Here is a 144,179-nt window from a genome sequence, read left to right on the forward strand (position 1 = left end):
ACATAATAATTATAGTAATAATAGTTAATATATACAAGGTGTTTATGTCAGGTTCTGTTCCAAGGGCTTCATATATATCAACTCAAGTGGTTCTCAAAATTGCCCTGAGGGATAGACCCTACTTATAGTTCTATTTTGCAGATGAAGAAACTGAGGTGCAGAGAGATTGAGGGACTTAAGTCTTAGTGGTGGAGTCAGGAGTCAAAGCTAGCAGGAGTTCCAGTGTTCAGACTCTTCACTGCTTTGACCTACTGCCTCTGAGACTCGGGAAAGAAATGTCTTTAGCTTTCTTTAACCCAGTGTTCCCAAACTTGTGTGACCACGACATACCAATCAATATGTTTAGAATAAAACATGGCAAACACTGAAGCAGAATGTTTCTTTGGTTCCTTACAAGTCAAAATGTTGTAATAGGAAAATGAGCTATAGTCATAAATGTTCTCCTAATTTCAGGAGGAAGTGAACATGGATTGAGCTTCAATTCTCATCCTTCCCATGCCATGTAACTCACTTATCAAACAAGGGAAGGAGGCGAGATAGTCTTTGCCATCTCTTAAAAATAAAACTTAACTCCTTTGATTGCTATTCATGAGATACAAACCAAATAGAACTATTCAAAAAGTGCCTCGCCGGCAAAACAACGTGACAGATGAAACCATGAAGTTCATGATGAAAGAATGCTAAGAAATGTTTAGTTCTTCAAAGTAATTGAAACCTGGGCTTTACCATGTAACCATGAGCCATTCCAGCTGCCAGAATCCTTCTCAGAGCCACCAGAGAGATCTAAATGGGCCCCACTGTAAAAAAGTCGAATGAACAGCACTGCTTGTTTGCACACGCCTGCATATGACCGTAAGTGGGGGAAGTAGGTTTGGCTAGGTAAGAATGTATTTTTTTTAGGAGACTACAGAAGATGAGCTTGTCCCTTGAGAGGCACGCAGGCTAGGTCTGCCACATGAAACAGGAGTTTGAGCATCTTTAGCTGTATTTTGAATCCCTATTCCCATCCACTGAGATGAAGTTTAAGGTGGGGAAGAGTGCAGGTGGGAATGATGGGAGAGTAAGTCCCACAGGTAGCAGAAGAAGCTGCCAAGTAACTCCCTCTTCATGCCCAGTCATCTGAGACAGCCATCAATGCCAGCTTTGTCCTCAATGAGAGCTTTGGCCAAGCAAAGGCCTCTTGCAACACATGGACAGCTTTGGTTGACTTTCATCACTACTCACTGCTGGATGGGAGTCAATATGCTCTCAAAAGGAAAGGGTTTGGTGAGCTGAGGCTGTCTGAGTTTTCCTCAAAGCTTTTTTTTTTTTTCTTTTTTAATTCTGATTCTTGCTGATCTACAGATCAGATAGTATCAGAATGCAGAATATAGGCCCTGCTTTGTAATGCTCAGCACACAAGCTATACTGTCAATCCTACTATTTGAAATGAGTAGAGGAAAACTGTTTTTAAATTATTTCACTACTAAGCTCTAAGGTTTATTTTACTAAATATCACGTTTAATGTTATAAGTTCACATAACGACTGCAAGGAATCACACGCACATCCATCCGCACAGTCTTCCAAAGTTAAAGGTACAATGTGAGATATATCATTGGAATCCATAATGGAATCTTTGAATGGTTCAATGCATGGCTTGAATTAATAAAAACATAGGGAAATTATTCTTTAAAACCATGAATTCACAACTACAAAGCCTATTTTTGCTTTGCTATTATTAATACAATAAGAGGTTTGACTTTGACCTTGGAATCATAAACGTGGAAAACATTAACAGTATTATATTGACATGTTCTGAGCCTCTCTTTTTCTGTATTAAACTGAGGCTTCTGATAAGTTTGGTGGAGTCACTGTGGCACCAAATAAAACTAAACAATTCATACAGACTAAGATCAAGGAGGTCTAGTGAACCGAAAGATTCCAGCTCCTCGATAAAAGGAGGCCTGTTTGAAACCATTGGCAATTATTAATGTTTTAAAACTTTAATTTAAGAAATCATTCTTTGTAAGAATAAATATTAACCTTTTGGAAAATCCGTCCTTTATAATAAGATATATAGCAGGGTTTTCAAAGGTATTTCAGACTCATGTTGATAAAAATATCTTCGTATTATTAACTTAGCTTTTTCCCTTTAGCCATGATACTTTTAAACTGTTTAAGAACTAATTGGAAGGCTGCAGTGTTCTTTAATGTAATAGCACATCCCTTATAATAAAATAAGACACCTTTTAAGATGTTATGATTTTTTCCTAGAAGTATTTAATACTTAAGGTTGGGTTTTGACAACATAAAATAAAACGAGATTTTTGTCCTCCAGGTTGTCAGTTAGTCTCCTCTGGGGTAATAGAGTGGCAGTTGGTTGCAGGCTGTGCGTTTTGCAAGGCTGCTCTGTACCTTTGCAAAAGGAAAACTGCATGTGGTGTCACAGCTTGCAAAGGAAGACACAATGCTGTTTTTCTCTTGCTTTTCAACCTAAATAGGCCAATAGCCATGAATCAGGCTTGGGATGGAACATATTCCAGAGATAGGTATATAACAAAGAGAAGGGGGCTTCCCTGGTGGTGCAGTGGTTAAGAATCCGCCTGCCAATGCAGGGGTCACGGGTTCGAGTCCTGGTCCGGGAAGATCCCATATGCCGTGGAGTAACTCAGCCCGTGCGCCACAACTACTGAGCCTGTGCTCCAGAGCCCGTGAGCCACAACTCCTGAAGCCCGGGGAACTCAGAGTCCGTGCTCTGCAACAAGAGAATCCACCGCCGTGAGAAGTCCACACACCGCAATGAAGAGTAGTCCCCGCTCACCGCAACTGGAGAAAGCCCGTGCACAGCAACAAAGACCCAATGCAGCCAAAAATAAATAAATAAAATAAATAAATTTTTTTTAAATGTTATAAAAAAAACAAAGAGAAGTAGCTAGGAAGCCATTGTCACTGGTCATCTGGTCACGATAGCTCAAGCACAGTATCCAGTACTAGCTTTCCCCAAATAGGATAACAGGCTGAAGGCTTGGTTTGAAGCCTATCGTAGCCTCAAAAGAGCTTGCATGAATCCAAGTGCCTGTAAATATTGCTGACTACACCTCAATGGTTCTTTAGACTTCACGTTTTCTTAGACTTCCTGCAGAAATTACCACTTTGGGAAAGTTGGCAGGATGAACCACATTTCTGTACATAATTTTTGTCAGAAAAAAGGCAAAAAAAAAAAAATGAGCTTTAAGAGGATATTTTCTTTTTGCTTTCCCAGAATTTACTACATTTATTTCATAATTCTGAAATCAAAAGAGTCACTGATCCTTATGTGATTATTACATGCCATCAGAATGTATCACATGTTAACATTTTGCCATCATTCACAGGATTCTATAAAAAGAAAGTGTTTTTACAAGTGACAGTTAAAAATGAAAATATCTCTGTGGAAATGAATATAAATAATTTAGAAATACAAAAGCCACAAAACAGATGACAAAGGAAAAGATCAACAGACTTGACTACATAATTATTTAAAACATGAATATGACAAAAGCCACCAAGACGAGTACACAAGGAGAAAATATCAGCTACATAAAATCAACACAATAACATCTAGAATACAGAGAAACTACTATTCAGTAAGAAACTCTTATTATTGGCCAGTTCACAAAGATATATGTTTCAAGGATGGGATTTTTTTTATAATAGCATAAAACTGGAAACAAGTATCCATCATTAGGAGGACCATTAAAAAATTAAAGCAATAAAAAATAATGAAGTCTATAAGAGGATATTTTCTTTCCAGCCTGGTCAAAATATATGCAATTTAAAAATCAAAACTGTAGTGCTGTGTACACATTATCAAAATGGGCTTTTGAGCCTGTTTGGTCTTTAATCACGTTACAGAGGCAGCACTCCATCAAGAGAAGACGAGAGCGGAATCCACTTTTTAGCTGAAAATGTTAGTAAATGTTGGTTTCTTAACAGTTAAGCTAAGCTGTCTCAAAACAACAACAAAAAAAGCAATTTGGATTCATCTCCTCAATCTCAAAAAGGATGTGCTTTCATCCCAAATGTGTGTATATTTATGGTAATTGATGTGTTCTATTGATTAACTTGACAACTGTTAATGGGCCCCATGTTACCAGGATAATCTGACTCCTTTCGAACCCCCCCTAAATGGAGATATTTTCAAACATCTTGGGTTACAGTTGATGTCAGTTTTTGGTGTCCTTTAGAATAGCTTTAGTATATCCAAAAAACTGTTTCTCAATTTATTTTGGTTTAAACCACTGGCATTCAATTTACCTAAGGAAAACATTATACTTAAGGTTGGGTTGTGGCAACACAAATGAAATGGGATTTTTGTCTTCCAGATCGTCAGTTAGACTCTTCTGCATCAATAGACTTTAAGGGTAGCTCACAAATCTCTTTAGTTTATGTATAAGTATAGGAAATATTAAGTTTCTAAAGGGGTTTTGAATAATGTTTGGTTTCATTAGTTAAAATCCTTCAAACATTTTAAACTTTGTTTTTACATTTAATATATTACATTTTCAAAGTACTTCAATTATCTGAACTACAGAAAGCCCAATATATACTTATATAGCTTTTATATATTTAGTACATTAAAGACACAGTGACACTAAAGTTCTCTTAAATGATACAATATTGTATATGAGTTTAGTAAGATTTCATTTGAAAAACTCTAGTCAAAATAAAATGACCAATTACACTAAATTGAAGAGTGTCGAGGATGCAGGGCTTTCAGTTTTAAAACAAAGACAGTCTTGAGTAAAACCAGGACAAGTTGGTCACCCTGAGTAAAAATCACAATTACAATTTTCAATTGAAATTATAAGACTGTCATTCCAAATAGGCCAAATACGTAAAATGACAAATCTGAATGACCCCCTTCACAGCCCCCAAACATTAATACTTCAATTTTAATCATTGTAATCCTTTCTGTACTTAAAAAAAACTTTTACCCACTGAAGGAAGCTTGTTGCCATACCAAGTAATGTAGGTTACTTGTGAACAGAGATTTTGGCCTAAACGGGGACTGGAATTTTGTTAAAGACTCTGATGAGTCTCACTGAATCTTGTTTTATGGTTGAAATATCATGGGCTTCAAATCGTAAAGGTGAGCTCAACATCACTAATCATTAGGGAAATGCAAATAAAAACCACAATTAGATATACTTCACATCCACTATGATGGCTAGTGTCAAAACCAAACAAACAGAAAATAACAAGTGCTGGCAAGAATGGGAAGAAATTGGAACACTTGTGCACTGTTGGTGGGAATGTGAAATGGTGCAGCCACTATGGAAATCAGTATGGCTGTTCCTCAAAAAATTTGAAATAGAATTATACTACATGATCCAACAATTTCACTTCTGGGTACATACATAAAAGAATGGAAAGCAGGGTCTCTAAGAGATATTTGAACACCCATATTCATGGCAATATTATTCATAATAACCAAAAAGTAGAAGCAACATATGTGTCCATTAATGGATGAATGGATAAATAAAATGTGGTATATACATACAATGGAATATTATTCAGTCTTCAAAAGGAAGGAAGGTTTGATACATGCCTCAACATGGGTGGACCTTGAGGATATTATTTTAGGTGAAATAACCCAGTTATAAAAAGGACAAATATTATATGATTCTACTTATATGAGGTACTTAGAGTAGCCAAATTCATAGAGGCAAAAAGTATGAACTGTGGTTTCCAGGAGCTGGGAGTATGGGAGATGGGAGGTTGACATTTAATGGGTATAGAGAGTTTTAGTTTTACAAGATAGAAAGAGTTCTGGAGACTAGCTTCTTAACAATTTTAATGTACTTAAGATTACTGAACTGTACACTTAAAAATGGTTGCTACGGTAAATTTTATGTTGTGTATATTTTACCACAATTAAAAAGTGTTTTTAATTATGTTAAGAATCAAAAAGTTTGATAACGACCTGCAATGATGAAGATGTGTAGAAATAAGAGCCCTCCTGCACAGCTGATGAGAAAGTAAAACAGCCTGGCAGTTCCTCAGATGACTAAACGTAGAGTTACCATATGAGGATATGTCAATAGAAACTTCCAAAACTGAAAAGCAAAGAGCAAAAACACTGAAGAAGATGGAACAGAATATTCAAGGACTGTGAACAACTACAAAAGGTGTAATATATGCATAATGGTAATACCAGAAAGAGAAGAGAGAAAGGAACAGAAAACTTTGGAAGCAATAATGACTATGGGGCTTCCCTAGTGGAGCAGTGGTTGAGAGTCTGCCTGCCGATGCAGGGGACGCGGGTTCGAGCCCTGGTCTGGGAAGATCCCACATGCTGCAGAGCAACTAAGCCCGTGTGCCACAACTTCTGAGCCTGCACTCTAGAGCCTGCGAGCCACAACTACTGAGGCCGTGTGCCTAGAGCCTGTGCTCTGCAACAAGTGAAGCTACCGCAATGAGAAGCCTGTACACCACAATGAAGAGCAGCCCCTGCTCACCACAACTAGAGAAAAGCCCGCACACAGTAACAAAGACCCAACACAACCAAAAATAAATAAATAAATAATAAAATAAATTTTAAAAGTTATTTAAAAAAAAAAGCTAGAGATCATAGGGTGATTTAGTCTTGTGAATATACTTAATATTTGGAAAAGGAACCAAAATTTTCAGTAACTATTGGTAAAGCAATAAATGAATATAGGTGACTGTGAGACTTACGACTTTTTTTTTTTTTTTGTATATCTTTTTTTTTTTTAACATCTTTATTGGGGTACAATTGCGAGACTTACGACTTTTAATACAGAAATGTTGTAGTTCACACTGTTATGGGCTGAATCATATCTCCAACAAATTTATAGGGAGAAGCCCTAACCCCTAGTTTGACTGTATTTAGAGATGGGGGCCTCTAAGGAGGTAATTAAGGTAAAATAAGGTCATAAGGAAGGAGTCCTAATCTAATAGGACTAGTGTCCTTACAAGAAGAGGAGAGACCCCAGGAATGTTCACACACAGAGGAAAGGCTACGTGAGGCCAGTGACAAGGTGCCATGTGCAAGCCAGGAAGAAAGATCTCATCAGAAACCAAGTCTGCCAGAACCTTGATTTTAGATTTCCAGTCACCAGAACTATGAGAAGATAAATTTCTGTATTTAAATTATCCAGTCTGTGGTATTCTGTTATGGCAGCCCAAGCAGACTAACACAATACAAGTTTAAAAAGTTTTTTAAAAAATTTATTTATTCTATTTTTTTGGCTGCATTGGGTCTTCGTTGCTGCACCTGGGCTTTCTCTAGTTGCAGTGAGTAGGGGCTACTCTTTGTTGCAGTGCACGGGCTCTAGTCACTTGGGCTTCAGTAGTTGCAGCACGTGGGCTCAGTAGTTGTGGCTCGTGGGCTCTAGAGCGCAGGCTCAGTAGTTGTGGCGCACGGGCTGGGTTGCTCTGTGGCATGTGGGATTTTCCCAGACCAGGGCTCAAACCCGTGTCCCCTGCATTGGCAGGCAGATTCTTAACCACTGTGCCACTTTAAGGAAGCCCTAAAAAGTTTTTTATAAATTCCTTTTTTCTATTTTGACTGGCCCTTGAGCCTTCTTTTTTTTTTCTTTCGCGGTACGTGGGCCTCTCACTGCTGTGGCTTCTCCCGTTGCGGAGCACAGGCTCTGGACGCGCAGGCTCAGTGGCCATGGCTCACGGGCCCAGCCGCTCTGTGGCATGTGGGATCTTCCCGGACCACGGCATGAACCCACTGTGCCACCAGGGAAGCCTCCTTGAGCCTTTTTTAAATGTTTCTTTTTTTTTTTTTTTTTTTTTTTGTGGTACGCGGGCCTCTCACTGTTGTGGCCTCCCCCGTTGCGGAGCACAGGCTCCGGACGTGCAGGTTCAGCGGCCATGGCCCACGGGCCCAGCCGGTCCACGGCATGTGGGATCTTCCCGGACCGGGGCACGAACCCGTGTCCCCTGCATCAGCAGGCAGACTCTCAACCACTGCGCCACCAGGGAAGCCCGAGCCTTTTTTAGATGATTTTACTAACTTCCTGTCACACAGCAACTTCAAGTTGTTATGTTTATCAACTAGAGGCCAAAATGTAATTTACAATGTGGTGGCCCCTGTATCTTCCTAGTTATTTGTTTGTTTTGGCCTTACTTTTTTCATCTTTTAGTGTTCTTTAAGGATTTGTTACCAGGCTACTCTTTCTTGCATAATTCTTTATTCATGGCTAATGTATTTTGAATTTGAAGTTCTTCTGCTCACAGTAAGTATAGTAGCCCCCTCTTTGTATCTTCACTTCACTCCTGCACGTGGATACGCTGTCCAGAGGACACGACCCCATGGTTTCTATTAGGAAGCAAGATTTCAGCAAATCACGTGGCTCAAGTGTTCAAGAGTTTATCAAAGTTTTGGTTTTAGTTCAGTTTTAGTTTTGTAGTATTTTTTTTTTCACCCTGGTCATTTGCAGTGAAATTGTCAGTGCAGTTCAGTTATAGGTCAAGTTTCAGGTGTTTAATACTTGAGACATCGAGCACTTCTCAAAAGCTTAAAACACATGCAAAATATTCATGCTGACTGAAAGCGAATTAAGAGAAGTAGAGAAGGCTGGCTTGAAAATATGTTAAAATAAAAACCCATCCCATTGTTTATAAATCATAAGAAGTCAATACAATTACATTTGTAATTTGAAATACACAAGACATTTTTCTTTCTTAAAGTCAGACTATGGTAAATCTATGATATTCTGGTTTGGCTAACCACTGCAGCTGCAGAAAAACTAAAGCCAAATGAAAGTTTTGAAAGAAAAAAAAAATCCCTAAAGGTATTGCAACCATCTCATGCATCATGATTACTGATAGTATTAGACAAAGTTAATGGAAATGATTTGATTTTCAGCAAATTGCTCACTTGACAAACTGGTTTTCCAGCAAGTTGATTTTCTCCTCTCCCTTTCTGAATGTGTGCATCCCTACAGAAGTTTAAGCAGTAAGGTAAATGCATTCGGTAACTGTGAGGTTTTTTTTACTACATTATCATCTCCATAACTAAAACAAAAGGAAACCACCTCTCTGTCAAATAACATGATACATTTGTCATCTGAAAGGACAGCCTTCAAGTTGGAAAAGTTTTTAAGCTTAATGGAGGTTACTAGTGACAAATTTAATCTCAATGGAAACATTTTTTTGTGTGTTATATACTAACTAGAAAGATCGCTTTATTCATCTGGACATTTTAAAGCACTTAGTAAAACAGCTACTTGACATTTAACATTTTTCCCTCTTGAAAACAAATTTATCTTTATAACGGTTTGAAGTGATAAATATACCGAATGGAAATGAATACTTCACATGGCACCGTTAATGGGAAATAAATAGATGTTTTAAATATTTGCTCCTAGAGGTCTCTTCTTGAACTTAAGCATAAGTTATCTAAACAGTTGAAAAAAGATTTATAGTTATGAAGAGGCCTATATGTCAAGGAAAGTTTTATGATATGTTCCATAATAAATTAGCAATAAATGGATACAGGTGACTGTGGAATTTATGACCTTTAATGCTTTAATACTGCACTAAAGAAAAACTAATTATTAAGGTCCTAAAGGGTAATATAAGAATACTATCTACAAATTGTCAAATTAAACCGTTAGTGCTAGGTATTTGAGGTAGTTGCTTTTTATGTGACTCATCCTGTGAGGCAGATATAGATAAATACAAAAAAACTCAGTGCCTTCAAGTAGTAGAACAGCAGCTGGCAGGCTTTCTAGCTGAAACTAAAGAATTACTTCTAAAATTTGTTTCTTCTGCTTAAAAATAATCATTCTTTTAGCACTTTAGTCAAGGGCTACGTCATACTGGAAAAAAAATGATTAATTTCACTAGATCCTCTCATAGCATTTCTTGCCCCTTTCCCCCTCAAGCGCCCCACGAAGATGTCTGAACACAAGAGGTCCCATAAAAAGTTGTCTGATGGAAAAAAAAAAATCAAATTTAAGCGAGTTGCAGTTTTTAGAACTGTCCTTAACGTAAGCAATTTCAATTAAAGCACCCGTTGTGGTGAAGCATCTCCACTTTCATCCTTAGTTTTTCACAAGAAAAAAAAAAAAGAACTCACCCTTTTCTTCCTAATTTGAACCTCACCAGGAGGTAGATGAGTTTATTTCCTAGAGGGAAGAGGCTATTGTAAAAGTCGGCCTCTAAAGCGATCGTCCACAGTTTCCAATCTCTCACCCTTTTAATCCATTCTCCACACTAACACCAGAATGGTCTTTATTTTCAGGGGGAAAAATGTGATTATATCACATCTCTGCTTAAAATCTTTTGCCGGGCTTCGGCTGCTTAGCCCAACTCCTAAGCGAGGCAGAGGCCCTTCTGTGATTTGGTCCCTCCTGTCTCCCCGGGCTCCCTGCCTCCGGTCGGGAACGCTCGGCTCCGCGTGATGGACCACTGGCGGCGCGTGCGTGGCTTGCCTGTGATGCTCAGTGTTCTCACCCTTTGCTTCTGCTGCTTGAACAACCTTTCTCCTTATTCTTCCTTTTCTTTCAAGGACCAGCCCAAACGCCACTTCACGTGTCCTGTCATAAGAGTAACGATGGTCCTGTCGGCATCCATCGTTTTCGCAATGATTCCACTTCATCTGATCCCTTTCCTCGCATTATGGTTAATGGTCTAGGTGCCTGTCTTGTTACTCAAGTGAAAATCGTGGAAGGCAAGGACCTCGTCTTGCTTCTTTTCATTCCCAGTATCTAAGTCTATAGGGATATAATAGTGTTCAATAAAGTTTTATTGAATAAAAAGGCTGGGGATAAGGAATTGAGAGGGGGGAAGTGATCGGAGACGGATTATGAGTCTGAGACAGGGGTCAGTAAACCTTTCTTGCTTGTAAGTCCAGAGTTAAGAGAAGTCTTGGATAGAAACCAAGTTAGCCTTTGCCCAGGTTTCATCATTTCCTTAACAGGCTACTAAATAATAGCATAGAAAAGAATATACATTATCTGAGATTGAAAGATGGGGGAAAGTTAATAAGGAAATTATAACTATAATAACAAGGAAAACAGGGAGGTAAGATCTCTCAATTGGGGACACTACTGTATCACAGGGAAAAGGACTTAAAACTAAAACTAGAATCAGAAGACTGAAATGAAATCTCACTCACTCTGTGATCTAATGGAAAGTGTTTATTTTTTCTTACTTTTTTTCCACTTCTGTGAAGATGGGGGTAATAATGGATACTTCCCAATGTTTTCAGGTGGATTAAAGGAGATAATATAAATAAAATGATGATAAATACCTACCATTTATTGAAGATCTGCTATTTGAAAGCCTTTGTGCTTTATATACATTACATTTAATTTCATTTTGAAAAATGTACAGTGTTTTTGTAACCACCCTGTTTATCACTTAGACATTGGTGCTCTTTTCCAAACAGTCATGAGAAGTCTGACTTCTTTAGATTTTGTGATATCAGATTCTTCGTGGAGAGACGGGCTCACCGAGTGTCTTTACCTTAGACAAAAACATTCCATAAATGTTTCTAGTGTGTGCAAGCGGCTGATGTCTAGCATTTTAACCATGTGCTTCCTTAAAAAGAAGGCCAGTTATAGTCAAACTGTGAAAGAGGCAAAGATGTCTGTCATTTTCATATTTCTGTCTGTCTCTCCCTGTCCCCAATGACTGCAGTGTTTGTGCCCCAGGGTCCCATGTGACCTGCCCGAGGACTCCATATCTGGTGCTCAAAAATGACCTCTTATCCTCCCCGCAACCTAGTAGAAGATCCAGAGAAGCTGATGAAACTAATTCACCCCAGGGCCAGCTAAGCGTCTGCTTAAGTCTTTCTGGGTGGGTGTTTATAATTGTAAAGAAGTATACAAATTAATGAATCTATTTAGTTAAGACTTCTTCACTTAAGACTAATCCAGAGGCAGATTCGCTTAACTTTCAGGGCCCTTCATTTGCTTGATCCCCCTTCTAAATGAATATTTACCCAAGTCATTTATATTTAAGCCCCACAAAACTTGTAATAACCCCTAACAAGTCCTATCTAAAATGTTCCAGCACAATTCTTCTTGGCTTATGGCTTTGCCTCTGGAATTGGCTCATTTTCTTCTCAAACATTTTCCATGATCTCTCATTCACTGACTCTCCCATGATCTTTGATTCACCATCCATGCCTTGGGTAAATCTAAGGCTGGGCAAGGCAGTAAGCGTATCACCAGAAACTCCAATGTTACTCCAGCTCTCTATGGCTCAAAGTGTACCCTCAAATTCCAGCTCTCAGAAAATTCCACCCTTCACCTCTTGAGTTTAAATGAATATGGTTATGATCACCCTATGTTAATAAAACAAATTATTAAAAATTTGCAGTGTAAAAGGGTACCCAAGAGTGTTTCATTGTGGTGATGGAATGCTTCTGTACTGGGTAGTGTTGGTGGTTACATGAACCTATACATGTGATGTAATAGTACACATCAAAAAAGGGGGGGGTACATGTAAAAACTGATAAAATCTGAACAGGGCCTATAGTTTAGCTAATAGCACTGTACCAATGTCAGTTCCCTAAGGTACTATGGTTATATAAGGTATCACCATTGGGGCAAGCTAGGTGAAGGATATATGGGAACTCCACCATTTTTGCAAATTCCTATGATTCTTAAATTATTTCCAAATAAAAAGTTAAAATATAAAATGGGTTATTTCTAAATTCATCTGAATAATCTTTTCAGGTTTGGGGTTTAGTTGGAAATACTGGTAAAAACCATCTTTAACATACACCCACTCTTACCCTCTGCCCAAAATGGAAGAATGAAACTACAAAGAGTGTAGAAAAGTCTCAGTTTTCACTAGCACCTTGTTTTAATACATATTTCAGCACAGAATAAAAAGCCCTGCTTTCTTTTACACATCTTCCTTTCTCTAAGTGCCAGAAAGGTAGACGGCAGATTTGGGGGGAACTCCCACTGCGATCCTTTTCCCCACCTATCACTAATCTCAAGCAAGAGTCAGGAAACTGTCTGAAGGCTGATGTGAAACAAGCATATCTTATCCAAGGTGGTTTAAAGAGGATGCTTTCATTGAGTGGAAGGTCAGACTACCTCAGTGATTTCTAAAATACACAGACTGTGTCAGTACAATATGAAGATTTCAGCTGTCTGCTGCTAAATGAGAAAAGCAAGGAGAATAAAGTACACAAGTTATTTTAAAATTGATATAGCTGCTTGGGGGAAGGACCAATCTTTTATCCTGACATTATATCCTTTGAATTTTGTTTGTGCATGTTGAACTTTATTTATAAACCCCATTTTGTTTTTATATTGTGTTTTATGTAATGATGATAGAAGATAATTGTTCATTTATACTTCTTGGCAAAATAAAAACTGGCAATTCTAAGTCACCCACCTTCTAATTTCCCCAGTCTGTGAAATCTGACATCCAAGCACCACTGGATTAAATGTCTTTAAATCATCTTTAACATTTAATAGGTACTCATATACTTAGTCATTTATTTTGCTTATTATTTGCAAAGTGTAGTTCCAGGAATTATGGGATTCAGCTCTCCAAAAACTAAAGATAAGACAGGTGCAGAAATAATAATAATAATGCAAGGCAGAAAGTGAAAAGTGCTGTGCAATTTTGGAAAATAAGCTGGAAATTTATTCTGACACTTATAAATACAGGCAAAGTTGGAAAAGGTAAGAACTGAGATGTCAAGTGGCATGAAATTCACTGTCTAGACCTTTTGGGCAGAAAGGGAGTCTCATATCAAGATTGACAAGAGTGAAGGCTGGAGAAAGGCAAAGACTGTTAAACTTGAAATAAACATGCACTACACTAGAGCAAGTTTAAAGGGGCTCAGACATGAACCAGAACACATGTCTCAGGGGAATCCTCATAGCACAAAGGGAATGAAGTCATTTATCTCTGTACCTTAAGCAGTTTAACAATGAAACTTTTTTTTTTACATGCTGAATCTGAAAAAATATTGTTTGACCATAGAATTATTTGATATTAGATTTTTTAAAGCTGAATCCTTAAAGCTAGTAAATTTTTAAAAAACCAGTATCTCAATATTTGGATTTATATACATGATGAGCAAAAGGGAGGGAAAAAGCAAGAAAGAAATGGAAAATGTGAAATGAAAGACAAATCAGGAAAGTTATCACTGAGAGAAATAGGGGCTTGGGGAGGGGGGAGCAGAGGAAGGTTGGTGATGGAAGAGAGTTAGAAATTCCTCTGTTGAAAAGGAGATTCTGTTTTCTCACTTCTTATTGTCAGTTACAGCTTTGTTCATGAAACGTATAAATAGCTGTGAGTCCGAAAGCTCCAGTGTGGTGGCTGTATTTGTTTTAATGTCTACATAGGTGAAATACCACTAGTTAGAGTCATCATTAATTATGCTAGGCATTTTATCCAACATACTTCCAGGAATTTTAAAACTTAATCTATCAGTTTCCCTTAGTTTCTAGGCTTCCTCTAGTACATTAACAGTATAATACAATCTTGAAACTACATTATAAGGGCTAGAAAAACATGACAATTTCCTACTTCCTAAAGCATTATACTTTATAGCACAGCTTTCTAATATGATTATGTATAGTGCCAAAGAACTGATAATTCAATTCTCTAGTCCTTACCACTTTTTTCCCCTAAAGATATCTGGGTGTATTTCAAATGTGGGTGCTATTTTAGCTACCTATTGCTGTGTAACAAACTACTATGAACATAGCAGCTTAAAGCAATACATGTTTATTATTTTAAAGTTTCTGTGGTTCAGGAGTCTGGCATAGCATAGCTGCTCTGCTAAGAGTCTAACAAGGTTACAGTCAAAGTACTAGCTAGGTTGTGATCTCATGTGAAGACTCGACTGGGGAAGAATCTGTTTCCATGCTCATTCTGGTGGTTGATAGAATTCATTTCTTGGTGCTGTATGACTGACATCCTTAGTTCCTAGAGGCTGTCCATGCTACTGGCCACATGAACTCCTCCATAGGCAGTTCACAACATGGCAGCTTAATTCTTCAAGAGCAGCATGAGACTGAGATCTAGAAAGAAAGTCATATAATGTGATATAATGGGAGTCACATCCCATCATCCTTGCCACATTCTAAGAGTTAAAAGCAAGTCACAGGTCCTGCCCACACTCAAAGGGAGGAGATTATATAAGGATGTGAACATCAGAAGGCAGGGTTCATTGGGGGTCATCTTAGGGTCTGTCTGCCACAGGTGTTAAAATAAACCTTTCATATTTTGATATCCTTTTACACAGACAAAATTTAAAAGGTGAAAGTGATAATATGGAACAGTGTTTTTAATAGGGAAAGAGTTAAGGTCTAGAGAATTTAAAAGGTACTTTTAACAAACTCAGAGTATAATAAATAAAATTCAAGTTTAGGTTTTAAAAATTATTTAACTAATGTGGAACTGAATATACATATATATATATATATATATGTTAGCTAACTGATTTCTTGAAATGTTTAAGCGCTAGCAATAGTTTTACATGCTCCAACAGTATTCAAAAATAAACAAAGCAAAAAAAAAGAAAAAAAAGGCTAGTAGAAAATACTTGCAATAAACTTAACAGAGAGAAGATTAAATCCAAAATACATAAAAGCTTCAACAAATTACTGAAGATAAATTAAAAAAAAAGAAAAATGGACAAAATATGAATAGGCAATTCACAAAGAAACTGTATATTAAATAAAGAAATAAATGCTCAATTAAGTTTACTTATAATTAAGTAAATAAATTATCAAAACAATAATAAGGGGCTTCCCTGGTGGCGCAGTGGTTGAGAGTCTGCCTGCCGATGCAGGGGACACGGGTTCGTGCCCTGGTCCGGGAAGATCCCACAGGCCGCGGAGCGGCTGGGCCCGTGAGCCATGGCCACTGAGCGCGTCCGGAGCTTGTGCTCCGCAATGGGTGAGGCCACAACAGTGAGAGGCCCGCGTACCACAAAAAAAAACACACACACAAAATAATAAAATATAAATGTTCACTCACAAAATTGAAAAGATAAAACAAACAAAAAAAAGATGTGTAATCTCAAGGGCTTTTAAGGAGGTGAGAAAACAGGCACTCATACATTTAGTGAAAAGATAAGCTTTTTGGAAGGCAGTTTAGCAAAACCTATAAAATTTTAAAAAGGCTTACTATTTGACCCAGAAATTTCATTTCTGGGAAACTATCCTAAAGAAATACTCCCACTTTTTTTTTTTTTTTTTTTTTTTTTTTACAGTTTTACCGGTATTTTTTTTTGGCTGCGTTGGGTCTTCATTGCTGCACGCAGGCTTTCTCTAGTTGTGCCGAGCAGGGGCTACTCTTCATTGCGGTGTGCGGGCTTCTCATTGCGGTTGCGGAGCATGGGCTCTAGGAACACAGGCTTCAGTAGTTGCAGCATGCAGGCTCAGTAATTGTGGCTCTTGGGCTCTAGAGCGCAAGCTCAGTAGTTGTGGCGCACGGGCTTAGTTGCTCCGCAGCATGTGGGATCTTCCCAGACCAGGGCTTGAACCCGTGTCCCCTGAATTGTCAGGTGGATTCTTAACCACTGCACCACCAGGGAAGTCCCAATACTCCCACTTTTTAAAAAGCAATTCACAGGGATATTCACTGTAGAATTTTATAACAGTAAAACACTGGAAATGACTACAATATACTATAATAGAGAACTGAATAATGATAGATTCATGCTATGAAATTCTATGAGGCCAATATAAAGAAAGAAGTTGACTTATGTCTACTCACCTAAAAAGAGCTCCATGACATATGGAGCTTAAGAAACTGAAGAATTTATATACATATATATATATGTGTTGATCTTATGTATATAAACAAGATACGTATAGATAGGTACTTATATGTGTGAAACACATAGAAGAGGACTGAAAGAATGTACATCCAACTCTGACCACGCCCACCTTTGAGTGGGACACAAGAGTAGGAGGGTGATCAGAGACTCTCACGCTTTGTTTTGTGTCACTTGATTTGTTTGTCTCATGTGCACTAAGAATGCACAAGAGTAGAAATTAATGAAGTGCTATCACATTTTTGCCATTGTAAATGGAAAAAAACACTTCAATAATTAAAAATAATAAATATTTTTAAGCCAACCATCTAAATTTATTTATGTCCTTCCTTGAAAACTTCTTGCTAAGTCAGCTAATTTTCCAGCATATGATAAATACGAACAAGAGATTCGAAATTAAGGGTCACCATCTATTTATCATCTATCTACCTGTCATCTAACATCTACCTATCTACCTACTTATCTAACAATTTTCTATCCCTGTTATTTATACTCTCTGCCTTCCCTAAATAGTTTGTACTACCCTTCATGCTGGTCCTAAAATTTATAGCTGTTTCCCCACATAACATTTTGTTTTCAGGAGCCAAGAAATGACAAGAATAGAATGGAAAAATAACAAGAATGCATAACAAAAATAATATTAAAGTAGACCTGTGTCAACATACAGCTCTAGAATTTTGCCATCAACTGTAAAACCTTTCTTGCCTATGTTCAGGTTTTCCATCTAAAAGGTTCAGTAGCTCTGTTTTCTTAGCAAAATGATAGCAAGCTGTAAAGCGTTCTGATTTATTTTGCCACAGTGAGGAACTTTTTAATATGACCTCATGTCACTTTTTGCTGATATGAATGTTTGTTGCCGTAGTCAGTGCATTCTATCATGCATTCGATACCAGCTTGCAAGCAACATTTTTTATAAAGGTTAATCCAACTTCTTTTACAGAAAAAGCAACTAAAGAGCTTAAAAATTAAAGCAAAAATTAAAAACATCTGGTTTGGGGTCTTTGCATTTGATTGGGTAAATATGTATATAAATTATACTTAGACCTGAAGGTAGTCCCTGCCCGTTTTTACTTTATGATTACCTCAAGTCAATGTCGTGCCTTGTAAAAACATACCTATGCTGCAGTTATTCCATAAACTCTATGAAATAAAACACATCTTTCTGGCTCAGTGAAGTTCAGAAAATCTGGGTCTTCGCTCCTATAAATGTATCATATTGCATTTACTGGCTAATAAAGTCTCAAAGAACAAGATTGCCCTTCTTCTCACAACTTGATCCTTTACAAATTTACAAATGTAATGCTTTAACCTACTTGAACTCAACTCTGGCTCCCTGAGGGAAGATCCTAACCAAGTGGAAGTGTCTGTTCTCGGTTAGCTGGGCCTGGGCTCGCAGCAGCGGGCGCATCGGGAGGGGGCAGCCGTGTGCCTGAGGGTACAGTTGGCCTCCGCTAGAGGTTTATGTAGCCTGAGTTAATGAGGTTAATAAACCAAGGTCAAAACAAGGAGACAAAAGGAGAGAGTGGGCACTGAGGAAGCAGAACACAGGGACCAGGTACCAGAAGGTTTGGTCACAAGACAAGGTCGAGACCTGTTATCAAACCGGAGGCCAACTCCCCGAAAACCAAACAGAGATAAATGCTGAGGAATAGGTGACATTCTTCAGAATCAAAGTGTTCGTTCCCTCCTAGCCATCAAATGCCGGGAGAAATATTTCTCTGCAGAGCTTCTGTATCTAGACAATCACAGCCCCCTTACCTGAAAGGCCTTTGTGACATTCATGTGGCCTTATGGAGGGTCTCATGATAAAAGGCCCTTACTCAAAGGCCACCCAGAACAAGTCATTTTAGTCTGTTTTTTTGGTTAAAAGGGTATAGTTTGAAAAGAGAAGCTCCAAAGGAGTTAAATATATAAGAAACTGTAATGACACTGTAGGCAGTAACTTGAACGTGACCTTGTATAAAAATGGCATGTTCTTTATCAAACAATGAAATGTTTTGTCTATACAACTCCAAGCATTCTGAACTAGGAACAATAAAACAATGAGTTTGCACTGGACGTAGAGGGAAAGTGGAGAAAAGTAAAATTCAAAGAAGAGAGAAGAAATGAGAGGTAGGGAGAGGGAGGGTTAATGTGTTTTCTCTCCAAAGCAGGGGAGCATGTTTCACCTGTCAGATAAAAAGAGCCCATTTCTGCTGCAAATTATCCTCATGGAAGACTGGATTTTTTTCTGAATTCCCTGCATGTTTGTCGTTGAGTCTGATCACTTAATAAAATGGATAATTAAAGCTGTTTGCTAAATAACTCCAAAAATTGCTTCAGTTTCGACACCACCACAAAAATGCAACCCATGCATTTTCTAGGTAATTTGAAATCAAAGCTTTGGGATCTAAAAGAATTACCTGGTTTTCCATTCTGCTCTGCTAGTTGATCTTCATTGGAAAAAGAACAAACGGTTTCTTAGAGTCTGCAATGCACACGCTCCATTTGTTTTGAAGTTTTTAACTGGGCAGATGCCCTATCCATTACCCGTGGTTAAGAGCCACTTCTAACTACCTCGCGCCCCCTCCAAGAAGAAGCAGTGTGTGATCATCATCAAAACGCTGACAGTAAAATGTCTGTTTCACTAAATTTCAAAATAAACCACTAAAAGCACTGTGACCACTGGCCACCTCGTGCTCGTTTCCTTCATCTTTTAACAGTTCAAAATTTTATGGAAAACAAGTACTTTTCATGAAAATGGTTGGAGCTCTGGCTGTCCCTAGATGAATGTGGGTCCCTCCAGAAATAACATCGCATAAGGTCCCCAATTGCCAGCATTTTAATCCAGGTAAAAAAAATCAAGTGATGTGAGTCTTTGTGGCAACCCTAAAGGGCAAAATGTCAGCCAGAAGGTCTGCAGGTGGTCTGTGGAGGTGGGGAGGGGCAGCTAAGGAGCCTTGAAAGGCTATAGCTTCTGAAGAATGTTCTCAGGAAAACAAGTACCCCGTCCCCCCCAACACACACACACATTTTTCCATCCTCGCTCCACTCCCTATAAGAGGTTTTGTTTGTTTGTTTGTTTTGTTTTATTTAGCATATTTGGGGACCAACCGCCACCATCTCATGAGTTGCTGTCATAGTCCCACCGGGCAGGGGCTGAAACGACCATCTTTGATTAACATATGGAGAAAATCCACCCTCTGTTCTGGAGCTGAAATGCCAGTTGGTCTTTGTTTTACAAATGTGTCTGTAGTTTTATCTTTACTTCTGATGCAGATGAGGCACCGTGACTTTTTTTTTTTTTTTTTTTAAGATGTAAGAGAAAAACTTCCCAGTGAAATATCTGTTTGCAGTGGTAATGTGCTTGCCTGAACATTTTGGGAAATATTTGCTTATTCTTTACAACAAATATTTGGCAGAGCAACTGTGTTTTAAATAGTAGCTAAAACTCTATAGTGGAGATATGATTACCCAAGGAGTGGTAAACATTTCAATTCAATTCAATGTAGTACTGCTTTCCTAGTCTATGCTTAGCACCCTCTAAGTGCTGGAAGATAGCAAAGAAGTGTAAGAGGCAGCTCCAGCTTTTTGCAATGTTATTGAAGAGAAAAGACAGAAATAACAGACGGTGCAAGAGAGCATGAAACGAAGTACCAACATGTGTCCTACCAAGGACATATTCTTGTTTTAAGCACTAAAGGAAAAAATAAATTGTACTGAAGCTCTGCTAAGAAAAATGGCTTAGCTCTACTTTCATTGGAGGTAGTATGGTACAGTGGGGAAAAAAAAAAACAAAATAGATTTTTAAGGTCAGAGCATAGCAACCCAGGTCAGTGGGGTGGCAAATATCTAAGCCAGAGGGTTCTTACGCAGACCTGGGTTTGAATCCGGACTCTTCCTCTGATTTCGTTTTGTGATCTTGGACAAGGTTAGTTTCCAATTGCAATTGAGGATAATGATATAGTACAATTGATTTATTTCAAAGTCTCAATGAAGTGGGGTATAAACATGAACTGGCTTTACGTTTATCCAATCACTGCTTTGAACATTGTTTTGGGTAACCCTATCTTTCTCATTGGAAGGCTTGTAATTTCTTATCCGTGAGATAAGCCGTACTGACGCCAGGAAAAATGTCCGGTCCCCGTGTTAAACGTTACTTAGATCAAGCAAAATCACTAGGCAGTTTGGTCCGGCAAACACTTGTTTTGGAAGAGAACATCATAAATCCATTCTGGAAGACAAGAGTCAACTAAATAGCTTACTGATCAAGACTAGCTACTTGCTGAACAAGGTTCATTCCAAGACTGGAGTCTTGATTTGCACTTAACCAAAGCTGTTACGTCACAGACCGCCCGGTCTCACCCAGTGACCCCTACTCCTGCCTCGCAAAACCTGCCCCAGCATCACCAGCCCAGATCCTTAGGCCCTTTCCCAACTCCCCACTTTGAGGCACCCCTGAGACTTTGTCAAGGTGGTGTTCTCTCTTATTGCAGTAGATCTAATAAACTTCTCCTGGCTGGATCAATTGGTTTTCTGGTGGCTTTTTAAGAAGTTAATGATCAACGCATCCCTCCAGAATATCTTCAGCAGCTCTCCTAATATTCTGGCCACTCTGGAATTAAAACACAAACCTATCTGGTCTGGCTTATAAAGTTCAATTTACATCTTCTTCAAAGCACTCACCCAACCTTACTTTACCCCAGATGTGTGGCTCAAGGGACCTGGGAGGGCAAGGTGGGTTGGCCTTCCTTTAAAGTGGGGGTGAGGCAAGAGGGGGAGGGGACATGGCTTGAGATGACCCTTCCCCCTTTGAAGAACTCACACCCCTGGGAAGAGGAAGGTAGCTGGTCACTAGCTGGTTGTGTGGAGAGGTTTTTCTCATATTGCTGCTCTAGCTGGTTCCCTGGGTCCCTATGTCCACCAATATGGTGGCCCCTGTGTAGATGGTGCCCATGGCTTTCTCTGGGCACAGTCAGCATCACGCTGCCCCCTCCATCACTAATGTCCTTTTCAAAGAAGAGAATCCTATCCATCACACCTGCCTCACAAAACCTTTCTTGGTACAGTGTTGCCCTGCTCTGCCCCCTCTTATAAACTTTCTGCTCCTTCATATGGAGCCACCAAGAAAATGAGAATAAAATAGAACATTGTAGTGAGAATTAAACACACTTCTAAAATATATGGCCTACAGGCAATAACTAGAAATCTTCTTTCTTCCCTGTTATACAGGATACATTGTGATGGTGACACTACCTTTGTAATTAAGAATGAAATATGAGAATATTATCTAAATTTACCATTTTCAAGTATACGAAAAGGTTCACAAACCAAACTACAAACTAATGTAAATTTACCATCAAGCATTTAAAAATTCTTGTCCAGACCAATAAGGAAAAAAATTTTGGTGCCAGAGTGGTGCTCTATTTTGACTTTTTGTTGTTGTTACCTCTTAATAAATAAACTTTAATTCCACGTCTTAAAAATAGATACGTCGTTGTTGATGTGGTTAGACTCTATTCAAGGTGTGAAATTAGTATATGCCAACATGAAAGGGGCATAGTTTTCTTAATAACACTTTCCATGACATGTCTTAAAGAGTATTGCTATTTGCGGGAGAGCCAAAAGAGCAGAGTGAGAAATACTTACAGCATATGACTGTAATAAAAAAATGTAATCATGAACAAACAATACGTTAAACTGGTAGGACATAGTTTACATTAGATCACAGGAATGAATATCAAAAATACAGGCAATATTTTTGAAAAAACAACCAGCAGTGAAAAATTTATTTATAATGCAAACCAGACACTCCAAAATAATTTGTGGTTTACTTAATTCTTACCGTTCATCCTATATTCTTTTGAATAAGCTGAAGGAAGGCACCCGAGTAACTACCTCAGCTGTTTTTGATTTTGATTCTGAATTTTCAGTGAGATGAAAACTCTAGTCTATACAACAAAAAGAGATGGCATGTCATTTTTAGAAATTTAGATTTTTCCCCCTCATTGTAGATACATATTTAAAAGAAATGTATTACAATAAATTACTGTATTTCCAAATTGTCTCATTATTTCTGGGCAAACAATAATTACATATAAATTCTGAATAAAGGAATATCACATTGCATCTTATGCGTTCTGCAATAGGCACTCACAGAAAATCATTACAGTAATAAAACCAGCTGTATGTAATAGAAAGCAAATGATTTACAATGTTACTATGAGAAACTACTTTATTTCATATTATCATAAAAAGAGCAGAGCTGAATATTTGCATGACAAACAGAAGAATCCAGGAAATTCCAAATGCAGCTCAGTTTTTTTTTAAATAGGTATTAACGCTGGGAGGTGATTTGAAAGCTTTCTACTCTAGAGAATATTAGCAATTATAATTTGCAGTCATTATTAGTCCAACAATTGAAAGAAAAAAATCTACAAACACTAATAGAATATAGAAATAAATACTTGGAGTAATATGGGCTTCGATCATACAACATCGACATTACAAGAGCTTACATTTAGTGATTGTGAACATTTTATTTCATTTAAGCTGAGAAGTAGAATGCATTTTTGTCCCTATGTGAAGCTTGACCCTGAAACTTGACCCACACCAAAAGTCTTCAATGTCTGTGTTTTAACGTTTTATATGTCATTCATCGTAGTTGCCTACCAACAGCCTAGTCCAACACTTTATTTCATTTAAGCTGAGAAGTAGAATGCATTTTTGTCCCTATATGAAGCTTGACCCTGAAACTTGACCCACACCAAAAGTCTTCAATGTCTGTGTTTTAACGTTTTATATGTCATTCATCGTAGTTGCCTACCAACAGCCTAGTCCAAGAGAATTGGCTCTGTCCACATCCCTGATAAAGGTGAAATCCTCTGCAGACTGTGGGGTCCCAGCTTTCTCCCTCCATCCAGCCACAGCCATGGGGATAGAGTCAGAGCTACTCTGATAGGCCCTGCCTCAAGAAAAGTTGAACTGGGTCTGTGAGACTCTTAACATCACCAAACCAGAGAAAGGTCCCAGGATGCAGATATTTACACCTGAAGTCCAAGCTCCAAGTCCCTTGTTAGAGCTACCAAATAAAAGTTGTCTTTAGTGATCATGCTTTTTAGAGAAGCACCTAGTATAGGCTGTTTGATAACTTTTATGGTGGAAGCAGTGGGTGGATATAAAACATATTTTAAATATAATTGAAAAAAAATGAGTACAGGAAACTAGCTCTTAGTTTATATTTTCATTACTAATCATCATACATCACAATGACATTAAACTATAATACACCCAATACTGCAACAGAGTAGGCCGTCACTTTGAACCTTGGTGTTGTTCTAAGACGTCTTTGCTCCCTAAATTCTAACATCAGTTTTACCTCATGAATGAAAGAAAGCTTTAAGTGATTAACTGTATCAAATGTTGCTAATCTGCCCAATAAGATGAGGACTGACCATTGACCCTGACAACATGTAGGTGTAGAGTAGGGAAGACAAAATCTGATTGGAGCACTTTCAGTAGAAAATGGGAGAAAGAGAGAGCAAATCTTGACAAGACTTTCAGGAAGTTTTCCTCCAAAAAGAAATAGAAAAGTGGGGTGGTAGCTGGAGGGGATGTAAGGTCAAATGAGCGATTATTGTTTTAATATGAGAAGTATTGGAGAATATGTATATTGATGAGATTTGATCCAGTAGAGAAGAAAACAGCTGAGATGCAGGAGGGAGAAGGGAGGATGGAAGACGCAAAACCTTGAGACGACAAGGGATGAGACGCATTCCCTGTGCAGAGGAAATGTCCTCAGGTCGGGGCACAGATCAGTGATCCGCTGCAACAGGAGAGCAGAGTGAAGGAGAATACTGGAGCACCTTCATGAACTATATTTCCATCAATGCATGCAAAATTTGCATTAACTTTGCAAGAAGCCACACCATGATATCAATTTCAACTGCCTTTGGAATCAACCAAGGCTCTACATCTTTTCCCTGTTTGCTGTTGAGAGGTCAGGTGTCCAATCCACCTCAGGTGATTTTTAGGACCAAGTTCACTAGAGACATCACTTCAGGTTAATACATTTGTAGTGTTTGTTATATATGCTAATACATTTTAACATTTAGTCCTAATGTACCACCATAAGCTGATAGAAAAGGGGATCCAACACCATCTTATAACATCATGGAGGGACCCCTCAAATCCATGGGCTCTGGCAATCACTTCGCTTTGCTTATAATGTATTACCCCTTGTAGTGAGTATAGTATTTTAGGCCACAGCCTGGGGTGATATGTAAGAAATGTAACTATTTTCCCTATTATTCAACTTAATCTCTGTTTTGATTCTTCCATTTCTATCCCTGTCAAAATTCATCCAGAAAACATAACTGGATAAATTTAATAATTTCAGGTTTTAAACTCGGGTAATAATTTCTGCCTCCCTACCCTTCTCCCTGGGACAGAACTGAAGTTCTAAGGGCTGAACTGAATTTGAGGCCCAGGGGACCAGCCAGGGTGTGTCCATGGCTGTTGGAATCTGTTCCCAATAGCATCTCCTTATGTATAGCAATACGTGTGTGTGCCATCGTGGTCGGTTCCTGGTCTTGGATCCGTGTACTCCAATCCTTTCCAGTCCTGATTTGGATGATCATTTAAGTCTACCAGTGGTTTCTTAGTCATTTTCACACTTCTCTGGGGAAGATGAAATTCTCAGAAGTTTTCTGGTGCCCCTCTGATGACAGGAGGCTCAGGGGGTTACCTTGGATCTTCTCTACCTAGGGTTCCCCTGCCCTGATGTTCTACTGCTACAGTAGCTGCTCCAAGGCAGCGTGGTGCAAAGGAGTGGGGAGCTCTAGTACCTTGCACACCTTCAAGGACCCTCCCAGGAGACAAGATACAAGCGATAACCGCTTTTGGTCCGGAGGCTCTATCAACAATATGCCCAATTCTTATGCTCAACAAAAGCAGGAAGAGAAATGTCATGCACACGTTAAAAAACATCAAACAAGCTCGACCTTCTGTGCCAGTATCCTTATTTTTTCCCTTCTCCCTGACCGGTAAAATCTTTGTCCAGTGTAATTCTTCCATCAATTGCATTCTTCCAAAATTCTTTGTTTACTGCATAAACTTTGGCTTTTGTTATCTCTACCCTTACTGGTTACTTTGACATGGCAAAGCTGATACTGGACCCTGGTGCAGTAAGTCTGGTTTTCCTAGCTGCTGCCTGAAACTAGGAGGAAGGTCACAAGGAGACCAGGTATAACTAAGAATGAGAAGCACGTAAGGTGTTATCAACGTATTATCAACCTTAACAACCACATGAGCTTGCTAAGGTGTGTTTTTCCAAGAGGGTACTGGGATTCTCATTCCATAATAAATTTAAATTTAGTCTAAGTACAGTGTATTTGACCCATCACATATATTTATCTATGTAGCTTTCAAGTTATTATTTATTCATTACCCTATAAATTTGATTGAGTTGAACTTAGCTTGAATGATGGTAAACTAGAATTTTCTTTCTTTTAAATCTGTCCAACACTTATCATTCTAAGCAACTATTGATGCTAGAAGAAAAAGTGTGAATGCTAGTAGGTATGCATGTGAGAGATACAGGACTAAAACCTATGATAAAATTTCATATTTGAAATTATAAAATTTATAAATTATAAAAATTATAAAATTATAAAATTCTTTACAGTTTACAGCATGTTTTTCCATACATTATTGTGTTTTACTCTCCAGCAAATGTCTAATAAATATAATGAGTAGGCTGAGGTGCTATGTGAGCCTTGGTCTCCTGAATGAAAACCCAACAATTTCCCAACATTGAGCTATGAAAGCAGAAGAATGAAGTGATATCAAAAGTGACTTGTTTTTCAATGGATAGGGTTCACTAATACATTACAATCCCTCTCTAGTTTGTGGATGCCAAACACCACAGAACAGGCTGCTGCTCCAGGGAGTATGCCATGAGCTGCAAAATAGATCAATTGTCTTTTGTTTGTCTCTACGCTTTCACTAAAGCAGTGTTAGGCTCTGGGATTGTGTCAAGGATGCTACGATAATGCTTAAAGCCAATTGAGGTACAAGAGTTGTTCAAAGGATATGAAGGATTTGGTTTCCAAGTTTCCTGCCTCATCCTGGTGTGAGCAATGCCTAAGAGGACAGTCTACTGTACAACCTTCCTCCTTCTTTGTGATGGGATAGGAAAAGGCAATGGTGATGTTTGTGTTGGCTATAGCTTTATCTCTTTCAAATTAAATGAGAATGCAATGTTAAAGAATTTAGCGTAAGGTGAGCAATCAGCAAATATTAGCTATTATTATTAGTACAGAGATAACATGCTTAAAATTAGAGTGGTACACGGGAGTTTGAAAACACTGATTAGTCGCTGAATGTTTATATTACTAGGTGTACCAAAGGATGTCATACTTTTGTTTTTAAATTCGTCACAATTCTAAGTAGAAATCTAGTATATTAAAATATTATCTGGTATATGATCTATTACTTAAGTTTCTAATTCAGCTACTTGTAGAGATAGAAGGTACATAATTTAGGGAGTCTTCGTTATTTTTCTGCAACTCAAAATCTGTCTAATAAAGTTGTTAAAATGATACTTTAAAAAGTCAGTATTAAATATTAAGTGAAGGTCTGAAATATTAAGGAGTTATTTTATTTTTATTTGGAAAAAAGTGTCTAACAACATTGGGTTTGGCTTGAAACTAAAGTAACTCAGGGTCTCCACTGGCTGGCTCTCACCTGCTGAGCTAGAGAAGCACCTGCTGCAGCTCCAGACCCGTAACCCCTTGGTGAAGAATAGCCCAGAACAACCGTGCTGCTAGCCATTGCCTTCAGATATGAGGAAAGCCGTTGCAAAGAGAATTGGAATTGTACCACCAACCCAATAGCAATGAACATCTTTTGAGAACTTCCTATGTGCCAGGCCCTCTCTGAACTTTACATGACCCCTCAATTCATCCTCCCAACAACCCATTTGGCAGATAAGCAAACCTAAATTTAGAGAGTTTACATCATTTTCCAGAGGTCACACTGGTAGTTAGTGCCCCAGGGACAAAACCTTTCCTGGGATGGACACTCAATGAAAGTTGAGTGAATGTTTCTATCTGAGTGAGTGCCTGTATCCCAGGAGCTTTGGAGAAAGTCTTGTTTTAGAAAATGTTGCAAGCCCTTGATTCCTGAGGTGCCTAATGCACCGGACTTCATTTTTACAAAGCTAGTTTGCTCCATTCCTTTCCAATGTCCAAGTGTATGTAGAAAAGGCAAACAAAACCCCTTGAAATTACAAAGATGATTTAGTCAAAACTTGAGCTTAGAAATTCATACAATGCACTTTGTAGTTTGGACAGGAGTTTTTTTTTAAAAAACTTCCTTAATTTTTCTTAAGACCTCAGGTTACAAGAGCACAGTTACAGGCACAAATTACACAATCTAAATACCTTATCCTCCTGGGTAAGCCTGATAAACAACCACGGTAAAACACAGCTGCTTGTTGATGTGAGTCCATTGGGAAGTAGTTCTGGATAACCTGAGATCCAAGTTTGGAAGTAGAAGAAATGTACAAGTTGCTATTTTACTAAAGAAGAATTTAAGTTGCTCAAGGTCATACATACTGTTGGTTGGTTGACCCAGATGGCCTCTCTCAGTCCAATGTTCCTTCCATTATTCCTTCACTTTTTGGAAGCAAGTATTGCTTTTAGGTCTACTTTGCCAAACTAAGTCCGATGCTTAATTCTGGCTATGTAGATCATCAACGATCATTTCAATAACTAGAAAATGATTATAATATGGTTTCGAAATCATCGTTCCCTATATCATAAGCTGTAAGTGCTCGGAAGGTGACCTAATCCAGACCATGTAAAAGATAAGCACCCGGTTCTAAGCCAAAACTATTTTTATTATCAGACATTCAGATGGACTAAAACATTGTTCAGGCTGATTGAAAACCGCTTAGCAGAAATCTGACCTTGGAGCAAGAAGAGTTGGGTCTAGCCCTCAAAATGAAATGCTTTTCCCCAGGCTTTATATCAAACACACAAAATATAACAAATACTTTTAAAGTCCTCTACTTTGTTTTGGATAGATTAAATAAGTAGAAAGGGAGAGAGAGCAGTAGATCTTATGTAGGGGGAGAAAAACATCCCATCAAATGGTTTTGCAAGCTGCTCACCAGTTTAATGCTCTCCCAAAGAACATATATATTAGTTCCAGAAGTATTGTAATTCTAATCCCTTATTATTTGTTTCTAAAAATCCTCCATCTTGGATTTTAACTGGTCATGAAAAACTATTAACAGATGTTTACAGAGTACAAGGATGATAAGTTTATGTAACTCTGATAAACATTTCTTTCAATAATAAAGTTATCCCGTCCTTGTTAACTTCCACATAAATCCATACAAGTAGCAATGTTCTGGAAGATTTCAGTAAGACTCATGATGGTGAGACAATCACAACTTGAAGACAGATACCTGTGTATTTGCAAAATCTTTTTCCAATAGCAATAATCTCTGCTTTTCAGTAATTGCATACATATATAAACTTAGTTTACTTTACCAATATATACAATATATGTATACATAGAAACAAATCATATATATTAACATATAACATTATTATACATTATAATTTATCTATTTATTAAATTATAATATTATAAATTATACATATTATATATGCATATATGATATGTTATTAGATATTATATACTATATACAACATGTAAAATTTATAATATATTATGTTGTATGTAATATATAATATATTATGTACAGTATTTTATCTATTTATTTTTATATATAACTTTGAGAATTCTGGAGGTGGAAGGGGCCTCAGAGGCACAGAAAGATTATGACTTGTCACGTCTACAACTCCTTAGTTGCAGAGCCAGAATTAGAACTCATGTCTTCTGATGCTCAGGCCCATGGGTTTCTCACACTATCATTCACAAACTCCTAATAATTTCATTGTCAGTTGTCAAAAAGAGGCACGATTACCAAAAAAAAAAAATTCCCTGCACATGTGCATAGGAGACATATATGGATATCTCTGCAGCATTATCTATGATACTGAAAAATTAGAATCAATTTAAATATCCTTTGGAAGGAGAAAAGATCAAATTGGGCTTATTCATTTGACCCAATACTATAAAGTATTAAAGTAAATCAGTTCGTGTTCTGTGCGTTAACATGTATTGACTTTGTTGAGGAAACAAAAATTGCACAACATAATAGTAAGATACCATGAAGAGGAAATTAAAAAGCATACATACTAAACATTTTAATGTACAAATATGAATTCTGGTCCACAAATTCTTACCCTTCTCAGCATGTCTTCACAGATTGAAAAATCTACAAGTAATATGAATAGAAGTTAGGTTTATTACTACTAATGAAAAGTTTAATACTTTTCAAAACCCCTTTATGTAATTTCTTCCAAATCTTGAGTTGTTCGTGTCAATTTCCTCATGCAGGGTCTATAAATAAAAGTTATATTTACTTCCTTTCTGTGATGGTCATTTTCATCTGGGAGAGAGAGCTCTCATTTTGAAGATCTTTTTCTCCTGAATTAGAAAATCCTTCATTAATAAATTACATAAAAAGGGATCTGCTTTAGTATATTGACCAAATTCAATTAGATAATGATAATGCGATTTGCTTCTTTGTGTTATGGACGTACTACTTCAAATTATTAAATGATAGAAAATGCTTTAAGTGGTTCCTATTATAGACTCTTACTTTACAAATGAATAAACAGAGGTCCAAAGAAGGAAAATTACTTCCCTAAAGATATGTACCTAGGAATCTGTAGCCCTGGGATTAAGATACAGGCTGTTGACTAGAGCACTTTAAACTACACACCACACTGCTTCTCCTGCATCACAAACTGTGTCCATACACTGCCCAATCCCAGAGACAAATTAATCAATGATAGAAACAAAACAATCACCAAAAACCCCAATACTAGTTAATAGCTATTATAATTTCTAATTGGCTTGCCAAGTTTACTTTTTTACTGATTATGTGGAGTTTATCTATGTATGTATCTCCAACATAACCCTGAGTTTTGCCATATTGTATATGTATATATATTTTATATACATTGAGTTGTATGTATATTTGCAGCATGTGTGTGTGTGTGTGTGTGTGTGTGTATCTGAAGTCTGAAGATTGTAATGGTACATTGGGAAAGCTTCTTGTTGCCCTATGTTTCTGAACCTTCATCTGGAAAACAATATCTGGTACATAATGTATATGTGGGCTATTTAAAAACTAAGAGCACTATAATTGTCCTACAATAGATTTGCAAGTCTTAATTTTGAAGATGCTGATGCCCAAAGGGGGAAAAAAATGGAAAGATTCATGATGATGCTTAGAATAAGTCTCCTTATGGGATTTTATTAAAGGTACAGCATTTAGTAAATATTTTCGTCTGTGGAATCCTCCACTATTGAAGAATAAATATGGATTAGTTTTACTTTCTGGCCAAATCATTTTTATTCATTGCAGCAGTATTGTTAGCAGTTAGAAATTTCAGCATTTTCCTCCTTTAAGATATGTTATTTTTCCAAGCCCTTGATTTTTGGAATTACACCAAACATTTCTGGACATATCATTAGTCATAGGGTAATTTTTAAAAAGTGACTCCTTTAATTCTGGTATGTTGTCCTTATGAATGCAATCCTTTTTCCCTGTTTAAATTATGGTCCTTGTATATTTTTAAATTAGTAAAAAGAATCTTTAGACTGTAAGACAATAAACATTTTTGTAGAACCACTTTGATCTCAGATCTTACATAATTACCATTATATTTCACAGTGAGCCAACCATATATTTGACTCGACTGACATGTTTTTACTCTTCATACAAATAATCAAAAAAGAAAAAAAACACTTTCTTATAGAAAAACACTTTTATAATGCAATTCAAGTTCTATTTAGTTCATTTTGATTTGTTTGTTTATTTGCTTTCTCCGGGGCAAAAATATACTATTTTTTTATTTTGGCTTAGAACATTAAGTCATGACTTCTGATCTTGCCAGATAGTAAAACTAAACAATTTTGGCTCTAGCCAAGTTTTGGGAAAACTCAAAAGAAATTTAGGTGCAACAGGGAGAGATGTTAGTAATTCCATTTGTTCAGCTCTTGCTTTTAGAGTATTCCCTGAATTTTGTTGAAGTCTGTTACTGCATTGCTGTGAATCATTGCTGCCAACTTCCACCCTAGAGATGGCTATATTTCAGATGGGTGAAATGATACTTGTAAACAAGTTTATAATCATTAATAAAGCTTATCAAACAATTTTAAGCTCTTTAGAAACACACATTCACTATTATAGTTGCCTATTTCTTATTTAATTACAACTTTTAATAGAGACATGACGACTTTTAAAATGCAATTTATAACAATTCTACACTTAAGTTTTTTTCATGATGTTTATCTTGTTTTTGTAAGTTTCAGGTGTCAATTTATTTCTCCCTGGACATACTGGTTGAAATTTCACTGTTGACTATTCCAATGCACCCTTTAAAAATCCCTGAGAATATTTTTCTTTCAGGTTGACAACAGCCCACTCTGGGATCCAGGTGCAATATTAACAGTATGATGATTTTGTTCTGTTTTCTACACATGGCTTTTTCATACACTGTCTCTCAGAGATGGAAAATTCTGCCTCTTTTTTACATTTTATAGTAAACTTTCATCAGAATGACCTAAAACCAGGTCTTTTCATTCTAGATGGCTCAAGATTATTCAAGATTCATCTGTAGTTTGGTTCCCTGAATATCTTGGTGATAAATTAATCTAATGTCTCTTTTTAGAGTGCCTACTTCATGCAGAACATACACCAGCCACTGTGTGTAAGCAGCACTAAAAAACTGTGGTTTCCAATAAATGAAATCTATAGATGCGAGCAAGTGTCAGTGGGTCCCTGAAAGAATGTGCTAGAATTTGAGTAGTCTTGAGGTTTGTGGTGCTGTCCTTTAGAGTCAGGAGAGTATCTTCTTTCCATAAGATTAAAATAATATATAACGTTATCCCCTCTCCCCCTAAGGTTTTCCAACTGTATGGTTGCTCTTCTGACACAAATGCATTGGGCCCTCCCATACCTCCATTCAAAAAGTAATGAAAAGACCCTTGTTTCTTAAGAGTTTTAAGTGCTGCAGCTAGTATCCATGAGGATAGCGAGAAAACATGGAGAACACAATGTTCTCCCCAAACTGAAAAGTTTTAAACATTGCCTGAAAATAATAAACACAATACCTTACACTTTTATAGTCATTTTAAGTTGGAAAAGTGTATACACATCTATCATATTGTTTTATTCTCAAAATTAGTCTTGAAAAGGGAGAAGGGCATTCAATAATTGAGTGTCTACTGCCTGCTAAACACTGTGAAGTGATGATCCATGATACACAAGGCAATCCAAAGAGGTTAGACTTTCCTTGGGAAGATAAGACATGAACAGAAATAAATACAATAAAGATAGAATGTATCTTGTAATAAATAGAGGGAGGAAGGGAGACTTAGAATTATGTTCCATACTATGCCAGGAAATGAATATGTATAATCACTTAATACCCCTCCCAACTCTATAGTAGCAATTTTATCAACAATTTATGGACTAGGAAATCCAGGCTCCCAGAATCTAACTTCCTTGTCTCAGGAAGCTAAGTGCCCATCACAAGCTTTGTACTGAATTTCTGGCAGTCAGGACATCAAGCAAGGCTCCTGACTCATCAGCCATTACCCAAACTTTTCCCATTAGATCAGGCTGATTTCAGAAAAAATGCAGTATTAACACATCCACATTTTCTTCTCTTAACACCGTCCCTTCCATTCCAACAGCGCTGGTGTCCCTCAGGACTTGCCCTCAGGGCAGGTAAGGAACTTGTCGGTTGCCCTTGGTGAGGGAGGCTGTTTGCTTTTCTTAGTTGACTTAGCCGAATACAACCAGAATCACCTCTGCGTTTGGCGTCTGACGTTAGATAGACTAACAGACTGTGAGTGCCCAAGGGGGTCCTTTGGACGCGTAAGCCCACAGAGTGGCGATGGCGTCTCAGACTTTACGGAGACCTGTTTTACCTGTGAAGGAAACGAGGCTCAGGGAGGGGAAATGACTTGACCAAGGTCATACATTCGACGGTGGCAGATGTGGGATCAGAACCAGGTCTTTTGACTCCAGCCCAGTGCCTCCCAGGATCTAATTTATTAACCCCTGTGTTAGCTTTGGAATCTTTTATCCGCTTCCCTTTTTCCTGTCGTCTGAGTGGGGGATGTCATTCCAGTCAATTAGCAGCCTTCTCTCCTTTCAAAAAGGGAAGAGTGGATAAGGGGTTGGGGAAAAGTATGTTTTCGGCCAGTTAAAGGGACTGATTTATTTCACCACCACTCATCCAACGCCCGCTCGGTGCCAGGCACTGGGCATCCACGGTACAGCAAAGACAGCTTCCAAAGATTGAAACTGGGTCTCTCCCAAGACCGGGCGTGCCCTGGGCCTTGACTGCCTCCTCTCGGAGCAGTGTCCCGCTGTCCCCAGAGCCCCCCTGCTCGAGGAACCTCCAGCACTGGGCGCCTAGCTCACGGCCTCAGCGCCCGCGCGACACGCCCCCGGTCACCACGGCAACCGGGGAGGTGCTGACCCTTGACCCCGGGCCCCGCCCGGCCCTGCCCCGCCCCGTCGCATTCCCGAGATCAAGATGGAGAAGGACAACCCGGAAGTGCCGCCGCCCGCCTGGTGCTAGGAGCCGCCGGCTCGGCTAGGCCGAGACCCGCGCCCGCCGTCCTTCCGCCAGCGGCCCACCCCGCGGTCCTTCCGCGCCGGAGCTGCAGCGTCCCCCGCCCCCGGTCCCACTCCACCCCACAGCGACCCGCCCCCGCCCCCAGGCCCGCCCGAGAGGAGGAGCCGAGGCGAGGGGGAGGAGGCGGGAGAGGTTTGCGAGAGGGAGCGAGGCCGCACGAGCCGCCGGCGGTTCGTATTACCGGGGTCGGGAGGAGGAGCCCAGCCGGGCCCGCGGACCAGCGCCGGGCGGGCGGGAGGCGCGGAGGAGGCGGGCGGAAAGCCCGGGGCTGCGAATTGGGGCGGGGGCGCCCTCCCACCTCTGCCGCCCTCCGTTCGGGCCTTGGCGGCCTGGCCTCACCTGCCCGGAGGCCTGGGAGCCACCAGTCGCCGCCGAGGGCCAGTCCCCGGGGCCGGCGGAGCGTGGAGGTGCGGACGCGAGGCGCGGGCCTCCGCGCGGAGGCCTGGACTGCGCGGCCAGGTGATGGTGGGCCCCTGTGCTTCTCCAGAGGAAAGGGGACCCCCAGAGCAGCTGTGCCCCCAGGCTGCCCCAGCAAGCCGTTTGGACGTCAGCCGTAGGGAAGTCGGGCAGCTGTGAGTTTGCCTGTCTCCGTTAAGTGTCCTTAGGATGCAGTGATTTAAGGAATCAGGCTCTCCCTGCGGGAGGGGCCCTGCCTGCGCTGGTGAACTCGGTGCAGAGAAAAAGGACAGAATGATGCTTTCCGAGCAAGCCCAAAAGTGGTTTCCGACCCACGTGCAGGTCACAGTGCTCCAAGCCAAAGATCTTAAGCCAAAAGGCAAAAGTGGCACCAATGACACATACACTATAATTCAGCTGGGCAAGGAAAAGTACTCCACGTCTGTAGCTGAGAAAACCCTTGAGCCAGTCTGGAAGGAAGAGGCCTCTTTTGAGCTGCCTGGTTTGCTAATGCAGGGGAATCCAGAGAAATACATCCTTTTCCTCATAGTTATGCACAGGTCCCTGGTGGGTCTGGATAAGTTTTTAGGGCAGGTGGCCATCAATCTCAATGACATCTTTGAGGACAAACAAAGAAGGAAAACAGAGTAAGTTATGTAATTTATTTTGAATTGGGGGGAGTTTAACTATTATCTCATTTATGGATTTCCTGTTCTTGGAAATTATTTGTCTATCTAGGGCATTGGTTTTTGGACTGAAATATGACCCAGTTTTAAACACCATATTTGCATGAATCTGAAGTAAAAATAGCCCTTGTGAAGAAACATTTTTTAAGTGGAGTCTTTAATGATCCATTACTTTCTCATTTGTTTGAGGTAAACATCTTCAATAGTTGAATATTTTGCGCAGGATTTTAAGTAAACATTGTTTCACTGCTTAATAAGAGGACTGGACCATAGTGTTGACCAATTAAAACAACATATATGTAAATTGTTACAATCTTTAAACATGAACAGTTTTTCAGAAAATGGAACATCAGAAAATTAAGTCTGCCAATATGACGTCTTATATATATATATATATATTTTTTTTTAATTGAACTCTGAAGCTGTTAAGTGGTAAATTACCAAATTTAGAACTCAGTATTTTATTTCATCATTATAAACACAGTTGACTTTTATTTTAGCTCAGATTTAAGGGTCAGTACATCTTCATGGAGTCTAAAGCTATTAAAAGAAAAGTTTTAAAAGTATGTACAGATATCCTCAACCTTGAATGCAATTACTTCAAAGTTAGTTCTGTAAAGCCAGTGTGTTTAGACCATATTAAATGCTAGTCAGATTGGAGACAGTGATTAAATTCTTCTGATGAAATGATTTAATGACATCTTCAATAAAAACATGGGCTTTTTAATATGACTTACAAACTTAGGTTAGATGTATTCTAATTTAAAAAACCATAATATAAGTTAAAACTAGGATATATGTCTTAAATTGAAAATAGTATGTTTTCTGAGATAGAGATACTCACCCCTTGCTTAAACTTATAATTTCTCTAGTCTGAGAAAACATTAAGGTTGATGTAATTAGTGAGAGAAAAATATAGGTTGAATTTATGAGGACTTCAGATTTCAAAAATAGCTTTGCTGTTTCAGTTATAACTGAAATTTATTTATGCTTTTAAGAAGAACTTTTATAATAACTTTCTTGAAGTTCATGTTATTTTCTTATATTTTAAAACAGCCATCTCATGTTCTTTCTGTACATATCTTCCTGCAAGATTCTCTTGATTGGAGTTTTTATTGAAAAAAAATTTTTTAATCAGGTCTTTGGTTTAATATATGTGGGATAAAAGGGTAGAGAGATAAGTAATACTAGGAATGCTGGAGGAAAATGGTAAATATTTAACTGAAGAGATGAAAATATTTTAAAAGGAGAGAAAAGGGTTTAAAGAAAAGTGTAAAGTTGAATATATATCAATGATTTTAATAACACTGTTTGATACCTACAAAGTAGCATTCAGTTACTTCTGAGGAGTTTTTCATCAAATTTAAACTGAAAAATGGATAATCACCAAATAATTTATTTCAAATTGCCAATTTTAGATGACCTTACTAAATAATATTTAGAAGTGTTTTGAATGTAAACTTTTAAGTATATTGCATCTGCAAATTTCATACTGCATTTTCCGTACTTTTAGTGTTAATGGATGATATACTACAGGCCTTCTCTGAAATATAAGTTTTCCGAGTGAAAGTAGGCCCAACTGTGTGAACCCAGAGATTCTGAGGATGAAATAAGCTTTTAAAGTTTCTTCTTGTTTTACTCCTTATCTTTGGCAGCATCACAATTACAATAAAGTTGGCTGTAAGCGATACTCCAATATCGTAGTCTCCTTACAGAAATTCTCTATTGGCTACTATATGAAATGGATTAGAACTTTTGGGAAGGAAAATGCTTTTAAATGTTATCAAGAGCGCTTGTGATGTTATTGCATTCAAAGTGATTTTCATATGTTATTAAATCCCTAACATTTTCTTTCTTTGTGGGTAAATGGGGACCACGTATTTGATGAGATCTCTTTATTGGTAATATTTCTAGTTTTTTAATATAGTTAATAGCTTCCTTTTCCAGCACAGCTGTACATATGGCCCAGTAAGAGACAGACTTGAGTCACCGGTGTGTTGCAAGAAAGATATTTAATATTCTGCACATTGTTGAGCCTTGTCAGCATATTCCCAAGTGCTTTTTAGAAAACCGGTATGAGTGATGAAGGCTACCAGCTGATTTAGAAGTCCCATGGAACTGCTGGGTGTGACAGTTTCTACTCTTGACACTGAAGACAGGTATTTACAGCTTGTCTTCCAGTTGTGTATGACAAGCCAAGAAGTGTGGTGGCTAAAACTATCATTTTACTTATTTTTATACCTTGAAATTAAAAGCCTTTTTTTTTCTTTCAAGGAGAGGGGAAGAGGGGCCTGAGCCAGAACACTTTGAGTGGGGCATGGAAAGAGAACTTCTGTATCTCCCACTTTAATGGGTGTCTGGGTCGGTTCTGGCACGAGATTTAAGGAAACAATACAGTATTTAATAATAGAATGGTAAAATAGTTCATGCTGTTATGTAATACCGATTGATTTTTTTTTTTTAACAGCAGAAGTGGGTGATGTTGATTTTTTTTTTTTTAAATGCTCATGAAAAGTAGTAACTATCAGAGTCCCCAGAGTTAGGTATGACTCAAGCACATGCAGATTTTAGGACTTTTAGCTCTGCAGTGCACCTGCGTCCTGGCCTCTGGCACCCTTACTGCCAATCTTGTCCCATTTCTGACCACACAGTACCAATTGCTTGGGAATAGTTCCCACATGTGTGGTGGTTTTTGAACATGGACCTGTGCCCACTAAAAATTGAACAGAGGCCATATACAGTTTAAATCCAGCACTCCAGAGGTGAAAAAAAAATCAGCATTAATCCACTAAGCCTCAAATGCTATGTCTTCATTTTATCTTTTTGAAGCCTGGGAAAACAAGTGCTATCTCTGGAATGATTCTTGAAGGTCTCATTAAGACTTCCCTATTATATCACTTTCAAAACAAAGCAGCTAGAGTTATTTGTCATGCCTGTATTTTCAGTTGATATATTAAAGTTCTTCGCAGTTGGGTTTTTGGAGGGTTTTTTTTGACGAGGAGGAAGGAAAATACTGTTTTTACAATTTATATTCAAACACTGACTTGCTTTATCCGTTAAAGCTTACCTAAGTCTTTATCTTTCCTTACCAAAGAACAAAACAGTGCAACACATACACACACACACACACACACACACACACACACAGGGTTGTAGCATGGCTGTTTTAAGAATATAGTTCTAGAAATGAAAATTCAGTAAACATTTATTTAGTGCGAGGCACACTGCCTTCAAGGAGCTTACAGTCTCGCAGGACAAAACCTACATTGCCTTCTTTGTTGGCTCTCATGTCTCCTGATTAAATACAGTGTCCTGTAAGGTACAACCTGGTATGCGTTTAACCTTATTGACATATGTGATTCATTAGATACAAAACAACTACTATTTTCATGCAGCTGTTATTCATCAATTTTGGCTATTTTCCTTGTTGACTCCGATCTGACATTGAGAAGTTACTTATTCTCTGTGCCTCAGTTTCCTCATATGTGAAATAAGGATGTTAGACTAGATGATTTATTTGGTCTCATTTCTAAAATTTATGAATTTCGATTACCCTTACTCCCTTACATTTATTGGGTTATTGCTTCATTTTTTCCTCAGATTTGCTTTGATTTGTTATACACATGCAAACCCTATATGCTTGGAGTTTTTGTTTGGTTCATTTTGTTTGGGGATTTGTGGGGTTGGGGGGTGCATTTCTTGCAAAGTGGATTCACCTATTTTCTATATAACCTGAGTTGTTAATAGAGCATTTCTCATGGGCCATCCATCGGAAGGATTTCTCCCCCATGGAAAATGCTCTGTTTCCCCAAACTGTGAGTTAATAATTGGATATATAACCTTGCTTCATTTCCAGGCTTTTCGAGTGCTCAACTTTGTTTTGTTGAAGGTTCTCTATTCCACAGAATTTATTGCTGTAATTTTTTATTTCTAGTCTCTGAGTTTTCAGATTTCACCATTTGCCTCAGATAAGGGATTTTCTCTATTTAGGGTCTCATGTTAATGCTTTCTATTATAAGATATTCTCTTTAAAAAGTTGCTTGTTTTGATGCAACTAGATCTTAATTGATTGAATTGCTTCAAATTAAATAGAAAATATTTCTCTTGCATGTTACTTGCTAAGATGTAGCTGGTATATGTATTATGTGCCAGTTTTCTTTTGCCTGGAAAGGCCTTTGAACCAGTCTTCCAATTGATAGTAAATGTAGCTTCTTCTGGTATATCCTGTAAAATTAGATCAGAGTTCCTTTTGTAGCTAAGAAAATTTAACACTTGCAGAGCTGTATTTAAATGATGACCTGTCTCCGATAATATACGGATATATACGGGATATATCAGATATATACAGGACGGATAATATACTTCATTGTTAAGTAATGTGAAAACATTGTGGAAACTCTCTTCTAGGCTGGCGTTTGTAGTTTTTTTGGCTGTTTGCCCTGTAGACTGACCATTTGTGACACCAACAGCTGGAGAGGTTCTCATGGATAAAAATACTGTAAACAAAACCAAAATAAACTTTGCTTCTTACACATCATTTAAAAATGGGCAGTGTAATTCACTGAAGTGACTAAAAGCATAGGATATGGCTCCAGTTAAAATAAGTTTTATTTGGTATTGTCACAGTACCAACAGTTAATGAAACAAATAGATTCTAAGAGGAAGCACGTAAGCTTTCTTTTTTCATCAAAAACGCTTTACAAGATTTATGACTATTTGTCACTTCTTGCATTTTATTAATTTGCATATTTTATTCAGGAAGAGGCTTTGACCCATTTTATATGAATGCAAATTATATCATATGCGATTTTCATGATTAGCAAACTATATGGAGTAGTCTCCCATATTAACAAAATTCTTTTAATAGCTTTTGCAGAGGAACTATTTTGAGATAGAGGCTAAATATTTATTATTTTATTAAAAAATTAGTCATTATCATTTTATGGTGCTCAAAAATAGTTTGTATTGATGAATTATTTCAGGGTCTCTATCTTAGTGTCTTTTAATGCTAAAAAATGTTCTTCAGCCATTAGCAACACTTACCCCAGATGGAAACATAATAGGCTATGTATGGTTGGTAAGAATTTTTGATGATGAGTGATTTTCAAATCATGAAAGAAAAAGTTGTCTAAATAGCTTTTCAAAAAAGACTGATTCCTTCTGTATATGCCACATGACAGAGACTTACCTGTTTTTTAAATGAAGCATTGAATAAAACCAGAAGCACTCTGGCTGACAATTTCTCGTTTAGTGCTTAGATTGCCTTGATGTAGAGTAACTTTACCTAAAAAGCTGTTTGTATACAACAGAGCTCAATAATCCTCTCTTCATTACATGTTACAACCCAGTTTTTCCTTCTCTTTAAGGTGGTTTAGTTTAGAATCCAAACAAGGAAAAAGAGCCAAAAACAGGGGTGAGATAAAGGTCAATATTCAATTTATGAGGAACAATATGACAGCAAGTATGTTTGACTTATCAATGAAGGACAAAACAAGATCTCCTTTTGCAAAATTAAAAGATAAGATGAAAGGTAGAAAAAATGATGGGACATTTTCTGATACATCTTCTGCAATCATTCCAAGTTCTCACATGCCTGATGCCAATACTGAATTTTCAAGTAGTGAAATACAGATGAAATCTAAACCAAAAAAGCCTTTCCTTTTGGGTCCTCAGCGACTCTCTTCAGCGCATTCAATGTCTGATTTAACTGGGGCCCACGTATCCTCGGAGAAGCTGAAGGCTGGCACTGTTGCTCAAACGCATCTTCTCGGACACCAGATAGGTTCCTTTGGAGCAGTTCCGGAAAGTGGTAAGTGACTCATGCATTCTTTCTTGTTGATCCTCCGTGGTTTGAACTACCCTCTTAATTTTTAAAGTTTGACTTCAAAGTTAGAGAATAAGAATTGGAGTTTCTTGCTAGTATTTTCTAAATTTAGTCATCAAATATTTATTGAGTACCTACTGTACTCAAAATTGGTAAGTATATTAAAGGCAGAGCTTGTCTGCATTCAGTACTGTATTTATATTATTAGAGAATAAAAATGATTCTTGGTTTCTTTTCATGGCCTGGCTTCTTAACTGCCATTTCTCCTGTCTCAAAAGCCTGAAGCATAAATGAATATTCCGTTTCATCGGAAAGTTCCTAGAAAAGAAACTTTTAATGTTCAGAAGTAAGCAAGTAAATTTAATGCTAATGATGAAAAAAAGTCTGAGAATTTATAGCACTATGATGCCAAGCAGAACCTTTAGTTTTGACATTATAATTTGTTTATGTGATTGTTTCTTTCTGAGCTGAGTAAATTACTAATTGTCTAGCAAGATACTAATTGTTATTAGCCTACGTACCGCTGTACCTTAGCATTTTAAGGTTGTTTTCCTTGATTATTTTAAAAGGTTAATATCTTTAAATAGCTAATTGCTCTCATTCTAAAAACAGCAGTATGCACACAGAACATGTCAAATAGTGTGATGTAATGTGTCACTGATTATGTACTAACTACAAAATTGTTTGCAGGAAGTCTCAGATCTCCACACAGAAGAACATTAAGCTTTGATACTTCTAAAATGAACCAACCTGACAGCAGTGTGGGTGAAGGTGAATCGTCTTTCGGAAGACAAAATGACCCATTTACAAATGTGACTGCTTCATTACCCCAAAAATTTGCAACACTGCCAAGGAAGAAAAATCCATTTGAAGAAAGCAACGAATCGTGGGACAGCAGCATGAATTTATTTTCAAAATCAACTGAAGTAAGAAAAGAAAATAAAAGAGAAAAAAGGGAGAAAGTTAGCCTGTTTGAAAGAGTGACTGGAAAAAAAGACAGCAGAAGATCTGATAGACTTAACAATGGGGGATCTGATAGCCCTTGTGACTTGAAATCACCTAATGCATTTAGTGAAAATCGTCAGGACTATTTTGATTATGAGTCAACTAATCCGTTTACAACAAAATTCAGGGCTTCAAATATAATGCCATCTTCAAGGTAAGCTTAAACGGGGGGAAATTGTGCTATTTTGGAAAATATTGTACTTGAAAGTATCAAATATCCTTTTTAAATTCCTTTTATTTTACTTGAAAAATAATTCTTATCTTATTTTTATAATTAATTTTGGAGCCGGGCAGTGTTGCATACATCTTTGGAATTGAACTTTTTATCTTAGAAGGATAAAAGATTCTTAATCCCCACTGTAGTTTATTTCTACTTATGTTAGCCAGAAGCTCACTGAAACTTACAGAGAAAACAGCATAGCTTTTGATGAGACGTAGTGGGAGTGAATCACCAGTGGGAGTTAATTCAAGCCAGAAATTTAGGTGATAAGTTGTGTTTCTAGATGTTATTTTCCGGAGATTAGTTATGGACCAATAGCAGCCTATGGACTATTCTTTAAGAAATGCTGGCTTCAGTATTAATGGTTTTCATAATAGGTGTTAACTATCCTTATTAAATGGCTATTTAGAGTAGTTTTTATTTGTGAATGTTTATTGGAATTCAGTGAACCTTGTGGGTACTATAAATACATCAAAGAGTATCTGTAATGATGACTTATAGTTATAGAAATAATCTATCATGATAAGGTTTAGATTTTCAAAATCTGTTCTCAGTTATGTAATAGTACTTTTCTAATTCCTTAGTACAGGTTGGAACTGTATGGTTTAAATAAAATGATAGATTTTGCAGAAGTGAATGGTAGAATAGCTGATTAAGGAAACCTCAAGCAAAGAGTAAGATGAATTTATTGGAACCTTAAGCAGTCATCATGGAAGAGCATGGTAGACTGTTTGCCATGTAACATAGACGTTCTTTCCCAAGGCAAGGACGTATGGTGTTCAGACCCCAGTGGGAAACCTGGCTCAGTAGCTCTGTGACCTCTCTCAACCTCAGCATCTCCATCTTTGAAATAAGGAAAATGATATCTACTTGATAGGATTGGGAGACGATAAATGATAAAGTACATGGTACAAAGCCAGGCCCCAAATAGGGAACCCATAAACGGTGGTTGCTGTTTACATTGCCATGTCATACTTTGTTCAAGAACAGTGCTTTGTGTTGTCCTACTATAAACAGAAAATAGTACTAACAATTGCCCTTTTAGGCTTGTGATCTCCTGCCTGTCTTCTGATCTTCTAAAACATGCATTTAGAGTTTTCCAGGGAAAGTTTGTGTTTCTTTTATCAATAAATGGGTATTTGCTGTGGCTTTAGAAAGTATTGTTCAGTTTTCTTTATAGACTGTACTCCAAAGAAATACGTTTTTATCATATGGTATTAATATTTTATTGAAGAGTCCATGGTTTTTTCATGCTATTCTCAAGCATTTCATTTTGGTATTTTACATAGTGTACTTCACATATTGCGGTTAAGTCTTAAACTACAGAGGTAAATAGAAATGTATTTGCTTTTTTCCCCTCTTTAACTGAACTTTTTTTGAAGAGGATTACTGTAAAGAACTGAGATAACTTAGAGATTGGATAATTTACATAATGTTAGAGTCAAAGAAAAGCAAGAAAAATGGGAAACAATAGGAAAATAATTTTTAAATTATGCCAGCATATGGAAAAATAGGTATCCTCAAATTTTTAATTGCCTTATACTTGGGCTTATTTACGTGGACTTAAAAATTAATGTTTTAAAAGTGAGTGTGGCATTTTCTGAAATTCAGGCTTTGTTTTGGGTTACTTCGATATTAATACTGTATCAAAATTAGAGCTGTTTCGTGATATTTATATAAAATGATTGCAAATGTGTGAAAAACAATAGGTTTTTTAACTTTAAGAATTTCTCTTCTTCATATTCATGAGATGCCAGCTATAAGAACAGAAACATTTGTAGATTCCTGAGAAGTTACTCTTCCTTTTTGTGTCACAAACCATCTTTGTGATAAATGTGAAACATTTGCAATAAAGGGGTAGGTCTAATTAATAGTATAAAAAAAGAAGGATTGAATATAAATAGATCTAGGAAGAGAGTACAGTTCAAATTCTTGGAAAGCAACTTTGTCTCGAGTGGAATTAGGAAGGATATAGTCTGAGGTAGTTTGGTCTATTCATATTTATCCTCCCAGTATCATTCCTCAGTTATATGGGACATTTTAGATTTCTCACCTTAACATCTAAACCAAATGCACTTTGAAGCTATAGACTCACATCACTAGGACACATGCTGTGAATTATTTTTTTCTGTAGTGCTAAATAGATCCATTTACAGAGTCTCCTGGACTCTTTTTTTTAAAAATTTATTTTCATTAATTTATTTTTTTGGCTGTGTTGGGTCTTCGTTGCTGCACATGGGCTTTCTCTAGTTGCGGCGAGGGGGGCTATTCTTTGTTGTGGTGCGCGGGCTTCTCATTGCAGTAGCTTCTCTTGTCGTGGAGGCACGCGGGCTTCAGTAGTTGTGGCACGTGGGCTTAGTAGTTGTGGCTCACGGGCTCTAGAGTGCAGGCTCCGTAGTTGTGGTGCACGGGCTTAGTTGCTCCACAGAATGTGGGATCTTCCCAGACCAGGGCTTGAACTCGTGTCCCCTGCATTGGCAGGCGGATTCTTAACCACTTGCGCCACCAGGGAAGTCCTCTCTTGGACACTTGTGACTGATGTTTTCTTTTTTTTTCTTTTTCTTTTTTTTTTTTTTGCGGTACGCGGGCCTCTCACTGATGTGTCCTCTCCCGTTGCGGAGCACAAGCTCCGGATGCACAGGCTCAGCACCATAGGCTCCATGGCATGTGGGATCTGCCTGGACCGGGGCACGAACCCATGTCTCCTGCATCGGCAGGTGGACTCTCAACCACTGTGCCACCAGGGAAGCCCGACTGATGTATTTGAGAATGCTGAACAAAGTGAAGGGTAAAATATGTAGCTGTGGAACTGGATTTTGTTCTTTAGTGAGCTGTCTCCGCTATGATTGCAGGTACACAGGAACCATATTATTACCCTCTGGGTGAATAATGTGTATGATTACAACCGTAGAATTTTCTTTATGCCAAAAAAATTTTAAATACTAAGGAACGCTTTCTTGAAAGTTAGTTTTCATTTCTTTGTAAGTAAAGTCCACCTGAAGAAATCACCTCGTAATCACAAAAATTACTGCATTTTGGTTCTGTTCTTGGAATAGATCCCATAGTCTTACATAAAACTGAGAGAGGAAATGAGTTAGGCTTTTTGTTGGGTTACTTCTACAAAGAGCAGGGCTCTTTGAAACACCTTTCCCTGCAGTTACTAATTCTCAGTCTCTTTCCTCTTACCCACCCCCACTTCTTTGAAGCCTCTCTTACTCTTGTAGGAAGAGGTATCTGTTCCTTGTGCTGCAGCATGTTCTTACCTAATCTTCCTTTCTGTGGGCATCTCATTGTTCACTAATGTGACCAGCCACTTTTTTTCCCTCTCACCCCCATGAACAACATGAGGGCAGGGCCTGCATTTCATTCATCTTTCAACCCTTCATCTCCAGCATGATGGGAAGTAGCTGGTATTGGAAAGCATTTTTTGATTAAATGAACACGGTGTAGCAGATGGATTTCCTAAAATGCTACTTTCATTCTCTCATTCCCTTAGTCTCCTGCTTCCAGCTCAGTGTGGGCTAATAACACTGAGACACCTGCTAACACCAACAACAGATCCATAAAGGCAGGTGTGTGCATTTTTATATACAACTAAACATGATTAGAAATCTAAGTGAGTTTTAAGGGACTACCAAAATTTAATATTCATATCCTAATTAACATATTTCTGGAGTTTGTTAAGAACTCTGTATTAATTAGGGTAGGTTATCAGCTGCAATAAACAACCTCAGATCTCATTGGTTTGCTCCAGTAAAAGTTTATTTTTCCTTGTTGTCACAATTGAATTCTCTGAGACGGGGCTGGAAGAAGTGGCTGCTTTGTTCCATGCTATTGCTCAGCTCAACACAGTTGCTCAGGAACCAGACTCCTTCCTTCTTGTGATGCCACCCTTTAACACCCATCCTCCAAGGCCGTGCAGCAGGGAGAGAGAGTGGAGGATCACATGTGGGACGTCTTTATATGCCAGGCCTGGCAGTGGTACCCATTACTTCCACGTGTGTCCCATTGGGCAGCGCTCAGTCATGTCCCAACCTGAGTGCAGCCAGTTAAGAAACATGGTTTAGCTGTGGACCCAGAGAACACTGAATTGGGTGTGGTGAGTGTACCGTATTGTGTGTGTCCTGGATGCCAATTCTAAGAAGTGTGGACACTGTCTAACACTTGGCATGCTGTAAAAGTCCAACTACACGTGTATGTGAAAGGGTAGCTGGGATTATAATTTTCAGGAAAATGTTTTCTTAATTTACTATTGGTATTGAGTTGTTTGTATTTTAAAATTGCTCTTGCTCTTGCTTTTTAATTACAAATCACAGGTAGTTTAGCAGAATCAGTATCAACTAATTTGTTATGTGGTTAACCCTACAATTTGTAAAATAATGATTTTTTGCATCAGCAGTAATTAACTTTCCAAAAACAAATATTCCTGAATGTTTGTTATACCATTTTCAATAATTTGTTCACAACCAGTTCTTCTTTAATACTGGGTTATTTTCCCTCTGGAAAGTGGAAATAGGTGGGTATGTTCACCAAACCAGATTTCCCTTTTTTTTACAGAGATGGAGCTAGACCGTTCACTTAGGTGGGGACATGTGACCAAGTTCTGGCTTATTGAAGACTTAGTGGAAGAGATGTACGGTGGGCCCTCCATATCCCCAGGTTCTACATTCGTGGAATCAATCTCGGGTCGAAAATATTCGGGGGAAAAAATTCTAGAAAGTTCCAAAAAGTAAAACTTGAATTTGCTTCATGCTGGCAGCTACTTACATAGCATTTACATTGTATTTACAGTATTCACATAGCACTTACATTGTATTGGGTGTTGTTAGTAATCTAGAGGTGACTTAAAGTATATGGGAAGGATGTGTGTAGGTTACATGCAAATACTATGGCATTTTCTATAAGAGACTTGAGCGTCCAGAGAGTTGAGTAATCTCCTGGGATCCTAGAACCAATACCCCACAGATACCAAGGGATGACTGTATACCAGTTTCAGGTCTAGTCCCATGAAAACCTCCTATACAGTCCCCCATATTGCCTGTCTTCCTCCATACCCTAGGCTGAAGGTTGCCAAATCTGGCTTGCTGCTTGTTTTCGCAAGTAAGGTTTTCTTGGAGTGCAGTTCGCCCATTTGTTTATGACTGCTTTTGTGCTATAATGGTAGAGTTGAGTAGTTATGACAGAGACTGTATGACCTACAAAGCCAAAAATATTTATTATTTGACCTTTTACAGAGATAGTTTGCTGAACCCTGTACTAGCTGGATGGGGGTCTTTAAGAAGGGCAGAGCCATAAGATAGGGACAACCTGGGTCCCTGAATGCATTTGGAAGGCTACCTGATAAACAAGAATAACTGTTGAACCTTGTCTTGAATGATAAATTTTCAGAATATTGTTACTGTGATTTTTGCATTTATTTATTATAGCACGTAGCATCATTATTATTTATCATTTACGGCACAGGGGCCATAGTGCCTCTTGTTCTTTTTAAGAAAGCCTAATTCAGAAACCTTTCAGAACCACTGGTGTGCGACACCAAATCCAAACTCTTGTTCCTAATTTTCAAGGATTATTGTATTTTAGGCTTTTCTTAACTACCCAACTTTTCTTTTACAATTCCTCACCTTTCTGTGCCAGGTGAGTTCATTTCCTTACTGCACCTCTCTACCCTGCGGTCCCTATAAGCCTGGCCAACTCTATTCCTTGGCTCAGCTGTGGAATGCACTCTTCACTCATCTCTGAGTGTCCTAAGCCTAGCTATCCTTGATGTTGAAAACTCTTTAATCCTATTTTGATTGATAACATAGTGTTCCCTTCTGTGGAATTCTGCTGATATAGAACATAATTGCTGTACGATGTTCATTGTGTCTCAGTTTTAGTTGTCCCCACTAACCTGTATCAACTGCTGAACAGTTGTGCTGAATCTTCTTTTGTGGGTGCCTGCAGCACCTAGATCACTGCATGTCATCAGTGCTAGAATCTTCAGTGAGTGGGCCCTGAAATAAAAGTCAGCATTTAAAGAAAAAAAACTTCCTGCTGATTCTCAGGCTTAAAAATTGTTGATCTAAATTATATCATCTATTTCATAAAAGTTCAGTAAGTACTTATTTATGAATAGGAATCAGGAGTCGTGCTGGTAAAGTCATAGTTGAATGGACAGTTTAGTCATATTAGCTTTGTGTACAGGGCCCTAACTAAGTAAAGGGATCAGTGAGGAGATCGGCTTGACTAAAACGGGGGTGTGGAGAAGAGTATGAATTTGGTTGAATGGCTAAGAAACATCTAAATTTACTTAGGCGTTGAAGACCAGGCAGAAATGTCTGACTGTTAAATATTTATGGCATCTGTGGATGGGTTGTTTTTCAGGATTCAGGTAACACCAAGGCATCAGTAGTGATGAACAACATTTAAAAAATATGCTTGTGTTTGTATGCTACCTATAATAAATTGAAGAGACTACATTTGTGAGGTATATTCTTCTGAGGTTCCAGTTTAGGACTGAAGATACCTCCTGGTTAATTAAGAGAGTTCATTAATATAAGGAGAAAATTTGTGGTGTATGTCTTATTCTGAAATTTAAAAAAATATAGTCAGTAATATAAGCATACTCTGTAGGATGAGCTAATGTTGTTTGATGTTAGAGGTAGCTCATCAGAGAGCAAGACCTTACGGGAGATATTTTTACCAGAGAATTTTGTTTTGGGAACATCCTTCTGTTTATGACCTGCACAAAGAACACACTTTCCCTTCATTATTTTCTGCCTTGTTGTAGTTGTGAATATACCATGTAGCAAACTCTTAGTTGCGCTACAGAACTTAATGGTATGTTGTATAATAACATGCCTAGTATCATTGATTTTATTAGAGCATGTATGCATATATTTCCTTTTGCAGTATTTGCTGTGGAAGAACCTGTCTACTTCTTTGCTCTGAACTTAGGCCAAAGAGGTATTTTTTAGGGCAGTACATAAATAGTGTCTGAGATGGCGATCTCATATTTATCACTAATATTTTATAATTTTGCATGATAGTATGCCTTTTCCTTTCCGGATCAGGTTAACCTACTTCTCTTTTCCCTTCCTCCGTCCCTGCTTTCTTTAATCAATTCCGGTGATGATTGTACCATACCTTTCTTAAAAGCTGCAAAAACTTTAGTTATCTAGAATGTATATTTAAATGTGTCTCTAATTTTCTCAAATCAAAAATCACCATAGGCTTTTAAGCATGTAACCATTATTATGAAGTTGTATAATATGTCCATAAAAAAGACTTCACTGTAGACTTACATTTTTATTTTAAAAAGTTATAGTAAACAGATGATCCTAAAGAAAAGACCTATATTCATAGTTTTAAAACCTTCGTTTTTATAATGCTCCTTATGGACATTTTTTTTTTCCCTGTATAAGTTTAAAGCTCAGTCTTTGGCTTAGTAAACCTTATCCTGCATAAGGTTTACTTTAATAGCAATATTTATTTTTTATCCTTATTTGTCTAATATTAAAGATAATCTCCCTGTTATTCGTAGCAGCCTATAAATCTTTTACACAGCTGAAAATTTGTAGCTTCATTTATGAGACAGAAAATAAAAACTTGACATGAATTTTGGAGCCATTAATCCATTAGTGCCCAGGGATTTACAAAATGTGTCTAATGAAACAATGACTAGGAGCATGAAATATGCGATGTGATTAGTTCCCTTAACACTAACTAGAACTTTTATGCTTAACTCCCCAGGTACTACTTGAAACTTTTTTACCCTTTGTCATCCTAATACTCATTATAATAGCTTTCATTAATTGGTACATCTCCCCATGGGTTAATTTGCAGGCACCAACCATGCCATCCTTTTGCTAACTTGCTAATGCAAATTGATATTTATAGACTTCAAAATTGAAAACAATAAAAGCTCTAACAAAAAGACTTTGCTAAGTTATTATCATTATTATTATTTTGAGCTGAGAGATTGAGATACACAGAGAATCTGTGAGAGAAGAAAACAAGCCAAAAAAATCCACAAAAACTACTGTAGGCTAATAAACTGATGTGAAAATTTCTCAATTTACAGCACTTGACAGGTGCTAAAAGAAAAGCATCTTTAATTTTAATGTGTTGTTAGGACCTCTTTAGAGAGACTGTACAAGTTATTAACAAGGTCCTCTGAGACAGGAGACGGGTAATTAACAAGACCTATGGAGGTATAGTTTAGGTAATTAACGAGCTCTTAGGCACTGGACACAGGATAACACTTAGCGAGTCCAATAGTTAAAGAGAACAGGTTGTTATGATCAAATACAAGATGTAGTATGTAAGTCTTCTTGAAGTTTCTGATAGGAGAGTATTAAGATTATATTCCAATGACCTTAGTGTACTAATTTTTGTAAATCATATATAAATATTTTGCTTTAAGATAGAATTTGAGAGGATTATTTGCAAAATCAACAAGCAGAGAAGCTTGTTACATGTAGATTAATAATCTTCGTTAATTGCCATTAATGAACATGTATATTTTAAGAGCAATACATTGGAGAGACATAAATTACGTGATTCTAAGTTTAGACTTTTATTCCGTTTACTTTTTACCTGTGGCCTCTTGGCTAAAATTGTCTATTCCAAATTGGCAGTCTACTTTCCTTGTCCAGTTTAAGACTGTCAGGATCTAGGGCAGAGAGAAGACTGTCCTTCCTCAGTTTGTTTTTTACATAATATGCAAAGGTCCCTCAAGTCATGATCTTATGGTACCTTTAAGTCTGAGACTCGAGAGTCCCAATTTCAGATACTTGGTCTAATCATTTCCAGTGTAAATTTGAAATTGTTGGAGTATGAATCGAGTTCTGGTTCAGAAAACTCCCAGTCAGCAAACCTTTATTATAAACATGTTATACTCTGAAGATTAAGAATATGAAGAAAGCAAGCCCTGCAGGTCTGATTCATTCCATTGCTTCCGACGTGTGGCTGCTCCAGGCCATCAGTATGACTTTTTCCGAATTTCAGATCTGATAATCAAATGATATTTTCATTTTTATTATTTTTGGATGAACAGCAGTACTTTAATAAGATAGAGCAATACTTGCTATAGACAAGGACAGCAGAGGTTATTAAGATATAAATCCTGCTCTTAGAGCTCATAAAAGCAGTCATGTAAATATTAGGTCTGAATTCCATGCTCAGGACTGGACATTGTATAGGCGTTGGGGTACTTTGAAAGACTTTTCAGTTGGGTTGTGATATGATCAGAGTAATATCTTAGATAACTCTGTAGCATGGTGGGGGGGTCTGCTGGGGCCAGGAGTGGGAACAGGGAGGAGGCTTTGGGGCAAGAGAACAAGTTGGGAAGTTACCGTGATTGTTGAGGTGAGAGTTGATGGAGGTCACTTGACAGTAAGGATGGAGAAGAAGGGAACCTCTCTGAGATACATTTCTGGGCTAATATAGATGGGATTTAACCATTCTGCTTGTGTGTGTGTGTGTGGAGGGGAGGGATGGTGGGGGACTAGTAAAGGAGAAAAAACAAGGAGGATTATTCCAATGATGTGTCTTCAATCGGTGTCTTCAATTTGATGAATCACAGTACTGTAAAAACTGTATTACAGCAATGTCAGGTCTGTAGTCTTGAATCAAACTTGGCATTTCAGTCTTGATGGAGAGGGCTACGGTTTTTTGTGTTTTTAATGAGGTGCTGTCTTGTTTATTTTAGAATTTTGTTTTTAGAGAATAGGAATTATGTGTTTTGAGTTATTCGAGACAAGCAAGTTAGTATCAACATAATAACAGTTCTTGAGAATTTGTTTTTGAAAGCTGGAAAATATTTTGGCTTCTTTGAACACAAGAATGTGTTCTGTAACTGCTTGTGGACTTAATGCATTTAAAATGTGTTCACCTTAACACTGTAATTACTCCATGTATTTCTCTCCAGTGGCTTTTGGTTTTACCAAACCTTGCCCCCTTTTGTTAGCTTCTCACTAAGAGAATAACTTCTTTCTTTTATACTTTTCCCTTACTTCTGTATACCACTTTTCCAGGCCTCCTGCTTCTATATTTAGAACATTTCCTTTTGGACTACTGTGACCATATCACCTGTGGTTACCTTTTTTCATAGCAGTAAAGCTTTAATTTTTAAAATACGGGTGCTGTTTCTATATATTTAATATATGGTGGTAGTGTTACCTGATTATTTGATGTGTTAAATATAATTCAGTATTATTATATGACAGATAATAATTATAATGTAAATGTGTAAGAATTAATATAAATATTAAACTACAGTATTATGTAACTATTTTGAATATATTATACATCAAGTAAAAATGTTTTATGTATTTTATATATTTATTTTAAGCTTACATATCTTTTTGACAAAAGTGCTAATACCACTTAAATAGCAATTACATGGATCACCTTGTCCAGGATAAAACTTAATTCAAATTGCCAATTTTTAAAATTATTTTCACAAACATGTCTGTAAAAGTCTACTAGGGCTAGGGGTTGGATGGGTTGAAGATAAGATTCATAGGTTACTAGTAGCCTCATAAACTAGGGAGAGGGATGTGTAAGCAGTGACCTGTAATCCAGGCAGAGTGAACTGTGTTGAACACAGCATTTGCTGCGGGAAGGGAGAGGAACAGCTTGCTAGAAATTAGGAAATGCTTCTTCAAGGAAGAGGCCTTTGAACTTTTGTTCCTGACCTTTGAACATGATTTTTTACGTTGGGGAATGAGTAGATAGACAATTGTTTTAGTAAATAGCAAGAAAGCTTATTTTAAAAATTATGAGATGTGTTTGGAAGGAATGTTTTATAAATTGTGACTGTGTACTATTATATCATTAGTTGTCTGCTAACTACTTAGTAATTTTACCATTGCTTTTCTAGTTGGAACTATAGTCTTTGTCTGTTGTTCCCTGCCTGGTAGGTTCCTGAGGAAGTATGTTTGTTACTTTAGGCTACCAGGAGCCAATTAGTGAGTGCCCTGCAGCAGCTCTGCATTAAGTATAACAACCTCTTTGTTATGGAGCCTGGTGTGGGAATGGGGGTATTCAGGTTAATCACATATTTTGTTTACTTGAGGTGTACAATATTGTTTCATGTAGATTTTTTCACTTTAAAAGAAATTAAATGCCCCAAATAAATTTAAAATGGAAATCATACCAAACATAATTTAATATTTGATTCAGAAGGTATATTTAACTACTTCTACCTGAGGATTTTTCAGTGTTACATGAAAGTATAAATATAGTAATAGAATATCTAAATACAGTACTAGTAGAATATCCTAAAGCGAGTATAGGATAGGTTTAAGAATTCAGGTTTAGGACTCAGGTCTGGATTTGAGTCTTTGGAATAGCTATATGACCTTACTTAGCCTTTCTAAGCCTAATTGTAAAATGGAATAACAACCTTGGTGTGTTGTGGAAGAGATTAAATGATGTAAGGCACATAAAGTGCTGAAGGTAGGTTTGCCACATGGTAAACCTGGAAATGGTAGCTCTTGCTATGATCTTATTACAAAGCATCTACAGAATCTGTAACAATTGGTTTAAATAAGTTAAATGAAATTATTTACAAGTAACAATAGATTCTCAACTTTAAAAACCGTAAATAAAAGAAGTTAGGAGCTCATGTTTTTCACTGACTGATAAAGGACATACATTTGGTAGAAAACAATAAACTGGATAAAAGTTTTTTTCAAGATGTATGTTCAGTAATAATCTTTGATGAAATAAACTAAACCACATTGAAATTAAGTAAAAGTATTCCCTGTATTTAGTAGAAAATTTATTTTATGACTTTCAAGGCAAAGGTATTCTAATCAGTATTGCTATAAAATCCTGTGTCCAGAAATTATCGCATAGCACTAATAAGGACAGTGCAGGGTAAATATCTAAGCTGTGGCTTTACCTTAAAGGATGATGAGGTTTTCATAAACTCACATGACTGAGTTCAAATTAAATTGTTCAAAACTATCATAGTAAGAAAGATAAATGCCGCTTACCAAAAACTCCTCAGAGACCCCTTTGGGAAGAGGGTCCCTGCCTTAGGAAATTCACACAGGTAGTAGTATATCCCTTCTAACCAAGGTTTAGAAGTTGGCTCTTTCATTTCTTTGTCAGTGAAAGTACACTCTTTTGTCTTTGTTTTTTTTTGTTTTTGTTTTTGTTTTTGCGGTATGCGGGCCTGTCACTGCTGTGGCCTCTCCCGTTGCGGAGCACAGGCTCCAGACGCGCAGGCTCAGCGGCCATGGCTCACGGGCCCGGCCATGGCTCACGGGCCCAGCCGCTCCGCGGCATGTGGGATCTTCCCGGACCGGGGCATGAACCCGTGTCCCCTGCATCGGCAGGTGGACTCTCAACCACTGCGCCACCAGGGAAGCCCCTGTCTTTGTTTTTTAAGCAAAAGTATAAGATTCTACTCGAGTAGTCTCCGAGCTCAGCGTTCTGAGAGATAGTATAATGTATAATTTCCAGTAAAATCATTATACTTATCTTTTTTGGGGAGGGGGCTGGAGAGTGTATCTTAACACAAAACAGTAAATTCTTTTCTAGCAAAATTTTATTAATTTCGTAGCACTGTGAAACCAGCTCTTACTTGCCAAGAATGTTTTAAGGCTGGGCTTTTCAGCCTAGGGTGTAGCATGGCCAGAAATCCCCCAGTCACCCCAGCAGCTCTGCTTCCAAGGAGGATACACAGGAGTTTGGGGTTTGTGTCACCAAATGGAGGGTCCCCAGGAAGTCTGGCTGCCTTGAGTGCCTCTCCTTGAAGGGTCTGCAGAGATGACAGGTTAAGGAAGCAGTTGCTTTCTGGCCAGGGGCCTCATTGCAGGGTGTTCTTGAACATTGGAGGCCTTCCTGGTGACCAGAGGGCACCAAGCCTTCTTTTCCAGAACTTGGCTTCGTCCTGGGTACAGAGCCAGCTTGTGGTACTTTTGGCCAAGGGTGTTGTGAGCCAACTTGCTTCGCTCTCCACCTTCCTGGAAGAGTTACCTCTGCCCAGGTTGTCCTCAACCTCTCCTCATAGGAAAAGGCTGATCAGGGATGCTGGGTTGGCCTTGATCGCAGACAGAACCTGTGCTCTGTCAGGCCCTGTCAAGGGCCCTCATGCCTTGTTCTCATCGCTTCTGTCCAGTTTCACTGTTTGGCTTCCAAAGTAAACAGAACTTGCTTTCCACTCCCCTGTACCCTCAGGTAGACTCTAGTGGATATATGGCAGACAGTGGACCAGGATCTACTCAGAGCAACAGGATAATCACAACACAATTTCCCAGAGTGACAAGGTTCCTAAAGATTTAAGGAGAAAAGATTCTTTTTCTATTAAGAGAAGCACAATTATGATAGGGAGTAAAACTTAAAAATCTACCTGAATTTTTAAGTTAAATTTGAGATATCGAGGCAATTTTATGCTTGTTGTCAGATTTATTCTCATGGATCAGGGGTACTAAAGAGAACAAAGTTTGAGAAGCTTAGTTGTAAAGAAATGGAGAATTTTTGGAATTCATACAGATTATGTTTGGAAATTTGTGAATTGTTTGATTGACTGTATTTTAAATAATCATTTCTTTTCTTCACCAGGAGAAAATAGTAAGTTAAACTTGATTGAACGTGATATTCTTGATGAAACATGCCTTAATTTCATGGGTATCTTTCAGCCTTCAAGTTTTAGGACTTCTTCAACAGTATCGTCATTACCATTTCATGATGGAAAACCAGTTAGGTCTGAATTTGCTGTCCATGATCTTTGGTATCACTGACCACAATTTCCTAATTGTCTTGCCTACGAGATCTCATAAAAGATATCCTGTGAGAATAATAATAAGTAAATTACTGTTAATCCCCATAGACGTTTATAAATTAGGTTCTGTTTTGCCATCGCGGTATTAGTGTGCATGCCCAGTCCCAAGAGAGATAATGGAGTATTTTAATCTCTAATAGCATTAATTTGATTTGGTACTCACTCCCCACCCCCCCCACAAAAAAAAAACAGGAAAAAAGCAGTATTGAGTTGCACTGTGGCTCTTAAGCCCTATTTGCATGTGTAATAGACATAATTGAAATGTGCTAAAGGTTGAGTTTACTAGTGGAAAGTCTCTTTGGACACTTCATTTTTTAGGGCTTTTATAAAAGGAATCATTAAGAACATTTCTTTAAACTCCTTTAACATTGAACCTCTATGGAATAAATGTTTTCAGGATTTACCAGAAAATTGTCAGTTGAATCTGTATTGTGGTCAAATACCTAAACTGGTAGACTTGGTTGGTAAACTGGATAAACTGGCTAGTTGAATGGATTATATTAGAAGTCACCAATTTGAAACTTATTTCAATTCATATTGGCAGTTTTAAGTATCAGAGTAATTCTTTCTGTCTTAAAAAGAATGGAAAAATATTCCATTCATATGCTGTCAGGTCTAGATAAAAGTGATCTTTGTTATTCAGAAAAACGATATCCTCTGCTCTTTGGGGACTTGATACCTTGTTGTCGAAACCTGTATTGACCTACTATTGATTTACTCAGTCAGCTATTAGCCCAATTTTTATTAAGCACTGGCTGTTAATTTATTCAGCATACATTTGTTAAGCATCTGCCATACCCTAGGTACTATGTCAGATGCTAGAGCTGAAAAGATTGAGATATCATTCCTTCCTGTAAGCAGTTTGTAGTAGAAAGAGGTGGGGAGGCCAGGGATTAGGATAGATACCCAAAATGCAAACTTAAAAAAAAATTCATTTTTAGAGCAGTTTGAAATCACAGCAGAATTGAGCGGAAGGTATGAGATTTCCCATATACATCTTATCTGCACACACATAGCCTCTCCCATTAGCAACCTTCCCCACGAGAGTGGTACATTTGCTAAAATTGATGGACCTACGTTGACACGTCATAATTATACGTAGTCCATAGTTTACATTAGGGTTCACTCTTGGTGTGGTATATTCTGAGGCTTTTGACAAATGTATTAATATAATGGCGTGCGGTCATCTTTATAGTATCATACAGAGTATTTCTCCTGCCCTAAAAATCTTTTGTGCTCTGCCTATTGACTGGTCCCTCCCCCCAAACCCTTGGAAACTGCTGATGTTTTTACTGTCTCCATAGTTTTTGCCTTTTCCAGAATGTCATATAGTTGGAATCATACAGTCTGTAGCCTTTTCAGATTGGCTTCTTTCACTAAGTAATATGCATTTAAGGTTCCTCCATGTCTTTTCATGGTTTGAGAGTTCATTCTTTTTTTAAGCACTGGATGTACTAGTTTATCCATTTACCTGCTGAAGGACATCTTGGGTGCTTGCAAGTTTGGGCAGTTATGAATAAAGCTTCTATAAACATTTGTGTGTAGGTTTTTGTGTGGACATACATTTCAACTCCTTTGGGTAAATACCATGGAGTGCAATGGCTGGATCTTATGGTACAAGTTCCTGTTGCTCCATATCTTTGTCAGCATTAGGTGGTGTTAGTGTTGCGCATTTTGGCCATGGCAGTAGGTGTGTGGTGGTATCTCGTTTTAATTTGCTTTTCCTGGATATCATATGATGTGGAACACCTTTTTATGCCTATTGCCATCTGTATATCTTTGTATCTGTTGGGATCTTCGGCCCATTTTTAATTGGATTTTTTTTCCTTATTGTTTACTTTTAAGAGTTCTTTGTATATTTTGGGTACCAGTCCTTTATCAGATATGTCTTTTTCATATATCTTCTCCCAGTCTTTTCATTCTATTTAACAGTGTTTTTCGCACAGCAGAAATTTTTAATTTTAATGAAGTCCAGCTTATAAATTCTTTGTTTCGTGGATCCTGCCTTTGGTGTTGTATCTAAAAAATTATTACCATACCCAAGATCATCTGCATTTTCTCTGTGTTATCTTCTAGGAGTTTTATAGTTTTGTGCTTTACATTTGGGTCTGTGATCAATTTTGAGTTGATTTTTATGTAAGGTCTGTATTTAGGTTCATATATCTGAAATTGGAATAGCACTTCGTCATGCAAAACATTCCATTTTAACTCTCTTTTAATCCTAATTCTTTGAAATAGGTGGTAAAATGTCTATTTCTTGATTAAAAATAAAATATGAAATTTAGAGCAATTTAATAGGTTGTACCTGGGTACTGGGTGGTGGGCAGTAGGTTTGGAAAGATAAGTATAGTCAAGCCCAATAGGCTTTGAAAGCCAGGCCAAGAAATTTTGTTATTGTTCCAGAGGAAGGTGGAGGCCAGAAGTTTTTTTTTTTTTTTGCAGTACGCGGGCCTCTCACTGTTATGGCCTCTCCTGTTGCGGAGCACAGGCTCCGGACGCACAGGTTCAGCGGCCACGGCTCACGGGCCCAGCCACTCCGCGGCATGTGGGATCTTCCCGGACCGGGGCACGAACCCGTGTCCCCTGCATCGGCAGGAGGACTCTCAACCACTGCGCCACCAGGGAAGCTCCAGAAGTTTTTTGACAGAAGAATAATGAGGTTAGACTTTAGCTTTAGAATGCCCTACCCAGCCATGTTGCATAGGCTGGATGGGACAAAGGAGTAGTGACAGAGACTGAGAGGAGGCTATTACAGCAGTCCGGGCTGTTATAGTCTAGGTGGTCATGTGGTCTTGTGAGCGGAAAGGTAGCTGTGAAAGTGAGTAGTGAGGAAACAATGAGAGATCCATGTCCAGAAGCTGAATGGGGAGAACTTGGCAGCTTATTGATGAGGCACAAGCTGGAGGCTGGAGTCAGGGGTGCCTCTGAGGCTTCACCTTTGGTGATCAGGAGACTGGCTGTACCAGAAGGAAGAAACAGACAGAACTGATAGAAAAGTCAAGATGATGATTGGTTTGGGAGAACTTTGAGACAAGTTAAGTGCAGGTAAGATATCCAGTGTGAGACTTTAAACAGACATTTGTAAAGGCGGTATTGCAAAGGACAAAGTGATTGTGGTTGAAGATCAAAGATTTAGCAGTCATCTGTCCATTTAATGGTGGCAGTTGAAGTAGTGATTTCCAAGGTAGAGTGGAAAAAGAGGTTTGAAAACAGAACGTTAAGAAATAGCTAGTGTTGGGGCTTCGCTGGTGGAGCAGTGGTTGAGAGTCCGCCTGCCGATGCAGGGGACACGGGTTCGTGCCCCGGTCCGGGAAGATCCCACATGCCGCGGAGCGGCTGGGGCCCGTTAGCCATGGCCGCTGAGCCTGCGCGTCCGGAGCCTGTGCTCCGCAACGGGAGAGGCCACAACAGTGAGAGGCCCGCGTACCGCAAAAAAAAAAAAAAAAAAGATAAAAAAAAAAAGAAATAGCTAGTGTTTCCCACCTAGGGTGAAACGGGGAAGAAGATAGGTAATCAGAAACATAGGAGAAAATTTAGGCCACCACTTATCACAGAGGGGGAGAGTCTCAGAAAGAACAGTCATCAAAGGGAGCTGAGAGGTTAAAGAGAATGAGGCTGTTACCTTAAGTAAAAATCGCTTGTTGGCCGTGAGTATCGGTGGCGGGGGGATGTGTTTCAGGTTATAAAAGGTGAGGCAGTGAAGTAACGAAGACAGCAGGAGTTACTTGTGAGGGACCTGGGAGGGATTAGAGATTGGCAAAATAAAAGTGGTGGAACATCTGAGGGGTAATGGACTATAAGTATGCTCTGGTGAGACGGGTGAGGAAATCCAAACAGGTTAGGAAACAGTTGGGATGACAGTGGGGGTCCACAGAGCAGGTCTGATGGGGTGACGGAGTGGGAGAATCGGAAGGTGAGATGGATCAGTTGGAATTTCAGTTGGATGAGATCCTTCTGTGAGTGATCGCATCCCACCTTATTGATTACTGTTCCTCAGTTGAGAGGAACTCCGTTTGTGGAAATGTGTTATAAATTGTAAGGCAGTGTATAACTGTGCAGTGGTACTATTCAAATCCCAGTCACTTCAGTTATACCATTTCAAAAGTGCAGTTTTTCTTTGGCTTCCTTTCTTTCTCTCCTATTTTAAATTATTAAGTGAACAGTTTTTGGCATTTATTATATATTCTTGTATCAGTTAAAGTCCTAGCAGGAAACAAATGACACACTCAAAACGAGTAATTGAAGTAAGTTTAGTGAAGATATCATTTATAGAGGGGTGGCTAGGGTTAGGACACCAAGGAAGGGATAGTAGAGCACTAGGGACCAGCAGTATCTGGAAGGGACTGCCATGCTTAGGTGTGAAGGAACAGCTGTGGCTGTCTGTACAGAAGCTACTGGTAAAGCTGCAGTGCAGCAGGGCGACTGAAGAGGTTGGTAGGATGGGGCTGGAATAAATACCCTGTCTCCCCTTATTTCTGTCCTCCAGTCTCTTGCAGGTGCCTCCCAGTGGCAGAGCACAACTGGAAGCCAATGGGCAGGGGGACCCAGGCGATGCCCTTTCCAGAGATCAGCCTTCTGGGGTGCAGGGAGGGGCAGAATGGAGCAGGAGAGGCAAACAGGAAAAAATTCAATACCTGTTGCTTTTCAGCCTTCGTTCTGTCTCTTTAAGATTGTCTAAGTCTTGCACTTTTCTTAGTCATTCTGACTGGAAGAATCCTCAGGAAATTGTGTTGGCCTGCTTGAAACCAGCTGTCTCTGAGCTCATGGTTAAAGTCCAGTAATACCAGTCGTTGCTAGGCTGGTGTCATTACCCTCTGCCCTTGCTTCGCTGTAAATGGTGTATTTTTCTTTTCTTCTTTTCAGACTCATTAAAGGTTTTGTATTATGTTATAGTTCTCAGTTTACGCCCCTCCCCCTCAACTACATTTGTCACCAAAGTGAAGCTCCAGGTCTCCAGAGCCCACTCTGCTAGCTAAACAAGAAGATCAGTAGGATACTCTCCTTTGAAAAGAATTCATGTCCGAAGTTCTTCTGTGATAAAGTTATACTTATTTCCTATACACCATAAGAAATTGAATGGTGTTTAAGAAAGTTACTCCTCCACTCTGCTTTCCTCTCTTTGCCCCACCTCCCAGACAAGCAGGACGAGGTCCTGAGTTTTGCAAATAACTTGAATTGACTTATTAAATACAAAATGAGTCAAGTTGTAGGCCAAAGTGGACTTAGCTTTATAATTCCAGCAGTAACAGGGCTTGGAAAGAGGTACATGGAAGATGTAATAATAGTTGTTTTTAAAATGCCTTGGAAAGAACTTCAGGTGTTGTTACATGACTTCTCCTTGAAAGATTTAAAACCCTAGAGCCAGGAATTTACACAGTTTGCCTTGTCTTATACTGACAAGGCAGCTAGTTAATCAGTTTTAATAGATCTTTGTTCTTCTGTGGGCTTTTTTTTTTGTCATGACAGACTTTTTCACTGTTAATAGTCTCTTCCCTTTCTTAGGTATTCTTGCTCCAAAAGAGAGCAAAAAGTTTTAAAAAGAGAAAAGGAAGGACATAGAAGAAAACTCTGATCACTGACAAATGCTTTAGTGATTTCTGTAGTGGTCAGTTTTATCACTTTATAAATGTTGCTTTGCTTTTCTGGCTTATCTGTGGAAGACTAGTCCATAGCAGAAATTGAAGGACAGTTTCAAGTTTCACCAATTTACTTACTCAGTATTTATCCTAACTTCAAAGTAAATTAATGTGATGTTATTGAAGAGATACTAATGATGCCTTGAAATACATTTGAGTACTGTTAATTTTAAAATTTCGAGTTTACCAGGAAAAATTGTTTAAAAATTGGAAATATCACAAGGTAAAAAATAAGCTTTTATTAAACCTAAAGACTTCAGAATGTTAAGGTAAAGCATTTTATTAGTTTAAATTATTTTTTAAAATATGAATTTAAAAATATTTTTATCAGTCTCAAAGTTACTTCAAAATCCTCTGCTGCCACCAAACTCTTTCAGTTCCGATTTCAAAAATTAATTGTTTTGAATTCTGAAGTTTAAATTTGTGTAGACTTTTTCAGTGTGAGCATGTCTAAGTTTATTTTTATACATGATTAAAAACACCATTTTCCTTAACCTGTCAACAACTCAGTTGAGCAGACTACATTATTCAGTATCTTGTCTGGCATGAGGAAGCAGTCCAAGAAGGGTAGCACAAATTGGTGCCGCACTTGGATAGAGACATTTCCCCCCAAGCTAATTCATCCAGTTCAGTTAACTTTTTTTTTCCCGCTTAAGGACAGATCAAAAAAAGCAGCTGTGAATGACTGAGTTGGTCACGTATTTGATGCGTTATATTTGTGAATATAAAGCCGAACACAGGAGCGGGGTCCTGCCTTTAGATTCCAGACAATGGCCAGTACCAGAGCCCTGGCCTCAGATCGCTGCACTGGGCTGCTGGAGAGTGTGGGCGAGCTTAGGTTACACTCAGGTACAATGGCAAAGAGCTGGGGCTCGCTGTGCTCCATACCTCTTTCCCTTACAGTTGTGACCATTCTTGAGAATTCTCAGACACTTTTCAGGTTGTCACTGAGTTTCACTTCCCCATAGGCTGAAGACGTTGGATAGTACATATGATTAGGTTCGTGATTTTGATAAAATTTTTGTCCTAAATGTCTGTTCCTTCAAAACTCTTATTACAATTAATATAATACCAGCATTTCTATTTCTCAGTTCAATAATTTCTTCCTGAGACATATAATGAAATTTATACAGTCATAATACTGTTTATTCTTCAAGGATGTGATAGGATAGATATGAAACATCTAAATAACATTTATGAAAGATTAAATTTGTCAAAAATGGCCTGTTGCTCTATGGATCAGCTCTAAGAGCTCATCTTCTGCATGACAACCCTTCAGGGGCTCCTTCCCATCCCGCTTCCTGTGTACCAGTCTGCTCCGTGTCCTGCAGTGGCACCGCTGTCCGGCATCCCCAGACAGCATGTGTCTTCAGAGTTCTCTTTCTCTGGCCTGCCGAACCTAACCGTCATGTAATTTTAAGTTCTACTTTTTCCTTGACTTAGTAGACCTTCCTTGACTAATGCTGCGATAGAACGTTTCCTTCCTCTGGGTGGTCTAAGAATTTAACTCTCAGGGGTGCTCTCCCCCTACAAGGGCATCTCTCCTGTGTGCTTACTCAAAACATCTGATTGATCCACGCGTCCTGTGTGTTCAGGGCTTCAGCCGTGCGGCCTGTGCTCACTAGGTAGATCTATGAGCAGAAAACAGGGCTAGGACTGTGTCACCTCCAACACTCATCCACTGGACAACCTCACACAAGCTACCTAACCTCTCTGTGATTTATTTCCTTCTTTTGAAAATGAAGAGCATACCTACCTTAAGGGTTATGAAGATTAAATGAGTTAATTTTGATAAAGTGCTTAGCACAGTATCTGGCACTTTCTAAGGGCTATGCAAATGTTTATTAAAATAATTTACTGAACATGTTGTCTGTTAACCACTGTGCTAAGTGTTTTACATGTGGTCAACTCATTTAATCTTCCCAGTAGTCTTACATGGTAGATCCTGTTACCATCCCCATTTTACAGAGGAAGGAACCCAGACACACTCAAAGGCAAGTAAGTAGAGGGCAGAACCAGGATTTGAGTTCACACCATGTGGTTCCAGGGCCCTCAAGCACTTCTCTGCCTGTAACCAGTACGGTGTGCCGTTACACTGAATGTAAATCAGTTTGTCTTCGAGAATGTCACAGTCGGATGGAGAGAGATGCAGCAGAATGCGTTTCTTGACCTATTAGAGAGCAACATGCTGTGAGATCACGGGACAAGGAGAGATTAGTCCCACTGGTCCCTGGTGTTGACCTCCTTGGACTGAAAATCAGGGAGGCTGAGAACTGTGCATGTTATCAGCTGCTCCCTCGGCACTCTAGGCCTAGGGGTACGACGTGATAATGTATTTTGGGTTTGTATTTGTTTTCTTTTAAGCCACTTTTCTGTCAGGCTTTTGAGACTTTGCCGGTACAGTGACTCTAGTCTGGGACCATACAGAACACAATAAAGACGGTGAGGTACAGGGAATGAGAAAATGTGTCAGCCGAGTCGGCCTGTAAATGGTGCATCGTAGGTATTTAAAACATGTTTCAATCTTCCCTACCATGTCACCCAGCTCTACTGAAATACCAGGTTTATCCACAGGAGTTCTAGGTAGAAAAGGTCAGCAACCGGTTCTGGAAGCTAGTACTACAAATCTTAGTCATAACAAATGAAACGTTGGATATGTGAGAAATTCTCTTGAGGTGGTTGTACATGCCTGCATGCCCTGTAGATTTACAGCTGGGGATATGTACTTGTAATAATAGATACTTTTCAGTGTCCAGACTTTTTGTGCATACAGTCAAAAGTTTTAAAAGTGAATTTCTTCAAAGGATTCCAGTTATTTGGCTGATAAAGCACAGATAATGAAAAAATATATTTTACAGTTAAGTCTTTTTTTTTTTTTTTGGAATAAAAAGGTTCCTAGGACAGTAATGCTTTGTAGAGGTTCTAATGGCTAATACTCTTAAGTGCCGGGTAAAAATTAAACTTGAATAGCAACGATGAAATATTTACTCACCAGATGGCTTTGAAGTTTAGCTTCTTTTTGGTTCCAGTCCCCTTCCTAATGGACATGTTTCAAAGAAGAAAACGATTATAGCATTCAGCTGTGATGTTTTCGTCCTCTGTGCATGCAAGAAATCCATTTTGTTTTGGTCCATTTGGGTATTTAAATTTTGAAGACCAGCTACTTAGAAATTCATTAATGACAGAAATGGTTCACACAGCTCCGAATTCATTCTCCTTGATAGGATAACATTTAAAGGTTAATTTTTCTAATACCTATAGAAATAATTGTTTTAAAAGATTGCTTCAACTCTTTTAGTCTACAGTCTTCCCAACCTAAATTTATTTAAGTCTCTACAGTTTTATATTAGAAGGCCTAAGGTAAGTGAGTGTGTGTATATAAAATGAATAATAACAGTATAGAATTTAATTTTATAAAACATCTCACTAGGTAAAATCGCTTATATTTAAAGATGTTTAGAAAGTACATGTTAGAGGTACAGTTCTTCAGTTCTAATAATACTGAAGGGTTTTCCTTCAAAGTTTAAAATTGTAGCTGCTTTAGAATGTTTAGTAAATATTGTTTTTCTGTTACATCCTGGATTAAATTTCACTCACTCAGGTAATATAGGAGTTTAGAAATTGTTATTGCAATGTTGGTTAAAATGTCCTGTTTTTATGTTTCCTCCCACGTGTACTATGATATGCTTTTAACATTTATGTTTGTCTTTTATTGCTCAGTTTTCATATGAATCCGACAAGTAATGAAGACCTCAGGAAAATCCCGGTAAGTTGCAGAGGGGGTTAGAGAATTACCAAAAACCAAGCCACAAGCTGTCTTTCTGTCTGGGGCACATTTCTAAAAAGGCCTCCGTCTCCTTGAATCCCTCAGTTATCCACAGATTATAGCTTAGTATGATGATTTAGGGAGAAAGAAAAACAGCAAAATTCAAACTTTAGCTTTAATATACCATAGGGTGTGACTTCTGTATGATCTATGGAAGTGTACGCAAACATAGTTATAATTGAAGCCAATTTAGAATATACAGGTTTTGTTTGCAGACTGTTTAAAAATCGATATGAAAGCTGTATGTCAGCATTATAGTTGTGAAATAAGAGCATGTGGAGAAAGCTGCCATTTTGTTACTGTTGTTGTAAATCAGGTTGAGGGGAGAATAAACCTGCTTGTGAACATTTAACAGTAGGAAGAGCTTCCTGGCCAGAGACCCATTTAACCAGGAGTGTGTGTGAAAGATCCTTTACGACACTTACCTTCCAAGTCAGAACAAAACCAAATATATTAACAGGCTTTGTAGCGACCAGCCAGATTAGCTCACATATTTTGCAAGGATTATTCAGATATCTTAACTTCATTTCATTGTTATTTGAAGTCCAGTTTTCGACCTCTGTTCCGAGGTCCAGTACATCTTCAGTCTATTCTAAATACTATACTAAGCCTAGAGAGAATAAGTTGCTTTACAAAAATATGGGCACATGTCTTGGTAGGAAACTAAATTCTCACTGAATAACAGAAATAAAGCCTTTATTCCAAGAGGCTGGTGGTTGCTCTTTGAACCATCTGTCCTTAATGTGTGTGATCCAGATGTGTAATAAGCATTTTTCGAAGCAATAGCATATCACAGTCTTCTGTGGTGTGATAGGCTGAGAAGAAACCATGGTGTTGTGTAAACCATTCTAAATGCAGTCATTTGTCTTTAAAATGGTAGAAAACACTATAGAGGCAGAGGACTTTGTACTGTGTTTTTGCTGTTTTAATGTACATGATGTGTACGTTTTGATGTTTCATAAATACTCAAGTCTTTATATTATGGCAGACTGGCGAGAAACGTCAGAATATATGAAGTCAGCCTTTGATCAGATAGTAAAATGAATTCTATCAGGCGGTTACTTAATCTCAAACAAAATGCGACATCAAAAAATCGATTTAATGTGCAGCTATTGTTTATTAAGTAACCTTAATTACAATTTCTATGTGCTTGTAAATGTACTTTTCCAAATCTTGTAATTTATTGCGTAAAAGCATCCTTAGAATTCTTTAAAGAAATAAAATGTGAAAATTGTTTTAGTTCAGGGATTTAAAGGTGATAAAAGAATCCTTGATGTGTGATTATTTTTCTCTGGAATACTAACTATTCTAAATGACAGTTAAAGGATTACTAGGTGTTGTTAATTTACTGCAAGATACAATTAAGAGGAGAAAGCTCATCCTCATACTGATCGTTATTGAAAAAAGTATTTGAACAAGTTTTATGTTGAAGATTATAAGATGTTTGAAGTAATTTACCTTAAGTTCTTTAATAATAGCTGTCCACCAAGTTATATTTTTTTCCCCTTCTGGACATAGTATTTTGTAATTAAGTTTGTATGTCTTATATGCTAGTGCCAACACCTGTCTGTGAAAGCAGTGTTTAAACAGGAGCAGTAGCCAGTTGAAAGGGCAGTGTGAGCTCTTTAAGGCCTAATTAAGAACTGAAAGGGAGATGAAGGGAGTAGCACAAAAGATGTGAAAGTAGCTGAGATGATATTCCCAGAGCAAAGTTCCTCATTAGAACAATAATGAGATGATCAGAGAATGCCAAGCCTTCATCTTATCTCTCTCTCTCTCCTCTAGTTGCCTTGGATGTCAGTTAGTACCCCACCAATATTTGGTTACCAGGACAACCTTTCTTTAAATCTTCAGTTATTTTGAGTCTTGATAATTTGCTTTTGTTGAAATTTAAATATTGTAAAAAATATACATTTCCTAGTTTAAAAGGCTAGACTGTGAGTAAAGTAAAAATAGATCACTAGTAATTCTCGAAGTATTTTGCACAACTGTTATTTAAAATTCCAGTTAGACAACTTAATGTAATAATTCTGTTCACTCACCCAACTCTTATTTTCTTATATCTGCATATGGAAATTTTTAACAGAGTTTGGGTAGGAATGAAAAAGGATTCGTTATGAAACGGGAAGAGAGAAGAAAAATTTACATTAAATTTCAATATAAGAAGACATCTTAGAAACATATGTGCCATCTCTATGGAGTGCTAGAGGAGAAACTGTTGAGTATGTAGGAGTCCCATGTTAGGTTATCTGAGTCTTTACCAGTTTGGAGATTTCTCAATTTTAGTTTTTCTAAGAATAGTATTAAAAGTATCTTTTGAAAAAATAATTCATTTTTACATTTGCCTGAGAGTTTTCCTCTTTAAGCAAAATAATTTTTGTAACCAGAAAATATTTTAATTTCCTACTGTATTTAGTTAATATTAATCTTTATTTTATTTGGAATTATATCAACAAACAGAAGGATAGATGTATTTATTGAGTATATTAGTCAATTTAAGAATCTTATGCCTAAAATTAGAAGGTTTACATGATTTTCAAATATGGGATAAAATGTGGAACTAAGCATAAAACTGTTTTTAATTATTTTATATTCTTTTCCAGAATATAGTTTATAGTACATGTGTTTCTAAGATTTTTTTTGCATAAAAACTTGATGCAGAAATTTGGGGTAAATTTTTCACATAAAAGGACAAATGGAAAATTTATTGAAAAGGTCAGAACTGTATTTCCAAGAAATCTGTTTATCCATAAGTATTAGATGGTTGTGAGGGGGAAAAATAAGCCAAATGATGGATTTGTATATTCTAGATTATGGCTTATATCTTAAGTGCTGAACAGTATTGTGGGATAATAATTGATTATTTTGAGAGATTAAATTTTAGATTGATTTGTATCATGGCATTAGTTTAAACTCCTTATGTCAAAATAAGAATTTTTTGACATGTCCTTCATCCTCATTGTCTGTAGAGAAATGTTAAAAAATTATTTTAACTACATTCTCTGGTAGCACTGGTATAGTGTTAAATGTAACAATATAAATGATTTTCTAACTGCATATTATCACTTAATTAGTTTGGAGAAATCAGTTCATATATGTATAATTTGATTAAGAGAGGCCCAGTCTGATGCTATTATTATGTTAAATTAAGAAAAAAGGTAAAACAATCAATTGGTAATGAATCCCATTTAGTTTAATTTCATTAATCCCTGCAGTTCTCACAAGAACTGCTATTTTTCAGTAAATATTGTTTTAGAAAAATTAAATCACATTAGTTGGACATAATCACTTTTTTAGAATGCAGTTCTGAAAAACCTCTTTGCAGACCAGGAAATGTTAGAGTTGAAAGGGACCTTAGAGAACATCTCATTTATCAGAGAAGGAAAGTGAGACTTAGGTGGGTTTCAGTCTCAAATTTGTGCAGAATTACTTAGGTTAAAGTAAGAAACTTTAGCTTATTTTTAATTAATGTTTAAAATATATTTAGCTCTATGGTATGTCTTATGTTTTCTACAGAAACCTGCTGCGTATAATAAATGTGAATAGGAATGTGTTTAGGAAAATCTAAGTTTTGTATCTCTAGACGACTTATGACCAATTAAACTAGTAAATATGTGTGTATACTTATTCTAACAAAAAGTTAATTGATCTGAAAGAGAAGAGAATAAAAAGTAAACCAACACGTATCTCCAGAATTGTCCTTTAGTTGTTGTAAAACAATATTCTGAAATGTTTTGGGGGACAAAGGTAATCTAATTCATAAAGTTGTATCTATACCCAGTTTCTAATGGTAAAATGAGTCATTTTTAAACTTCCTCTTAGCATCCTCTCTATTCTGTTAATCTAGTAGAGGCTCCTCCTAACTTTTGTCTTTACTATTTAAATAGCTTTGTAACTAATCGCGGTCCCTCTAAATGATTTTACCCACTGCTGCCACTTTCCTAAAACTTAGCTTTAATCATCTTTCCTCTGTTTAGAAACCTTCAATGGGCTTTCTATTTCCCATAACACTAAGTGTGATAGCATCAGACATCCTTGATGTTCTGTTTGGAACCCACTGTTTCAGCCTCTCTCTCTGTGCCCTGTCCTGAACCTTATTTCCCAGCCGTGCTCCACTGATCACCTTTATTAGCCACTGTGCCTTGAACCTTGCTTCCTCCTTTGAACAAGCAGAGCCACTGCTTGAGATGCCCATTACGCATTTCTGCCTGGCAAAATCTTTGAAGGCCTAATGCAAGCTATATCTTCTCTGCAAAACCTGAGAGATTCTATGGATTGGAGAAGTTTTCAGCCAGGAATATTGTTTTGCCTTTATCCTAGAGAAGGGAGTGTGCTTGGGTAACACAAGCATCAAATTGGTATCTGTGCTCTAGCTTGTTTCTCTGGTGCAGCAAAGTCATGGGGCCTGGTGAGGAGGGGATAAAAAGTTACACTTTGGTTTTACTGATGAAAACTCCTGGATGCATAGCAAATTAAAATAGATCCTGAAATTGAATACAGACAAATTTAATTCTTATGACAAAAAAGGAAAAAAAAAGACCTTTCTACGTTCACCAGTCCTCGTTCTCCATCCTCCACTGAATAGATACTATCAGTCCTTAAGAGCAAGGCCAATTTCCTCAGTCTTTTAGTTTATTTTCTTTAAAGCCAAATGGAAATGTTTGGAAAGAAAGTGATGAAAACCATTTTAAGTTGTTGAATGTGGTGATAGAACTATGTATAAGAAGGCATAGAGATTGCTACTTTATATTTTGGCATTATATTTTACATAATGAAACATCTAGATATTATGCACTTTAAATAGATGATGTTACAGTGCCTTTTTGATTAAATTTCTGAGAAATATTTTTCTTTTAATATTAGGATGCTTTGTAATAAAAATGAATTGAATCAATGCCTTTTTTTTGGTTTATGTTTGTACCTTTGTGTTAAGAGAATTTTCACCAATAGAATGAGGTTAAACAAAATAAAGTAAGTGAAATGGGAGAGAATGCAGATATACTAATCTTAAGTGTTAGCATGACTGTAGTTGAACTCTTGAGTTTCCTGACAACCAAGGCAAAAAGGGAAATAAAATAAATTGTATAGGTATTAGTACTAGGAGGAGAAAATAGACTACTCAGAGGAGAAAAGGTTCTATTTGCCTATAAGTTAAAACAGTAGTTACTCCCATGGAGCTTCTTATAAAGGATGCTCATGGATTTAGTTCTGAATGCCATCAACATCTCATAGCAAACTGGAGAAGCAGAGTTGATATTGCTGTTTCTTGTAACCATCTTCAATAAAAAGGCAAAGGCATAACATTAAACTACAGTTTAGCGGAAGCGATTCCACGAGGACTAAAGTGATATCCAAATGTATAGTTTTCAGTAGCTTCTTATATTTCCTAAAGTTAATTCTTACAGATGTTTCGATTTTGTCTATTTTAATTATGTTTATTATTGAGCATTTTATCTCTTAACTTAATCTTAAATTACGTGGTCAGTTTCTTATATTTAAGAATTTAGAGTTGTAATCAAGGCTTTGGTGTATCTGCTTTAGTCCTTTCCTCAGAACTGGCTAGCCGTTCTGTGAACTGTCACACTAGTTCTAGCCAAGGATAGAGAAGAGTTTGACAAGGGTTTGAAACAGTAGAACTTCAGAATAACTCATAATTTGCCCCTGATGTGCTGTCTGTTAAAGTGACTGTCTTTATCCTACTCTAGGACAGCAACCCTTTTGATGCCACTGCAGGCTACCGTAGTCTCACCTACGAGGAGGTACTGCAGGAGCTGGTAAAACACAAAGAGCTCCTTAGGAGGAAAGACTCCCACATCCGGGAGCTGGAGGACTACATCGACAACCTCCTTGTAAGGGTGATGGAGGAGACGCCCAGTATTCTCAGAGTGCCGTACGAACCATCCAGGAAAGCTGGCAAGTTCTCCACTAGTTCATAAGCCAATGGTACTGCATTTATAATTGGGGAAAAAAGAAAGGAAGAAAGAGAGAGAAAAAATAGAAGAAAAGCTCGTTACTGAGAGAGACCACACTATCAGGTTTCATTCCATACTCTCCTTCATTGTGAAGAACTGTTTCACCTGTAAATATTAGCAGGGACTATCAAGAGTGACCTTTGAAGTGAGCTAAATAATTTAAACCTTTAAAGTGAAGATGGGCCAGATTCTCGTGAACAAGCAGTTCCTTAGGATTCACTTAGGTGCTGGTGCCGGCCCGCTAATCTGCCATAGCCTAGGAGTATCTTCAGAAGGACATGACTTATTCCTCAGGAACAGGTTTCTCATCAAGCAGAACTGATACTGTGGTTGGTTTCTCAGAAGTCAATTTGTACAGATTTAGCTGCAGGAATACTGCTCATTATAAACACTACTAAAAAAAAGTTCATATTTTATATACATATATGTACATGAATAATCTGTTCATGTATCTTTGTATATAAAATACATGCATATACCTCATATATACATGTGTTTTTAGAACATTTAAAGACAACTGGTTGCCTCTAAAATTAGGATACCAATTAGGATTTCTTAATTTGAAAATATGTGTGCTCTGTCAATGCAAAACAAATCGTCATTGCTACTATAATGGTTTGTTACACAGAAGCTGCTTCAAATCACTCTTGACTACGTGAACCTTGGTTTCAAAATAAGCTGCTACTATATATTATTCCAGCATCAAATCTTTTCTCTTTTTCCAAAAGTAATGATCTAAAGCCCCTTTTTAAAGAACGATGTATTTTAGGAAACTTCATTAACCTTGCAACAGCATGAATTTCTTGAATTAATTTTTTATCTTAATATTTGAGTTTTGTTTGAGCTATAAGCAGAAGATAAGCAAGTGTGATTTGTTGAGATTCTGAATGTCTTTAAAATATTCAGTACTAGCAAAGAAAATATTTGGAATTTATATCTGAAGATAATTTGGAGCGGGTGGGGGGAAGTAGGTGATCATTCTGATGCCTGATAACCCAAAGCAATGAACAAATTCTAGGAATGAAAAATTAGGCTCGGTTTCAAGTTACAAAAATAATGGAACAGATGGTTGCATTTGGTTTCTGAACCAAAATAAGAGTTACTAAAGGAGGGGTGAGTTTTTAGAATAGATCTTCACTAGCACGACATTTTACACTATTCTACAGCCACCCTGTAAGAATAAATCAGTATTACAAAATTGTGTCAGCTTTGTTTTTAAGTCTGCTCCCCAAAAATGTTGACTACTATCATGAATTTTCTTTATATATTTGTACAGAATTAGTCTTTAAAGTGAAACTGATATAAAAATATTACTAATCATCTGCTGATTTTTTAACTTTAAAAGTCTGAAATACATACTATGAAATACTGAATCTGTGTTTTCTAAAGGAAATTTAAGATGAAAAATTCACCTGTATATGGAGACATATATTCCCCAATCTTTTACCAAATGCATTTCTGTCTAATATTTATCTCTACTAAGACTTCACTGAGAGTTAAATACAAAGGCATATAATAGTTTTGCTCAGTATAATATTTTGAATCAGATAATACTTGGCCAAGCTTATATTCACAAGCTAAAATCCCTTATTTGTATTTTTCTGAGTTTCTTCAGTTTTTCTATGAGAGCATAAATTTTGAAATTCTGAAAATTTTTCTGAAATACAAATAATTTTTAATAGGAGACAAGGAGAAATAGCTTTCACTGACTTTTTCCTCCACTTCTAAATTTCTGTAATAAACCTCACAATGTGGTATAGAATTTTATTTTGAGGTCTTGGTAGTTCTTTTTAACATGGTGCCATTTTTAGTTAACATTTATTAAATGTTGCACAATTCTTAGTATTTGTTTTTTCTGTTGTTGGTATAACTGAGGCTCTTCTTACACTTTTAAAAGTACTAAAATCCATGTGTTTGCAGTATCATGACATTATCTGCAGATATTTTAATATGCTTTGGCCAAATTTACTCTTTATAGAATGAACCACGATGCCAGTGTTGTACTGGGGATATGTTTTATGTAAATAGAGCTCATGAAAAAGTATGGTTAAGGGACTGCCATTCTTTTTATGAGGAAATTCATTTTTAAGGAGGATTCTTTGCCTGTATAAAAACTGTTAAGGATTAGACTTGTCCATACGTTAATGATTTGGTTATAACTGCATCAATATTTTTATCTTTAATTCTGAGACAAGAATTGTATTGAAAACTGAATCTGCATTTATCACTGCCCGAAATGTTCTGTTCCGACGTTTATGAACTTTCTTTCACTCGTGACCTGGAATCAAACTGACTATATATATATATATATTCATAATCAATCAGTCAATATAAGGAACTAAAAACAAAAAGTAAAAATGAGTTCCTATGTGAACATAACAGTGTTTCCTGTGTTTGTGGGCAGAAGTGCAAATAGAGTAGTTTTAATTTTTAGCGTTGTAGAAAAAAAGGCCAAAAGATCACATTAGTTTATTTTTGCAAACTATAACTTTTAAGTATTCTAATGGTATATTTTGTTAGTAACTTAGACAAGGAAATAAAACATATGTACTCATTAAATAACGCGCAGCACAGTAGACTTATAGACAGAGTTTACTTTTGCTTTTATGCTTAAAAAAGGCATGTTCAAAAATATTTCCACCAATAAGAGGATTTTTTTAAATTGCAGAGTTTATAATAGTCTCAAACCTGTCTTAAGCTTAACATACTTCTGTTACATAATTAAAAATATTTCTGCTAATATTTTTTAAACAGTATAGTTTTACAACCAGCTCCCCTCCCAGTTCTAAAATTCAGCTTCAAAGTATTGAACATAACTGTCCTACCACTTAGGCTTCAAGTTCATTTATTAAATACCAGGGAATAAATCTTAGAATTGTATATAAAATGTGTCACCCATTCATGAAAAATATTTAAGTATTGCTTTTTGCTGCTGTATTCTGCATTGAGCCTAGTTTTGCCATCCTCCCATGAATGTAGTAGTATCCATAGATTATACATAACTACATCTATTGCTTTTAGCAGTAAGTGAAGATTTCGTTGTAATTTTCCAGCTGTGAAAATGTTGCCTGTATTTAAAAGGGTTTCATGAATGGAAACCTAAGTAAAACTCAGCTCGCTAGTGACAGACTTGCTTTCCTCACATCCTTCACTGACTCCTCCGCCCTCACACCCCACTGCCTACCACCCCCATAAGGGTGCTTATTCTTTAGCAAGGAGAATCTCAAAAAAAAAAAAAAAAATTGCTGTCTTTAATATATCTAGAAATTGTTACGCTAGAACTTCTTTTCCTCTTAGGTTTTTAGAAAAAGCAGCCTACCTTGGATTTGTAAAACAAGGTGAAACTTTCTGATGTCTGTGTGCTCATATGTCTTATAGATATGGTTGGTGTCACGTGTGTGTGTAAATGAAATATGAAGCATGCTCATTCCCTCGATCTCTTTGAAGTAAAAGGGAAAGGATCGCAGTGCTGCTGGTTCATGATTATACATGGAAGGGTCTGTCAGCACACACTGAAAGCCCCCGTTTTCACAGATTTATAAGTTTAATAATCCAGATGCAATCATTGGAGGTATTTAATATGTAATAGGTAGCATCTTAACTAATTAATCTGCATAAGAAGGGTTTTCTGGTGTACTTAATAAGAAGTGTAGAAGCTCTTCAAGCATTAAACTGGAGTTGACATTTTATTTCATTTATTTTCCATGTCAAAAAATACACTCTTACAGTGGAATTGAAGTCTGTAACAAATGGTACATTTGGACCTGTCAATCTTCGATCTTAGGGGTGGTTTGATTTTGAGGTACAAAAAAAAAAATGCTGCAGATCTAGAAATGTATATATTTAGCAGGTATTTGAAAGATACAAGCATTATTTATAACTGAAGAGTATTACACTTAGTAAAATGCTCTAGTAACTTGTATACATTTTTGCAGGTACAAACTCCAACGTATGTAAGCATTATGTAACATGACAGTTGTATAATTTATGTAATCTGATGCATGAATCAGAATTTTTATATATGATTATTGGTTTATTATAGTTGATTAAAATGTTTAATCTTAATTTGGTTGTCATAATTTCTTATCGCAGATAAAACAGCATGAGTATTCATTTGTACGTGAGCCCTCCTTGTCTTTTAAAAGTACAGTAGGATGCCTCTTATTATTTGATGTATGGCAGCAGGTATTCTGTAAGACCTACAGACTCACTTCACTATGAAAATAGTTTTGAAGAGTAAGGTTTAGCGTGGACACTGTTTAGCAGCCCTTTGTGTATAAGATATCCCCTCACAGGGACAGAACTTACTGTTTGGTAGCAAATTACATCTGCATATTTATACAGAGGCTAAGACCTATGCTGAGTGCTTTCTCTTTATGCGTTATTTCATTTATTCTTTACAACAGCCCTCTACGGTAAGGACTGTACAAGCTTTCAGAGGAAATTGAAGACAGCTAACAAAACAGCTATTTGTGGAACTCAAGAGTAGAGTAGAGTTGGCAAAGCCACGGCATTTCTCACTAGTTTTTAGTGTCCAGCTCATGGCAGAGACCACTAATTCATGCCCACTCCCAGCCCTCTCAGCCTGCAATCCAGGTGTATGTCTGTCCATCCCAGATGCTGTCTGAGGGAAGCAGGAACCTAAGGGCCTGGGATGATGGTGTGGGTGTGGCAGAGTGTTAAGCAGTTGTATTATTCTATAGATTATGAGACATGATCCACACGTAGTGGTCCTGAAGGTAAGTAATCCACTCTTGGAACAAGGGAGTTCTCTGCAGGCCAGAACACCTTCCTGGTCCTTAATTGCCCTCAATTTTAGAGGCCCATTTATTGTATCTTCTTACTTCCCCTGGTATTTCTCTGAATTGTTCCCCTTTCTGTCTATCTGCAGCACACACGTTTATTTTTTCTTAGTCTACTGAGACAAAGATATTTGAGGTAATCTGAGGGTAGGGAGTTATTATTCTGTTAAAGTGGCTGTTTTCCACATAGGTTTGTTCTAATGCTGTGCCTCTCTCAGAAAGGCCAGATGGAAATGAAAGCGAGGCCAGGGTTGCTAAACCTGATCATCTCAGAGACTGAAAATATAGATTTTATGTGAAATATGATTTCCACGTGTTAGCAACTGATTCTTTAAAAAAACAAACAAACAAAAAACCCACAAAACCGCAGGCCATTAGTGCACAGTCTTTTCCTTAGTCATTGTTTCTGATGTACCGTCATTGTCGTCATCATCATCATCAGAACAGTGCAGAGTGTAGTTGTTTACTTCCCCCACAGGTGATCTTGTGTTTAATCAAAACCTGACTTGGCCAAGGGGCATGCAGGGCATGTGTGATGTGTAAGACGGAATTACAGCTCAGGACTCCTGGGAGGGAGTGGGGAGAGGATAGGGAGTAACTCTTCAGTGACTCTAGAGTTTCAGTTTGTAAGATGAATAAGTTCTGGAGGTCTGCTGTGCAACATGGTGCCTACAGTTAATGACACTGTATTGTGCATGTAAAAATCTGTTACGGGGGTAGAGCTCATTTGAAATGTTCTTACAGCAGTAAAGAAGAAGCCTTTCTCAGGTATGCCTGCCCCTGAGCCTGGCAGTGCAGATGCTTTTCAGAGAGAGAACAGCACGGTGAATCTGAGTTACAGTACAAGGGCCACCGCTCTGGTGTTTAGAGCCTTTTAGAATGTTATCTAGTATCTGATACATACCTTTTTATGGTAATTATGATTTTTCAGTATCTTATTTATGACGGTCTTGCCTTTTGGTAAAAAAACTGTATGAAAACTATTAGTGTCCCAAAGATCAGTTTAGCACTTAATTAGTGTCCCAAAGATCAGTTTAGCACTGTCCTGTGTTAAGGTCACATCACGTATGGTATGTGACAACTTCCAGTCATCTAAAGTCAATGTGTTGTTTTGTGTGTGTGTTTTTTTTTAGGGTATAAAATACATATTTCAATTGAAATATAATGGTCATTGATTCCGTAGTTTCTTTGATTTTGTACATCCACTATTTAAAATTCCACTGTGCTTTTGGACGCCAGCCAGATCAGGAAAGCTGGATGGTTAGATCACTGGTTGTCAAAGTGTTGTCCCCAGAGCAGCATTGGCAGTATCACCTGGGAACTTGGGAGAATGAATGCAAACTCTCAGGCCCGACTCCAGACCTACTGCATTAGAAACTCTGGGGGTTGGACCCAGAAAGCTCTATTAACCAGCCCTGCAGGTGTTTCAAATGCACATTCAAATCTGACTACCATTGAGATAGAGACCCACCCCCACCCCCCTTTTTTCTTAGTTTAATGTACTTCAGAGAATTTTTTTTTAACTTAATGTAATTTTCCTTGCCAGTCCTGAATTTATTTATGAACCTGTTTTTTTAGTTTTTTGATAAAATGGATATTTTGTGTTTTAAAGAAACTTAAGTCTGATGAAACTTAATATAGATAGAATGCTTGTAAGATAATGCATAACGTGTTATGCAGAGTAGATACATAGTTAATACCGTTGATTCTTTGATATCTTGTTTTGTTTGTGCAGTAAGATTTGCTATTGTGATGGGGAAGGCAAAAATGCACATGGGCCTTAATGCGGAAACTGCCATAATGTCTTCCTTTGTTCTGACGTGGTGGCCAAGCTTGATTAAGGAGGGCATCTTTCTCAGCCTCACAGAGGCCTTGAAAACTGAGGTAAAAGATAGTAGTGTAGAAAGGAAACAGAAAATGGAGCCATGTATGGAATGCGGTAGAATAAAAGTTTTGAATGTATGTGTGAAATTGGGCAGTGAACCTTAATATAACAAGTGAAGCCAACTTGTGACTTGAAGTGAGAGGTTCTGTTTAACAGGCACTTTGTAAGTTTGCTAGTTACAATCATTTTGTCAAATAGTTCATAAAAAGCTTACATTATTTTCACAATCAAAACTGAGTCGAGTTCTCGTGTCTAGGGAAATCTAGAATGAAACGTAAGAGTCTTGTTAGATCTTGCATCAGATACTGGAAACACTGGATGATTAGGAAAAGACCATTATGCATTAGGTTAAAAATAACGTAATTTAAAATAAGGGTGGTATGAGAGAGGAACATCCAATAGCAGAGTATTTTATTGGTTTTTATTCCTCGGTGGAAAAATGGCTAGAACATTAACAGTGTAACATGGATTCAGAGACATCTGGACACTGGCAAAAGTTGTTGGGTTTTTTTTTCTTGTTTGTTTCAATCATCACTCTCAAACCCTCAGTGGAAACTTCAGTACCAAACATTAGATTAGCCTCTGGCAGAAAGGGATCTAGAGAGCACGGGTCATTAAAATCACGGCTGATTCTGAATCCTCAACTTGAACTTGTGCTTTCAGCCTCTTTCAGCAAAATTTTGCTAAAGTTAGACAAAGAGTAAGAACATTGGCTTATGAATTTCATTTCCTTTCCTAGTTATGAAGGAGGCATTAATGAGGGGGAAATGGCAGGAAAAGCCTGGGGAATTGGGTAGGGAAGGCGGCAGTGGGCCAGGCTCACAGGAAAACTAGTTGCCAACCTCAGATTAATTTAGGTTATAATCTGAAACCATATAGGACAAGCACTTTTAAGAAATAAGTCATTTGTCATAAACAGTTGACTGATCCAATAGCAGTATTTAGTGTTTTTATGTTTACATTTAAAGATATTTTATTAATATACTGTTACTGAACATCTTTCTTGATTTATAAGCTATAAAATACTTTAATCCTTGACTTATTTTTTTACCAAGCTATTCACTTAATGCTATATGATATGTAGCACTTGAGACCATCTGTTAGGAATACTTGAATAATATGCACACTGTGAAGATATGTACAGCAAATAAAGCAGAAAACACATGAAATAATAATAGGAAGAGTTTGTGAAGACAATCCTTGCATTTTAACTAAAAAAAAAAATGTCTGAAATCTAGCAGGAAGTCTTTCCAAAACTGAAGCTCTTTTCTTATTCTGGGCAAATTGCTCTGCTGAGTGGCCTTAAGATGTCACTTTGCCTTTAAGTGAATAGATCTTAAATAAAAATATTGGCATCAGTACTACTTAGAATTGTCCTCTGAGCATCCCTCATTAAGTGTGAGAAGTTACTGCAGAGTAATGGCGGCAGCTGCATGGGAACCAGGATAAACAGGCTGTTTTGTGAAGCGGGCCCAAGAGGGAGGCTGGGATTAGGACAACCTGGGCGTCTTGGGGTCACCCCTGGAGGACGGATTTGGGGGGAGCATCAGGTTGAATTCGGTAGTCTTGGAAACACTGAGCTGGGTGCAGCGAAATCCTAGGCCTTGGATGGTACTTTAATGCTGTTGGAGGTTGAAGCTATTTCTTTCTTTCCTTTGAACTGGTGGAGGATGGGAGCAGGTTGGCGCCCTGGGTGGGTCTCCCCAGAGCAAAGGACCTTGTGAAAGATGGAAAGGTTTCCTAAGTCACTCAGCTGCAGGTAGACTTCTGGATTCTTAGTCCACCCTTCTGCTAGTTGGGAGTGATTCCAAGGAGCCTCGCTCACTCCAGGAGGCTTGTTGTCACTTAAGGGTCACACCACCCGATGAGCTTGTAGCCTAGACACCTGTCATGATGCCGCCTGCCTCTAAGAATGGGCCGGAATGGTATATATGTGGGACAAAATTTAGTTCCTGCCAGGCCACGGGAATGTCTGGCCAACGGTCAGTCTTAAGCCTGGTACTCACCCTTTAGCAGTGCCTTCTGTAACTGCTTTCAACTCTTGTGTTCTGATGCCTAAACCAGATGTCCTCAGAATCAAACCTTCTCTTTGTTTAGTGATTGTTACCTTTGGATCTCACAGTAGCAGGAGTAACCTCACTCATTGGGTGGACCTCAAACCCCAAAGACACATCTGTCAAAAGCCTTAAGACCACAGCTATGTACCACATCTTAATTTCTGATTGACTATTGTATAGAACTCACTATTTGGGGATATTAGCATATTATTTCGACCTTTTGTCTGATCCTTACTCTTTTTATCACAGACACCCTAGGTACTTATTATTATCCACCTGAACTAATTTGGGACTGTTCCTTCTGTTGATTTCCGCAGACTGGCCAATCATTTTACAAATGCCTTTCAGTTGTCTTTGTGCTGAGTTCTTCCTGTTTGTGGAGGGAATCAACCAGTTGAACAAGCTTCATCTAAGTTTCTCTTCCATTTGGCAATCAGTAGTATTCGGCACTCTCTAGTAGCTGAATGAATTTCAGTATGCATGGTAAACTTACCCATATTTCTCGTTGTCCTGACTCATTTATTTCATCGTTTTGAATTGTATGTATGTTTGTAAATCACCTCAGCTCTTCTGTGGGACGGGGCATCATATGAATAAATGTTTTATTTGGCATTTCTTCCAATCCTGCTCATTCCAGTGCATGCAAAGCGCCCCATCTGATCTTTGCTGACCTCCAGCAAACCACCGTCTTGTACATTTATTTGTCCTCGTTTTTGAGTCTACTAGTTATTTAAAAACTATACACAAAGAATTCCTGGCAAAGACTTTGAGCCTCTGGTCCTTGTATCCCCAACATTGATGCGTAGCACAGTGCCTGGTATTTAGTTGGTACTCAATAACATTTGTTGAATGAGTGATCAGATTATTTTTTATTAAAATCCATATTATTGTTGTGAACATCTGTTACCAACAGTGATGTTATCTTCTAAGGGAGCCAGCCCCTTTGAAATGAATAAAAATAAAGGTTTTTAACAGGCAGTGGAAGTTGTATCTAGAGGAGACATGATTGCTACCAAAACCTTGCCAGTATGAACTGGGAACAGGCAGAAATAAATGTTCGTCTTAAATTATAGGCCGTCTACCAGAGTTCAAGAGGCATGCTTAGTCAACTTCACTCTTTCCTTTACTTTAGTGGGGGCTGGTCACCTGCAACTCTTCATGTTTGTTCACTTGTCTACACGCCCTGCTCATTTGTATGCAAGCCCAACAGAACCAGATAGCTGGTCACCTTTGCTGCCCTCCCATTTAGAGTTCACGTGTCACATTCCAGGTCCTCAGTAAATGCCTGTTAGAGGAGGGAGGGGAAGGAGGACTTCAGTGGCTAGTGCTTTGAAATATGGTGTAAGAAGTTTGTACTTTTTCATTGTATGTGATTCGGTTGGCAGCATGCTGAGATTTTAATTATCTGTACTTTAAAATATTGCAACCATGGCTATTATAAAAACACTTTCCATTGTCCTTGATGAAGGGAGGAGTTCTCATTCTAATTTGGCTTATATTTGTAATTAATGAGAAAGAAACCTTGAGTGGTCCCTAATTGAAAACAGGGAGTACATTGATCCACTTTTGTTTAGGAGTCTTATGGAAACTTTAGATATAAAAACAGTTTTCTTAATTATATCATGATACAAAAATAAATAAATCATTTCAATAAGAACACCAGGCAAGATAGGCTTTTCTAACTGAAGTGCTTCCTTTAATATACATGTCTTTCGTTGAACAGTTAGGAAAAATGAGTCCAGAATAAAACCTCGGTGCAGTGCGGTAAATAGATTTCATCTTGAGTGTTTAATTGCTCAATCAACAGCTGCTGTGTCAAGGAAGTTGGTGAAGCCTCATCTGGGCTCTCCCAGCCACCCATTGATCCATCCTTCATTCCATCCTTCAACTCAACAAACTGAATACCTGCTATGTGCAAAGCATTGTTGTAAATGCTAATGATAGAGTTGAGCAAGATGGACAAACGGAAATAGGGCCCAGATCCATCAGTGATGTCTACCAAGGGCTCATGACGTCCATGCCCCGCCCCCATTTTTTAAGGAGCATTTTTGAATTTTTTAAGGCCTATTCAAGTTGAAGTAACCAGTTAAGTACTCTCAAGTTAATCATAGCAGCACCAACTGACTGCACTTGAGTGTTACTTTCTTGTGAGGACAGAACTTCATGTCATCTGACAAATACTGATCCTAGACAATGAGGTAATGGTAGATGTATCTGGTAGTATGAAGAACTAATGATGAGCTCATACGCAGTTTTTCCATGACTCTCTTTGTTAATCCCTGAGTTTAATTTTTTTAAAATGTAGTTGAAACCTGAGAGGTGTTCCAAGCAAGATTGGAACAAATAAAAAAACCACGGAATTATCTCCAGTATAGGGACACTTCTTGGATAATTAAAGGTAATGATGCAGATGGTCTATGTTATCCTTTTCTGAATTGCAGAGAACTCATTTTCATTCACCACTTGGGTTGCAGCCGTATCATTGAGAAATGAAAGATGAATGAAAGTAAATTGTATTTAAGAAACCTTCATCAGCATTTATGACACGGGAGTTTTTGGTTTGGAGAAAAATAAGTACCAACTGCTGAATGGATTTAGAATTGTATTTAAAAGGATGTTTTTTGCCAGTAGCTTCTAAATCAAATAAACTAACTGAAAAATTTTCATACCCAGGATCTAATGAGTCTGATTTAGCTTTTTAATTGAGAGTAATTACCTTCAAAAGACGAAAAACAAACATCAAAGCAATGGGAAAGCGGTGGGTCAGTCAATAAATAGACTTAAGGCAACTGAATTCCATTTGGAAAAATATACAAGTTCAAATCCACACCTCACTCTTTATATATACCGAAATTAATTCTATATGGATTAAAATTTTAAACGTAAAATATGAGATGTATCAAAACAATGTGGGAGTTTTGTTCTGTTTTGTTTGGTTTACAGCAGAGAAGACCTCTCTATTCAAGTCACAAAACCTAAAGCTATAAAGGAAAAGATATATTTGACCACAGACAACTTTTAAAACATTTGAACACCACCAAAAAATCCAGTAAACAAAATCAAAAGGCAAATGGCAAAAAGGGGAATAGATAGCAGCACAAATGACAGACAAAGTCTGATTTCTCTATAATATAAAAAGCCCTCATATACCCGTAAGAAAAAGACCACGAGGAAAATACTCAGAAGGCAGACAGAAGAAAAATCCAAATAGCCTTGTGAACATCTGCAAATTAGAATAGACGAAGAAGGTGCCATGTTTTACGTATCAGGTTGCTCAGCTGTGTTAAAGCACAGGCTTGCTAGGAAAAGGGGACACGGATACTAGATCAATTGGGGTGTAACTTGAAGCAAGCTCTTTGGAGGGCAATTTTATAATCTCTATGAATGTCTTAAATGTGCATCCCTTTTGATCCAGCAATTTTATTCCAGGAATCTATCTTACAAATATTCTGGAAAATGTATACAAACATGTATTTGTCAGGATGTTGACTGCAACACTGTTGTTAGTAACAAAATACTAGAAATTGGCCGCTAATCAAACCCTTTATGTTGTCTAATGGAATAGTATGCAGCAAGTAAAAATCACAAGATCCATGCATAAGCTGGTATGCCAGAATACCCAATTACTTTGTTAAGGGGGTAGAAAAAGGCAACAGAAAAATACAGATAGAGTGCTCTAGTAATTTGCATTTTAAAATACGTATGGGTATGTATGCATTTGTAGGAACATTGCTGGAAGAATATTGAGATGGTGGTTATTTCTGAAGAATACACTGGGTTTGCACAGGAGACAAATTAGTTTCTCATAAATCCCTTTTGGTTTGTTTTAATCTTTCATCATATTCTTGTGCCATTTTCAGAATTAAATAAGATACATCTTTTGATTAATTTAGGAATATTTGACTTTTAGCCTGATTTTAGACTTCAGCCACCCTTATATGATTTGGGGGTCTGTATCAGAGCCTCAAGTAAACCACTGCCCTGCTGAGGTGAGTGGTTCACCATCTGGTCAAGCAGACGAGCCAGGCTCCTCCATTTGCAAAACCGCCAGCTTTCCCACTCGCACATCTGGCATCCAGAACACGTGGGGCCCTTCCCGTTAGAGAACAGAATCCCCCTGACCCAGGCTCTCCATGAAGATTGATGCTGCTTCTGCTGGAGAACCACAGTGGAAGGTGCTGCCCATCATGTTTCTTATGATACATTTCTGGTAGAATTCAGCCCAGGAATTTCATTTTTAATTTTCTATAGGAGTTGGACAGTGAAGTTCTAGAATTGACTTTCTTTACCACATTGCTTTCTTTGCCTAGAATCTTAGCATCAAAATCAGTGTTCAGGGGGCTTCCCTGGTGGCACAGTGGTTGAGAGTCCGCCTGCTGATGCGGGGGACGCAGGTTCGTGCCCCGGTCTGGGAAGATCCCACATGCTGCGGAGCGGCTGGGCCCGTGAGCCATGGCTGCTGAGCCTGCGCGTCCGGAGCCTGTGCTCCGCAACGGGAGAGGCCACAACAGTGAGGCCCGCGTACCACAAAAAAAAAAAAAAAAAAAAAAAAAAAATCAGTGTTCAATTCATAACTGGCTTTTTGATGACTGTTTTAATGATCTGCTTATGACCAAGGTATTTATTGAAAATCTTTTTTTGGAGAAACCATGACATCAGTGTAAATTGTAAAGAAAAGAACAGGTTTAATGCTACTCTGACTAGAACCTCTTCTGTCCTGTAGGTGAGATGAAACCTTTAAGGTATGTTTTCCTTCTAGGAAAGACAGTATCTCCTGCATAGTATTCTTGCCAAAGATAAATTAGTTTGAATCTAATCATGAGAAAGCAATCAGACAAATCCAGAACCTAGTTTATTCTAGTCAGTTATCTTATAAAACCTCAATGTCATGAAAAACAATAGACAACAAAAAAGAAAGGTTGCTACAAATTAAAATAGTCTCCTGAGATATAACCGAATGTATTGGACAATATTATTGCCCGAATATTAGATTCTGGATTAGGAACAAGAGGCCAAAAAAAGATATTTGGGGGACAATTGAGAAAATTAAATATGAACTATATATTATTAAATAAAATTAATATTAATTTTCCCAGGTATGTGATGGTTATGGCCTTATTATTAGGAAATGCATGTTAAAATATTTAGAAATGAAGCATTTTGGAGTTTGCAACTTATTTTCAAATGGCTCAGGGGAAAGGTTACAGCTAGAAAGCTAAAGCAAATGTTAACAAAATGTTGACAATTTGTAAATCTAGATGAAGGATATATGGGTGTAAACTGTATTTTTCTTTCAACTCTGCTAAGAAAGTTTGAAATTTTTAAATGAAAAAAATGGAGAGAAAAGATCTAATTTGACTCATAAAATCATACTGTTGGAGAAACAGACTCACAGAGAACAGACCAGTGGTTGCCACGGGGGAGGACAGGTAGGGGAGGGGTGGAGTGGGAGGTTGGGGTCGGCAGATGCAAACTAGTATATATATATAGAGAGAGAGAATGGGTAAACAGCAAGTCCTGCTGTAGAGCACAGGGAACTGTAGTCAGTATACCCTGTGATAAACCAGAATGGAAAAAAGTATAAAAAAGAACGTGTATATATATACATATATAAAACTAAGTCATTTTGCTGTACAGTAGAAATTAACACAACACTGTATATCAACTATACTTCAATTTTTAAAAAATCATACTGTTTGTAAACAGTTATAGCAAAAAAAAAAAGAAGAAAAATGACTTTTTAGGTTAGGCTTCTTTGTGCCATCCTCCTGATTTGACATTTATCCCTTATTATTACCAGGTGAGGACATTCTCTTGGTAATGTCCCTGCCACTCCTAATTCCTTTGGCCTGTTCTGCCTAATGGGCAGCCCCCGCCTCTCTGCGGCCTCCATTTCTGCACTCTGGTTTCTGCCAGGCTCCTTGACCTGCCTCCTTTACACCTCATCCCAGTGGAGAGTGTTTCTATCAGGGTCCCAGGTGGCTTGTTTTTCTCAACCTTTGCCCCCGACCCCCTTGGCTCCCCAGGTGTCTCATCTTTCAGGCCTCTCCCCCTCCTCCTGCCTTTGTCTCATTAAACTGAAGCGGTGCCGCCTGGCCAAGTTCTTCCTTCCTGGGCCTCTTTGGGTGGGTTTTCCCTTTTTCCCCCTCTGGGGCTGTCATGAATTTCTTGTCAGCATCTCTGGCCTTTCCTGCCCTCCTTTCTCCCCAGGCTGGCCCTGTGGCTGCCCCAGGTGCCCCGTTCTTAGCTGTGATGGAAATTGCTGATGGCCTTTTCAGAAACCAGGAAGACCCGATTGGGATAGCCTGCACACCTTTGCAGACACAGATTCCAAACATGGGTGCCCGTTAGGTTGACTGCTCGAGCTGGGGCACGTGTGTGTGTGTGTGTGCGCGCGCGCGTGTGTCTGTGTGTGTGTGGCTGTGTGTGTGTGTGGCGTGTGTGGCTGTGTGGTGTGTGTGGGGGGGGCTGTGTGTGTGTGTGGTGTGTGTGCGTGTCTGTGTGTGTGTGTCTGTGTGTGCGTGTGTGTGTGTGTGTGTGTGTCAGCCTATGTGGCTGGAAGGGGTGCCTTTGCCTCTTCCTCCCTGGGGGCCCTCCTGCCCCTTCTCACCCTGGTGTTGACCTTTTCACTTTCACACTTTGAAATTTAATGCCAAAAGCTTTCCTGTCATTCCACTGGGATCCCCAGGACCCCCAAAACAACACCCAAAACAAATAACTCTTAAACAGTCAAGGCTAATTTAATGATTTACGTCCTGGGTCCATTCAAGCGAGGAAGCCAACTCATGGATCAGTTCTTACCTGGATTTCCCAGATTTGAGCTGTGATCTGGCCGGTGGGGTTGGACCCTTAGTATGGTTACTATAGTACAAAGTGTATTGTGAAGAGAAATGAAGGCTGGAAAATTATGGGGACCAAGAGACAGTCATGCTTTGGGCCAGAACGTGCAATCTACAACTTATTGCTGACCTTGGTGAAATACTTCAGCAAATGAGCAGTAAACACAGCTACAGGTAAGGGGGGAGCAGTCACACTGCCTTCTTCTTGGATATTCTTCCTTAAAGTTTCCAACAGTTGAGAAGCAGAGATGAATAAAGATGGATGGAGGATCCGAAGAACTGAGTTCTAGCCCTGACCTGGCCACTGGTGAGCTCTAAGTTCCTAACCTTCTGTTTCCCCATTTCATAAAAAGAGGAAGTGGGTTGGAGGGCTGGTAGATTTGATGATCTCCAAAGTCTCCCCCAGCCTTAAAAGTCCACGTCTGGGGCTTCCCTGGTGGCGCAGTGGTTGAGAGTCCGCCTGCCGATGCAGGGGACACGGGTTCGTGCCCTGGTCCAGGAAGATCCCACATGCCATGGAGCGGCTGGGCCCGTGAGCCAGGGCCGCTGAGCCTGCGCGTCCGGAGCCTGTGCTCCGCAGCGGAAGAGGCCACAACAGTGAGAGGCCCGCGTACCGCAAAAAAAAAAAAAAAAAAAAAAAAAGTCCACGTCTGGAGTTTTACATTCTTCCCCTCTATTTTTTACAAAGTGCCTTTTAAACATCGAGAGGAGGTCTTACTGTTTTTTGTAATTTGAGAAGCTCAATTTTGAGCAGTCAACCCTGATCTGAACCCAGGGCTAAGACGATACAAAAGGAGCCCTGTGAAAATCAAAGACCGCAGTGTGTGGGAGACACCTGCAGAGCATCGACACCCAGGTGTCTTCCTTATTGATGGGAAGCTCAGGGGAGCGACTCTGCAAACACCCTTGGATGCCCATGCCTGCGTGTCTGCATTCTACACCAGAGCCCTGCCTGGTTTCATCACCTCTCCCTAAGTGTTTGACGATGGTGACTTTGATCTGAGCCCGAAATCCCAAATCAGAGTGATTGTTTGTTTAAAATTGTCACACATCCGGAAATTCTAAAACCCAAAACAGAAAGCACTATAACAAGGATTTTTCTTTCTAGTCTGTTAAGGTCATTAAGGAGCCCTGTCCTGATTCAGATAGCTGCCTATGCTTAGAATTACTGAGTTTCCCCAGCAACAGGTTACAGAAAGAGTATACTAAGTCATGAAACAGAGCAGAAGTAAAATGAAAAGGTAGAAAAAAAAGTATGACCAAGTAATTTCCTTTGACAATTACATAATTTAATCTAAATAGAAGGCAGATTTAAAATATGGACCTAAAGAATGAGGTGAATTTTAAATTTGGAGGGGTATTTGCTAACACATATTCTGGTTACCACAATAAGAATAGAGCTGAGAATTCTAGCCCTAGTGAAGCCGGTATCATTTTAACACCACATTCCCTCTATTTTACTAAGCATTCACCTCCACGGGTGTATGTCTCTATAGAAAGGCAACAATTCCCACTCTGCTTCCAGAAGGAAAAAGCCTTTGGAAGCTTCCAGCTTCTCTCGACCCCGTCCCCCGCCAAGAGGGGGCGCGGCTTACCTGATTGACAGGTTTGGGAAGGGAGGTGCGCGTCCTTGGCTCCGAGGCAGCTTGGCCACAGGCTGCCTGCCTTCTGGGGTGTTCGGTCACGCAGTGAGCTCACAGATTCACATCTGTAGGGGGACTTCCAGCTGGCCAGAGCTGCCTGTGACTGGGGGCCAACTCCATCTAATTCAGGGTGAAGGATTCAGAAGCCCAATCTGTATTCACAATGCCGCCATGCCCTCTAATTTCGCTTTATCTTGAATAAAGCTGATTTTTTTGTCTCCAGTTGTCTGACTCCTCTGTGTATCTCAGGCAGGGAAGAAGGGGGTGTTCTTTATTGTGGTCGCTGCAATTTCAATAGGTACCTACGGGGAGCCAGGTTCATTTCCAGGAAATGTCTATAAAGAAGGGTAACACTTGGTCTTTGTCCTGAGAAATCTGCAGTCTAGGATTATGAAATTCAATTTCATTAGGTATATTGTGGATGGAGTTCTTCCTCACTCTTTTTTGTTTTTTAATCTCTTTGGGTGTTATCACTGTGTCCTATAAATAAGTAAACGGCGTTGCGTTTCTAATGTGAATTACGGCAGAGCTATTTTGGTCCTCTTTGTATTACACTTGGGTTTTAACAGCTCACAGAGAACAAATTTGATTGTGTTTATATTTAAATGTTCTTAATAAGGGAAACAGAAGGATTAGATTCAGTAGAAACAGGAGCAGCATTCTGAATGTGTTTAAACAAGTCTTCCCCACTGATAAATAGAAGTATTGAGCATCATTTTCAACTAGACTGACAAGAAAAAAGTCGTCAGTTCCCCTAAAGAATTTGTACAATGCTCCAGGCGAGTTACAGCTGGATCCTCTTAAAGAAATCAATCTTTCCTAGTAAATGACTCATAAGACCATTTAAATCTATGAAGCTTTTCAGTAAATTTATTCAATTAAAAGGATTTTCAATATTTTAGAAAATATTAAATTACCCATAATATTCTTGCAATGGCAGAATGGAAAACAAAACGCAGCACACACCCAAGCAGCCCTGCGCCAGAGCTGACAGCCTGTGTGTCAGCAAAGCCCTTCCAGCCTTCTGACAAGTCTCGTGTAGATTGATGCAAGTTACTTTGGTGTGTTAATGCTGACAAATTTACTGATCATTCGTGATAATCACACCTGCTGCTTTAGGGAAAACATTTTTTAAGTTCTAAGTATTGGAGGATTATATTATGCCGTACTGAAAAGGAAAAAAACAACTTCTGTAATGACAAGGCAACATCAGTAAAGACTCTGGACCAGATAATCATAATATGCTCTTATTAGAGTAACCTCTCTGTGTCCAGGGTGTATTTCACCTCAAATTGGGACTGTGACTTTCTTTTTTAGTCACTTGAAAAAGTTCACTTTACAGACTATGCTTTGGATTTCTATTGGGTTGGCCAAAAGGTTTGTTGGGTTTTTTCCATAAGATGGCTCTAGTAGCACTTAGTTGTCTTTAACTTCATTCGAACCAATTTTGTTAGATTGTATGTGACAGCTGTCATATCAGCGTGCATTTAAAAAAAGACATCAAAATTGGTGAGGTTTTGTGTAGCCATTTTTTAAAATTGAAGATGGAAGAAAAAAATCAACATTTTTGGCATATTATGCTTTATTATTTCCAGAAAGGTAAAAACGGAACTGAAAAAGTTGCAACTGCGTTTTGCAACTGAAACGCAAAAAAAGATTTGTGCAGTGTGTGGAGAAGGTGCTGTGACTGATGAAACGTGTTAAAAGTGGTTTGCGAAGTTTCGTGCTGGAGATTTCTCGCTGGACGATGCTCCACGGTCGGGTAGAGCAGTTGAAGTCGATAGCCATCAAATCGAAACAATAATTGAGAACAATCAACGTTATACCACGTGGGAGATAGCCAACATACTTAAAATATCCAAATCAACTGCTGAAAATCATTTGCACCAGCTTGGTTATGTGAATCGCTTTGGTGTTTGGGTTCCACAGAAGTTAATTGAAAAAAACCGTCTTGACCATATTTCCGCGTGTGATTCTCTACTGAAACGTAATGAAAACATTCCGTTTTTAAAACAAATTGTGACAGGCAATGAAAAGTGGATACTGTACAATAATGTGGAATGGAAGAGATCATGGGGCAAGGGAAATGAACCACCACCAACCACACCAAAGGCCAGTCTTCATCCAAAGAAGGTGATGATGTGTATATGGTGGGATTGGAAGGGAGTCATCGATTATAAGCTCCTTCCAGAAAACCAAAGGATTAATTCCAACAAGTACTGCTCCCAATGAGACCAACCGAAAGTGGCACGCAACGAAAAGCCTCCAGAATTAGTCAACAGAAAACACGTAATCTTCCATCAGGATAACGCAAGATCGCACGTCTCTTTGATGACCAGGCAAAAACTGTCACAGCCTGGCTGGGAAGCTCTGATTCATCCGCCGTACTCACCAGACATTGCACCTTCGGATTTCCATTTATTTCGGTCTTTACAAGATTTTCTTAATGGAAAAAAATTCAATTCCCTGGAAGACTGTAAAAGGCACCCGGAACAGTTCTTTGCTCAAAAAGATAAAAATTTTGGGAAGATGGAATTATGAAGTTGCCTGAAAATGGCAGAAGGTAGTGGAACGAAAGTGTGAATACGTTGTTAAATAAAATTCTTGGTGAAAATGAAAAATGTCTCTTTTTATTTTTACTTAAAAACCGGAGGCACTTTTTGGCCAACTCAATACTTATGTAACTCATTTTTCTTTGAATTTGACAAAACATCATAGTAGAAAGTACATTCTAGTGATTGGAATACTGAGCTGAATAGATGGAGGAATACAATGGCTAGAAAGGCAGTTCTCACCCATCCCACCTTGCCAGTAGGTGGAATTCACAATTTAAGAGGTATAATAAGATTTTGGCTTTGCCTTGTGGTGTGTAGTGAGTCAACTATCAAATGGGGAGAATCATCTACCTTTCAGGTCTGAGGATGAACACAAAGAGATTTTAAAGTCTGTTGAGGTCCCCAAGAAAAATGATTGTGTTAATTCTGGAAGTACTCATTGGACTCAGAGCAATGAAGTATCACTTTCCATGAGGCTGGGAAGAAGAAAGTTGGACGATGCCAAGTGTTGGTGAGGATGTAGGAATCTCTGCATCTTCCTACCCCACCTGTGAGAACAGAAGGCAGTGCTGTGCACAGTAAGCATGAGTGCCTTATGACTCAGCAATTCTGCCTTTCAAGGTATGTCCCAAGCAGATGCTCATACAGGTTTCTACAGGACTGGTACGAGGACGTCCATTGCAGCATTGTTTCTCATAGTGGGACTTGGAAGCAGCTGGGAAGAGTGGGCATGGTGGGAGGTGGGGGGTGGAGAGGAGGAGAGACATACCACAGATGCCATGCAGCAATTGGAAGTAACAGAATAGATATCTGCAATGCAACATGGGTCAACTTGGAAACATAGTCCTGACAAAATCAAGAAACAGAGTAAGATCTATATAACAGCACTGCTTAAGTAAATTAAAAATACATGCAAAACAGTATTCATTTTACAAGAAAACATACAAACAAAAGTTTCAAGTCAATTGGAGTGATTCCATATGGTAGGGATGGGCAGTAGGAGTAGGGAATAAAGAATAAATAAACAGTGTAATTAAAAAATGTGCAAAAGGGGGTCACGCCTGGAACAATAACTAGCGTATGGTGTAGTGCTGTACTATGAGCTGAGGATGATGGGCTCACACCTGTGCATTTCAAGTACCGCCCCTCCGCCAACTCTCTCTCCTCTCTCTCTCTCTCTCTCTCTCTCTCTCTCTCTCACACACACACACACGATTGCCCGGTGGTGACGTACGGGCCCAATTAGGGCCTATGCAATACATAAAAATGGTTTGAATTAGTTACTAAGACTTAAAATCCAGCTTTTCAACTACTCTTAAAAGATCCAGCCAGCTTGGGCTGAGGGTCTCAATCCCCAGCTGTGCCCGGCAACTGCACCATGTAAAATAAGCTTGTAGTCTCCTGGCCATCGAAGCCCTCACCCCACCCCACCCCTGACAGAGGATGAGGGTCAGCTCCCAATCACCTTTGCATTATGTGCTAAACCAGACGCTTCTCCCGTTCTGTTTCCTACCTGGGCCTTGAGCCGGTGCTGCCTGACATAGATGTCAGATGCCTTCCACGTCCTTTTTCCTGCCAAATCCTCTCAGAGGTTTGGTTCAACCAGACCAAGTGAAGGAAAGGGAGGAACAGGGATAACTCCTAAAACTGGTTAAAGCATGTTGGGCGGGTGTGGGCCTTTCCCTGAAATGAAGGAGACACAGGTAGGATCAGGCTTGAGGGGAAATTCAAGAGTACCCCCCCTTTTCATCAGGAGATGTTTCAGATGCCCTTAGGAAATCCAGATGGCGCAGTTAAATAAACAGTGGCTGTGTGAATGGGGAGTTCTAGGGAGAGGTGAGAGGTCAAAGTTGGAGGATAACCAATGGACACCAGCAACAGAAATGTGGTATTTAAAGTTCTGGGACTGGATGAGATGACCCAAGGAAAGTGCAGAAATAGAGAAGGGGAGGGAGATTTAAAAAAAAAAAAAAAGAAAGAAAAAGGGAGGTATGAAATAATCTCTGTTGAGAGGGGGAATGTGAATGAAATATGAAAATTTAGGAGAATTCCCTGGCAGCATACTTTTATATTTTTCCTAGAGCAATGGTCAATTGGATGGAGCTCAAAAAAAATCACGTTAAGTGCAAAATGCATGCTGCAGACTGGCCTGTGTGGTATGGCACTGTTTAGGACGATTGAAAAGAATATTCATGATTATTGAAAAGAATCTGCAAAACAATGCGATGTATTTTTTCATGAATCCATGAGGCCACAGCCTTTTGAGAGGGACCAGCGAGAGTGGGGCAGGGGAGGGGAGCAACGGAACTGTAACAATCTCTAATGTTCTTTTATTTTTATGATTTTTTAAATGATTTTTAAAAATAAATATGATATTGAGCAGTTTTAGTGAAAGTGCAGATGGAATTGGGAATATTGGGAATCTGCGCAGGAGCTCAGCTACAGCGATCTGTGTATAAAGTAGATGTAAACTCTTAACGGCATGTGTGACGGTTAATTTTATGTGACAGTTTCACTGGGCCATGGGAGACCCAGATACTTGTTCAAACATTATTCTGGGTCTGTTGCTGAGGGCTTTTCTGGATGAGATGAACATTTGAAGGGGTAGACTCAGTAAAGCAGATCGCCCCTTCCCTAATGTGGGTGGACATCAGCCACTTCATTGAAGGCCTGAATAGAGCAAAAGTGCTGAGTAAGAGGGAACTTCACCTGCCTGACTATCTGAGCCGGGGCATTGGTCCTGCCCACAGATTAGAATTTACACCATCAGCTCCCCTTGTTCCCAGGCCTTGGACTTGGACTTGGGCTACACCTCCAGCACTCCTGGGTCTCCAGCTTGCCAATAGCAGACTGGAGGACTTGTCTGCCTCTACAATCTCTTGAGCCAATTCCTTTAAATAAATAGATAAACAAACAAATAAGTAAACAAACAAACACAGCACATAATAACAAAATTATTCTTTGTTTTATTCTCAGCAAACTAAGAACCAGGTCACTCGACATGTCTTTTATTGCTGGTGCAAGTTTTTTTTTTTCTTCCCTCAAATGCATTTTTGTCAAAGTAATAAATGCAAATAATTTTAAAATGTCAAAAATTGCTAAAAGGGAAAAAATTAAAAATAATAGTTCCATGCCCTCCTTGCCCACTGTCGAATCCTACCTTAGCTAGAGGCCCTTCTATTTCTTTCTTCTGACATGTAACTCCATTTCTCTCTATTAAATGTATAGTGCACTCCATCAGATCATGATGTCTAGGCATTTTCGATTACTTTTCTCTTGTGCAAGATGAGGTCAATTTTATCTTATACTTACTTCCATTCTCCTCCCACCCTCCCTCCCATCCTCAAAATACAGGTGTACCACAATTCTAGGTTAAATCCAGATGGAATGTTTTAATTAGGATTACTCTATGAATCTTAGATTAGTGGGTCTTGGAGCCACGCTACTGGGTTCAAAACCAGTTCTGCCCCTCGGTGGCTGTGTGAGCTGGGCATTATCACAAGTACTTTATAAACAAGTACAAAATGGCTGCGTGAGATGTTGTCATAGATCCTTGATGAATCTGTTCTTTGGAGTGAATGTGTAGTTTTCTATATTTTAACCTTACAATTTTCTTAATTGAAAGCTGCTTTGCTTTGCCTGCTCTGTGAACGCTTCACAGAGCCACGGATACATCTGTGAGTAGTGTCATTTCTAGGACTGTGCAAGCATTTGTGGAGCAAGTGTCTGGAGACCCACTATGTGCGACGGGCCCGCTACACGCTCCAGGCATGCTGCTGGACCCTGAGGATCCTCCAGGGGTAGAGATGAGCGCAAAGTCCTTGTTCTCATGGGGCTTCCAGTCCGGGGGGACGCCGGGGCTGGCACTGAACACACAGTCAGATAACCCAGCTCGTGATTACAAGTAGTAGTACGTCTGGGAAGGAAAGAATGGACCTCTGTGAGTCTGTAAAGTCAGGGAATCTACTTAAGACCAGGAATCTGAAAGGGCTTCCCTGGGGCGGTGACCTCTTTGTGGGTCCTAAGACGGAAGACTAAGCCCAGTGATGGGGGAAGGGCAGAGGGAACAGCACGTGTGAAGGCTCAGGGCAGAAAAAGAGTTTGAATCTTTTCATTCAGTGCTTTGGCTAGGGTGAAGGCGATTGGTGGAGACTCATAAAGACAGCCAGAGAAGGAGCTCACACCCACACCTTTCTCCTCAGGTTGCCCTTGGTAACTGCATTTGTCACTCAAAGTCATTCTTGGTCTTCTTATGGCCGGATCTTATCAGGGTAATCCCAGTGAGAAGAGGGGAAAGGTGTGGTTTGAGTGGACAGTGGGGTTTGACTTAACCCCACACCTTCCTAGGGAATACCCTCCTTTGAAAAATACCCCTTAAAACGACAGACGCTTTTTTTCAGCTGACGCTACAATACAGTGTTTTTGGTTGTTCATCAATGAAGCAAAGTAACCCCAAAGGCCCATCAAAGACAGTGAAGACATGAGGTTTGGTTGTGCCAGCCTGCTTGCTGGGGGGCAAGATGGCCCACATCTTGCAGTGAACCCTCCACGTGACCTTGGGCAAATCCCTTCTTAGAGATAAGTTGTTATCAATGCACATTAGCCAGGCCCCTGTGTGGGTTTCACGGAAGCCATTTCTGGACCACAGAGACAGCCCTGACAACCCCACATCCATCAGAGAACAGGTAAGAATATTTCAAAGGCAAATATCAAAGTGTTTGATGGGACCTTCTAAGCCATCAGTACTCAGTGAGAGCCCATCTTTTGCTCTGTCTTAAAAACCACAGTAAAATAGGCCAGGAATGTAGCGAGTTTTCTTTATTTTTATTTGTGGGTATGCAGACAGGAGCCAGCCACTCCTGGGAAATCGATGTCATTGAACATCTGCGCTCACCTTCCTTTTAAAGATGAGTAAGCAAATCCAATCCTAAAAGCAAAACTCTTCCCCAGGTTATCTCTGCTGTCTCCTTAGCACCCTCCTTTGCTACCTTGCCTTTGTATGTGACAAGTTACATTTATCAGGGCCCCAGTGCAGGTTTCATTCATGCAGGTTTCATTATTTATTTGACTTTTGCTTTTCTTCTGACCTTTTGCTTTTCCAAAGTTTCTCTGTAATCTTTGCTTTGGCCCCAGCATTGTGAGCTCCTTCCGGATACCCCCTTGCCTGGGATTACTCTGTGTTTGCTATTTTATTGGTATTAGTCTTTACTTTTCTTTCCTCCTGAACTTCTGACCTGAATTTTCTGCTCTTATGGGTTCTCCTGTCTGCATCTCTTTCTCCTTGGCTTTCCTCCTATTTTATTTTTCTCAGTGGTCTCATCATTTGGAAAAGCATCAAGGTAGCGTTAGCGTTACTAAACACCAAGTCTCCATCAGCTGGATTTAGTCACATTAAGGTCTAATCACTGAGCTAAATGGATTATGATTCCATACTCTCCTGCTTTGCTCTGTGACATGTATTTTCAGCAAGGTGCAAACCTGCTGCATAACCTGGGAAGAAGTTTTTTTTTTTTAAAAAAAGAGGATGCTAACCCTTTGGCTAAAATAATACTGTTGAGTATTTATTGAGCTGCTATTATGTGCTAGGCACTGTGCTAATAATTGAGCATAAACTAATGAATGAAATAAACATGAGCTCTGCTCTTAAGGAGCTGAGCTCAGAACTAATCCAGTCTGTTTGGTGGTGCGATCTAAAACACTGGACTGCAAATAAATCGGCCACTTGGTGTGTCTGTTTGCGGAAGCGTTGAGCAACCAGGGCCCTGCTTTGGTGTCATGAACTCCTGGGGTTGTGGGTAATGAAAATCCTCCTGAGAGAGAAACTGTGATCCCCCGGACCTAAGCCTGACCAAGGGACCAAAGTGCAGCCCCTCCACAGGCCAGTGGCCAAGGTTATGGGGTCTGGCATCATCAAAAGACCTGGGTTCAAGCCCAGGCTCCCCTACTAAGGAGTTGAATGATCTTGAACTTGTTACTTACATTCTCTAAGCCTCATTTCCCCACAGTATTTCTGTGTGACACGAGCAGCTCTATAGTCAACGTGCTTAGTGTAGAGCTTAGAGCACAGAGGATGTGCTCCATGACTGCTGGCTTTTGTTATCTTCTTTCATCATTAATTGCATTACTGAGGGAAGTTACTGAGTTGGTAGCTCCCAAAAAATTTTTTTCTTTTTTTTTTTTTTTGCGGTACGCGGGCCTCTCACTGTTGTGGCCTCTCTCGTTGCGGAGCACAGGCTCCGGACACGCAGGCTCGGCGGCCATGGCTCACGGGCCCAAACGCTCCGCGGCATGTGGGATCTTCCCGGACCGGGGCACGAACCCGTGTCCCCTGCACCGGCAGGCGGACTCTCAACCACTGTGCCACCAGGGAAGCCCAGCTCCCAAAAATTTGAGTGAAAGTGATGAGCCATGGTAACTCCGAATGATGGAGAAGCCAGCATAGTGGTTAAGAGTGTGTGCTCTGGAGCTGGACGGCCTGGATTTGAATTCTGACTCTGATGCTTCCTAGCTGTGTGGCCTTGAGCAGTCACTGAGGTTCTCAGAGCTTCAGTTTCCTCATCTTTAAAGTGGAGCAATTGGTCGTTGTGAGAATGAAATATACGTGATACACTTAGAAAAGGGCATGAGATGTAGTTTTGGTAAACGCCAGCTGCTGGTATGGAAGGGACCCTGCTGATGGGAGTCAGGAGGAATGGAGGCCGAGTCAGAGTAAAAGGTACGGATGGGCTGTTGTCCCCAAGAAGCCTGGGGCAGGGCTCTTAGTAGAGTTTCTGTTGGTCATGGTCTGGTTTTCCCCATTCCTTCTTGCTCCTTCCTTCTCTAAGGAAATTTACTTTGAGATCCACAAGGCAGAGGCTGGCAGACCTCTGGAACAGTCTGCCCCTGCAGACGATGGAGTATGCAGTCATGCAGAGGTGAAAGGATAGTGTCTGGGGTGGGAAGCAGAAGGAGATGGGGTGGGAGCAGGTTCACCCTGATGGACCATTGAACACAGGTTATGGGACAGGAACCAAGGATCAAGGACAGTTTAGTGTGTGATGAGGAAGGTAGCCGTGGGAAGGAGAAGAAGGAGAACAAGAGGGGACTGGTCTCCACGTGCTCTCAAATTTCATGTGCAGAAATTTGGAGCAAAGCCTGAAGTTGAGGTTAGACCTTCACACCAGGAGAGTGAGCTGCTCACAGCATAGAATCCACACTGAGTGATGTTACCGTGGTCAGTTCTGCATGTTGCCATCTTCCTGACCATCCATATGCTGTTTGGAGTTTCCTGTGATTCTAGGGAAGCTGACCCCAGCCTCCTACCCCAAGGTGGAGCTCCTGATGCAGGTGAAGCGAATCAGCACTTATTTTCTTCTCCTTCTACTCTCCCCACAGTGACTGGTTCTAAAGAAGGCATGTGCCTAAACTGGTTCCATAAGGTAATCTCAAGTCTTTGGTTCTAGGATAAAAAATAAGAGAAATAAAAGTGTGTGTTTGCATAAAAACCTGTACATGGATGTTTACAGCAGCTTTATTTGTAATTTCCCAAACTGGAAACAACCGTGATGTCCTTTAACAGGTGAATGGTTAAAAAATGCTGGTGTATCCGTACAATGGACCACTGCTCAGCAGTAAAAGGAATGGATTACTGATACTCAAAACAACCTGAAGAAATCTCCTGATAATTATACTGAGTGAAAAAAGCCAGTCGCGAAGGGTTACGCACTGAACGAGCACATTTACAGAGCCTTCCTGCAAAGACAAAATTATCTATGTGAAAGGGACCTCGAAATGTTTGGTAAGGAGGTGGCACCCTTCTTAGCTTCCAGAAGCAAGTTTACTTCTTTTCGCCTTTTTTGATGATTGGATTTGGGAGAGTGTGGTTAGACATCTGTACTTACTCCATCATCTTATTGGAGGCCTACCCCTAATACCTTAAACATTAGTCGTTTGTTCATTCTTCAGTTTATAAAGCATTCATTGAAAACAGTACATTTTGGGCCCTATGTTTCTCGCTATGGATAAATAAGTTAACGAGACTGACATGGTCTTTGCCTAATGCAGCTTGCAACCCAGCAGCTTTCTTGTGTCTTTCCGCAGGACCCTAGATAAACTCATTGCATATGGTAGACAGTCAACATAATAGTTCGATAATGAGGGTACACCACCCGTGTTACTGCTTACCCTTCCATGGTGATCATACTATGTTCCAAGCACATTAAGCTCACAACCATCTCCAATGCCCCACCTTGATCCCATTGACTAAACCGCGCATAAAACTTCTCAGAGATTTAATCACTGTGCTGTGATGTCAACACATTGGACGTCTAAGTTTTTCATTTCTTTTAAAGTCAACAGAACAGCCGAGCCCAGTGTACCCAAAGAAAGTGCCAGGAGATATGTTCCATCCACCTGATGTCCTGATGTGGCAGTTTAATGATCTTTTGTCATTAAGGAGGTTTTCCATAAGTGGTGGTAATGATACACCTGATGAAATGGACACTGTTTGGAATTCATGTCCCCAACAGTATCAGCAATGAAAAATGAGGGAGGACAGCATGACTGAACAACCAAGTTCAGTGGCATTTAGCCACGCCACTTGTAGATTTTGCTGCTGAGCGTTTGAATCCAGCTTTGGAAGTGTGTTGCTGGTAGAAGGCACGCTGATTGTAGCTATAACCTGGGCTCCTTTCTGTGACAAACTTGGAGGAAAATTCCCTACCCATAATATGGAATTTTACCTACATAACTCTTCTACGAGCTCTTTGGGCTTACCTTGTGTTTTTCATGCTTCTTAATTTCACTGAGCCAGAACCATAGGATTGGGGCTAAACTAGATGATGTTTCTGAAGGAAACAGACCACTTATTGGTCCCAGGTGGCCCTGAAGCTTTTGATCCTAATATAACCATTTTTAAAGCAATGCCTGGGACTTGTAAAATTGGTCATTTTATTACAGAAATGCATTATTCTTTTGGTTAGAAAATGCCCTCCTTGGGAGCTGCCACCTGACTGGTCAATGATGCAATCAACTTTTGCAGTCACTTTCTAAGCAGATAATATATCAGGTTTTTAAAACATTTTTGCTTGTGTGGCTTAGGGAGAGAAAAATCATTCTTTAGATACAACTGAGCACACTTGGACAAGAAAATTACTCAACAAAGCCACAGTTTATTTTAAATGGCATCGAAACAAAAATTTGCTAGTTCATGAATTATTATTAACAATGGCGCTAAAGCTTTGCAACTATCGCTTGTTATCTCATCTCTCTTGATCCTCATAATGACCATATGGGATGGGGAGGGCAAGAGTCACCGTGCCTACTGGTCAGATGAAGAAAATAATGTTCATGGAACATTAATTAATCATGGAAATGATTAAGTCTATGTGGCTAGAGACAGAGGTGGGTCTAGAATTGATGACTTGCATTCCACTGATCTTTCCAGACTGTGTGTTCTTGGCTCATTCCAAATCCAACAATGTTCTAATGCTGGGAGCGTCTTGAGAGGAATCTTATGGTCCAGGGGTTCATAGATGAGTTGAGTTGATCTCTTCTGCGAAAGGGTAAGGCGTTAGGTGGTGATATAGGCAAGAAAGAAGCAAAATGGAAAATAAGGAGACCCTCCCGTTTCTTCTTTTCTTTCTTTGTTTTGTTGGCTAATGAGAAAGCAGTTGAACTTGAAGACCACTAGGAACACAGCCTATCATCTGTTATTTTGCTTATAAAGGACCAACTCTTTTTAGTGACCAACCCCACTCGATCATTATCTTTTCCAGTGGAAATAATTCCGTTAAGAGCCATCCTGCTCTACGAGTGCACCTTTATGGAGCGGACCAGAGGGAGAAGTAATTGAATTTAATAAAAGCTGTTCTCGATATAAAGCCACAGGGAAATACATTTAACTTCAAAGCCAAGATGCATGGTTCCTAAATATAATTAATTGCCTGGCTGTTTCTTCCATCAAATCTCAATTTGACAGTAAAGAAGTGAATTCTTTGGCATTTTTTATTTTATAGTAACATGAATTCTCCATTGATAATTATGGCTAGATTGATAAAAGTCAGTCTCAGAAATGTCCCTCTTTAGATATGTCAAAGTTGCCACAGCTGTAACTTTCCGCCCCATCTGTTTAGGAGAGCTAAAAATAGGATTAGGTAATCTTAACAGAATTGTCAAAGGGAAACTTTCTGCACATTAACCTCCTTCCCACCTCTTTTTTTAACACTTTCCTTCACAAGAAAAAAAAATCTTCAGAGAAAATTCTTCCCTAAGCAACCCCATTAAGAGAATAGTTCTATTTTTGGTGCCCTTGTTTGCAAGTGCTACGGATTAGTTAAACACAGATTTAAAAGTTGGGAAGTTTGCTCGGCAGTGTCAGAATCACACTAAAAGGAGAATGCCTCTAACTTAGCAGATTAAGAAAGAATGAGTGTAATATGTTCTCAGGGAAGGCTACACCATCCTTGCTGGAGGGACTCCTGACTTGCATGGAAACATCACTCTTCTCTGGCTTAGAGCTCCTTTCCTGGTGACGGGCCATTGTTATTAAGGACAGGCCCCTTTGTCCTCTCCCCTCTCCCAAGGGAGGGGAACTTCTTCATTCCGTGAAGCTGTATATGTAGCTCTAAGAGGGGAAAAGTTGTTGCAAGAACTGAGACTAGAGAAGACGTCTGCCCCAAATTCTCTTCCACAAAGAAAAAGCACAGGACATCCTGGATGAGTCTGAATGGGAAGCTGACCAAAGCAACATCTGAATCTTTAGTATCACAAGTCATTATGAGAGACAATTTTTCACCAAAAGGCAGCTGCACACTAAATTGCTTTCATTTGGGAGTACCTTTAGGAAAAATAATGGACAGTTGAAAAGAAGATATGGTAATATATACATGAACAAATGTATTTTTAAAATTAATAATATCATATTTCCAACAAAATTTGAAATAAAAAAGTTATATGCATGAAAATATCAACTGCATGGTTATCCATGACTGCAAAATACTAAAATCACATAAATCTCCAAAAGAAAGGTATTGCTTAGATAAATTATAGTCCATTTACTTGGTAATATAATAATGTAGTTATTAAAATGTAAGCTACAAAGGGTGGAAGGAATATGGAAAAGTGTTTATGGTACAATATAAAATTTAAAAACACAAGTATGTACATATACGACAACTATGTAAAAAAGTTTAAGGGCAAAGACTAGAAGTAACTATATAAAGAAGAAAATATTTATGTTGAAGTAGTGAAATTACAGGTGGTTTAGAAACTTCTACACTTTATTTCATGGCATGATTATATATATATATATATATATTTTATATAATGAAAAAACATAGTAGAAAAGTCAAAGCTGCCATTAAGCATTTATAGAGTTCTCGTCAAGAACTTTTAGCTTTTGTGCCTTTCATCCACCATCGTTTGACTGTTGGATTTTAGCCACAGGCCCAGAGAACAGGAGGGGCCATGTGTGACTGGAAAAGCATTGCTTTCTCCATCTGCCCTGTGAGCCAGACAGACCCTTTGATTTCCCTCTGTTCACAGCTCTGCCTTCTCAGAATTATCTAATCCTCAGCTGGCCAGATGGATCGGCAGTTGGGCTGGGCCTCCTTTGGGTTTTGTGACGAGCAAGGCAATTTGAATGGCCTGAGATGATTGAATGATTTAGGGTGACTCAGTTCCCATAAGGAGGAATTGATGAAGAGCAGTTGGGAGCTGGGGGGGGGGCGCTGCTGACTATGGCTTAGCCTACCTACCCACCTTTCCTAAATAGCGGCTCCCAGATTACATTTCTAGAAGGCTACGGGGTGCCCTTGGTCTGGGAATGGGCTGACAGGACCACTCAGGAGGCTGTCTCCATCAGCCTAGAAGTCAGCGTGTCCCGGGCATGAGGCTTCTGCAGCACAGCCTGGAAAGGACTGGCCAGTGAGCCCTTCTAAGTCTAAACAGGGCATTGGTCCTCTGATGGTGGCCCAAGTCACCTGGCAAGAACAGGAGGAAGGAGCTGACTTGTCTCTTAGACCCATGTGCTGGGTAAGCAGACCTTACGCAACATGGAAGGGGGACCACGTGATCTGGCCCACGTCCACTTGCCCACTCTGGCCCCTCACTCACTGCCCTCCCCCCCACTGGGCTTCACTCATTGTATCCAACATGCCAGATACTTGTCCATTTCACAGATTTGTGTCTTCCCTTTCCAATTCTGGGAAGATCCTTTCCCCCTTTCTCTTCTCCAAGTCCTATTTCTTTTCATCCTTCTTAACTTAAAGAACCATCATAGAGGGGGCTCTATCTACCCCCTATTTAAAGTGTGTTATTTCCCAATTTGATTATTCTCTATTTCAGCTTGTTCTTTGTTTCTTTCCTAGCTCTTGACCAGAGAAGGTGTAATTTTTACCTACTGGCTTTTGCTTATTTGTTTTCTCTCTGTCTCTCCTGCTAGACTGTAAACTGCCTGAGATTAGGGACTATGTTCATCTTGCTCACCATTGCATACCAGGGCAGCCCAGCAATCCTCTGTACTTGAGAGTCCAAACGTGGGCCTAGGGTCCAGCTGCAGCCCTTTTCACAGTGTGATTCTGGGACTCTCCTGAGGTCACTGGAAGCCTGGGAATGAGGCCAGGTGCCGGGCCCAGGTGTCCCCACCCTTTGGTACCTGAAAACCCATCCCTAAGGGTTGCCTATCATTCCTAAGATCTCAACACGCAGCTCCCGTAGCCAATTAGAAAAAAACAAGAGAGTGAACAATGTAGGGCCGTTGCAATAAATTATATTGAGGCTGTCACGGAAAGGAACAGTTGTTCCTTTAAAAGAATTAACTAATTTTAAAACATGGATTTATGGTAAGGGCTCCATAATCAGCCTACTTTACTGCTTGGAAGAATAAGGGCATTTAATGGTAATAAGTATGTGTTTACAAATATGTATGTGTGTATATATACGTATTTTGTAATACACTACTTTAAAAATTTCATGCCTTTATTCTTGACCAAGGTAAATTCTAGCTTCTATCCTTGGCTGCCTTGCTTATAATGTGTTGCTTTTGCCACCTTCATGTGTGAATGGGTATTAATATATTTTTATGTACTATGTTTTAATATTTATATATACTATCTTATATGTATTATACTTATATAAAATATATAATAGCTTTATATATTTTATGTTCTATGTTTTTATATATTTTACTATATTTTTATAAAATGTAAGTATGTTGTTATACAATTACCTTTATAATTTATATATAAATTTAAGATATAATTATATATAAATTACTCTATATTATATATAATTTTATAGTCTACATATAAATATATGAATATAATATTTTAAATTTCTATATTTACATGTACATAATTTATTTATAAGTATGTAAATAGAATATTAAAATTTTAAAAAAATTATACATATTTAAATACATATAAGTGTATACTATGAATTAGTGCACCTTGGCCTATAAAGTGGGGAGGGGTGATCAGTATCAACACAGCTCACATGAAAACAAAGATGGGTGATTAAAAATAAGAAGGGCAAGTTTCCCCCTCCTGCTGTGAGATAATACCGAATCTCCCAGGCAGCCCAGGTACAGCCTCTGAGCTCTCCTCACTGCATATCAGTCTTACAAGCCTGGTAAAGCTGCAGGCTTGTTAATCTAGAAGGCTGTACAGATGGACTAACTGAAGCTTTAGTCATTATACTTAATTGGGCGAGTGGCCCTCAGAGCTGTCTATAAACTGTGTGTTCACAGTGAGGTAATTAATAACGCCACTTCCTTTTGGGAGACATATCATTAGCCATTATTTCTACAAACATGACATTGATCTCTTTATTCAGAGAGGTAATTGCAGGTTTCTGAAAAGGGTGTATGGTTTACCCAACAATTCCCCACAAATGACATCATCTCTGAAAAGTAAAACCCACAAAATCTGTCATTTTGAATCCATAGTTGGGATTTTGTTCCCTAGGTGGTAAAAGAAGACGCTGGGAAAAAAACAAACAAACAAACAAAAAAACTATTTGGTATAGAAATAAGAGTGATAGATAAGATTTGGTTTTTTTGATATTAATAATTTCTCTATGAGGCTGGTTAAGGGGGTTGAGTTTGCGCTTGTTAGGATTACAACAAGAAGTGAAATAAAGTAATAATAAATTTTTAAAGGTTTACAACTGTCTTCAGATAACAGTTTTCTTATTGTGTCTTCAACATGCTCACAAATGAATTGATTTCATCATTAACATGTGAATACTCATACATTCCAAAATCCAACTTAACATTTAAAGGAAGTAGGGAAACGCAACACAGGACTTGACATTTTGCATTGATTTGATCCCATACTGTAAAGCCAGAATCATAGGAGGATTTCAGAATAACCTTTGCTAAAGGCTGTAGCTGACTTAACCATCAACAATCCTACTTTCAGTGTCCACATTAAATTGAAAAAAAATCTAACTTTGCCACATTTCACTCTTTTTAGGGACTTTATGAGGTAGTGGTAGGATTAAGGAGAAACAAGACCTTTATTCTTTTGGATTATTTTCTTGCCAGTTTCAAATCCTTGCCTGGTTTTTCGAACAACCTGAGTCCATTTGAGAAAGGAGAGTTTAGCAAATTAGAACATGGTAGCTTATTTAAATCAACTGCAAGATAATCTGCTTCCCAACTCTTTTGTAAACATTACACTGTGAACCTTTCAAATGTTGATCACTTTTTCAAACCATGATTTCTCCAGAGCATCTTTCTTTTTATAACCTTGTTTAGCACCAAGTTCTCTGCTTTTTCAGGTAGAGTTCTAAATGGAAATCCTAAAACCTCTACACTTGCCATAAACCAGCCTTTCTCAAGGGTACTAAATGGGACATCAAATGTGCAAGATGCTGCAAATAAATTTGGACTATGATGTATATTTCTGTTCTCCTCTTGAAAACTGCTTGTGTATATTGGAATATTAAAGGCCCTGAGAAGGCCTGTAGTGAAGGAAGCCGCTAAGCTTTGCTCACCTGGAGGAAGTTTTGTAAGCCGTCTATTCTTCTAACTTTTCTGTATTTTTAAAATGTTTATAATAATGGGTTAAAGCAAAACTATTTTATATTTTTCCCCATAATACCTGTTAACATCCTACAGAGTTAGTATTTCTTAAAACCCCATAGGACACATTTGTCCTAAGTGACTCCATTTAATCTATTTGTTGAGTTTCTGTTCTTTTCAGATAAACAAGAGAATCACCTGAATGTGGATTGACTGACTAAATATGAAAACTTTAAATTTGGAAACTTTTGAACATCACAGGTGTGAATTCATTTCTCAGATATAAAAGAATTTTCATTGTTAGTCAAAGCTGGTTAAGATGGCATTGACAAGACTGGATTTGCATTCAGCCTAAAAATAGAAGGGAAAAGATGTTTTTCATTAAACAGCTTTAATCAGCACTACATTTAAGTTCCCAGAAATAAATTCAAAATTTTAAGCGTAACTTGGTGAAAGAAAATGTCTTTTAAATTTTACGTTCAAATAAATGATGAAATTAAAAATGATGTTCAAATGCCTAAATAATTATTTTAAAGATAATCATAAAATGTCATTTAATGTCTCAATACCAAATGGGTAGATACTGGATTGGAAAATTTGGCATTTTAGGGTTTTGGAGAATTGAAGAAGGTATTTACAGCTTATGGGCTTTAAAACCGAAATCTCGTGATGAATTTGGTTAATGTTATTAAAAACCACATCTTAAATATCTATTCTTTAGTTAATATATTAAGTTTATTTGTACAGCTGTCTGTTGGATTTTATTTTTAACCTGGCAGGAACATATGCATTTTAATCTAAATTTAATCTAAATGCTCAAATTTATCTTCCAATGCTTTACTTAGTTAATTATGCAGACATATCTTGCTAATGTAGCAAACAACTCTATCCAAGATGTACTTTGGGTGCCTAATTATCCATAAGAATTAAAAATTATTTGATTAAAACAAATCACTCCCATTAAGAATCAAACCCTCTGTTTTTCTCTCCTAAATTCACACCCTGATATATCCTTGTTCATTATATTTACCACCAGTGGGGATTTTCCCGGGGGATGGGGACACGATGGGAAAGCCCTGAGACGGAGCCTGGGGCTAGGTACTGCGAGGGTTTCTCTGAAGGGCATCCTTCTAGGGTTTGTTAGTTTTAGGGATATTAAAATATACTGATTAATCTAATGCTTTCCTAATGTTTTGGATTATTCTATGTGTGACAAAAACAAAGAAAAGTCTTCTAAGGGGTATTTAAGTTAAGCAAATAAATTCTAGCTACGTCAAGTTAGTGAATCAAGATGTTTTTGTCTTTCTTTTCCTGCCTTGGCGGGTCTGATAAAATCAGAAACTTCTCAACTCTTTGGATTTTTAAGTAGGAAAGAAAGACCAGATTTAGGCCTGGATGCCTCTCCCTGGTCCCACTGAACCCGAACCAAGTGGCTGTGGATTGCAGAAACAAGAGTTTCTTTGTCATCTTCATTAATCAAACCCACCAAGCCAGGTGAATGGGAGGCATTTTTTTCAAGTAAAATAATTCACTAGAATTTGGATGTGTTTCTCTTTAATTAATTTGATGAGCCCCAAGTCTGAGGACTTGTCAAACACCTGGTATTAACCCTGTGCTACTGACCTAGGGAAAGACAAAGGGATGGACGGGGGAGTGAGCTGAATGGGAGGCCTTTTCTGTGCAGCCTGTGCTCCAGATGAAAAGAATCATTACCACAATGATACTTCTAATTATACTGTCATTAGGATATGTCTTCGGTTTGCTGTGGGGCTGGGAGCCTTGCCTTTAGACAACATGATCCAGGAGACGGGGAAAGCGGGGAGGCCTGGAAGGCACTTAACCCTTTCACTAGATGCACACGGCTTACATCCTCAAATCATGGAACCCAAGAGCGTCCTTGCCACCTGACGTGTAAAATGGGTCCAAACAAGTGATACATGTGTTGCTGTAAGAAAACGTTATCAGTGAGGGGATGTTCAAACAGCCATCACCCATATCGTACGTGGCATTTCCATTCTCTCATGTCCCAAAGTTCCGCCCAAGCTCAGCCAACAGACACCTTGTTTACTGTGGAACGTATTGATCTAACCACCTCTGCACCACTGGATAACAAATGACCAAGCAACAGTGCTTTAGTATTCTTAATTCTCATGTGTGTTTACAAAAGCAAAACTGGGTACTGCAGAGTTAAGGGTATAGGGCAATGTGTCTGTCCTCAGAAGGGTGCAGCTCAGAGGGGGAAAGTATAGGCTTTGGTGTTTGATGGATCTGGATTTGAATCTCAGCCTGTTAACTTGCTAGATCTTTGGCCTTGAATAGATTACAAATTTCTAAGAGTAGATTGCCTCAGCCGTAAAACGGGGATTCATTATAGTACCTACTTCACAGAGCTATTTGGAATACATGATAGTTCACATACACTGCTAAACAGTACTTGGAAAATGTGTAGCAAACACTTAAGAGGATGGTTGTGAAGTGGTAGTTTTAAAAAGTTTTCTTAAAGTGAGTCTACTTTCCCCAGAAATTATCAATCTATCAGAAGTACCTGATAGCCTTTTGATGAAGAAACCTATTCTGAGGTTAAGGGCTAAGTGACTTTCTGTAGATTCCAGTTGCAAAGTGCCTAAAGAAGGCTGGTTGGTGAACTAAAGTCTTTACTTTCTAAGTCTGTTTTGAATACCACAAGCTCCTCAAAACTGTTTTGGAATAAGCACCCGGTAAGACACATTTTCCCAATAAGATAGCATGCTTTATGTTGGTGACGTTTGGATAGTGAGAATGATATTGTTAGGAAGAATCTTTGACTACCTAGGGGACTTTATTCAGGATACTGAACCCCAAATGGGGTCATGGATTTTAGCATGAATAAATCCGGTCCTGGGCTTCCCTGGTGGCGCAGTGGTTAAGAATCCGCCTGCCAATGCAGGGGACACGGGTTCGAACCCTGGTCCAGGCATATCCCACATGCCGCAGAGGAACTAAGCCCGTGGGCTACAACTGAGCCTGCGCTCTAGAGCCCGTGTGCCACAACTACTGAGCCTGCGTGCCACAACTACTGAAGCCTGCGCGCCTAGAGCCCATGCTCCGCAACAAGAGAAGCCACCACAATGAGAAGCCTGCGCACCGCAACGAAGAGTAGCCCCCGCTCGCCGCAACTTAGAGAAAGCCTGCATGCAGCAACGAAGACCCAACACAGCCAAAAATAAATTAAAAAATTAATTAAAAATAAATAAATAAATCCGACACTGTTGACATCTTTTAAAAACTGTGTCTACCCCCAGCCTTCAGATGAAGCTGAGATTCTAAAAAACATTTTATTTCATATATTCTTCATACATATAAATGGATTTAATGTGTAGGATGAGAATTTAAGCTATTGGGAAGAAAAGCACTATTTATATTAAAAGTATTCTTATACTTCATCGCTATTCTTCTTAGGATAGCAAACATATATATGTTTGTATTGAACAATAGTCTAGAGAAACCACAATTTAAACTATTTCAAAATAAGTCAGTCCTGAATTTCACACTTAGAAGGTGTGGATTTTTCATGACACATAATGAAAAGCATATATTGGGAGGATTTATTGTACTGACAAATACTACTCAAGATCTACTGTGGTGAGTGGTTTGGGGCTGGTACAAAGCAAGCATGAAGGGGAGTGGGTGTCATCAGAGCACACACACATACACTTTCTCTCTCTTTATGCAAATTTTACACAAAATACACATATGCAAATATACATTTATATATACATCTCGGACAGTGGTATAACTACATATAAACACATTCCAGATAATTATTGGCCACTAAAAATATATTCAGCATTTTTGTCATACATTTCTAACTCAGTAAAGGGATTTTCATTAGGTGAAATTATTATTATTTATTTTTAAGTCCTTGCTATGATTATTTTAAAGTTTATACATCTTGAGGGTTTTGGTATCACACTAAAGTCATATTATTCTGAACTCTGAAGGATCGCTAAATCCAGGATCTAGTTATTTTCTATGACCATTGTAAAGATGACATTGTATTGCTATGCATTTTAATTAAAATGGCAGGCTTTGTTTAATCCTTTTATTAAAAAATCTCCCTACAATGCAAATAAAAAGTTTATGCAAGAAAGCAGTTAATTTTTTAGATGTTTGGATATCATTTCTGTTCAAATCTCATAAATGGAGCCCTCCATCCATCCATTTTTTCCTTAGAAGGCATTTTTCCACCTATTTTGTACAAAAAGTAGGGCCTGGAATTTGCTTTAAGTATAATTAGGGCCCTAAAATATATGGTTGCTCTCTGAAAACTATATCTCCGAGCTCTTTTGCAATACAAGTTAATTAACTGGATTTAGATATTTGCAAGATGATATATTTAATGGGATTACTGCTCATATAATGTTCTCAGTGACTGATTTGCAATCTAAGCTCACGGATCCGAGTGCCGAATTTCCAGCTCTTTGAGAGTTAATGTTGTGTTAAAGGAAAGTACAATTTGAACCTCATTGTTCATGAATAGGTGAGTTATTCCTGTGAAATGGAGCTGGGCCCTACAAGGGCTGCAGCGGGCAGATGCGTGATCAGGAGCTCAGAAACCATCACATTCCAGCCACTGCCCCAGGTAGCTGGATCCCCACACCTGAAATCCTGACAAGTTCAAGGCAATTGTGTGTCTGTCAAAATATAATGGCCCATTATTCACTGTCTGTCTCCCAAGTGGGATCAATTAGATGCTTCTGCTCCACAGGCTTAAAGATAAACACCTATGTTTTGGTTGGTTGAGAGTTAAAATGAAACCATACATAACCATTCTGCATCCCTAGACCTGACCATTGTGAGCACTAAATGTTCTAACTCCACCTTTCAATGCAGTCATTCAAAATATTTGTGATTATTTTATCAGACTAGGTGGAAAGGTAAGTAATAATTTTCTTTGAAGGAGGATTAGTAGAAAAATGTCAGCCTTCCAAAAGAAATCTCTTCCTAGTCACATCTGCCTTTGTCTTATTCTCTCTTGTTTTTGTTAAGCAAATATATTTCTGCCCATCAGTTGGGCTCTCTCTAATGTTATGGCTTCAGCCACTGAACATGATATCACTAATGAATATAATTTAAATCTTCCTGATTGGAGGACTACATAAAAATAGCATTTTAACTAAAATGTTGAAAATTTTATTAAATGTATAAATATTAGCTCAGTCAAATTACTATTAAGAGAAAATGTAAATCCTCTCTTGGTTGGAAGGCTATATCGTAACACATCCCGTTTCTCGTTTTCATTGGAACTTAGTGAGTGAACGGTTCTTTGTATTTGACCCAACGAGATCATTTCCAGAGATCCAGAGATGCAGTCTGTGCCTTGTAGCTGAACTTCCAGATCACCACTGAACTCTCTCAAGCAAAAGGATGACTTTAAAAGGAAGTGTCTTTCCATAATATAGACATGACAATTTCCCTCCGTATTTAGCTAAGTATTCATAAGGGTGAGCTGTTAGGCAAAAATGAAAGTATCATTTGAATACAGAGGTCAAAAATCAGAAACTAGGATCACCAAATGCAGAGGCTAAGTCAACGGAGAGGTCATTTGCTCTAGTTCACTTTATGGATGAGAAGGCTGTAATCCAAAGAGGTCAAGTGCCTTACTGGATGGTCCAGGCTGAAAGGGGAGGCATATGAAGAAGTCTTTTACTCTTTCTTCTCGAATACCCTACAACATTTTGTAGAAGAAGCTCACAGGCACACACTCGTACAGTTCCCCTCGGTAAACCTGCCACAGACACCTGTAAATGGGCAAAGCCCTTCGCCGGTAATGGCTGGGGCTGGCACCTGCCTCAGCAGCCCTGCAGTGATTTGGGGTCTCGCTCTGAGGGCTCCTAACTTGAACTCTTGGGGTATGTGCCCACCCCCTCTACCCCTCCCCCTGCCCTTCTAATTTTCCCAGAAGCTTAGGGGTTTTCTAAGCCCCAGAAGCCTTCTTTCCCAACCCACCTTAGATGAGGCATCACTGCTTTTCTGTATGTTTATGTGTTTCAGCCTTGGAGGTTCATGAAAAGAACTATCTTCCTACCTTATTGAGTTTTTCCGAAGTCAAGGCAGTTGGATACAACCTCCTAGCTCTTTTCACCTCATGAACCTCTACCCTTCCTATAGATCTCAGCTCATTTTCAAGCCTTTCTTGACCTTCACAACAAGGTCAATCCCGCTAGCGCACGTTTCCATCACATCATGTACCTTTCCTTTGCAGCACTCAACATAATTGTAATTTTATACGTATTTATGTGCTATTTCTCATATAACTTTCTATTTTGAAGTAAAAACTCACAAGATTTTGGAAAAGTTGTAGTGAGAATTCTTGCGTGTTCTTCACCCAGATTCTCTGCTGATAACATAAGTGATAATATGGGATATAAATGCAGTATATTGTCAAAGCCGGGACCCGACATGGTGCAATATTATTAATTCAGGTAAAAATCTTAACTTGGATTTCAACAGTATTTACTTGAATATTGTGTGTTGATTTCTGAAATTTTAGATTCTAGAAACTCTCACTACAATCAGGGTACAGGGCTGTTCCTTCAGCACAAAGAAACTCCCTTGATCGCCACACTCTTTCTCCAGCTCTAACCCCTGGCAACCAATGACCTGTTCTCTATTACTGCAGTTTTACAACGCGTTGGGAATGTTATGTACATGGAATCATACAGTGTGTAGCTCTTTAAGAATGGCTTTTCACACTCAGCATAGTCCATCCAGGTTGTTTGCATCCATCAATCATTTGATCACTTTTACTGCTGAGTAATATTCCTTGGTATGGATGTACCACAGTTTGTTTATCCATTCATCTGTTCAAGGATATTTGGGTTGTTTCCAGGTTAGGGTTATTACTATAAACTTACATGAACATTCGTGTAGAGGTTTTTGCGTGAACATACATTTTCATTTCTCTTGAATAAATGCCCAGGAGTGTGACTGAAAGGGTGTATGCCAAGCTGCTTTCTAGCAAGCCTGTACCATGTTACATCCCCACCAGCAGCGTATGAGATGTGGTCTAGTTGCTTTACATCCTCATCAGCACTTGGTGTCAACAGTGTTTGTGTGTTTGTTTTATTTTAGCCATTCTAATAGGTGTGGAGCGGTGTCTCATTATGCCTCTACTTTTATGTATGTAACCTTAATGGCTAATGATGTTGAACACCTTTCCATGTGCTCATTTGCCATTTATATGTCCTGTTTTGTGAAACATCTGTACAAGTCTTACCCATTTTCTAATCGGGTGGTTTGTTTTCTTACTGTTGAATTTAGAATAGTTTTTATATATTTTGGATACAAGTCCTTTGTCAAATATGTGATGTGCACATATTTTATTCCAGTCTGAGGCATATCATTTTATTTTCTTACGAGGGTGTTTTGAAGAGCAAAATTCTTAATTTTTGTTAAGTCCAGTTTATCCATTTTTTCTTTTATGGATCGTGCATTTGATATCATGGCTGAGATATCCGTGTCTAAGAAGACTTTGCCCAATCCTTGGTCACAAAAGCCCCAGGTGATTCTATCCAGTTGGCGCATCAAGAGTTGGGCCAGCTTAGGGTCCTTTCGTATGCAAATATCTACGATGGGTTCAAAGGAAGCACGGAGTCCTTTAGTTCATTACAACAACCAGAGAGTGAGGGCCTCCTAAATGCAAAGTGTTGTTGGCTGCAGAGATGACATTGACTTTGCCTTTGCAAATGTACAGTCAGGTAGGAGTGGGATCTCCAGTGAATAAATGGCTGTAATAAGGGTGATAAAGGAAGGTCTCTATTGGCTAAGTAGGCAAAGGTCCCATCTGTGAGGGGAATTAGGAAGTCTCCGTGGACCAGTGGGATTTGGTAACGAATAGGAAGATTTCAGCAGGCGGGAGCTGGGAGTGGGGAGGGGGCTTCTGATGGAAAGGACAATGTAAACAGAACTCGCAGATAGAAAGTACACAGTGTTCAAGACAACACAAAGCATCCAGTTTCAGAGTGGAAGAGGAGGGGGAAGATGATAGGAAGGTGGTTTGCGAGCATGTACGAAGGTTTTGAAAGGCAAGCAGAAGTCTTTCTACTTAATATTCTAGGAATAGATGGAACCAAAATGAGAACTTTTGGCCAGAAGATGGACTAGATATACTTTCGACTTGGGAATATATAGCTGGCATGGGGCGTGACATGGTTCTTGGACTGGGGCAGGGAGAGAACACTGGTTGCTATGACAACCCAGGTAAGCAGCCTTTTCTTCGTTACTTGTGTGTGATGGGTGCTAACTCATTATAGCTTCATGGGAAAGAGGAAGAATGACAAATAGGACCTGGGAGTTGAATACTCCTATGAATTATCTGTTAATGAATGAAAGATGTGTTTCTTGAAACAGGCTTGCATTTGTCCAAGTTATTAGTTACCCAAACAAGATTTTGAGCAACAAGAAAAATTATGCATGCGTTAAAATGACGTTATAGAAGACCGTTAGGTATATGGTATATCCCAACTGTGCAAAAAGCCTCCAATTGTTGTATGTAGAAGAGCTAATTCTACTGCTCCCAGCTTTCAAAACCAGGACATTATAGCTTCTCTAAAAATTGAAGGAGTTTATAAAAAACTAAAAATAGAACTACCATACGACCCGGAAATCCCACTACCAGGCATATACCCTGAGAAAACCATAATTCAAAAAGAGTCATGTACCACAATGTTTATTGCAGCTCTATTTACAATAGCCCAGAGATGGAAACAACCTAAATGTCAAATCGACAGATGAATGGATAAAGAAGATCTGGCACATATATACAACGAAATATTACTCAGTCATAAAAAGAAACGAAATTGAGTTATTTGTAGTGAGGTGGATGGACCCAGAGTCTGCCATACAGAGTGAAGTAAGTCAGAAAGAGAGAAACAAATACCGTATGCTAACACATATATATGGAATCTAAAAAAAAAAAAAAAACCAATGGTTCTGAAGAACCTAGGGGCAGGACAGGAATAAAGACGCAGACGTAGAGAATGGACTTGAGGACACGGGGAGGGGGAAGGGGAAGCTGGGACGACGTGAGAGAGTGGCATGGACATATATACACTACCAAATGTAAAATAGATAGCTAGTGGGAAGCAGCCGCATAGCACAGGGAGATCAGCTCAGTGCTTTGTGACCACCTAGAGGGGTGGGATAAGGAGGGAGGGAGGGAGATGCAAGAGGGAGGGGATATGGGGATATATGTATATGCATAGCTGATTCACTCTGTTATACAGCAGAAACTAACACACCATTGTAAAGCAATTATACTCCAATAAAGATGTTAAAAAAAAATTGAAGGAGTTTATACTCAGGTTGAGACCAAATTCTGTTTAGGGGAAAGGTGTACTACATGTGCACTGTAAAAAACACAGTCCCTCCTAGTGACCTTGGAAAAGGTGATGGGTATCCATGGAAACTGCAGCATGACTTACCAGTTCAACCTAAGCCAACGTCATCGGGTACAGAACCTTTTCCATGACATGACATCTAGGGAATTACTGAACTCTAAAGACAAAATTCTGGATTTATTTTCTCAAAAAAATAAAAATAAAAAGGAAATGACGGAAGGAGGAAAGAAAGAGAGGGAAGGAAAGAAGGAAGGAAGGGAGAGAGGGAAGGAGGGAGGAAGGAAGGGAGGAAGGAAAGAAAAAAGGGAGGGAGAAAAAAGAAAAGAAAACCCCTTAGTCTTACACATTTCCATAAAGTACACCTGTACTCCTCCAATGTTCAAACGCTGAGAGATGGCTTTAATAAAGAGTATGGAATTATTCATCTTGTTACTTGTGAGAAGTCAATCTAATCATTTTTTGAGAGAGAGGGTCCCACAACTGCACACATCCAGGGGGCGATGTCTATACTCCCTGGCCTCTCTCACTTTAGACTTCAAGCAAATTCTGTATTGTAATTTCAAAGATCCTAAAATATAGGTCCCCATATGATTTTTTTTCTCCAAAATCTTATACCACTGAGCTTTCCCAGCTGTTAGAAAGACGTCGACTCTCAACATCATCAGAGATGAGGATTCCTAGTCTTATTTTTAAAGGACCAGGAGAGAGGAAACCACTCTCAGAATTTTTGGAAACCAACACACCAGGAACAAAATAACCCATTAAAATTCAACACAATACCCTGGATTCCTGTTAGTCATTTTTGAAAAGAGAAATGGGCATTGGTTACACAAAGATAAGGCCAAGATGCTTAACAGCAGGTAACTGAGATCCTCTGTAGCAAGTGGAAGGAGGAAATGGGGGCCAAGTAGAGACAACTTTAGACTTTGCCAGGGGGAAGCATGTCACCTCTATCCAGCGTGCACCATGGCTTGTCTCTCTGTCGCCACCAGTTTAAACAAACTATTTAGTGTCCTCATGAATTTGTATCCTGAGATGTTAGGAAAGAACAGTCCTTCTGTGTATTAACGAGCAAGTGGTCAGGTCACTCCTGCAAGCAAATACTTTAAAAAATAACACTACCAAGGCTCTGCCTCTCCCTGAAGCAAAGCACGCATTAACTCCTTCAGAGAAGGGGCTGAAAAGCTTACATTCAGGATACATTAATCTGAAAACAAGTGTACTTTTGTGTCTGGGGAGGATTCTTTTCATTGCCATCAATTTAGTACATCGATAGACGGAGATTCTAGCTTCGCTATCAGGTTGCCCTCTGAGCCGAGACCCCTCCGAGGGCCATGCTGAGTGAAACTGTGTATCCTCTCTGATTTCTCCCATCATCAGGAACACTCTTATTTCCCTTTCCCTTCAGTAACCTGCTCTGAGTTTCTTGGGAGGAAAAGTGACCTCCAGGTAATATGAATAGTTATGCAGCTCTGCTGATGGTGTGTGAACTGGGGGCAAAAGAAACACACACACAACACATTGCAATAACAACGAAAAGCATTTTGCCCTTCCGCACCAACACATCATGGTATCGTATCACAGGTTTTGGCACTCTGGGGGGGACATCTAGGCACTTGCAGGCTGATAGCACTTTTCTGCCATGCTGTGAGCTTTCTGAAGATGCTACCATGCTTTGAGTTAAACTCTACTGATGTTGGGGAAAAGAGTGGTCTTTTGCAACTTGTGCTCTTTGGGTGATCAGAACACTGTGTGGACATTCAGGGGTTCTGTTTTGTTTTAATGCCTTTGTTGTCTTAGTAGTTAGAAGAGTTGGAAGTATCTACAAAGGAATTTCTATCTTTTACATTTGTAATACTTAGAGCATCACATACTTCAAATGTTTAATTGTTAATTACAATTCCAAAATAATAATATTAATGGATTGAGGAGTTACCCTGGGCCAATACAGAGTGAGACACTTTTGCCTAACTTAGTTCTAATCCACGTCATACTCCAACATGTCAGAAGTGACAACAGTGAGTCAGGAAGGTTTGGTGACCTGCTCATCCAACGCAGTTCATTCATGGCCATGGAGGGAGCTCCAAAGCCACGTCCTTCCACCACATGACGCTATCCAAGGGAGAATGTTGGAAACTTCAACAGAGCTTCATCAGCCAGGTAGTTTTCAAGCTTGTGATTCAAAAAGAGGGAGTTAAAGTTATTGGTTCCCCTTCTGTTGGGGTTTTTTTGGTTTTGTTTAAACAAAAAGAAAAGGGTAATGAATTTGAAGGGGCTTAACGTCGTAAGTTCTAGGTCTGTGTTTTCAACAACAGTTTGCTTCCAAAATTGTTCATGTTTCCAAATTCTAGTTCTGGAAAACTCAAATTATCCAATCAAAGATGAGGTTATCAATGTAGGGTGTGGTGTGGCTCAAAACTCTGTTCCCCTTTATTCTTGGAAAATGTGCACCCCAGAAGCTAGAAATGTCATCAATTGACAAATCGGAAAGGGCGCTTAGCCATGTTGAATCCAACCACTTTCATTTCCCCCAGATGGGAAGCTGAGGTTCAAGGTTGCTGACTGGATTAGGACCTGGGTACCCTGCCTCCCTCTCACCATTGTAGAGATTGTTTGGGGACTGCTCAAAACAAGGTCCTTGCCTTCCTCTCGCTGTCCCTTGACCGCCCCCTTCCTTCCCTTGCCTCGATCTCTGATGTCCTTGGTCTGACCTTTGCTGATCACTATCTTGAAATTACTTTCCTTCCTGACAAAAGCCCCAGATGTGACCCCACGAGCAGGAAAGCCCATCTCCTCTACCGCAGCAGCCTGCCTCCTCAGCCCTGAAAATTGAATTTTAAAAGCACTTTGCAAGTCTTGTTGAGTTAATCCCCATAATCTTGGGGAATGGAGGTCACTATTAATTTCCCCATTTCACTCCTTGAGTGAGGAAATCCAGAAGGCAAAGTTTCAAGGGTTTCCCAGGATCCCTGGGCACTTTCCTTCCCAAGGAGGAGAGGCTGCGGGAGAGTGTAGGGCTCAGCTCTCTGCTGCTAGGCTCTGGCTCTCCCCTGCCTGACTTCTTCTTGTGCTTCTGGGCTCTCCCAGGTGTGCTGGTGCCTGTCACCTGGTGAGTGGGGAAGGGGATGGAGGAGAATCCTCTTTCCCATCACTGCTCAGGGGACTTCCTGGGTTTTCTTTCATTCATTTAACAAATATTTGCCAAGTGTCTTCCAAGTACTGGGCCTTATGATAAATGCTAGGGATATAGTAGGAGAACAGACATGTTCATTACGCTCATGTGTTCTGTAAAACTCAGAATTTTGGCCATTTATTCTTTCATTAATTCCAGTCCTTCAGTTTACTCTCCAGTCACTGTGGGAGCACCTAATCTTTGATTTTCAGAGAGAGCTGAAGGAAGGAGGAGGTACCTTTATGTTTTCACACACACGTACCCTCCAGGGCTGGGGTGAATTTTAAGCATCAGGAAAGGATCCTCTCTGCCCCCCACCAAAATCTCTTCCTTTCTGACTGTGATGAGCTAAATGTTTATGTCCCCCCAAAATGTATGTGTTGAATCCTAACCCCCAGTGTGATGGTATTTGGTGGTAGAGCTTTGGGGATGATTATTAGGTCATAAGGATGGAGCCCTCATGAGTGGGATTAGTGTCCTTATAAAAGGGACCCCAGAGAGCTCCTTCACCCCTTCTGCCACACGAGGACACAGTTAGAAGACCCTCTATGAACCAGGAAGTGGGCTCTCACCAGACACCAAATCTGACCATGCCTTGACTTGGACTTACAGCCCCCAGAACTGTGAGAAATAAACTTCTGTTTTTATAAGCTACCCACTCTATGGTCTTATGTTACAGCAGCCTGAATGCACTAAGGCACTGACCTTCCTAATCTGGAGGATGTGGCCAGTATCCCAGTCATGTCCCATTGCATGTTTGCAGTGCACTCATGCCCTGCCCAGGATAACTTCCTGCCTTGTGGTTTAATCTATCCAATGCTGAGTGCCTTCTGTATGCAAGCCAGCTCTGTTCAAGGCATCCTTCTGCTCACCTCTGTTGTTTAAAGGAAGTTAGTGCTGTGCGCAGGGCCCTGAACACTTGTCCAACTGCTCATTGTCAGTCAACAAACGTGCACCATCCCTGTACAGAGGGTACAGCAGTGAACGAGGCAGACACAGTCCCTGTCTCACTCTAACTCAGTCCACAGTGGAGAGTCTAGACCTTGGCATCTTTGTTATTGCCCAGCATGATAACCAAGCAGTAGACAGCACTTCAGAAGCTACCAGAGGCACCCTGTCTTAAAAAATTACAAAGTTTCCCAGCACAAAAGCAATAGGGCTCACTAGATTTTGAAAACAAAACATAGAAAGAGGAAACATCATCAGCTCTAGTACTACTCCCTGTTCTTTCCAGTCTCTTTTCTCTGCATTTTTACATAGCTGTGCTTACTACACCAGCAACTTTTATTTTTAACCCTGCTTTTTGAGAACATTGCAGCATGAATGTTTTTCATGTGGTTACAAAGTCTCACTGAATATTTTTAATGACTACACAACATTCTAGGAAATCTCTCAAGGCTCCTACAGACTGTGATTCCTGTAGCTGCTATAACAAATTACTACAAACTTGGCAGCTTGGAACAGCAGAAATGTATTCTCTTACAGTTCTGGAGGCCAGACATCCAAAATCAATATCAGTGGCTGAAACCAGAGTGTCAGCCGTGCTATGTTTCCTCTGGAGGCTCAAAGGGAGAATGAGTTCCTTTCCTCTTCCAGCTTCCAGTGGCTGCCAGCATATCTTGGCTTATGGTCACATCACTCCAGTCTTCAGGGCCAGCATCTTTACATCTCTCTCTGTTGTGTTCTTACATAGCTTTCTCCTTTTCTGGGTGTCAAATCTTTTGCCTCTCACTTACGGGACACTTGTGATTACATTTAGGGCCCACCTGGATAATCCAGGATAATCTCCCCTTCTCAAAATCCTTAAATTACTCATCTCTGCAAACACCCCCTTTCCAAATCTGTAACATTTACAGATTCCAGTGTTTAAGGCCTCATATCTCTGGAGGCATTATCCAGCCTACTAAATGGACAAATGAGAAAAAATCAACAAAGGAAAAAGTAAACTTGTTGGCATGAAGGTAACTAAGGAAGGGAAACAACGTTCAGAGAAGGCAGGGATCAGGTGAGTTAAGCTCCAGAGATCAGTAAGGTCTTTATAGCATAGATGGAGGAAAAAGAGGGGACCCTGATGGATGAAAAACAGTAATACTAACCCCCATTCTCCTAGCCTTTTGCAGCCTGCAGTGTGCTTTCATAACCATTCTTTCATCTTTTAGATATTCCAGAGTGTTTCTGAACCCAGATCTTGATGTCAAGTGTATGGGCCTTCATGTCACAGAAATGCCACTTCCTACTGGGTGACTGGGAGGCAGAATTTCAACATGTCCCCTAAGACTCTTGCCTCCTGTGTACATGTCCTGTATAATCCCCTCCCCTTGAATGTGGGCGGGACTTGTGATATGATGGGATTTCACTCCTGTGATGAGTGCACCTTATATGGCAAAAGTGAAGGGACTTTCATAAGGTTAACAGCTGATTTCTTAGCAGAAACTCTACAAGCCAGAAGGGAGTGACACGATATATTTAAAGTCATGAAAGGGAAGAACCTACAACCAAGATTACTCTGCCCAGCAACGATCTCATTCAGATTTGATGGAGAAATCAAAAGCTTTACAGAAAAGCAAAAGCTAAGAGAATTCAGCACTACCAAACCAGCTCTACAACAAATGCTAAAGGAACTTCTCTAAGTGGGAAACACAAGAAAAGAAAGGACTTACAAAAACAAATCCAAAACAATTAAGAAAATGGCAATAGGAACATACATAGCAATAATTACCTTAAATATGAATGGATTAAATGCTCCAACCAAAAGACCCAGGCTCGCTGAATGGATACAAAAACAAGACCCATATACATGCTGTCTACGAGAGACTCACTTCAGACCTAGGCATATATACAGACTGAAAGTGAGGGGATGGAAAAAGATATTCCATGCAAATGGAAATCAAAAGAAAGCTGGAGTAGCAATACTCAGACAGAACAGACTTTAAAATAAAGAATGTTACAAGAGACAAGGAAGGACACTACATAATGATCAAGGGATCAATCCAAGAAGAAGATATAACAATTATAAATATATATGCACCCAACATAGGAGCACCTCAATACATAAGGCAACTGCTAACAGCTATAAAAGGGGAAATTGACAGTAACACAATAATAGTGGGGGACTTTAACACATTACTTACACCAATGGACAGATCATACAGACAGAAAATTAATAAGGAAATGAAAGCTTTAAATAGTACAATAGACCAGATAGATTTAATTGATATTTAATTTAACCGATATTTAATTTAATTTAATTGATATTCATAGGACATTCCATCCAAAAACAGCAGATTACACTTTCTTCTCAAATGCACACAGAACATTCTCCAGAATCGATCACATTTTGGGTCACAGATCAAGCCTCGGTAAATTAAAAAATTGAAATCATATCAGGCATCTTTCTGACCAAAACGCTATGAAATTACAAATCAATTACAGGGAAAAAAGCATAAGAAGCACAAACACATGGAGGCTAAACAATACGTTACTAAATAACCAAGAGATCACTGAAGAAATCAAAGAGGAAATCAAAAAGTACCTAGAGACAAATGACAATGAAAACACGACAATCCAAAATCTATGAGATGCAGCAAAAACAGTTCTAAAAGGGAAGTTTATAGCAATACACTCCTACCTCAAGAAACAAGAAAAATCTCAAATAAACAATCTAACCTCACAACTAAAGGAACTAGAGAAAGAACAAACAAAACCCAAAGTTAGTAGAAGGAAAGAAATCGTAAAGAAATAAATGAAATAGAAACAAAGAAAACAATAGCAAAGATCAATAAAACTAAAAGCTGGTTCTCTGAGAAGATAAAGAAAATTGACAAACCTTTAGCCAGACTCATCAAGTAAAAGAGGGAGAGGACTCAAATCAATAAAATTAGAAATGAAAATGGAGAAGTTACCACAGACACTGCAAAAATACAAAGCATCATAAGAGACTACTACAAGCAGCTCTATGCCAATAAAATGGACAACCTGGAAGAAATGGACAAATTCTTAGAAAGGTATAACCTGCCAAGACTGAACCAGGAGGAAATAGAAAATATGAACAGACCAATCAAAAATAATGAAATTGAAACTGTGATTAAAAATCTTCCAACAAACAGAAGTCCAGGACCAGAAGGCTTCACAGGTGAATTCTATCAAACATTCAAGAAAAGCTAACACCCATCCTTCTTAAATGCTTCCAAAAAATTGCAGAGGAAAGAACACTACCAAACTCATTCTACGAGGTCACCATCACCCTGATACGAAAACCAGACAAAGATACTACAAAAAAAGAAAATTACAGACCAATATCACTCATGAATATAAGTGCAAAAATCCTCAACAAAACACTAGCAAACAGAATCCAACAACACATTAAAAGGATCATACACCATGATCAAGTGGGATTTATCCCAGGGATACAAGGATTCTTCAATATATGCAAATCAATCAGTGTGATACACCATATTAACAAATTGAAGAACCCCCCCCCCCCCATGATCATCTCAATAGAGGCAGAAAAAGCTTTTGACAAAATTCAACACCCACTTTCTGGAGAGTTTTTATCATAAATGGGTGCTGAATTTTGTCAAAATTATATATATAGAGGGAACCTACCTCAACATAATAAAGGCCATATATGACAAACCCACAGCAAATATCATTCTCAATGGTGAAAAACTGAAAGCATTTCCTCTAAGATCAGGAACAAGACAAGGATGTCCACTCTTGCCACTATTATTCAACATAGTTTTGGAGGTCCTAGCCACAGCAACCAGAGAAGAAAAAGAAATAAAAGAATACAAACTGGAAAAGAAGAAGTAATACTCTCACTGTTTGCAGATGTCATGATACTATGCATAGAGAATCCTAAAGACGCCACCAGAAAACTACTAGAGCTAATCAATGAATCTGGTAAAGTTGCAGGATACAAAATTAATGCACAGAAAATCTCTTGCATTCCTATACACTAACAATGAAAGATCAGAAAGAGAAATTAAGAAAGAAATCAAAGATGACACAAACAGATGGAGAGATATACCATGTTCTTGGATTGGAAGAATCAATATTATGAAAATGACTATACTACCCAAAGCAATCTACAGATTCAATGCAATCCCTATCAAATTACCAATGACATTTTTCACAGAACTAGAACAAAAAGTCTTAAAATTTGTATGGAGACACAAAAGACCCCGAATAGCCAAAACAATCTTGAGGGAAAAAACGGAGCTGGAGGAATCAGACTCCCTGACTTCACACTATACTACAAAGCTACAGTAATCCAGACAACATGGTACTGGCACCAAAACAGAAATATAGATAAATGGAACAGGATAGAAAGCCCAGAGATAAACCCACGCACCTGTGGTCAACTAATCTATGATAAAGGAGGTAAGGATGTACAATGGAGAAAAGACAGTCTCTTCAATAAGTGGTGCTCGGAAAACTGGAAAGCTACATGTAAAAGAATGAAATTAGAACACTCCCTAACACCATACACAAAAATAAACTCAAAATGGATTAAAGACCTAAATGTAAGACTGGGCACTATAAAACACTTAGAGGAAAACATAGGAAGAACACTCTTTGACATAAATCACAGCAAGATCTTTTTTGAGCCACCTCCAAGAGTAATGGAAATAAAAACAAAAATAAACAAGTGGGACCTAATGAAACTTAAAAGATTTTGCATGGCAAAGGAAATTATAAACAAGACGAAAAGACAACCCTCAGAATGGCAGAAAATATTTGCAAATGAATCAATGGACAAAAAATTAATCTCCAAAATATATAAATAGATCATGCAGCTCAATATTATAAAAACAAAATACCCAATCAAAAAGTGGGCAGAAGACCTAAATAGACATTTCTCCAAAGAAGACATACAGATGACCAAGAGGCATATGAAAAGCTTCTCAACATCACTAATAATTAGAGAAATGCAAATTAAAACTACAGTGAGGTATCACCTCACACCAGTTAGAATGATCATCATCAGAAAATCTACAAACAACAAATGCTGGAGAGGGTGTGGAGAAAAGGGAACCTTCTTGCACTGTTGGTGGGAGTGTAAATTGATACAGCTACTATGGAGAACAGTATGGAGGTGCCTTAAAAAACTAAAAACAGAACTACCATATGACCCAGCAATCCCACTACTGGGCATATACCCAGAGAAAAACATAATTCAAAAAGACACATGCACCCCAATGTTCATTGCAGCACTATTTGCAATAGCCTGGTAGGTCATGGAAGCAACCTAAATGCCCATCGACAGATGAGTGGATAAAGATGTGGTACATATATACAATGGAATATTAGCCATAAAAAGGAATGAAACTGGGTCATTTGTAGAGATGTGGATGGACTTGGAGACTGTCATACAGAGTGAAGTAAGTCAGAAAGAGAAAAACAAATATTGTATATTAACGCATATATGTGGAATCTAGAAAAATGGTACAGATGAACCAGTTTGCAAGGCAGAAATAGACACACAGATGTAGAGCACAAATGTATGGACACCAAGGCGGGAAAGCGGTGGGTGGTGGGGTGGTGGGATGATTTGGGAGATTGGGACTGACATATATACAGTAATATGTATAAAATAGATATCTAATAAGAACATGCTGTATAAAATAAATTAAATTAAATTAATAAAAATGAATAACACACACACAAAATTGAAGGGATTTTGAGATACAGTTATGGTCCCTTATCAGTTAACTTTGAATTAATTAAAAAAGGAGATTATCTTGAGAGAACATCACCTAATCACACTAGCCCTTTAAAAACACCCATCGTTAAAGGTCCCAGCACGGTGTTAAAAGAACTTCCCAAGCAGCTCGACCTGCAAGTTGACCTGACTCTTGCAGTCTGCTGCAGCGCATGAAATGATGAGGGTGCAAATAAAGTGCAGTTTATCCCAAGCAGCTTTCTAATGGGCACATTATTCAGTGACTAATACAAAATATGGTTCTACCTAATGTTTGTGGTGAAGCTACTCATGGGTTTCCCTAATTCACCACCATAAAAATTGTGATAATTTAAGGCTCGTTTTAACATTAATTATGACTTGCAAAAGCATGTTTAAAACTTTGCAGTGTGAAATATGACCCTTGAGCAAGCAGGAACTTCAGTCAGCTTTCCCTTGAAGTCTGCATGAATGATAACTGTAAAATAGTCCATTTCTCTGGCAGGTCTAATTTAGGGTATATATTACACAGGAGGTGCATTTTTAAAAACAACAACTTCCGCTCTATATTAAAGGCTTAATAGCTTTTTCTAGTCTTTAAATTCAGTCTTCACATGCAATTTAAAACCCAGTAATAACTTAAATAAGGTACATATCAGAGATCAGGGTGTTTTTTTTTTCTCTATATCCACACGAGCATTTATAAACCAAGAGATACTGTGTTTCAAACTCTTTCTCTGGCTTCATCATTTTGTTGGAAAGAGAGAGTAAGGGTTAGCAATCTTCCTCAAGTAAACTTTCCCTAGGAGCCGGTTCTGTGCCCAAGACCGGGATGGGAGGACGAAGGTGCGATGAAGATGCCCTCTGGCAACACAGAGGTGTCTGGCAGGTGGATTGCAGGGCAGATCATGAAAAGAACACCCAGAAAGGAGGACCTTCACTTTCCCAGCGTGAAGATGGCATTAATGTCTTTTTTAAATTAGCAAAGCAGTTTTGCCTCATGGTTAAACCTGGATTAAGACTGGTGTTGCCCCATACGAGCCACATGACTCAGGCAAGTTGATGATCTCTTCTGGGCCTCTGCACCCCATTGCAAACTGAGGGCAACGGTAGTACTGATGTCATCCTGTATCAGTTGTGAGGCTCCAATGCGATACTAGATGTAAAGCATCTAGAACACAGAGGAAATGCCTCTGTGCTTTGGTCAACATTGTGACTCAGCACCACCAATGCACACTCATTGAAATCAAGGGGAACAGTTCAGAAAAAGAGGGGGTGGACAGCGAAAATCGCCTGCACTCCCGCCACCGTGAGATATTCCTATTTTGGTGGCCATACTTCCACTCATCTCTTATTGAAGAGAAACATGCCCAGAAATATATATTATATTTTAAAAAATATATAAACAGTAACCCTTTTTTTGGTTTACTTCTCTCTCTTTTCCCAGCCTCCTGCCCATCCTGCTCCTGGGATGTTAAAGCAAGCATTGATGTGCAACCTTCTACATCTTCCTTGATCCTCCAACAATCAACACGTTGGGGAGGAAAAAACTGAACTTAGTCTTGAAGGACAACCAGAGTATGGAAGGTAGAAAAGAGGGAAGAGTATCTCAGGTAAGTTTCTCTTACTGCTTAAGCCTAGAGTTATAGCTGGGGCTTAAGATGGGTGTTGCGAGCAGGGGAGACCAGATGGGTAGGAGTGAGGGGCCGTGTTCAGGAGTTTTGATATTGTCTAGCAGGATATGGGCAAACGACAGACTTTAAACCAATTTTATTGCATGAGTGTTTGGAGGAGATCACTCTGGTAGCAGGTGGTATGTTGATTTAATTTGCCGGAGCAATTGAAGCCGCAAGTCAAGGAGATCAGGTGGGATGGTAGAGGTGAAGACATGGGGACGTTTCAGGGGAAAGGCCACAGGACTTCTCGGCCAGATGCTCAAGACTTTGACCAGCTTGAGCACATGATTGGCTCTCAGTCAAAGAGCTATGACACTGCCTGGGGCAACCACCCAAAGACACAGATACCCCTGTGGCCTTTAGCTCCACCACTTTGGAAAAGTCTCCCCAAATTCTAAAGGATTACCCTGATCTCACATTTATGAAGTAATATCTGTTACACGAGGGACTATCTTTTATAGCCCTGTGCTCTTGGCAATGAACAAACATCTCAAATTCCTAAGAAGAAAGCTGTGGTTCTATTATGAAATTAATTTTCCCCTGACCCAGGTCCAGAAGGCTGTTTGAAAGATAAGTGTTGATTGAGGGGCCTAGGAAGACTTCCATCCAGCCTTGCAAAGTATGAAATCTGTAAATCTGCAAGTAGAAATAGGGTCTTTCTGGAAAAAATATTACTACTGTACCTTGGTGTTACCAGGTGATTGCTTTTCAACACCTGGGAGGACTTTTAAATGAACAATTCCTACTTACATCTTCCCTTAAATAGCATTGGAACTCCCAGGCATCTTATAAAAGTTTGAAACAGGCCTGTGTTGCCGAGGTCATAACTTGATTAATCATACAGAAAGCGCAAGCCCAGCCACGTTACAATTATAAGGGGATCATGTCTCAAATGAGGCACCTGAAATGAGTGAATGCCTAAATCCTAGGGGTGATTCTGAGAACAAAAATGCAAGGAATGAATCCAGAGGACAATATTGAAATAGATGGCAGGAGGTGAGTTTAAGAAAGAATTGAAAAATGAGAGATGAGAATAGAATGATAGAGGCAGGACCCTGAGGGCGCGTTTCCATAGCAGCAGGCAACTTGAAGGAGGGGTAGGAGAGAACAGAGCAGAAACACACAGCCACAGACTCTGGAAAAAGGGAAAAGTGAAGGAGGCCTTGGAAGCGTTGAATGAACCCTTTCTCCTCCCTGTCTTACAAACGAGGAGACGCAACGATCAATCCTTACCAACCCAAAGCTCACTTCTGGGGTCTCCTTTCTGTTCATCAGGCCGTGCTTCCTGAAGCCCCAGCCCAATTCTTTCTGCACCTACACAGGGGAACAGCTGGAGTATTAGATGCACATGGATTCTGTCTCCATTTGCCACAAACAAGGAAATGAGACTAGAGGTTCTGTGAGATATTGAGGCACAAATACTGACTCAAGGGAAGAAGTACAGATGCAGGAAAAACAGATGCAGGAGTTTTCTGCTTTGTTTCGTTATGTTTTACAAACTGATTTAGGAAGGTGTGCGAGCGTGTAGAACCTCCCATGATGGGCAAAATGACAGCTACACCCCAAAAGAGTTCCCATCCTCATCGTCAAAACCCCTGAGTATGATACATCACATGGCAAAAGGGACTTTGCAGATAGAATTGAAGTCAAGGACCTTGAGATGAGGAGATAATTTTGGATTATCCAGTTGGGCCTAATCTAACCCTGTGAGTCCTTTTTTTCCCCCAAATATTTGTTTTTAATTGTCTTGATAGTTTTCTCATTAACCTTAAAGAAGAGAACCTTCCATGCTCCAGAGAACTAGAGAGGCAGTTTGAGAAAGACTTGGCCCAACATTGCTGGCTTTGAATATGGAGGAGGAAGATGCAAGCCAAGGAATGCAGGAGGCCTCCAGAAAGTGGAAAAGGCAAGGAAGCAGATTCTCCCCAGAGCCTCCAGGAGGAACAGAGGCCTGCCAACACCTTTTATCCCAATGAGATTCTTGTAAGACTCTGACCACCAGAACTGTAAGAAAATAAATTTTTGTTGTTTAAGCCACCATGTCTGTGCTAATTGCTTACAGAAGCCATAGAAAACTGGTACACTCACAGAGCTGGTGAAGAGAGAAGCCTGCCATGATGAGAACATCACCAAGAACAGAATGAATCAGAGTTCTGCCGAGATTTCATCTTATGATTTGTCTTAGCTCAGTTCGCTATAACAAAATACCATAGACTGGATGACTTAAACAACAGAGAGTTATTTCTTATAGTCATAACAGACATTTATTTCTCATAATCAGACTGTCTGGAGGCTGGGACATCCACGTTCAAGGTGCCAGCTGATTCAGTTCCTGTTGAGAGCCCCCTTCCTGGCTTGCAGGTGGCCACCTTTTCCTGTGTCTTCACATGGTGGAGAGAGAGAGAGTTCTGACCTCTTCTTCTTCTCATAAGGACACAAATTTCATCATGGGGCCCCACCCTCATGACCTCACCTAAACCTAGTTACCTCCCAAAGACCCGTCTCCAAATACCATCACATTGGGAGTTAGGACTTCAGTATAGGAATTTGGAAGGAGGACACAAACATTCAGTCCAGCAAGATTTTTGAAGGATTGATGGGCAAAAATGAGAGTAAAACAGAGTAGTTATTTAAATCTATAAGCAGGTTAATTTTCCTTGGAGGTAGACATTAAATGTTGACTACAACTGATATATTAAAATCTCTCTGAGACATGTTTCTTTTCACAGAATGGCTATACCTTTAACTTACTGCTTGTTCTTGGAGACACGCGTGTATCCTGGGCAAGCTCACAGGCTATCATGGCTGCCGTTATGCAAGACTACATGGAGGGTATGTGGGCTGGTCATCATGATGACAGGAGGATCAAGAAAAGAAACTGAACCCGACCTGATGAAGTTCCATCTGGGTTGTCCTCTGGGTAGTTATGTCCATTAAAGTAAAGAATATCTGCTAGCTAACACAACCCTGAATTCCAGTAGCCTAAGTCAACATAGGTCAATTTCTTACTTATACAGCAATCATGCAATTTACCAGCTGCCAGTTTGGCAGTTGACATTCTACATGATGATTCAGGGAACCAGACTCCTTCCATCTTGTGACTCTGCCCTTTTCTAGGGCCCTGGAGTACCTCGCATATGGCCAGTCAATGGGGGAAAAATGATGGAGAAGACACGCCTACTCCTTAACCACTGTGGCCCCAAAGGGATTTGTTACTTCCACTCACATTCCACAGGTGACGATCAGCCCTGTTGTCCTGCCTAGGTGGAAGGGAAATGGTACATGTCTCTGCACTAAGGAAGGAGAAAGAGAAATCTTTGGGGAACAGCCAGCAGCCTCTGCCATAGTGTCCAACACACTGTGTTTTTAAGAGTCAGTAGTCTAGACTGGGAAATGTACTGACCATGGACATTATGTTCTGATAAAACTGTCCAACTTGGAGCAGCAAGAAAAGAAGTGTGTGTTTTTTCCATCAGGTAATGAATATTCACACTCTCAGTCACCCTGAAAGAGGCTGCTCCTGGGAGAGGAAGGGAGGGCGGGAGAAGTGGTCTCAGACCAAAGAGATGGGGAAACATCTTTCTCCCTCTGGGCTGTCCTGGTTGGGTCTGGATGAAGATGCAGATGTGATTTCCATCTCAATGGCTTAAGAGAGAAGCTGTTGCCAAGTAACAGGGCAGGAGTTAAGCAAGCTAGTGTCCTTCAAGTAGCCAGGGGATTTGGTATAGGCTTGTGAGATTTGAGGACGCCCCTGTGCAGGAGTGGTTATAGCTGTGCTCGTTATCGTTTTCTTCAAACTATCAGTGAAGTCATATTAAAAGTTGTGAAACGGTAGCAGTTCTATTGCAGAAATTAAAGGGAGGGCCTGTGTTAGGGGCCGAATTGCAAAATTCAGCCAAAATTGTTACAATGAGGTCTTAACCACTGCCCCCCCCACCAGCATCTCAGAATATGACCTTATTTGAAAATAGCGTTTTTAAACAGGTAAGTTAAAATGAGGTCATTAGGGTGAACCCTAATCCACTATGACTGGTGTCCTTATAAGAAGAGGAGATTGGGAGACAGACATGCACAGAGGAAGACCGTGGAAGGTGATACGGAGTGAAGACACAAGAAAACAAGACATCCGCAAGCCAAGGAGAGAGGCCTCAGGAGAAAACAACCCCGCGATACCTTGATCTCAGACTTCTAAGCTCTGGGATTGTAAAAAAATAAATTTCTGTTGCCTGAGCTACCCAGCAGCCCTCAGAAATTAATACAGCCTGGTTCATAGTTGGGGTAGAAGGGAGAGGGGAGGGCAGGGCACTCTCCCCAGGGCCATCATGCCAGTGTTAGGGGCAGTCATTGGCATAGGCAGGTGACACCCAGTCAGCAGTGACAATGTCGAATAGCAGGAGTGGCAAGGTGCTGGACCAGGAGGCCAGGCAGGTAAACACGAGGGGTCTTATTCTGAGAACACAACTAACTTGTGGAACTTAACTGGGGACCGAGTTCTTCCATGGCCTAGTGAAGCTGTGGCCTTCCTAGTATGTCATATTAGTGGACGTACACATGCCCACTTTGGGAAATTCCAAGGTGGTGAAGCCAAGCGTCACGTGGGTAGCAAGAGAATGAATGTGCTTGGGCTTCAAGGAAACTGACAGTGTCCTTCGAAATCCAAACTCCTCCTCTTCCTATCTGTGTGCCCTTTACTTAGCCTCCATAAACTTGGCTTTCTCATCTGTAATACGTTAATAATAACAATTTTTGCTTGGATATAATATAGTATAATTAATATAATTAATATAATCCTGTCATTAAACTTAAATGCAATGATATGAGGCCCTTAGTACTGGGCTTGACATATATTATATGCTCAGTAAATGACTGCTGCCGTGTTTATTATAGAAAAACACTTGGTAATGAGAGGAACATGGTCCTTGAACCCTGTTGAGCAGAACACAGTTATATGAAGGATGTTGGCCGTTTGTGTACTAGGGAGAAATTGGGCCAGTTCTTTGACCAAATTTGGTGCCAATCGGACCACCTGTGGGATGAAAATGACTTCAGAAAGGAGGTAGGATGGCTGAGCCATACAGAGGTCCCTGGTTCTCTTCTGTCTCAAATATTAATTCTGTTACAGGTCCAAATTCAGGCACCCTCGTCCGCCCAGAGTCATGGGCCAGCGCTGCCCTGAATTCTGTTTCTCACGGCTTTCATCATTTCTAAAGGAGGCTCTATGTGTCTGAACATAAGTGTGTTAGCCATTACCAGAAAGAGGATTCTCAGAGCCAGGTCACAGAAGGAGAGCTGCCCAGTATGGTTAGCTGTCTATACTGCACTTGCTGTGTCAGGATACACAGTGATCTGCAGGAACTTAAGGTGTATGTGGGGGGAGGGGCGAAATGTCGAGTCTCTGAGCGCAGAACAGTTATTCAGCCCGTATTCAATTTCTTGGTTGAGCTCCCTGTCATCGCCTCCCTCTATCTGGACCCTCAAGCCTTTCAGTGTTGTTGCCTTTTACTCTTTAGACTGATGGCATTGGGCAAACTTTCAAAACATTTGGACCAGAATCGCTGCCACGCACACTGAGCTGGTCTGGGCCTGGTTACGCACAGGCAGCCGCACCTCCCAGATGCCACCGGGATCACAACACTCTCTTATGAAATCGGACTTTTAAAGAGCTGGAGTCAAGTGGCAAAGTCAGTGGTTGTCAATAGCCTCAGTCCTGAGTGAGCATCGTTTACTGGGTGAGGCAGCTCTGGTTAGTCTCCGATGGCCCCATCTGGGATTGGGGGAGGGGAAGAGCCAGGAGGCCAGGAAAGTGGAGGCCAGCACCCGGGGCTGGGGCGCTTATCGTGCATCTCGTCCTGGTTCTGACCCTGGACCCTGTCCGCTGCCTCAGCTTCCATTTTGCTCCCAGAGTCCCTGACTTGGTCATCTGCTTGGACTCCTTAGGGCTGAGACCCCCCCCTCATTCTTTTTCAAGCTATGCTCCTGAATTTTCACCCAGATTGGTGAGAGGGTGAGGTTGATCGAATTAGTCCAGAAGTATCAAATTGGCTACCGAGTTGAGGGCCACAGGTGGCCACACATCACAAACGTCCTATCTTATCAACTCTGAGAGTGGGTATCATTTTTATCCTCTTTCTATAGATAGGTAAACTGAGGCTTAGAGAATCGAAATGAATTACCTAAAGTCACACAGCCCGTAAATGATGGAGATTCAAACTCGGGACTGTTTGGATCCAGAGCTCTTTTTGTTTTTTATATCACAGTGGTTGGTCCTCCATTCAGAAAGGGAAAAGCGTAGCATCCTTGGAGAAAGCATTTCAGAAACTGCCTCATACTTTTTCAAAGCCCCCAAAACCGGGATAACGCTGAACACACAGCAGGAGCCCAATGAGCACATGCTGTCAAAATAATGCACGTGTTAATTGCTCTTCCCTTATGAGTGAATCATAAGCCGTTGCCCTACACGTACATGTTACGTATGAATCCTGAGAGAGAGAAGGTGATAAATCCTTTTATAAGGAAACCTTTTAGCAAAGGTATTCGAAGTAGGCCTGGAAGTTTCCCAGTTCTCAAAATAAGAAATACCACAGATGTTTTGCTGACAAGTCTTACTTTGCTTTTGTTTTGTTTTGATTTCATTCTTTTCTTTTTTCTGTCTAGTACTATATGAAGATCTTCAAAAAATGCCATGAAAAAGCCAGTGAGATCTTAGCTCTTTATCCTAACTCTGTTGCTTTCAGTAGAATTTTATATCAGACACACTGCTGAATTCTTGGGCAGGTGCCAAATTCCAGAATCTGCTTACTATCTCTAAATTTTAAACAGTGAGATTCAACTTACTGGGAACTTTGTTATCTCAAACACACTTAGAAAGAAAATGTTGAGTTTATCTTATTTATGAATGTAATTCAACTTCTTTATATCCCAAATCATCCTGTCAAGGATTTGAGGGCTTATGGCAAAAACACGTATCATGAACTGGTAACTTAAGAGTCAGATTTAAAAATCTGAACCAGGGAAAGTAGAACTTAAAACAGGAAGTCAAACCCAGGAGAAAAATGGAAGGCGAGTATCTGGCCCCAAAGAGACTGCGTTGGAGATTGCAAAACGGCAGCCCCTGAGACAAACCCAACTGAAGTTACATTTTAGCCTGTTTCACACATCAGTCGGAGGAGACACTAACACAGAACAAAAGGGATTTAAGAGCTGGAACTACCAAATGCAATGTGTGGACTTTGTGTAGTCCAACTGTAAAACCAGCTTTGGTTTTGGATTTGGAAATTTTGAATATGCATTAAGTACCCGAGGATATTAAGGAATTATTGTTCTTTTGGTTAGGTATGATAATGGTATACATACCAGTAAAACAACAAGATATCTGAGATTTACTTTAAAATACACAAGCAAAAATAAAAAACTAAATGGGGGCTTCCCTGGTGGCGCAGTGGTTGAGAGTCCGCCTGCCGATGCAGGGGACATGGGTTCGTGCCCCGGTCCGGGAAGATCCCACATGCCGCGGACCGGCTGGGCCCATGAGCCATGGCCACTGAGCCTGCGTGTCCGGAGCCTGTGCTCCGCAACGGGAGAGGCCACAACAGTGAGAGGCCCGCGTACCGCAAAAAAAAACAAAAACAAAAACACACACAAAAAAACCTAAATGGGGTAGGTAAACAAGATTAGCAAAATGTTGATAATTTTTGAATCTGAATGATGGGTATATGAGGGTTTTTTATACCTCTCTGTTTTTGTCTATGTTTGAAAATTTCCATCATGAATATTTAGAAAATTTAGACTATGACTGTCTGGAGGTGAATGATGTGCTTTTTAGTTCGATACAGTCTCCACCCGCCACCCTTCTTACCCCTCAACCCTGTTGCCACAGGCTCAGGCTGTTCATTTAATTCCCTGCCTGGCTTGCCTTATTACTCTAATTACGATTCCTAAAGTCACATAGAAAAGGGACACGTGGTCAGCTGTTGAAGAGGAATAAACATCCCAGTTCCTCAACTGGGAAGGACTTAACTAGAACTAAACAGTAAAAGAAAATTCTTCCAAGGAGCATCGCTGGGAACCAGAGTAATGCAGACAGTATTTCTCGACCAGCTGCAGGAGAGACCAGACCCCAACCCCATCTCTGGGCACCAGTGACCCTGCAGTACGGGGACTGGCTCCATCTACAAGCCACACTAGGAGTAGCACTCGTCTACTCCAGCACCCTCAGCAAGGGCCAGTAGGAGCTGACCAAAATACATTTCAGGAAAGCCTTTCTGCATGGCCCCAAAGCAATAGGATCTGGGCATGCGGCTTTTTGTTGGGCTGGCTGGATGTAAAGACAAAATGGGGTACAAGGGAGACTCGAGAAGATTGAACAGAAGGCACAGTCTTCAAACAACCCTTGGTACGCATCACTCATTGTTGTGGGGTGAATAGTAGCCCTCCAAAACATATGTTCCTATCCTGACCTTGGTACTTGTGAATGTGATGTTATTTGGAAACAGGGTCTTTGCAGATGTAATCACATGAGGATACGGTCAGGAGTAGGGTGGGCCCTACCAATGGCTGGTGTCCTTATAAGAAGAGGTCAGTTTGGACGCAGAGACACACAAGGAGAACACCACGTGATGCTGGAAGTAGAGATGAGAGTAAGGCATCTTACAAGCCAATGACGGCCAACAGCCCCCAGTAACTAGGAGGGCTGCATGGAACAGACTCTCCCTCAGCACCTCCAGAAGGAACCCGCGCTGCTGACACCCTGATTTCAGAGTTCTAGCCTCCAGACCTGTGCGAGAATAATGGAATTTTTTACGGCAGCCCAGGAAAGAAATAGACTTACCTCACTCAGGCTTTTGGTAAGGTTGGATCCTAGACAATTCGTTTCTGAGGTGAGTTCCTAGGGGACAGATGTTCTATGCGTTTGCTGGCAGGCAGCCCCGCGCTGGGAGAGAAGGGGCCAAGGCAGGCTGAGCCCCTTTGGGGGAGGAAGTTGCCCTACTCCGCTGTCTTAGTGAATGACCTGTCATCAGGCAGCTCAATACCAGGACTGTTTTTGGAGGACATTGTTAAGGGTCCACTTTAGAATGAGAAAGTTAAGGTCAGTAGAAGCCTCTTTGGTCAAAGACTCATAAACCTTAGCTGGAAAGGGTATTTAAAATTCAGATCCCTGAGGCTTACTTTAGAGACTGATTCAGTAGCCTTCAGTGAGGCCAAGGAATCTGTGCCATTCCAGAGGCTCCAGGCGACGCTGATGCAGGTGGCTGGAGGCACTGTGCTTTGGGCCCAGGTGAATTAGAAACTGAGCTAGAAATATTAGTTCCTGGATAGACAATCTGTCATCACCTTTTAAAGAGACAACTCCCTATTTTGCATCATTTTCTCACGGACAGACTGAGAGTAGTAAAATGTATAAAACGAAAATGACACTAATTTCATTCTCTGAAGAAAATGTGGGGTTTGTGCAGTTTTATTTTTTCAAGTACAAATTTCTTAAGATCTGTAAAAATGTCTACGAGCATGAGGAAAGGATAGAGGCAGGCATGGAAGGATTGCGGGGTTTTTTCTTTGTTTTAATCTGTCACTTAGCAACAGCATATGTATGGCTGACAGTCGGAGTAATCTTTGAGCTGGCAACATTGAATTGTTAGGAAGTTTAAATTTGTGTTTTATCATTGTTAGCGGTGTTTTAGCAAATCGTGGAAGGTACAATATGTGCGTTCTGCTGTTTTGGAAGGGAGACGTTTTAAGTCGGAAATATTTGACTGTAACCATATTTCTCACTGAACCCTATTTTCCTTCTACATAGAAGAAAAACCAAAGCTTACCTAAACACAGTCAGAAACCTAGTTAATCACCACTATAGGATTAGAGGGGAAATGGTCTTCAGAAGTAGTTTATGAAAGTTTTAATTACACACACAATCATGAAATGTTCAGTAATTGCCGCGTATTGATTCCGTGTTTTTCTTCTGGAAATGCTCAAACTATTTCAATATACACAGAATCAATAAACATAATTAAAATATGAGCTCATCAAAACAGTAATTAAATGTACTTAACAGCTTTTGTGGCTTTTCCCCATATGGTTACTGTGGGAGTGTGAATCTGGCGCGCTAGATAAATGTAACAAAATAAAGTGGAAGCCTCGGAAAGATTACTGTCGTATCATAATACAATAAAACCTGGCTCTGCAGCAGCGGCACTAAATCAAAAAGTTGACAAAAGGAGTGGTGTACGCAATTATTATACATTTGGGGGCTGTTTTCTATTTATATGAGATTAACACTACCATGGTCTACATTCAGAGGGAACAGTGAAATCCTCCAGCGTGAAAGGAACCGGGGGAGAACGCCCTGAATTCTTAATATGACAATTCCCCTTTTAGGATATTACTAGAAAAGAGTTTGATTCTCACCTAGCTCTAGGTTGGTCTGCCTCGCAGGGGCCCAGTCACATGACTCCCAAGCCCTGGCCCCCACGGTTCTCAGACTTGGGACTTGTGAAGATGGTTTTTATTCGTTCTGCCATTCGTTTCAGCAGGCCTGGGCAAGAGAAGGGAAAGGTTGTTGAAGTCGAAGTCTTGCCTTTCGTGAGCGCACAGCCCAGGTGCCTGGAAATGGTCTTGAATCACCAGGTAAGGACAGGAGATCTATCTTAGGGTGGTTCCCTCCAGAAGCAGATCCTGAGACAAGGATGTGAGTGCACGGAGTTTGTGAGAGAGGCCATCCTAGGAAGCATGGCCAGGGGAAGGGAAGTGGCACAGGGAGAGAAGAAGCTAGTGAAAGTGCACGACCAATAAGCAGGCTGCCCCGGGGCAGCTAGCTCTCCATCTCACCCGCAACAGTGACAGACAGTGTAGACTATCTCTGAGTTGCCCCACCCGAGGAGAGAGGAAGTCTGGTATCTATCCTCTAACTCCGCATCTGGATTTGCCTGAAGGCTACTCTCTGATACATTAACCTCCTGGTCCTCTGGCCCGGAGAAAACACCCAAGGGGCAAAGTCTTCATACTTGCAGTCAAATGCCACTGGCACGGACCAGAATGGTTAGGGCTGAAGTCACAGGTGGGGAACACAGGCCTTCTACCATCCAGTCTGTGATCGGCTGAACCCTCCCAAAATTGTCCATGTCTTAATCCCTGGACTCTGTGACTGTTACCTCATAGGGCCAAAACATTGCAGGTGTGATTAAATTAAGGCTCTTGAAATGAGGATAATATCCTGGATTATCTGAGTGAGACCTAAATGCAACTCCAAGTATCCTTATAAGGGAGGCAGAGGGAGACTTCAGACAGAAGAGGAAAAGGCAATGTGACCTTAGAGGCAGAGCTTGGAGGGATGTGGTCACAAGCAAAGGAGTGCTGGCAGCCAGGAGCTGGACGAGGCAAAGGCTGGACTCTTTCTTTCCCTGAGCTTCTGAAGGGAGTGTTGAGACAGGCTGGGACCTGGGACCTGGGACCTTTTTCTGCAGAGCTTGCACCTGGGCAAACATCTACAGCAACAAAATACAAAAAACACTATAAAGGGGCTAAAAATAACTGCACACATGTGCAGCTGGGCTACAAAAATTACAAAAAGGCCCCAAACCAGCTGCCACTTCTGAGGTATCAGGAGCAAAAGCAGGGTGCCGTGCATGATCCCTGCGCACAGCGCCACCAAGCGGTGGGCACAGCACCTAAGCTGCCCCTCTGGCCCGACTCACTGATCGGTGCCTACCCTCGCCCCACTTAAGGGACCAGCTCACCAACCCCGCCCCCCAGGAGCTGGCAAGGGCACCTGTCACTTGTTCTCTCTCCCTTGTGCTGCAGCAAGAGCCCCAGTAAAGGCTTGCCAGAATTTCTCATCTGACCTCTCATCAATTTCTATTGATGAAACAGTCCAAGGACCCAGGTGGGTAGCAATGTAACCTTACTGACATCTCGATTTTGGCCCATTGATACCAATTTTGGACTTCTGGCCTCCAGAACCAGGAAAGAATAAATTTCTGCTCTTTTAAACCACCAAGTTTATGGTTGTTTGTTACAGCAGCCCCAGGAAACACATAGAGGGTCCTAGGAAGAAAAGACTCTTTCAAAGAGGAATATCCTTTGGTAGATAGAGAAGAAACAGAGCCGGTGAGTGTGTGGTGGGTAATCTCATCTGAAATTGAGATCCATTTCAACACCACCCTGACTTTTTTTTTTTTTTTTTTTTTTTTTTTTTTGCAGTACGCGGGCCTCTCACTGCTGTGGCTTCTCCCATTGTGGAGCACAGGCTCCGGACGTGCAGGCTCAGCGGCCATGGCTCATGGGCCCAGCCGCTCCACGGCACGTGGGATCTTCCCGGACCGGGACATGAACCCGTGTCCCCTGCATCAGCAGGCAGACTCTCAACCACTGTGCCACCAGGGAAGCCCCTGACTTCCTGTTTTCTTACTCTCCCATTTCCCTACGTTCTGCAAAATCTCTTGCAGAATTTTTTTCTCAATAGCTTCATCTGCACTTGACGGTTGGACCCAGCTCTGTCCTTAGCTGAAATGTCTAAAACAGCCATTCCTGTTCTGCATTTTCCCGTATCTTGTCCATGGAAGGGTAGATTCAAGAGTAGTCTTTTGGTCTTCCTCCAGATTTTCTGGAGGCTTCCTAGCGGCACGCTTGGAAGGGTCCTCCACATGCTCCCTTCCATCCCTGGGCTCACCTACTGTAGCATCCCACCCGGGGTCCAATTAGTATGATCACTCGACTTTGAACCCATCGGAGACATTTCTTTCTACCATACAGAGAAAATATACTGTGTTGCCTCCAAAGAGGCCATAATTAGACTTGGCTTCTAGAGTTGAAGAACTACCTCACCTCTGAAAATTCAAGAAGGCGAAGGAAGGAAAAGGCATGAAGAAAACGAACTCTAAAACTTCTTGATCACTTTGGACTTGGGACACAGATGGGACTTCCTCTTGTGCCAAAAAACTCCCTTGAACGGCACCAGCTGTGGGGCAAAGAAAATCCGACAGAATCACCATTGCCGCTCACGGGAGGAGCTGTATTAAGGAAGGAAGGAAGTTTTGCAGAACACTTGATTTCTCAGTGAATCATGTGGCCAGATGAAAAGCCAACGACTACATCTGCAGGCATATTGTACTAGTATTAATATTCATGTGGAGACTATCAAGAAAGCTGTTTCCTCTGTATTTTTAGCAGTATGGTAGGTCTGGAGGAAAATCATTTCTTTTGTGTTAAGGAGTTTGTGCTGCATTACTTTCAAGCTTTATGAGGATTAATTTTAAAAGAGCACAGGGAGTGAAAAAATCAGGCCTTACGCAAGGGTAATATTCCAAATGTTATACAATCGGCAAGGCCGGAACTGACCAATCAGAGCAGACGCTGTGCCAGATGTTAACATTTCGCTTGCTGGATCATGGGGAGGTCCAGGGATTTCTGGGGGTGCTAGGGTGACTGGAGGTGCTGGGGGCTATTTGGGGACTCGGCGAGGGGGGGTGGCTGTTTACAGCATGGCCATACCAGTGTGTGCCAACTAAACGTGATCTCTCACTATACGACACATAAAAATGCCAAGCTCTCTCTTTACCTCTTCTTAACAATGGAAGTAAAAACATATACGAGAGATTCATTAATCTAATGCATGATCTCTGAGCCTTACTGGGCGCCAGGCATCGCACTAAGTGGTAGACACACAAAGATGTTGCCGATGAAGAGCTAGTAGGAAAGTGTAATCGTCTGTTTTCGAAGTCCAAGCGCTTGTCCTATTCAGGACTTGGGTAGTTTCAAGTGATGAAGAACCTAATGCCAACTTCCTTGTGTGACACAGAAAAAGAGAAGGGGATTTATTGGCTCAAAGGACAGAAATGTTGAGGGATAAGTACTGCTGGGTGCAGGGAATTGTGTGTGTATGCATGCGTGTGTGTGTGTGTGTGTGTGCGCGCATGTGTGTGTGTGTAGGTGTGTTCTCCTGCTTCATCTCTTTTGGCTGACATCCTATTTCGGTTCCCTTGAAAGGCGAGTCTGAGACAAGGACCGAGGTTCAACTGATTTATCTGGAAGGGGACCCCAGAAGTGGAAGTGAGGAAGAGGGAAAGAGACGGAGAAAGGAGGAGAGCCCGCAGGTACTGCGGTAAAGAGCTGACTATGTCCTGCTGGGGGCAACCAGGCCTCAGTCCTGCTGGGGTACCTCTGAAGAACCATATAGAATTCAGAATTTCTACAGAATTTTCCACAGTGGAGGACAGGGGCGGCTAGGACACATCCACAGATCCCTGTCTCCCACTGGTTGAGAGTTGCTCCCAGGGGCATTAGGACCCCCCCCCCTTACTTCTGGATTGTGCCTTCTTGTGCCTGGGTGGCCTTCTAGGGCACACCTGACATGGGACCCTGCAACAGGGTATGAGGGTCCACTACAGCTGCACTAGAAACAGGTGGGCCAAGGAGATGCGGCATGGTGCAGCATAAACGTCCGCTCAGCTGGGCTTTCCTCGGTGGTGGCTCTCATCTTAGGGTCCACGTGGCAGTGCGAGGCTCCCGTCACATTGAGACCTGGTGGGAACTGGAGATCTGGGGATCAGTGGAAAGGGCAGGTGAGCTAGGCCCCCTCTCACTGGCATTCACAGAGCTCATTAGAGTAGAATCTAAATTCTGAGCTCGTCTGTGATAATTTCAGAATGTCACCCAGATTTTAAATTTAGAGTCACCCCCACAAACTAAGTTCTGGGTTTGTTTTACTCTATCTTAAATGTGGGCAAAATTCCATAGAACTTTACTGATTGCCCACTGTGCACCTTGAGAGCGCCAATGAATTCCCTCAAACTTGAGCAGAGCCAAGTTTTGGGCTCAAAGAATAGCGATTGGGGTTTCTTTCTGTAATGAGCTAACTGTAAACCAACTTGACTCGAAAACTCCGAAGTCAACGTCCCAGCAGCCCCTTCGAAAATTCCTTGCTATGCTTCAAACATGTTTCCATAATATTGTATCGCGAGGTTTAAATGTCACATCAGGCTGGAATATTTGTTATATATCGGAAAAGAATGAAGTGAAAATTGCTGGGTTTTGCCTCTCATAGAAGATTCATTTGTTATTGGGGTTACCTGCTTGGCTCCAAGCTATAATGTGACTCTTCCAGACTGGTCCAATTTTAATGTCAGCCTTACAGGCGGTGACCGTCCCTGTGAGGCCTCAGCCACTCCACTGGGCTTCATCCTAAATACTCAGCACTGCCATTCTAGTAATCTTTAGGTCCCTGGCCCAGGAATCCCTGAGGCTGTTTTCCCCTAGAGTTTCTACTGAAGTCAACCAATATACATCACGTCAATCGTGCTGGTCAGTATTTTTTTTCTTCATAAGTTTTGGGTTTTGTTTTTGGGGGGAAGAGTGTTGTTGGTCAGAATTCAAAGAGGAGGGTTGCTTTTGGCTGGGGTGATCTTGGCAATTGTCTTAACCCCTCGCTGCATTAGGTCTCTGTGGACATAACCCACTGATATATCCTTCAGATCTTTAAGGTCAAAAGCATTGCCTCCTGACTCTTACCTTTGTGGGCCTGATTGTGTTTGAAAGATAGATTTTTCAGATGGACTGCAGGTCACAGAGGCTTCTTGGTGGCATAAGGGACTCTTAAGCTGATTTTACCTGCTGCCGAGAGCCGATAACAGAGCGCAGGGTTTCTTTCTCTCCTGTGGGAGAAGGTGGTAAAGGCCACAAGTGCTGTGACTGACTCTGCATTAGGGCATTCCTGAGACCATATGTGGAATGACGCTCCTCTTTCATTGCAAAGCTATTCAAGGTGGAGGGTACTTTCTTTAAAAACCCCTTGAATTAATCTCTTGGTACCAATACCTTTTCAAATTTGTTTCTGGACTTTTATTAACTTTTACTTCAAACGTAATAGTCTAAGGGCTATGAAAACCCAGAGAGAAACTTGAGTGAACACCTACTATACCTTGAAGTGGTTATAATTTATATCCTGTGAGGAATGGCTTGCTGAAAGTGCATATTCATTTCCATTCTAGGTTGGCTTTGGGGCTGATCTAATTCTTTATCACCATTTAACTTATGAAACACCTTTTGGTGCAGGCTGAGGTGACCTTTTACATTCTTACTGACAGTTGATAGATATGCATAAATTAGGATATAGAAGTTTCCTTTTTGAAAATCAGTGGCTTTTAACCCTTCTGAGAGTTAAGAAAGCAATTAAAATATATAATCTTTATTTTAAAAAATTTCCCAAGTCCTAGTATAATATTTATTCATGTCTTAGGTAGTACTTTAATAGAATATAATATTGGTTAATGCTTTCTCCTACTGTTATCCACTGCTGTCTGCTAGTAAATAGAGCAGTCTACAAGTATCGTATCCTCATTCACTGATTGGCCTGAGGATGATGTCACAAGGAGAGGTTACTGATGACCGTTTTATAAGTCATTTATTTATTTAAGTGGTTAATATCACATGCTCTGAAATTATACCACCTAGTTTTGTATCCTGACTACTCTAGTTACTGTATATGTAACTTGGAGCAACTTACTTCTACTCTCTAAGCTTAATTTTCCTAATCCGTGAACAGGGATAATAGTAGTACCTGCCCTATAGTTGTGAGGACTAAATAATAGCATATATTGAGAGCTG

General features: G+C 39.5%; 1 protein-coding gene across 1 annotated transcript; it reads left to right on the forward strand.

The window, feature by feature from the left end:
• The first annotated feature begins 34,663 nt into the window (after window positions 1-34,663).
• RAB11FIP2 (RAB11 family interacting protein 2) lies at window positions 34,664-75,956 on the forward strand. Its single transcript, XM_030839431.3, has 5 exons — window positions 34,664-35,589; window positions 40,995-41,437; window positions 42,143-42,611; window positions 65,814-65,859; window positions 71,625-75,956. Exons 1-5 carry the CDS (start codon window positions 35,237-35,239, stop codon window positions 71,853-71,855), a joined length of 1,542 nt encoding a protein of 513 aa, XP_030695291.1. The 5' UTR covers window positions 34,664-35,236; the 3' UTR covers window positions 71,856-75,956.
• Window positions 75,957-144,179: the final 68,223 nt, after the last annotated feature.

Source organism: Globicephala melas, chromosome 16 (assembly GCF_963455315.2).
Source record: "Globicephala melas chromosome 16, mGloMel1.2, whole genome shotgun sequence".
NCBI lineage: Eukaryota > Metazoa > Chordata > Mammalia > Artiodactyla > Delphinidae > Globicephala > Globicephala melas.

Coding starts and splice junctions, on each gene's coding strand:
- RAB11FIP2 (XM_030839431.3), top strand. CDS start 35,237: ATGATGCTTTCCGAGCAAGCCCAAAAGTGGTTTCCGACCCACGTGCAG. Junction 42,612..65,813: donor AATATAATGCCATCTTCAAG/GTAAGCTTAAAC, acceptor TTTATTGCTCAG/TTTTCATATGAATCCGACAA. Junction 65,860..71,624: donor AAGACCTCAGGAAAATCCCG/GTAAGTTGCAGA, acceptor ATCCTACTCTAG/GACAGCAACCCTTTTGATGC.